We start from the raw sequence: 128697 nt of genomic DNA, 5'->3' as shown, positions 1-128697 counted from the left end.
CTAACCCTAACCCTAACCCTAACCCTAACCCTAACCCTAACCCTAACCCTAACCCTAACCCTAACCCTAACCCTAACCCTAACCCTAACCCTAACCCTAACCCTAACCCTAACCCTAACCCTAACCCTAACCCTAACCCTAACCCTAACCCTAACCCTAACCCTAACCCTAACCCTAACCCTAACCCTAACCCTAACCCTAACCCTAACCCTAACCCTAACCCTAACCCTAACCCCTAACCCTAACCCCCTAACCCTAACCCTAACCCTAACCCTAACCCTAACCCTAACCCTAACCCTAACCCTAACCCCTAACCCTAACCCTAACCCTAACCCTAACCCCTAACCCTAACCCTAACCCTAACCCTAACCCTAACCCTAACCCTAACCCTAACCCTAACCCTAACCCTAACCCTAACCCTAACCCTAACCCTAACCCTAACCCTAACCCTAACCCTAACCCTAACCCTAACCCTAACCCTAACCCTAACCCTAACCCTAACCCTAACCCTAACCCTAACCCTAACCCTAACCCTAACCCTAACCCTAACCCTAACCCTAACCCTAACCCTAACCCTAACCCTAACCCTAACCCTAACCCTAACCCTAACCCTAACCCTAACCCTAACCCTAACCCTAACCCTAACCCTAACCCTAACCCTAACCCTAACCCTAACCCTAACCCTAACCCTAACCCTAACCCTAACCCTAACCCTAACCCTAACCCTAACCCTAACCCTAACCCTAACCCTAACCCTAACCCTAACCCTAACCCTAACCCTAACCCTAACCCTAACCCTAACCCTAACCCTAACCCTAACCCTAACCCTAACCCTAACCCTAACCCTAACCCTAACCCTAACCCTAACCCTAACCCTAACCCTAACCCTAACCCTAACCCTAACCCTAACCCTAACCCTAACCCTAACCCTAACCCTAACCCTAACCCTAACCCTAACCCTAACCCTAACCCTAACCCTAACCCTAACCCTAACCCTAACCCTAACCCTAACCCTAACCCTAACCCTAACCCTAACCCTAACCCTAACCCTAACCCTAACCCTAACCCTAACCCTAACCCTAACCCTAACCCTAACCCTAACCCTAACCCTAACCCTAACCCTAACCCTAACCCTAACCCTAACCCTAACCCTAACCCTAACCCTAACCCTAACCCTAACCCTAACCCTAACCCTAACCCTAACCCTAACCCTAACCCTAACCCTAACCCTAACCCTAACCCTAACCCTAACCCTAACCCTAACCCTAACCCTAACCCTAACCCTAACCCTAACCCTAACCCTAACCCTAACCCTAACCCTAACCCTAACCCTAACCCTAACCCTAACCCTAACCCTAACCCTAACCCTAACCCTAACCCTAACCCTAACCCTAACCCTAACCCTAACCCTAACCCTAACCCTAACCCTAACCCTAACCCTAACCCTAACCCTAACCCTAACCCTAACCCTAACCCTAACCCTAACCCTAACCCTAACCCTAACCCTAACCCTAACCCTAACCCTAACCCTAACCCTAACCCTAACCCTAACCCTAACCCTAACCCTAACCCTAACCCTAACCCTAACCCTAACCCTAACCCTAACCCTAACCCTAACCCTAACCCTAACCCTAACCCTAACCCTAACCCTAACCCTAACCCTAACCCTAACCCTAACCCTAACCCTAACCCTAACCCTAACCCTAACCCTAACCCTAACCCTAACCCTAACCCTAACCCTAACCCTAACCCTAACCCTAACCCTAACCCTAACCCTAACCCTAACCCTAACCCTAACCCTAACCCTAACCCTAACCCTAACCCTAACCCCTAACCCCTAACCCTAACCCTAACCCTAACCCTAACCCTAACCCTAACCCTAACCCTAACCCTAACCCTAACCCTAACCCTAACCCTAACCCTAACCCTAACCCTAACCCTAACCCTAACCCTAACCCTAACCCTAACCCTAACCCTAACCCTAACCCTAACCCTAACCCTAACCCCTAACCCTAACCCCTAACCCTAACCCCTAACCCTAACCCCTAACCCCTAACCCCTAACCCCTAACCCCTAACCCCTAACCCCTAACCCCTAACCCCTAACCCCTAACCCCTAACCCCTAACCCTAACCCCTAACCCCTAACCCCTAACCCCTAACCCCTAACCCCTAACCCCTAACCCCTAACCCCTAACCCTAACCCTAACCCTAACCCTAACCCCTAACCCCTAACCCCTAACCCCTAACCCCTAACCCTAACCCTTAACCTTAACCCCTAACCCCTAACCCCTAACCCCTAACCCTAACCCCTAACCCTAACCCTAGTATGTTCCGACTATGTTCCGAGTATGTTCCAAGTTTGTTTCGGGTATGTACAGGTTATGTTCCGGCTATGTTCCAAGTATGTTTCGAGTATGTTCCGACTATGTTCCGACTATGTTCTGGGTATGTTCCGGCTATGTTCCGGCTATGTTCCAGGTATGTTCCAAGCATGTTCCAAGTATGTTCAGAGTATGTTCCAAGTATGTTTCGAGTATGTTCCTATTATGTTCCGGGTATGTTCCGAGTATGTTCCAAGTATGTTCCGGGTATGTTCCAAGTTCGTTTCGGGTATGTACAGGTTATGTTCCGGCTATGTTCCGGCTATGTTCCAAGTATGTTTCGAGTATGTTCAAAGTATGTTCCGACTATGTTCTGAGTATGTTCTGGGAATGTTCCGGGTATGTTCCGGCTATGTTCCGGATATGTTCCGAGTTTGTTCCAGGTATGTTCAAAGTATGTTCCAAGTATGTTCAGAGTATGTTCCAAGTATGTTCAGAGTATGTTCCAAGTATGTTCCTAGTATGTTTCGAGTATGTTTCTAGTATGTTCCTATTATGTTCCGGGTATGTTCCGAGTATGTTCCAAGTATATTCCGGGTATGTTCCAAGTATGTTCCAAGTTTGTTTCGGGTATGTACAGGTTATATTCCGACTATGTTCCGCCTATGTTTTAAGTATGTTTCGAGTATGTTCCAAGTATGTTCCGACTATGTTCCGAGTATGTTCTGGGTATGTTCCGGCTATGTTCCGGCTATGTTCCGAGTTTGTTCCAGGTATGTTCCAAGTATGTTCCAAGTATGTTCAGAGTATGTTCCAAGTATGTTTCAAATATGTTTCGAGTATGTTCCTATTATGTTCCGGGTATGTTCCGAGTATGTTCCAAGTATGTTCCGGGTATGTTCCAAGTATGTTCCAAGTTTGTTTCGGGTATGTACAGGTTATGTTCCGGCTATGTTTCGGCTATGTTCCAAGTATGTTTCGAGTATGTTCCAAGTTTGTTCCGACTATGTTCCGAGTATGTTCTGGGTATGTTCCGGGTATGTTCCGGCTATGTTCCGGCTATGTTCTGAGTTTGTTCCAGGTATGTTCCAAGTATGTTCCAAGTATGTTCAAAGTATGTTCCAAGTATGTTCCGAGTATGTTTCGAGTATGTTTCGAGTATGTTCCTATTATGTTCCTATTATGTTCCGGGTATGTTCCGAGTATGTTCCAAGTATGTTCCAAGTATGTTCCAAGTATGTTCCGGGTATGTTCCAAGTACAAACTTGGATCACACCTGGAACATACCTAGAACATACACAGAACGTACTCGGAACAAACCCGGACCATACCCGGAAAATATGTAGAACAAACTCGGAATCTGCTGGGAACATACCCGGAACATACCTGGAACATATCCGTAACATACTCTGAACATACCCGGAACATACCCGGAACCTACTCGGAACATACTCAAAACATACTCTGAACATATGTGGAACATACTCGGAACCTGCTGGGAACATACCCGGAACATACCTGGAACATATCCGGAACATATTCGGAACATTTCTGGTAACAAGCTAATTTTTGCAGGAAAGGTCAAGAACTATGATTGGAACATCATACTAAAAGTCCTGAAAAATCCTCCTTGTGCTCTCCGAGAAATCCAAGATGGCGTCCAAAATGGCTGCCATTTTAATTAGTCTATAACTTTGTAACCACTTGTCATAGAGTATTGGTTTTGGTGTCAAATAGTTCACAGTATATACATTCCTATTTGCTCTAACAGAAAATGTTGTCAAAAAATGGCCGCTACTACAGTTTCTGGTAGTTTGACCTTTGACCTGGTCTTATCATATCTCGGTAATGGCTTGTCATAGAGAATTGAGATTAGGCCCAAATTGTTCAGAACATGCATCTTGGATTTCTCGGAGAGCACAAGGAGAATTTTTCAGGACTTTTAGTATGATGTTCCAATCATAGTTCTGGACCGTTCCAGTTCCCACACAATCCTTCTCTGAACATACTTGGAACATACTCGGAACATACCCGGAACATAATAGGAACATAATAGGAACATACTCGAAACATACTCGAAACATACTCGGAACATACTTGGAACATACTTTGAACATACTTGGAACATACTTGGAACATACCTGGAACAAAGATTTTGATTTATTCCAGCTGTTCGTTACAATCGTTGTAGTGCAGCCTGTTACGATGCGTTCAAATCTAGTTTTTATTCTGTTTTAGCAATTTTATACTTTTTAAATATTTTGAATTGTGTATATATAGGCTAATGTATTGTATTTGAAATTTGTGATTTTGACGAAATAAATGAATGAATCGGGTGTGATTTGTTCTTCATTCATTTATTCATTATACCATGGTATGTGGGATAGTCCTTGCTTAACATTGGTGGTAAGTCTAGTAATGCTCTGTGTAGTTCAGTATCCTCATTTTTATGTATTACTGTATAAGTCCGTCTTTATAAGTAAAATAATATCGTCAGTGTGTATGTTATCTACGTGCACATCGTTAGCGTTTGGTATTTAATGGCATTACCCATAAACAAGTTTGCGATCAATATAATCACATTACACGGCAAAGTGGTGTAAAATTTATTCACCAATAACGTCAAAAACTATCGACGGCCTTAGCCATACGCGAATGGGATAAAATTCCTTGCGTGATAAAAAAAACGTTATAAATTTTCTTCCAATTTTTAATATTCTATTACTAAAACAATTCCTCTTCAGAATTATGAACTTTTTTTTTTTATTTGAAAAGTTCAACATATTCAAACAATCAAATAAACATGCGTGGTGTAAAATCAAAACTAACCGTCAACTAAACCGTTTACAGTTCAGATACCGTCAACAGTTGACACTTATTGAACGATTTTGATTTATTCTAGCTGTTCGTTACAATCGTTGTAGTGCAGCCTTTTATGATGCGTTCAAATCTAGTTTTTATTCTGTTTTAGCAATTTTATACTTTTTAAATATTTTGAATTGTGTATATATAGGCTAATGTATTGTATTTGAAATTTGTGATTTTGACGAAATAAATGAATGAATCGGGTGTGATTTGTTCTTCATTCATTTATTCATTATACCATGGTATGTGGGATAGTCCTTGCTTAACATTGGTGGTAAGTCTAGTAATGCTCTGTGTAGTTCAGTATCCTCATTTTTATGTATTACTGTATAAGTCCGTCTTTATAAGTAAAATAATATCGTCAGTGTGTATGTTATCTACGTGCACATCGTTAGCGTTCGGTATTTAATGGCATTACCCAGATTTGTCTGCCATAACGCTATCGTGTTTGCTTGTGTATTTGCATATGAATTGGTACGATTTCTATAGGCAGAAGACAATAGATATTATGTGTTGCCTAGCACAACAACGCTTCGCTCTGATTGGCCGATTTAAAGGCCGAAGAGACGCTGTATTATTGTCCTATAACCCTAACCCTAGGTATAGTCCTTATGGTACAAGCTTTGTCTATCCGTGGGCCTGGGTGTAGAAGGTCTTAATCACTTGAATCTAGTAATTTTCTGTAATAAAAAAAAGTGTTACCTCCTTTATTTGAGTTCCTTGTTCATTACTAGTAAATCCAGATCCCAATAAAAGTCCAAAAGGTGTAAAATTACATAAATAAACTGGAGTTGATTTTGTCCACTATTAACTGCTTTCATACATCCAACATATTGAACTTGAAGGGCTACTTCATTTTTAAAATTGAAAAAAATGGATTTGCACATAGTCATCGCATCGGACATTGTGCAATGTGTTTTGCACACAGTATGTACCATAACAAATGAAACTAGATTTAATTCATCACCATGACGAATTATAGAATATATGCATTGATTTAAATAAAAATAATAAATAAAGACCACCATAAGAGTTGAGGAAATAATCGTGTAGTAACCACATTGGTGCAGATAGATTATTACATACCACCACAATGAATCAATGAATACTTTGTTACTATGATGACATCACCAAATAATCGTGTAGTAGCCACATTGGTGCAGATAGATTATTACATACCACCACAATGAATCAATGAATACTTTGTTACTATGATGACATCACCAAATAATCGTGTAGTAACCACATTGGTGCAGATAGATTATTACATACCACCACAATGAATCAATGAAAACTTTGTTACTATGATGACATCACCAAATAATCGTGTAGTAACCACATTGGTGCAGATAGATTATTACATACCACCACAATGAATCAATAAATACTTTGTTACTATGATGACATCACCAAATAATCGTGTAGTAACCACTTTGGTGCAGATAGATTATTACATACCACCACAATGAATCAATGAATACTTTGTTACTATGATGACATCACCAAATAATCGCGTAGTAACCACATTAGTGCAGATAGATTATTACATACCACCACAATGAATCAATGAATACTTTGTTACTATGATGACATCACCAAATAATCGTGTAGTAACCACATTGGTGTAGATAGGTTATTACATACCACCACAATGAATCAATGAATACTTTGTTACTATGATGACATCACCAAATAATCGTGTAGTAACCACATTGGTGCAGATAGATTATTACATACCACCACAATGAATCAATGAATACTTTGTTACTATGATGACATCACCAAATAATCGTGTAGTAACCACATTGGTGCAGATAGATTATTACATACCACCACAATGAATCAATGAATACTTTGTTACTATGATGACATCACCAAATAATCGTGTAGTAACCACTTTGGTGCAGATAGATTATTACATACCACCACAATGAATCAATGAATACTTTGTTACTATGATGACATCACCAAATAATCGCGTAGTAACCACATTGGTGCAGATAGATTATTACATACCACCACAATGAATCAATGAATACTTTGTTACTATGATGACATCACCAAATAATCGTGTAGTAACCACATTGGTGTAGATAGGTTATTACATACCACCACAATGAATCAATGAATACTTTGTTACTATGATGACATCACCAAATAATCGTGTAGTAACCACTTTGGTGCAGATAGATTATTACATACCACCACAATGAATTAATGAATACCTTGTCACTATGATGACATCACCAAATAATCGTGTAGTAACCACTTTGGTGCAGATAGATTATTACATACCACCACAATGAATCAATGAATACTTTGTTACTATGATGACATCACCAAATAATCGTGTAGTAACCACATTGGTGCAGATAGATTATTACATACCACCACAATGAATCAATGAATACTTTGTTACTATGATGACATCACCAAATAATCGTGTAGTAACCACTTTGGTGCAGATAGATTATTACATACCACCACAATGAATCAATGAATACTTTGTTACTATGATGACATCACCAAATAATCGTGTAGTAACTACTTTGGTGCAGATAGATTATTACATACCACCACAATGAATCAATGAATACTTTGTTACTATGATGACATCACCAAATAATCGTGTAGTAACCACTTTGGTGCAGATAGATTATTACATACCCCCACAATGAATCAATGAATACTTTGTTACTATGATGACATCACCAAATAATCGTGTAGTAACCACTTTGGTGCAGATAGATTATTACATACCACCACAATGAATCAATGAATACTTTGTTACTATGATGACATCACCAAATAATCGTGTAGTAACCACTTTGGTGCAGATAGATTATTACATACCACCACAATGAATTAATGAATACCTTGTCACTATGATGACATCACCAAATAATCGTGTAGTAACCACATTGGTGCAGATAGATTATTACATACCACCACAATGAATCAATGAATACTTTGTTACTATGATGACATCACCAAATAATCGTGTAGTAACCACATTGGTGCAGATAGATTATTACATACCACCACAATGAATCAATGAATACTTTGTTACTATGATGACATCACCAAATAATCGTGTAGTAACCACTTTGGTGCAGATAGATTATTACATACCACCACAATGAATCAATGAATACTTTGTTACTATGATGACATCACCAAATAATCGTGTAGTAACCACATTGGTGCAGATAGATTATTACATACCACCACAATGAATCAATGAATACTTTGTTACTATGATGACATCACCAAATAATCGTGTGGTAACCACTTTGGTGCAGATAGATTATTACATACCACCACAATGAATCAATGAATACTTTGTTACTATGATGACATCACCAAATAATCGTGTAGTAACTACTTTGGTGCAGATAGATTATTACATACCACCACAATGAATCAATGAATACTTTGTTACTATGATGACATCACCAAATAATCGTGTAGTAACCACTTTGGTGCAGATAGATTATTACATACCACCACAATGAATCAATGAATACTTTGTTACTATGATGACATCACCAAATAATCGTGTAGTAACCACTTTGGTGCAGATAGATTATTACATACCCCCACAATGAATCAATGAATACTTTGTTACTATGATGACATCACCAAATAATCGTGTAGTAACCACTTTGGTGCAGATAGATTATTACATACCACCACAATGAATCAATGAATACTTTGTTACTATGATGACATCACCAAATAATCGTGTAGTAACCACTTTGGTGCAGATAGATTATTACATACCACCACAATGAATTAATGAATACCTTGTCACTATGATGACATCACCAAATAATCGTGTAGTAACCACATTGGTGCAGATAGATTATTACATACCACCACAATGAATCAATGAATACTTTGTTACTATGATGACATCACCAAATAATCGTGTAGTAACCACATTGGTGCAGATAGATTATTACATACCACCACAATGAATCAATGAATACTTTGTTACTATGATGACATCACCAAATAATCGTGTAGTAACCACTTTGGTGCAGATAGATTATTACATACCCCCACAATGAATCAATGAATACTTTGTTACTATGATGACATCACCAAATAATCGTGTAGTAACCACATTGGTGCAGATAGATTATTACATACCACCACATTGAATCAATGAATACGTTGTTACTATGATGACATCACCAAATAATCGTGTAGTAACCACTTTGGTGCAGATAGATTATTACATACCACCACAATGAATACTTTGTTACTATGATGACATCACCAAATAATCGTGTAGTAACCACTTTGGTGCAGATAGATTATTACATACCACCACAATGAATCAATGAATACTTTGTTACTATGATGACATCACCAAATAATCGTGTAGTAACCACATTGGTGCAGATAGTTTATGACATACCACCACAATGAATCAATGAATACTTTGTTACTATGATGACATCACCAAATAATCGTGTAGTAACCACTTTGGTGCAGATAGATTATTACATACCACCACAATGAATCAATGAATACTTTGTTACTATGATGACATCACCAAATAATCGTGTAGTAACCACATTGGTGCAGATAGATTATTACATACCACCACAATGAATCAATGAATACTTTGTTACTATGATGACATCACCAAATAATCGTGTAGTAACCACATTGGTGCAGATAGATTATTACATACCACCACAATGAATCAATGAATACTTTGTTACTATGATGACAGCACCAAATAATCGTGTAGTAACCACATTGGTGCAGATAGATTATTACATACCACCACAATGAATCAATGAATACTTGTTACTATGATGACGATCACCAAATAATCGTGTAGTAACCACTTTGGTGCAGATAGATTATTACATACCACCGCAATAAATCAATGAATACTTTGTTACTATGATGACATCACCAAATTTGTTTAATTTAATATGCAATTAAAGATGTAAAAATAATTCTTAAAATGTTTGTTGTTGAATATGCCATTTTAATGTCCCATAATAGTTATCCACTTTGACCAAAAATTGGATTGAAAACAAATGTATTCACCTGAAAAACTGTTATTTAAAGCAAAAAATGGTCAAATTGGCTGCCAGCCAATGGGTTTTTTTGGTTGACTCCATTATATTTTTGTCTTTTTCTAAGTGAAAACATTATTTTTTCAGGCTTTTTCTACGGAAGTGATTATTAAAACGACAAAATAACCTATTCAAAGTCTGATTTAATGAACCTTCATTTTTCATGTTTTTAGGGGAACAATACATTTTTAATGATGACATAAGAAACTTTTTTTTCTTTTATTTTCATAATTAATCATAAATATGATACATACATATTCATATAAGCTAAATACGTTAATCAGGTAAAACTAACTAAACTAAATCGTACTCTTCTTGCACATAAAATTCATGATAAAATGGCACCTCTCACTAGTCTAGTTGGGCCGAAAATGACACCCTACACGAAAATATAAATCGAGAGCGGGCAGTATGCTCGGATTGATTCTTGGAACTTTCCCGGTTCGGGCCATGCAACTCTGTAATGAAAATGGCGCTCAAAGTCATATTCATAGAATAGGTCGAAGGCAGTCGGTGACGAGCCGAACGGATAATCCAAGATTTTTTTTTATTGTTTCCTTTGCATATCTGGATATTGAAGTGTTTCTTCAATATAACAGACTAAACATTTTTGAAAATTTAAGCCTAATACAGGTCAAATTAGCAATTGAAATGACAGGTACCCATCTCTTGTATTAACAACAGTGAAAACTCATGAGGTAGATTTTGCTAAGCACACCTGGCGTCACGTAACATTTACGGCGACGGTTGTACGGTGACAGCGCGGCGATATCATAAATCTCGCAATTTTTTCTGAAATCATATGTACACATCCCTAATACGTTGTCAAAATATGGTCCTCGGTCCTTTAAGTGCCGCGAATTCCACAATGTGCTAATTTTTGTAAAGGAGAATATTATGGTCAATGGTGTCAATGGCCTTAGAGAGGATATAAACAAGCCGATTGCAAACTGTCTATTTTTAAATTCATCTACGATTTTATTGATGAGACCGATCTCACCATATTGTTTTGCATAGTCTGCAGTTTATTTTTTTAGTGTTTTTGGTGCTACAGTGTACCATGATGAACACGCATAGTCTAAGTAGTTTTCAATGAGGGCATAGCCAAGAATTTTTCATTCGTTTTCTCTAAGAAAAGATGCTTGTCTATAAAGAATACAGTATAGTATACTTTGGATTAATATTTGTTCACCTGAGAGAGTTTCATCAAGTGATCGCCCTAAGTATTTGATTAATGACTATATAGGGATTTCATCACAGTATACTTTAAAGTATACTGTGATGAATCCCCGACCATTTTCATTTTATGTTTGGTTCCAAATATTATGTTATTATATTATAAGTTTTTCCCATATCGAGGGATAACTTGTTGACAATGAGCCATTTATTACAGGCTGACAATTCTGAACTCAGTCTTGAAGCTATTAGACATGGATTCTTTCCAGATACTAAAGAACATTGAAACTATATGACATTTTCTTATACCAAAACATATATTATATTAATATTGTTAGAAATTATATCGTAATCGATGTTTCTTTTACAAAATTGAACTTTTTCACAATTTAACAAGGCCATATACATGGCTGCAGTCGCGTGCGCAAGTTTGAGCTATAGAGTCGCGTTAAATAAATGTGACAAGGTTTGAAATTCTTTGTTGCAAAAATACCAGGTAATGAAATAAGTTATTACCTGCTCATATATAAACAATATAAAATTTCAGACATGAGTTATAAACAATATCATATTATATCAGAAGAGCTTTAAAACAGTTCATCGCTCAATTCATGTTTCCAAGGAAAGCTAGTTTGTGTTCCAGTTCCACATACACTGACAGATGCAATAGCGCAAGCTCGTTGGATTACTTCTTCTAACTGCAAGTCTGGATATAAGGCCAAATAGTAAGCTAATGACCCGATAAAACAATCTCCAGCTCCCTGTAAAAAAGAACTATATTTTATTAAGGTCCAATATAGAACTGAGAAAATATAATCTATATAAAATCTTGTCAAAACTGTACAATAAAAAAATACATCATAGGAGGCATAGAAGTAAGAGAAAAAAATGTTTTAGTTTTAAACACAATTTTGTCGTCAAATAAACTCTTCAGACAAGAAAGTTTCAGAACCTTTCTTTTCAACAATAAACGGATTCAAATCAGCATTGGAAAAATATTGGACAAACCACCCAATGAAGTACGACCCTTACATCAGATGCACTGGAGAAGTAATGAGGGGCAAACAAGCAACGCTTACATCAGATGCACTGGAGAAGTAATGAGGGGCAAACAAGCAACGCTTACATCAGATGCACTGGAGAAGTAATGAGGGGCAAACAAGCAACGCTTCCAGCCTCTAAACCCAAGTAAACCCAAGTAAACCACCCAATGAAGTAGGACCCTTACATCAGATGCACTGGAGAAGTAATGAGGGGCAAATAAGCAACGTTTCCAGCCTCTAAACCCAAGTAAACCCAAGTAAACCACCCAATGAAGTAGGACCCTTACATCAGATGCACTGGAGAAGTAATGAGGGGCAAATAAGCAACGTTTCCAGCCTCTAAACCCAAGTAAGTAGTAAGTAGTTCTCTGTATGATGGCTTCAGATGTTTAAAAACAGTATTTTCATTTCATTTCATAGTAACATTTATTTCCTTCATAATATACAAAATATAAATAATACAATACAAAATTCATAACGAGAAGTAAGGTAGTTAAAACAATACAATTTTTTTTTTTCATCTTTAAAATGAATAAAACAATATTATGAAGGAGGCACAATTTCTGGAAAGCAAAAGCTTGTGTTGAAGGTGCCTGAACAAAATGCTTAGCATTTTTCTAAAAAAAAACAACTAAATGACTAAACAGTATTACTACTAGCCTTAACAGTATATTACCACAAAATCCATTAGTGGCCTACAATTAATGGAACCTATGTAGGCTATTTGAACATACTATATAATCATGCACAGTATAGCACAAATCTTGGCCTTACCGTTGAATCCAGTGTCTTAACTTTTGTAACAGGAATATGTACTGGCGTTCTTGTATCAGATGATGCTAATATGGACCCTTGACCTCCTAGTGTAATTATTACTCTCTTACAACCTTTATCCAAGAGTGCAAGTGAAGCTATCTTGACTTCTTCAATAGATCTTACTGGAAGACCTGTTATCAATTCTGCCTTAAAAAATAACATTTAGTATATAACAATAACTATTTAAAAAAAATTAGCATTTAACTTCTATGAAACTAGATGTACATTTTGAGAAATGATACAATGTAATCAGATTCGTATTTAAAGATGTATTGTCCATTTAAACACAAAAAATGAAGGTCAAAATATTCTAAATTTAAATTGGCCATATCAAAGTAATATTAAAGTTATTCACTTTAAGTTGAAAATTCGAGCCAAAAACAAGAAGTTTACGTAATTAACAGGTAAATTAATTTTATTACATTTCTTCTGGAAAATCATCGCGAGCGAAAGTAAACAAAGATATCAAATCACGAGTATGCATTATGCATATGCTAATTAAGATTGTTTACAACTCGACATGGTTGAGAAGGTGTTTTCACACAGATCGCAAGGAAGTTTTATGATTATGCATACAGAGTAGCCAAACAAGCGCATTTCATTATGAGATATGTTTCGATCGAAATAATATTGAAGTGTTTCTTCAATATAACAGACTAAACATTTTTGCAAATTTAAGCCTAATACAGGTCAAATTAGCAATTGAAATGACAGGTACCCATCTCTTGTATTAACAACAGTGAAAACTCATGAGGTAGATTTTGCTAAGCACACCTGGCTATCAATTCTGCCTTAAAAAATAACATTTAGTATATAACAATAACTATTTAAAAAAAATTAGCATTTAACTTCTATGAAACTAGATGTACATTTTGAGAAATGATACAATGTAATCAGATTCGTATTTAAAGATGTATTGTCCATTTAAACACAAAAAAATGAAGGTCAAAATATTCTAAATTTAAATTGGCCATATCAAAGTAATATTAAAGTTATTCACTTTAAGTTGAAAATTCGAGCCAAAAACAAGAAGTTTACGTAATTAACAGGTAAATTAATTTTATTACATTTCTTCTGGAAAATCATCGCGAGCGAAAGTAAACAAAGATATCAAATCACGAGTATGCATTATGCATATGCTAATTAAGATTGTTTACAACTCGACATGGTTGAGAAGGTGTTTTCACACAGATCGCAAGGAAGTTTTATGATTATGCATACAGAGTAGCCAAACAAGCGCATTTCATTATGAGATATGTTTCGATCGAAAACTTCTTTTTTTTAAACAAAAAAACGTCTGTATTTCAGTTAAATGATTTTTTTTCGACAAATTTTTGGTGAAAGGTGAAACTATTATGATACTTCAAAATGACCCACTTTTTTTTCGAAATATTCTATTTTTAATTTTTTTGGAATTAGACAAAGGGACAATACATCTTTAATATTTGTTGTTGTTTTGTAAATTTATAGATTATGTTTTCTTTAATATGAGACTATCGACATTGAGTTGATAGATTATGTTTTCACTAATATGAGACTATCGACATTGAGTTGAATTGAGGTACGGTCAAGTCAACAAGATTCAACAAGAAAGGGGGTAATCGGGTTGTATACAGTGTAGTTAGATCACTAAAATGATTGAAACGATAGAAATTGTTAAAACAAAGGTTAAAAAAAAGATAAAATCATTAAAACTGACACAAATTATTTTTAATTTGTGAAAACTTATATGTACGCAGCAATACTTTGTCAATTCTCACAATGCAAAGATTTTTCCTCTTTAAAATACTTTTATTGTCAACATTATTAAACTTGAATAAATGTTAATATTGAACTTGCTCTTTAGAAATGTAAAATAAAGTCAAAATTTGATTAACACTCAACAGCACAAGAGAATTGTAAACAGTTTATTACCATTAGTTAGGGTCTAATGTAAAGCGCCTAGAGGGGTCAGTGATCCATTAGGCGCTATATAAATACTGTTTATTATTATTATTATATTTAAATAATTGTAAAAAGAATTAAACAGCGCCAACTTGATCTTGTTTTATCATAATATTCATTATCAATGTAACTCAACATCGTCAAAAGAATTTAAAATCTTACCTCAGTTTCATTTGGGCAAAATATGTCACAGTTTTTAAGAAATTCTTTATCTAGATCCTTAACAGCAGGTGCAGGGTTTAACACAGTAAACACTATAAAATAACAATATTACCATAAATTTACAATCACACACTGTGATACAAGATAAAATGAGCCCAAACAATACTGCAATACTAACATGTTGCTTAATGTAAATATTCATGCTCCCATTATTCTACATGAATTTAAAATCATTCAAATGATTTGGTCCTTAAAGTATAATTACTTTAATATCTTATTGACAATGCCCTACACATTTTAGCAAAATAAACTCTTGCTGGATGGGGCTCATAAAATATTGTTGAAATACAAAAAAATTTCAACCTTGTCTTATCTTAAATACTAACTACTACCTAGTATAGAATTCATGTTTGGGTATTCTACCCTTATATTTCTGTGATTTATACTGTACTATTGAGAGCTGAGTGAAGTGCTAAAGACATTATCCTACCTAAGCTGCAAACAATACAAACCTCCTCTTGATCTTGCAAGTTTCAAAGCTGCAAGTGTAGTTTCTGGTAAGATTTCTAACTGACAAAGCATCACCTTGCACGATGTAATATAATTAAAGGCTTCTTTTACATGACTTTCACTTAATAGATTATTTGCACCACTAACAATTATAATTGAATTTTGACCTATAGTAAAAGATGTAGGTAAGGTAAAATTAAATTAAAGTTTGATTTAAATGATGGACACAGCAAGATAATGTTTTTTGGTTAGAAATGTTATTTCTGGTAACAAGTGTCTATATCATGTAATATATCATTCTAATTAAAATGTAAATACATTTGACTCTTACATTCCAATATCGTAAAGCCTCAAAAAGTATTTACCTTGGTCATCTACAGCAATAGGAGCAGCACCTGTTGCTGCTTCAGATGTCTTAAAAACAAAATCTGGGGAAGAAAATATACCAAACATATTTTTCCTTTCTTTGTTAACCCCTCATATATTTTTAGAAGAAAAAAATTGTACCAATTAACCTGGACAACAAATTTTGTTTTTACACTTAAAGATACTATGTGAGACACAGGTAATAAATTACTGTGGATTTATAGGATGATTGAAATGAAAGAAAGTTCTTACCAACATCAACATTATTCATTTCAAAGTTTTTGATAGTATCATTTCCAAAACTATCATCTCCAACCTAAAAAGAAAGCAACATGTTATTGACAGATGTAGCTTGGTTATAGGAGTGTACCTTCCAATCCCAAGGTCCAGGGTTCAATCCTCACCTGTGCCTAACTCACCAATGTCTACTCCATCAAAAAGTAACCAGGTTTGCATAGTGAGAACACGATTTTGTGGCAAATCTCCCGATAAGCAGAAAAACACACACCAACAAGAGGCCTGTTTGTGCCTAGTAGTTACTGCGTGATTACTGCGTGTGTGTGTGTCCTGGATTTAAATTATAGTAATCAAATAGCATGCAACTATGCTTTCTCCCGAGATTTCTCACGGTTTGCCTATGCATTTTTTTTTTACTTATTTATTTATTTATTTATTCTGGTTTATTAAAACAAAGACATGGCAGTACAAAACTGAATTGCGTCCAGTAACATTAACATAAAATATATACCAAAAAACAAGCTAAATTATATTAAGTGTTTTGTAACGTTTTTTCTTCCTAAAAGCAGTTTGTCTATACCTGATAAGTTTTGTTAATGTATGGAGTAAAGGTCTATCGGTAGAATAAACTCGCAAATGTTTGGTAGGAAAAAACTTGTTGTACGCGGTGGTGAGGGTATCGTTAATTATATTCACTTTATCATCTACATCTTTTATACTATAGACCTGCGACCAGTCAAATTTGGTAATCCAATTTCCGAAACTTCTCATCGACGAATCAGAACAAGGCTTCAAAATCTTTGTAACCATTACACTTAATTGAGTTCAGCGGTTTCCAAATAATGACATTGTTATCACTTTTTCCAAGTGGGGCTTGAATTATAGGAGTCATATAAAAATCTTTAAGGTCCGATATTATGAGATCAAGAATTTTGTCTCCTCTGGTTTTTTCTTTAACAACTTGGTGCAAATCAACGACATATTTAATTAGAGGGGAGATATCAACACTGTTGAAATCCCCAGCAATAATGACTTTTGCTAAATTTCTCCTTGAACGAATAGTGTCAATCAAATTTCTAAGAGGTCACGTTGATGGTCTTTGTTTTGGCTAGGGCTACAATAAATGGTACACACAAATATTTCAGAAACTTTACGGGGAAGCTTATAAGGCTGTAATTTGACCCAAACACATTCATGTGTGTATGAGGAGAATCAATGTCAAACCTGTTACAGTTTATGCAGATGTGAAAAGAGTACTATTAGTTTTATGATTATAATTATCCATTCTGTAATTGGTAAGTTACTTGGATAATATATAAAACAATTATCCACCTATAACAACCTATATGCTCATATATTAGTACCAACCATAGCAATCATTGCAGATTTAGCTCCCAACCTTGATGACATCACACACTGATTTGCACCTTTTCCACCAAATCCAACACTAAATTTGTTTCCATGAATTGTCTCTCCCATTTTTGGTAGCCTAGATACATAACTAAAAATAAATAGTGAATTTTTTGTTTCTGTCTTTCAGAAGACAGCAGGCCGATATGTTTCAAATAGTTAAATGATGCGAGGTATCGATAAAGTAGATGTCAGTAAATTTGTCAAGATGAGTAGAGTGTCCAGTAAAAGGGGTCATCAACTAAAAAGTGAAATCGAAAGCAAACACAGAATATGTTTACTTGCCAAAAAATGTGATTGAATCTCAAAAAAGAATATATGTTCTGGTCAAGAGGGCACAGAATCATTGAAATGCTTTGTCTCAAAATCCCTGTCTGTAGCCTAGATTCAGGTAGTTGACAAGTTGACTGATGGGCCTCCTGAGATGGTTTTTGGGGCGAATTCGTAGTACTACTTTAATAGAAGTGCTAAATAAATTGCTATTATTGCAACTGATTTTAATTGCAAATGAAATGATCGGTTACTACCCCGGGTGGTAAAATTTGTACTGTATGTACACTATAGGCCCAACACCACGGCCGCCGTAGACTGAATGTCCCGGCTGAATGATAATTATAAAAATAGGCATAAGGGTTAGGATTAGTATATTATAGCCTAGGCCTTAGTAGTAGGCCTAGCTAGGCTTATATCTAGCCTACTACTAGGTCTACTAGGTCTAGCTAGGCTATATAGAGAGGCCTAAGCCTAGGGCCTACCTAATAAGGTCTGTGTTGCAACTACCCACTACCACAACTTCAAAATCTTTGCCCTTTCTCTCCGTTGAAGACATTTTATTATCTGTCTATATAGCCTACTATATAATAATAGACTAGTACAGTATTGTAATACATAGGTGAGTAGCTCTTCCCCCTCTCTCCAGGACAGTCAGTCATGTCCAGGCCATCCACCATACGTTGCTTGCACATGCTCCGCCTACTTTATGTTTATTCAACGACTTTCATGCATCACTAACTCTCTCGCTTGTTTTTTTTGGGATACCTACAGAGACAGAGTACAGACAGAATATTTTAGCTTTAGTTAAAATTGTCAGTATCCCGTGACAAATTGCACCCTGTGTGGTGTGGTATTGTTGGTGGTTAGGTTGGGAAAAGAGAACTAATTTGTAATGAGAAGTTTAGGGCAGTAGTAGGTTTAGGGCTAGCTAGCTAGTAGTAGGCCTAGCTAGGCTAGCCTGAATGAAGTGGATGCCTTCTCCCTTAGGCTTCTTCAAGAAGCTCTTGCCCTGCCCTTCCTGGTTTACGATGAAATCGGTCGCGATAAAATCATCTTCCGGTATTTTGTATGGCGCGCCGCTAGAGCTATACTTTTGATGAAATCGGTCGCGTTTGAAATCGGTCGCGCTATTTTGTATGGAGCGGGATGCATGCTAGCGGGATATACATTTTCTTCGTTTATATAGATTTAATTGATATTTTTTAGGAACTTACTAGATTATTTATGTGGATATTTTTTTATTTCGTTAATAAATATTTATTATCAATCATTAAATGTTTTTTGTTTTGTATTTCACAGGTCTCGGAGAAGGACTGTGTCTTTTAAAATGGCCATTTCTAAATACGTTTAATTATTATATTAGGCATGTAATAATTTACCTCTATTTATATGTACTGTAATTAATATATTATATAACCCGTATTAAAAGCCAGAGTATCCATTTTTTATGAATACTGTGGAAGATTATATCATTCATATCCATGTCGTTAACAACTTTACTATTCGATCACCTTATTTTTATTTATATTTTATTTATGTCCGTTATGTAGGATAATATTAAGTTTATAATGATTATTGTTAAGGCAAATCATGTGTATATTTTTATTTATAATGTTTAAAATAGTTTTTAGAAAATGATCATTATATGCAGATGGTTAAAAGGCGAGTTACTGAAATAAACCCCCGAATAAGCCATATCGGAGATGCGCCTTCTATGATCGTGCAGCTGTTTCCTCAACAATACGTTATTTTGGCGCTCCATACAAAATACCGGATGTTGATTTTATCGCGACCGATTTCAAGCGCGACCGATTTCATATGACACCCCCTTGCTGGGCCTAGCTTATTAGGCCTAAACTATCTAGAGTAGTGTAGTCTGGGTGGTCCCGTCTAGGCCTAGTAGTAGGTTTTCATTTTTTTAAGTGTAAAAGCAAATATTTTTAATTGTTATATTTAAGGAATGTATCATTTTTGACATGGGGTATACATCTGAGCATTACTGACATTTTTTAATATAAGAACTATCTATTAATATATAAACCCTCATAACTTTCAGATAAATTAGTAGTTTATAAAAATAAAGAAATATAGTTTTAATTTATTTACTGAAAACATTTCAAAATAAACTACATGTTAAAATTTTTTCCATAACATAAACATGTAACAACCTGTAAAAACAGTATTCCAAAAAGTATCTCATTGGCATTGATAGTTACAAAAAACATTATTTTGTAGGCCCTCCTATTACTTTTTTGACCCCAATTATAATATGTGTTTGTCCGTAACAAACAGACATATTACACGCAATATATACAGTACGAGTAGGTGTTATGTCTGTCCATAAACAAATTTAATTAGGTCTACAAAAATAATTAGAGCAGACAAAAAAAAGAATGCGCAGACAGTGGCATTATTGTATTTTAAAAATTTAGTGGTTTTTGACAGATGACGCCAAATTAAGTGAAATTGCCAAATTAGGGTTGCATGGTCTGTATCACACAAGGATACAGTAGGTCACCTAATTTTGCAGCACGTTCTGACGAGTTAATAATAATATTAAAATGCTGATATTATTTATTTCCAAATAAACAGGTATATTATGTAAAGGCATGAGTTGCAGATTAAGTAAGCCCAAAGAACTTCAGGGCAGTGCACGAGTGATACGAGACCACTGTGCTGACTGGTATAATCATGTGACCAAGTGGGAAGAACTAAATGATGCAGGACTTGAAACTGCTAAGGAAATAGTCAATCACAAACTACAGGCACAGTATGATAAGCCTTATATAATGACAATGATAAGTAGACTAATTCTATGATGTGACACATGTAAGCCTCTTTTGTCATTTAAAGAAAATATTTGGATTTGTTGTTCTTGAATTTATTTTAAATAGCTTTTACTTACAAAAAAATTGTATTTAAAATTTATTTTACCAGATATCAAACAGATTCAAACGAGCCTGTGGAAGAAGTATGTGGACAGGTTACCGAAGTTAACAAGGATAGTATGACACCCAGGTTGCAAGAACTTTGTTATGACTTACACAAAAGCTTTGATGGACAGGTACTACTTTACAGTATATTGTCACCTGAGCTGATACAACAAATTTAATCTACTTATAGATTTGAAATTTTATATCACAGGTTGACAAAAACTTGTCAAAGTCAACTATTTATTATTTATTTTAAATGCATTGAAGAAAAAATGAGTAAAACATTTATCAGTTTAAAACTGTTGGCATGGCAGTAGCTTTTTTATAATAATGGTCAAAATAAGATATCTTTTTTTTTTTCAGGGAAAGCTTGTTCACAGAATGAGTAAATTAACTAAACACTTTGAAGCAACAATTCAACTAAAGTCAGATACAAGTTTAACATTCCAAACGTGGCCAATTAAATATTTTTGTAAGCAAAATATTTCAAGTAATTTATACTGTAATACTAAAATAATAAATATAGCAAATTATCATTGGACAGTATGGTTTCAACCACTTTTTGATCAACCACATCAATTAAATAGAATTTGACTTTGGAGAACCCCACAAATGTCAGTAACATGGCTATAGCCCTGAACCTAAACTATTACTAATTTAATTTACAGATGAAACATCGCAAAAGATTCTTTCCATGTATGCAAAGGAATATTCTGTAAAACAAACTATTTTGGAAAACATAGCACACTCAAATAATAGAGATTTATTGATGATGTATGTGAGCATCTGGCAGACACAACCCTATATTGAAAAACATGCCAAGATTTTACTTGAGTCTATGCTTGTTGAAACTGGTCATAGGTAACATAGTGGATACCAAACAGAATGGTGGATACAAAGTGGTTTGAGAAGGGTATACAAAAACTAAGGATAGTTGCATTTAGAAAATCAGTTATAGCTCCATGCTACATTTAAAAACACAAAGGTTAACTACTACTAATGCCTGTATAGGTTATCGTTTTATTTAAATTATTTCCACATACATGGGTCTTGTTTGAATCTCAATTCATTTCATATCATGAAACTTTTCTTACTAAAATAGATTATTCTATGTAGTTTCTGTTCTGAATCATGCTTATATAGTTGCTAAAAAAGGAATATGGTCAATTGAAAAATAATCTGATTGTAAACATGCTGAAATGTATACAGGTACTATCATAACATCCTAGTAAAATTATTCACAATACATTTTTTCTGAACAAAAAATACTATAGTCCTAAATGTGTAAAAGATTTGTTACAAAATCACCACCCAAGTTCGTCATCAGTGTGTGGGCACATGATAGCAATGTGGAATGCTAAATATTTGTAATTTATCCAGATAAAGTAGAAACCTTATTTTAAGTTAAAGCCTTAATTAGGGTGAAGGATATCAATCCGAGATCATTCATACAATGTCTCTTGCCAACAGTGTGCAGACTGCCACCCACAATGTTACACAAAATAAACGCTTTCATAGATGCATTATCCCAAATCAAGAACTGCAGTTTGAACTCAGTGATTTGCTCATAGTAGACAACTTGACCAGTAGTCAATCACTAGGTACTACAATAGACAAAATATCCTACATAAATTAGGAAGACTCATGACTTCCTAGATTAGACATTATATTAAAAATAAAATTATTGGATTGCTCAAGACTGTACACGTAAAAGACAAGAATGATTACAAATATAGTAGGCTATAGATTTAAAATGTAACTTTAGCTTCCAGAATATAATAATTAAAATATAAAAAGTTAAATACAATGAAATCTCTTATTTTTTTGTATGTGTGTAAAGTTTTGTATTTTTATTCTCATTAAATTATTAGACTGCTAAAAATGAACATTTTATAAATAACATTAAATAATTACATTTTATGCCAAATACTGAATATCATCATATAGAAAAGAACATTTACAGTTTCACAAACTGGTGAAGGGATTTAGAAAGTAATTTTTTAATATTTGATATAATATTAATTGTGTATATTGGATATGAACTAATACACAACAAGACGGTATAGTAACAGTTTAAAAAAGGGTTAGGGTCATTGTTTAGAAGGCTCATAGGTAACCAGGATCAAGTTGGTGCAACCTCACTGCTCAAATCTGTTGGGTTGACATTTAATTCAGAAACCATTGAAACATCGGTTTCCATTGATGACATCTCTGTTGTGTCAACATTAGAGAATTGCATTCTACCATCAACTGACAACAGCTCTTGAATTGTCTCAATGCTCATCCCATCTGGTGCTTGGATCTGCATTGTTGTGCCATCTGGTCTCTGCACAATAAATATGCCATCCTGAAGTTGCATCAGTGTGCTTCCAACTGGCATGATATCTATTGCAGATGTGTCATCAACCTCACCAAGAACATCTTCTTCAACCATCAGCTCCTGCCAAACAAAATAATTAATCCAACTAGTGTGCCTACCTATACCTTAGTATGGTTTCTTAATCAAACGGGTCATGGGTTAAACACGACGGTGGCGGCCAGACCTCCTGGCAACCTAGTTCCATGGAATATTTGTCACAATGTGGGACTGGCATTCTGCAATTGCAGTTATAAGTTATATTTCTGTCTTGTGGGAGCAGAACTTATAGTGTATCAAATAAATACCAAAGTATGTTTTTTATTGTTTTGTCAAACCCTTTCATACTATAAGGTGGTATACTGTTCCCATAAAGACATTTGATCTGAATAGATAAATTAAAAAATGGTAATAATCATTATTATGTATTGAGAAAAGGGCTCTATACATTGAGATATAATGTGGTCTTCTTTCCAGAATTCTTGCTCCAGTAAGGATAATCAAAATAAAATTATGTTGACATTGAAATATGTAAAGTACGCTTTACCTGTAACCCATCACTCTCAACATCTGGCAGCAGTGGTAGTGCTGCTGATGAGCTTTTGATATTGAAATATGTAAAGTACACTTTACCTGTAACCCATCACTCTCAACATCTGGCAGCAGTGGTAGTGTTGCTGATGAGCTCTTGATATTGAAATATGTAAAGTACGCTTTTACCTGTAACCCATCACACTCAACATCTGGCAGCAGTGGTAGTGCTGCTGATCAGCTTTTGATATTGAAATATGTAAAGTACACTTTACCTGTAACCCATCACTTTCAACATCTGGCAGCAGTGGTAGTGTTGCTGATGAGCTTTTGATATTGAAATATGTAAAGTACACTTTACCTGTAACCCATCACTCTCAACATCTGGCAGCAGTGGTAGTGCTGCTGATGAGCTTTTGATATTGAAATATGTAAAGTACGCTTTACCTGTAACCCATCACTCTCAACATCTGACAGCAGTGGTAGTGTTGCTGATGAGCTTTTGATATTGAAATATGTAAAGTACACTTTACCTGTAACCCATCACTCTCAACATCTGACAGCAGTGGTAGTGTTGCTGATGAGCTTTTGATATTGAAATATGTAAAGTACGCTTTTACCTGTAACCCATCACTCTCAACATCTGGCAGCAGTGGTAGTGTTGCTGATGAGCTTTTGATATTGAAATATGTAAAGTACGCTTTTACCTGTAACCCATCACTCTCAACATCTGGCAGCAGTGGTAGTGTTGCTGCTGACGAGCTTTTGTCAACATCAGTGTATTCATTATCCTCCTCAGAAAAAGATTCAATCAGTTGGTCTTGTCCTGTTCTGGTCAAATCTGAGTTTGGTGATAAGCTGTCAGATATTATTGAAGGAGTTGAGATTGCAGGTTGAACACTATCTGATACAGAGACCTTTAAAGAATTCATTAAATACAATCAGATATTATCATGAACCATATGATTTACAATTTTTGTTTTACAACACATCAGTAGTAACACATGGGGTATCTAAATAATTGCAATTTATTTTTAAACTACATTTGAAAACTGCCTGGGTGTTTATTCGAGGGGGACGCTTCTTCCAAACCATGTTCCTATGGGGATGAATTTAATCGATGGGAGGGGCATTCCACAGTATTTGGTCCGTGGGTTTAAAAATTTTATTTACTGATTTTGATGTAACTCTTGGCCATTTCTCAAAGTAGACATGTTGAAGTTTATTAAATAACATTTTTTTTATTTTTCTGATATTGATTTTTTAAGTTATTGAATATTAAATATGAAAAAGTCATATTTGGCGTTACGGACGGGACATTTTTAATCCTATTTATTTCATAAACTATGCATCTTATTACTGTTTTTTCAACAGATATAGTTACTTTATGTCTCAATAATACATAATCAAGTATTTAATTAAAATTTTGTTGTTTATTAATTTCATACATCCATTTCAAATTCATAAATGTCCCGTCCGCGACGTTTTAGGCGGTTTTTTTACATTTATTTTAAAAGTAATGATGCAAAAATCTTGATATTTCATTTTCTCCTCCTGAGGACTATATCTCATTATATTATGAACAAATTTTTGGAAAATTTTAGATTTTGATGAAAATATCATATTTCAAAAATATATTGTTACGGACGGGACATTTTTGTTACGGACGGGACGTATCATTTAAATCCTAATTATTTCACAAACCATGCATCTTTTGAACATTTTTTTGCCAGATATAGTTACTCTATGTCCCTATTGTACATATTCAAGCATTTTATAACACATATTTTGTTTATTAAATTTCATATATACATTTCAAAATTCATAATTGTCCCATCCGCGACATTTTAATAGTAGTTTTATGGTGTTTTTTACATTTCAGTTAAAAGTATTGATACCACAATTTAATATTTTGTTTTCTCCTTTTAAAACTATGCAATACATTATAAACAAATATTTTGAAACTTTTGGTGAAAATATCATATTCAAAAATATATTGATGACATTTTTCGTAGGCACGGGACAGACATTTTTGTTAAGGACGGGACATATCATTTAAATCCTTTTTATTTCATAATAAAACCATGCAACCTTTTTGCCCATAAATATACTGCAGTTACTTTTTTTCAAAGTAAGCTCCAATTATTCATAATAAAGTATTTTATTAAAATTGTTTATTAATTTCATACTTGCATTTCAAAATTCATAATTGTTTCATTTCGATTGGGGGTTTTTCCTCACTTGTGTTTATTAAAGTAATGGCTTTAAAATTGTTATTTAATTCCTAATTTTAAATCTTAATTTTCAACTCCTAAGTATATTAAATTGCAATAGATTTAAACAAGTTTTTTAAAACTTGTATTTTTTTATTAAAAAAACATTACTATCAAAATTTATTGAATGTTACGGATGGGACATTTTTTTTATGGATGTGATGACAATATTGTAAGAATTAAAAAGTGTTTTTGTACTGTAGGCTGAGAAGTACTGTACAAAGGTGTTAACTGTTGTTTATTAATCACAAAACATTGTGGTCTGTATTTAAAATAACAATCCACAAAAGAACAATACCTAAATCCAAAATAACATGACCAGTATGAATGGGAGTATTGGGTGCGGTCATCGCTTTGTAGATTTTATTCTTTGGTGAATTTGCAACCAAGAACCTTTTATAAATCAGATACTAAATAATTAAGATTGAATTTTAATAGAAGTAGGCCTACAGTTATTAAACCCAAGCAAGGATAGAAGAAAATTTCAGATGCAACTTGGATCCACTAACAAATTCAGACGTCAAACGCCAACGCCAATTTTTAAAGATTCGTCTTAAATGTGTTAATATCTTAAAATCTTGTTTAATATGCCAAGCCTAACTTTTATATTAGTGTAAATAAATATTTTGATAACATTTTACAATATTGCTTCTCGTTATAACTCTTCGAATAATTAATTTTATAAATAATATTTCATATTTATGAATTTTAATATTTTCACTTGACATAAACTTTTAAACAGTGTTTCAAAGGTTGAATTATATTTTGATTTGTAAATAAAAGATTTCATTGATGTAAAAAACTTATTTTTAAATTTTTTTAATAGCAAAATTATACAATTTTCTAACGTGGACAAAGTTGTCCTGTCCGCGACGTTAGAAATGTCCCGTCCGTAACGACATATAAATCATATTTATTAATAAATTTGCAGTTTAATTTTTATAATTAACATTCAGTTATCTAAAACAACTATCTGGCAACATAATAATACAAAACAAATTTTAAAATCTCTTTTAAATGAGGAGAAATATTACAATACGTAAACCTTCTCAAAAGTCATGTCCATTTGCCGTCCTGTCCGCGACGCATACAATTTTCATAATAAAATTTTTTTTGTACAGTATTTTTTCTTTTTTTGACTTTCATAATAAACATTGGCCATATATGTATACATTTATTCTACTTTGAATCTTGTATTCTTTTTTATTTCTAAGATATGTCTAGTTATATTCTCAAAAATGTCCCGTCCGTAACAAAAAAATACTGTGGAATGCCCCGGGAACGTTTATTTGAATAAATTCAAATAAAACTAGTAGAAACATAAATATTTGTATATACTAACCTTATCCACGTCATTCATAATCGGTTTTAATTCAGGAAGTGGACGTCCTGGTGGAATAGGGTGCTCTGCAATTGGTCCAGGGGTGACAACTGATTTCAGATTAAGAGGTCTGTTACGAAGTGGTGTTAAAGTTGGCATAGTTTTTGGCACTTGAATCTATATAGAATATTTAATAAACACTCTGAATCTTCTATACATAATCATTGAAATAACACACAAAGTCTTTGAAAAAAGATTGGCAATGAGGCTTGATTAACTAGTATTAATCTTGTCTGTACACTTTGACCGATTGATTCTAACTCTACACATTATATCTGAATGTACTGATTTTTATGTCTAAAGCATACAGTAAAAAACCATTTCAGAAGATTATAAAGTAGTCAAGAATCCTTACAAGGACACTATTACGAAACCACATTATTAGTGTACAATACTAAAGTCACTTATTTTAATTATTAATAAATTGATTCCTGCATATCAAATGTTCACTCCGATCAGTGACTAAACAAAAATGTAACAAACAAAAAGTGTTGTTTAATACACAAATATGCTGGTTATAAATATTTATGATTATTACCTACAAAGATTTTTTCTTCTACAACATACTGAACTTTGGGAACCTTACTTATAATTTTCTTACTTAACTTTATTTGCCACAGAGAATTAAATTTTGTTTAAAGAAAATTCTTTCTGACTGAAGTTCAGTTTTAATATAAAAGTTTTGCTGTACAAACCAAATTAACCTCAACTTACCGATTCCATTTGTTCATTACGAGTTGTCTTCTTTGCCAGTGAAGTTTCCAATACTTCATTCTTTTTCCCATCTTCTTTCTGGATTAATGGAATTATTACTGGAGACATTACAGTTGGTTGTCCAGTAACAGCAGGTATTAAAGACTTCATAGTAACCTGTAGTTAGTCCTAATGATGCTGCTATAACATCATCCACAATATTTAACCTTATCTGAGATGAAGAACTATTGTCTTCAATACTACTATTCACTGTTGAACTTGTATCAGAAATACGTGTCACACTTCCACTGGCAATCTTTTTTATTTCTTTTACAAGAGCTAAATATTCATTGTAAATGTCCACAAAGTTTTTTCTTTTTGTTTCTTCTCCTTCTATTTTCATGAGAAGGAACTCCCAGGGAGTGAGTACCCTTGGTAATCGAGGTAGAATGACATCAAGGAAATCATCGTCCACAAATGTATTTAGTAACTGAAATGAAAAGCAAAAATAATGACAGGAGCTGTCGGGAATGTCCTAGGAACTGAGTGTGTTGGCAATTACACACCAATCCCTGGATGAGTGTGTTGGCAATTACTCACCGATCCCTGGATGAGTGTGTTGGCAATTACACACTGATCCCTGGATGAGTGTATTGGCAATTACACACCGATCCCTGGATGAGTGTGTTGGCAATTAAATACTGATCCCTGGATGAGGGTGTTGGAAATTACACAACGATCCCTGGATGAGTGTGTTGGCAATTACTCACCGATCATCCCTGGATGAGTGTGTTGGCAATTACACACTGATCTCTGGATGAGTGTATTGGCAATTACACACCGATCCCTGGATGAGAGTGTTGGCAATTACACACTGATCCCTGGATGAGTATGTTGGCAATTACTCACCTATCCCTGGATGAGTGTGTTGGCAATTACACACCGATCCCTGGATGAGTGTGTTGGCAATTACACACTGATCCCTGGATGAGTGTGTTGGCAATTACACACTGATCCCTGGATGAGAGTGTTGGCAATTACACACTGATCCCTGGATGAGTGTGTTGGCAATTACTCACCGATCCCTGGATGAGTGTGTTGGCAATTACACACCGATCCCTGGATGAGTGTGTTGGCAATTAAATACTGATCCCTGGATGAGTGTGTTGGAAATTACACAACGATCCCTGGATGAGTGTGTTGGCAATTACACACCGATCCCTAGATGAGTGTGTTGGCAATTACACACCAATCCCTGGATGAGTGTGTTGGCAATTACACACCTATCCCTGGATGAGAGTGTTGGCAATTACACACCGATCCCTGGATAAGTGTGTTGGCAATTACTCACCTATCCCTGGATGAGAGTGTTGGCAATTACACACCAATCCCTGGATGAGTGTGTTGGCAATTACTCACCTATCCCTGGATGAGAGTGTTGGCAATTACTCACCGATCCCTGGATGAATGTGTTGGCAATTACTCACCTATCCCTGGATGAGAGTGTTGGCAATTACTCACCTATCCCTGGATGAGAGTGTTGGCAATTACTCACCGATCCCTGGATGAGTGTGTTGGCAATTACTCACCTATCCCTGGATGACAGTGTTGGCAATTACTCACCTATCCCTGGATGAGAGTGTTGGCAATTACACACCGATCCCTGGATAAGTGTGTTGGCAATTACACACTGATCCCTGGATAAGTGTGTTGGCAATTACTCACCTATCCCTGGATGAGAGTATTGGCAATTACACTCCGATCCCTGGATGAGTGTGTTGGCAATTACACACCGATCCCTGGATCATGTTTTTGAAACCAATTAATAGAACTAAAAATCAAAATAGAGACATTACCTCTTTTGCCTTTTGTTTCCTCTTATCCAGTGGAAGTTTTTCTGTGTTTTTCATTGAAAACACCCCTGCAGAATCATAGGTCTTGTTATTGTAATTGCATACTGGGGGTCGTCCACGACCTCTACGTTTCCTGATCCCTCTACCACGGCCTCTCATCAATGGGTTGTGTACCCTTGATAGCCGAGAGGATGCAGTCTCAACAGAGATATATTCACCAGGTTCTGATGAAATCTGATCCAGTTTTCCGAAATCTTTAGAATCTATCTGTTTACTAATTAAAAAAGGCAATATTTTGTTATGTATTATATGCTCTCACTCATCAACCATTTACAACTTTGTATTTCATCACAAAGTATTAATACATTTTCAGATCATTCAATACACAAGAGTGCGAGTGGCTTTGCTGGCCATTTAACAAGTTCTGAAATAAATTTAAGTAGTTTTTTATAGTATGTTTTATTTTATACTGTACATAAATTCACAGGCATAGGCAAATTCTAAACTGTCCAGTCATATACTAGACATGAATTTAATTTTGAAACATCAAATTGATTTACCTTTGAATATCAGACTGTTTCTTTTCAGGAGATGGGCCTACTGGTGTACCATGAGTGGGGTTCTGCCGAAAATGACGATCTAAACTTGCCTGACCAATGTAAGATTTATCACAATTTGTGCATTTAAAGTTCTTGGGCTTATCCGAAAGGATAGAAATATCTTTGTCATTTTGGTCAGTATAATCTTCGTACTCCTCCTCTGATGAATCACTTTCAACTTCTTCTGTTGGAAGTATTGTTTTATAGTCTCTGATGCGATAAAGCGGTGGTCGAGATATCCGTCCAGATCTTGTTATTTTTTTCACAGGACGTGTCACTTTCAATGTTTTCTTTTTTTCATCAGGTTCATCAAATTTCTTTCGTTTGCGACCTACTTGTACCTGATTAGTTTTTGTGTTAGTTGCTGGGATGAATTTATTTGCTTCATTAATCGCAGATGTTATACTAGAATTAATCCCCCAATTTCCACTTCCCAATGACTCATCAGGTACCTGTACAATCGTGATTTGTTGTCCAGGATTTCGTTTCATCAAAGCTTGGACCTCTGCATTGTTAAGAATTGTTTGTAAAAGTGGCCCACTCATTGAACCACTTGGTCCAGTTAGTGATGTTCCTGGGGGTGTTTTAATTGTAATTGTTGCAGCAGATTTTGTCTGAAGCGGTATTGGTGATAACGTTCGCTCTTCTTTGGCAATTGGTTGTGGCACTGTAGAAGGTATTGGAGGACCAACCTTTGAAAAGATGTCGGCACTACGATTAGTTCTACTTATAACAGAAGAGTCCGAATGGTTGCTAGATACACTACTAGTTGAGATGGTACTCATTAGATTTGCAGCATTTGGGTCAATCATGCTTGCAATTGATCCAAGTATACTACTTGCCGCACTTGTAGACGATGATAGTTCAACCGGTATAGGGTTCATTCCAAGGCTACTGCTGCTTGCTCTAGTTATTTTATTCAGTTTTGTAGAATCAAATGTTCCACAATTTCTAGCAACGTTAATTGATGTCATATTAATAGTTTTGCCATTTTGAAGATTCTGTGTATTTCTAGGACCAGTAGTAGGTCTAGACAACTCTTCTGTATTTTTTTCTGTTTTCCTCAAAATTAAATTTTTATTTGATGGTCTTATTAACTCATCTTGCCCCATCATAAAAACGGGTGCACATTTTTCTGAAATACTACCTACCAGAGTACTAACAACAGACCCATCAGTTGAAGCAGGCCTACATGTATTTGAATCTAGGCCTAGGCCTAGTAGCCCTAACTCCGAATCTCTGTCTATCATTGAATGTTCACGAGCGACGATACCTTCTTCCTCCGTTTGGCCACCATGATTGTTTTCAGGCTGGGTTAGGCCTAGGCCTAGCCCTACCAACAATTCAGAATTACGTTGTGCACTGCTAAGTGCCATTGAAACAATATCCATAGTACCTATTTATATTATGATTAACCTAACATTTTCACGGACAAATTCTGGTTTTTCAAAGATCGGTTTTCATCACTTCTTCGTTGAAATTAGTGTGAAGACTAGGGCCTAGCCTAGGCCTAGTGTGAACCGATAGTATTAGTGTTTATGTCTGGCGGCGGCCTGGGTACAATGTGTGTTTGTGTGCAGTATATAGAGTGGAGTCGCGACATACAGTTGCGGTCACATGGTAAAATGAACGCCCTCAATCCCGAGCATTGGGACCAAAACTTTTTACAGTTCAGTACTTATGGCGCGTCATATAAATAAATAACATTAACAATACGGCCAAGATAATCAAAAAAAGGTCACCAAAGGTTATATTTCCTCAGAAACCTAAATAAGTTTAATGTTAGATGTTATTATTATTAAAATTACTGTACTTTGAAATTATTCTATGAAAGTGATTCAATCAGTACTAGTTATCTATTTTATTGCCTGGTTCGGTAATTGAAAAAAAACACACAAGAAAGTCTCATAATTACTAAGATTGATAGATCAAATATAATTGGTTGTACGGTTAATGATTTAAGATATCTTTATGAAAAACAGGTCTTAAAAGTAAAAGTTTAGAAAATAAGAAACATCTAATACATGTGAGATTTTATAAGAACAAGTCAGGCCGGCTACTGGCTCCTAGAGCTTATACGTCAAGAAACCGACTGTCATTGACATTTGTACCAAATTCCACGCATATTTTTAACTCAAAGATAGATCATAATAGCGCACATGCAATATATACGTTTACAAGTTTTACTGTTTTTAATTTTTAAGTGCTTAACTTAACCGGACCCAATGTTCTATCTTTGTCAATAATTGCATTTTGAAAAATGGCCCAATCAGGTTGAAGCAGACCGGGGACTTTTAGTATGTAACGTTGTTCCACATAACATTTAGAAACTATCCTGAAACATTCAGATTTAGTATATTTATTTCTACCTTTGGCCCTTTTTTGTCTAATAGGGCCTACTCCTGGACTATTGTGCTGATTCCGCCTGACAAAATGGTTATCCAATGATAAGATTACCGCGGAGTTTTGTTGGCATGCCAGTGGCGCACCAGAGTATGTTTAGCTGATGATCCCTTCGATTTTGTTGTAATGTTTAATCAGCCTGTGGAGGTACCTTTTTTTCAACTGATATTTTTTTCATTCATACTTTCATGTTAGCTTTCGTTATAGTTTATTTATTTGAACAATAATATCAATACAATAACATACAATACAACATAGAAGTAAAATGCTGGGCAGGGATAGCTTAAAGGACAACTTGACCGAAAACCATATTTTAACAACGTATTAGGCAGGGATGTACATTATGATTAACAATCGCGAGATTTAGGATATCGCAGCGCGCGCGCTCGCCGTACAGCCAGCGCCGTAAATTGCTGTGACGTCACAAGTGCATGGCAAAGTCTACCTCATTAGTTTTCACTGTTGTTAACATACAAGAGATAGGTACTGTCACTTCAATTGCTAATGTGACCTGTATTAGGCTTAAATTTGCAAAAATGTTTAGTCTGGTAATTTGAAGAAACATTCATTATCCAGACAGGCAAAAGAAACAATAGCACAATGCAACATTTGAATATAATATTAAATATGCCTCAATTATGGATAATTAATTTATATAATATTACATATCAAAATATGTAGTCCTACACCATAATTATAACAATAGCAAATCAGTATTATAATCGCAATTTTAGGAATTACAAAAATGATGATATTATGATTAATTTATGCCTAGCACTTTTGAGATGCCTTGCATACATTTAAATACATGCTTAGCTGCTACTCTTTGCCAACACTTTTCGTATTTAGTATGAAATTTATTCTCACTATCTTCAACTGCTAGTTTAAATCCAGGTCTTTATTTATGCATTAATTATTATTTATAATTGTTGCGTTTACCCTATTTAAATGCATAAGAAAGAAAAAAAGTATATAATACAATAGCCTAGTGCAGATAATATATATAAAGAAAATACCAGAACGATTTTAGATTGCATGTACTCTTTAATTGACTTTGAAATACAAAGATTTCTGAAGAAAGCATTCACAGCAGGTTGGCAGTCAGTTATCACAACACAGCAAGGTTTCAGTACAAAAATCAAGCTGATACCAGCCTTAAACTATGTTTATAATGTATTAACAGTGAGCATCAATTGGATTTGAAGGGTGTTTGATATCTTTATCAATGTTACCTCATCTGACTATATATAATAAGGATAAATTACTGTAGTAATATGGTAACTTTACCTTGATATTTTGTATCACACTAAATTTAAAAGTTCAAACATAATCATCAAATAAAGTTATTTAAAACCTACATCAGGTTATATAGCAGTTAAATAATAAAGCACCAGTTAAAACAATTGCTTTTCATGAATAAAACAATTATGCTGGATGGTTTCTGATTTTTGGGTTAGTTATAAATTCCAGTTAAATGTAATAAACATATAACCAAAAAAAAAATATAATTATACATTTTAAAATGAGGAAAGGGGAATTCTATTTTATATACAAATATATATTGTGCTATACTATCGCAAAATCGTACAGTACATATCGAAAGTAAACTAAATACATTATTCATAATATACCTGAAACTAGTAAAATAATGTAATATAGTTATTATAGTTAAATTGAATTGCCTTAGTTACACAATACTAGAATGCCATTGTATGTACTGCTCAAGCAATTTAACAAGTGAAATCTCACAATGCAATCCTGGCATTTATTCTCACAGGATCATTGGGGTCCAATACATTATAAATAATTACATAAATCATTACTGCATTATTACTTTATTATAGGCCTAGTGTATATTCAAATCACATAAGACTTCCTAAAATAGCTCTACCATGAATAAATAAGTTGTTTATATAATTAAATGACATGCAATTGTATTGCACAGTAATACATACATAATAGAATATGTAATACTATCTGTATTGATGGGTATATTGCACAGCTAAAAATATTTTAAATAATTGCTCTTAAAATGCAATTATGGCATACAAGCCTTTTAAATATTATTCTGTCATATAAGTTAACACCCTTTTAGAATAGAATGAAATCTTATAAACTCTACGCACACATACTCATAAGGAATCCATGAGTATACACTGTACATACCACACCGACACACATTATATTTTATATTTGTTAAATAATTCAGTACTGCCAATATATAATTATAAGTAAAAAATTGATTTTTTTTTAATATATGTATTTATTTTCTATAATAAGTTTGGGGAACAAGATGGTCAGTTATATATTACACTGTTTCCACCCTGTAACTATAACCAAATGCAGGCCTACATCATACATAGAAAAATGTCCTATACACTACATACAGTAGAAATCAAATTCATTTGTGCATTTGATGAGTTGGCGATGTGGCATTAAAATACAAACACTTCACTCTAACTATCTAACTTATATTTTAACACATCAAAACAAACTTACTGACTGGATGCAATATCTTAAAGCTAATGTCATTGAGAATTAATTAGCATATGTGATTAAAATGTTATATTTAAAAACATTAAATGTATTTCAATTTATAACTGTATAATGTTAAATGTCTCCTCTGTATGGGAAATTGCAATTTTTTACAAGTAATATTACATATTCAAGTTCACTGAAACAAATGTACAATATTTATCAATACAGTAATAAATCTTAATCCATTAAACTGGAAAGTTTGTTTGTGTACCATTATTATGAATTATTATTATATAATTTCTAGAGAAATACTATTCATATACATCACTTTGTATATTTAATAAAGTTATTACTTTGGTTTTAAAAAAATGATTTACAAAAAAAGGTCAAATTTCACCAAAAACCCATTGACTCACATACAATGGGCTTTCAGGTGTTTATCAGGTACATTTTTTTCCTGATCCAATTTTTGGTCAAAGTCTATTATGTGAAATTAAAATGGACAATTCAACACAAAATTATAAATTTCAGGAGGAAAAGATATCTTTAATAATTATCAGATCTTTTTTCTATGAATAAGTACAGTATAATATAAATATTAATGAAATAAGATAAGCATGCTATTTATTTTGTTGGTTATATGTTAAATGTCAACAAGAGGAAATTATTATTACATAATAGATTTTATGCAAAAATTGTACCATTCCTACATACCATATATATACAGTATAATAAATATCCAACATTCATATTTCAATTAAGTTTGTTTTCTTAAATTTGTTTTTCTGAAATCTATAACCTACAGGCAGTGGGGTTTCTCAAGTAATACCCCTATTACACTGTCAACCACTGATTTGATCTTGGAGAGACCATCTCCATTTATGTGAAGAACCTGGTTGGACCCTTTACTACAATGATTGCCGATGGTGAAAAAAAAAATTATGTACATTAGATTATTTACATAAGAAATTACAATCAAGAGTCATATAAGCAAATTAAAGAAACATTCCCTAAATTCTTTTTTTTTGTAAAAATAATGCATATAACCTGTATTACTTTAAAAACATTAAACATTTCTTAAATGTATGTTCTATGGTCAATTATGACAAAAAAGAGGAAGTAGTTGAAGTGTAGTTCATGTCAATGTTGTCTACCTAGGCTAGTATCGTAGGTTATCAGGTTATATCATGTATTTTCCCTTCATCAACATGAGTTGACAAGGTGATACAATGTTAGAAATCTTTGATCCCACCTTTAAAGACAAACAAATTATCGCAATAAGTCCACATAGGATTCATTTTTACAAAAAAATATAGTTTGTGACCTTAAAATAGACTGAAAAAATGTTGGGAATGTGTCTTTAATTCTAAATACTGTCGCCAAACTATTTATAGTGAAAAATAAATTAAAAAGATTTAGCATGGAACATGAAAATGTTAAAATTTGACATTTGGAGTTCACAAGTCGGACTGTTTTCACTGACTCAAGTTGAGTAAATCAAGGACTTTCCCGGGAAGAATTCTGCCTCGATCCAGCTCAGTTTTATTGGGCACTAGATGACTGTACATCTGTTCATGATCACAGAGTTTGACATCCCGGTGTGTTGACTTCCGAGCTCAACCGAGTGTAGTGGTGATAATGTAGAAGGGGTATTATATACGAGCTAAGAACTACAGAAATTATAGGAGTACTGTTAAATGTTATTTATGCATTAATGTTTTAACTTATACTAATTCTTTACAGATTCACAAAGTACATGAAATATTGATCTGTAATTCCAACATTCAGGCACTCAGAGAATAACATTTGTAACTTACTTATCAAAGCTTAATAAATAAATCTAATCTTTAAATAATATTATATTGCCTACATTAAAATTGCACTACAATTTCAGCCAAACAAACCTACAAATCCCTAATACATGCACAGCACATCATTATGCCAGAGGCTTACTTTAATTATTTGGTTTGTAAAATTAATTGGAAAATAGATTTAACCTACAGTAGTTAATATATTATCATCTATCTATAAATGATTTACTGGAATAAATAAAATACATTATGCATACATTTTATCAATTCAAAATTCTAACTGAATAAATGTGTTTTTCTTTTAATATAAATTTATTACTATAGTAGTTTGATATCAACAAGCACAAGATGCTTATAAATGTACTTTCTTGTGTACAGCAAATGGGTTTGTAAATAAAAAAACCAATTGATAATTTCAATAATAATATAACCACTCAAAACAAAGACATCTGAATTTATTGAATAATACTTGCATAATGTACCCATGTTTCTCTATTGCTATTTTCTATGTAATTGGATATTCAACAATTCACATTTTGATTCAATCGGACAGCAGTTATCTTTAAAATCCTTCAATATAACCATATGCCTCAAAACTACATAACATAATGTAGAGCATCCAAATCATGACAAATGTAATTGTAGTTAGCATCTTGAAGTTTTTAGGGCCTCCCAATTCACCACCGATTGAGGATACTTTGCGCCTAACCATCAGAACACTAATGACAACCAAGGCGAATAATGTAAAAAGAGTTACCGAAAAACCAAGTGAACCAGTTTCAACAGTAAATTTTCGACTATTTATTGCATGATATACTGCTGCCAATGACCAGGCAATTCCTATACCCAGGAACACGTTTACTGCATTGCTTCCAGTCACATTACCAATAGATGCATCTGCATACTTGTCACCTACAGCTGCAACTTTACTGGCAAACGTATCTAAAAAAAAGCAATATTAAACTTAAAAAGAAAGAAAAGTATTCCTTGCATGTTTTCACTCACCCATGGATCACACGTATGGTGTAAGGCTGGCTAGACACGATGATGGAAAATTTAGCAATGACATCATTGAGGACCGTTGAGAAGTTTATAGTAAATTTTTATTCTAAAAATAGACTGATGCAAAAGTTTACTAACCTGGAACACTAGTGCCGAGTGCAACAAATGATATAGCTGTTACACTGTCTTTTAATTGTATAGTACATCCAAAAGATGAAGCCAAGTCGCCTATCACACCAGTTAGAATTCCAATCATACAGATGGAAACACAGAAACATGCCCAACCACCCCAGATATCCGTTGGTGGAACAAATGCAAACAAGATTTTCCAAAATATGGTAAGGAAGTGCATTACATAATCTAAACATGATGGTAGTTTTTCCTCACTGTCATCTCCTTCTTCATCTCCTGTAAAAACAATTCAATATTCCAATAATTCTTACATAATCAATCTAAAATACAAACTTCTTGTGTCATATCTGTTGGATACATTTCCGTTTTACATCTTGTTTAATCAAAGCTAGATTAAATCAAATCAACAAACCGAAGCTACATTAACTTATTTGGTTTACTTATGTGGAATGGAAATAAGGACACGGATCCGTGCGCTTGGGTTTTTTTCCCAAAACGTCAACAAAATGTCTCCCTCTATTTGATTGTTCCTGAACCTAATCTTAAAGCCTATTTAGTTTCTACAACACGAACATTTATTTAACCATGTAAAATGTTACCTCTATTAAATTACACCTTGAAACTAATATAGATTAAAATTGGTACATATTAAGAATTGTTCAAGTTGCAATGGAACAAAGTAAGCAAGGGATTGTCTTACCAGCACTGACAGCAAGGGCTTCTGTAAACTGCTCACGCCATGATGATGTACCAACAACAAGAGATAGGTTCGCTTTCTTAATAAGTTTATCCACAGTGTTCTAAAAGCAAACAAATAATTTTGTCTACATATACAGAATACATGGAATTTCAGTCGAAATATGGTCGGCAAAAATTTGATATGATGATTTTACAACTATTTACTAAGCAGCGTTTATAATCAAAATAATAAGCAAATGATTTCTAATGATATCCACCTCTGACTTCAGTGTTGTATCAAGGCCATTTCTACTAAATAACGTACCAAAACGCTCCATAACATCATTACATTTTGGATTAATTCGTCTAATGTCCTGAATCTATGTGGTGGTATCCAGAAGCTACAAGAATGGATCATCTGTGATGCATTTCAAGCGTTCTGTCATCCTATCCTTTAGGAGATGTAGAATGTCTTGAATATATAGCGGATACTGCACCAACAGGATTGTAATTTTTTGTAACTACTGTGGAGTAGCTTTGCTTGTTTTTGTGTGTCCCACCAGAAAATTAACTATTCTCAATGTACTTATATGAAGTACAAATTACGTTAGAGTTAGGCAAACATCTGACCAATTACTCAACACCCTGATAATAGTCACACGTGTACTGAACTGTTTCTAGTCTTTTTAACAATTTCTTCACCAATATTTCTTCTCTATTCAATTTTTAAAATATAAAAAGGAGTAAAAATCGAACATACCTTAAATTCTTGGCTTTCCATTATTCTTACTTGAATTCTGGTGGTCTCTCCAAGTTGAGGTAATCCCAAATCAGCAATGCGCTGATCATCATCTGTCATATTCATTATTGCATTTTGCATATCATATTCATGATCATCAGCACCTAAAAAAAGCACAAAATATCTAGAAATAACACACACTACAGATACTATGTTCAATAGAACATGAAACCAAGTCATATGAATATTGTGAACTATGTGCATCCACCCACCAAGTCATATGAATATTGTCAACTATGTGCATCCACCCACCAAGTTTAAGTCATATGAATATTGTCAACTATGTGCATCCACCCACCAAGTTTAAGTCATATGAATATTGTCAACTATGTGCATCCACCCACCAAGTCATATGAATATTGTCAACTATGTGCATCCACCCACCAAGTCATATGAATATTGTCAACTATGTGCATCCACCCACCAAGTTTAAGTCATATGAATATTGTGAACTATGTGCATCCACCCACCAAGTTTTTTGTTAGAAATAGTTTTTTTATCTTTCTTTCAATCGTCATAATAATAATATAAATATTTAGTTTTAATTTTTTACCAAAAAAAAAAATGTTTTGATATGATTTAATACCAATCCATTTATCTGTATTTGAGTTTACGATCTATGATACACCTTAAATTATAATATCCCAACAATTTCCTAGTTTAAGAAGAACATTCTTGTTGGTATTAAAACAACAATTTTGAGGGCATTGAAATGATACTATAATAATACAATTAATAGTATAAACATAGACAAGTCAGACATGGCCACTAAAAAGACACAACTGTAGGTTTATGTTTTTCTATAATATGGTATGATTTTCTCATTCTAATCAGTCATCTTTTGCCTACTCATTATCAATTTGAATTCCAAAGACCTATGACTTTGATCATGGGACAAGTACAGTATATCAAAAACTGAATAAGTTACAGTGAGGTAGAACAGTGGAAATGCAATGAACTAATCGAGCCACTCCATCAGAAATGAACTAATCGAGCCACTCCATCAGAAATGAACTAATCGAGCCACTCCATCAGAAATTCAGAGTCAAACAGAACTACAGTATATTTCGTATGCAAAATCTGAACAATAGCGCTGATCAAACATTCTGGTTTTTATATTGCCAATATTAGTTTATTTGAATTGTTATACAGTATTAAGTTTGATTTTTGACATAGATAAACTGACATGCACATGTTAGAAAAGTTAGTACAAAAAGAGACACATACCACTACCATTACCTCTTTTGACCAGTGACGGAGTTCCCAGCTCGATAGCAAAGTCCACATTCTTTTCATACTCTTCATCATCAATAATGTTGATTTCAATGTATTTCCTAAAAGAAAAAAAAATCTTTGATAGAGTAATATTAAAATAACAGAACATTAACTAAACTAGAAGTAACTTGTAACTTATATTTTTACCTCCATCAAGGAGTTGAATCAGATACAGTAAAACCACAATTATGGAAGAGTCCATTAATATGGTTTCACATTTTAATTACACAATAAATATGTCCCTTATTCACTGTGGTTTATTTGATTACATCCCTATGTCAACAATCACATATTTTTGTAATCATGTAGGCAATAGCTGGTTCGTTAAGCGATATCTAAAGTACTTTTCAATGTTTTTTTTTCAATGTGCTGAGAAGCTTTTAAAATTAATAACAATATTACTGGTTTATTATTAGCCCTGGGAATTTATTTAATAAAATCTTCATAGAAACAATAACAAGGTATTTTACCTTGCCTTTTGGCCAAAAAACAAAACAAAAATAGCCAAACAAATACAAAGAAACAAATAAAACAGCTGGTATTGTATAGTTGCTGCATCTAATTAACTTTTTTTGGCAGAATCTATTATTTTCACCAAAAAGTTACAGTTTTTTTTGCTTTTACAATCGATCGTGGGTGCATTAACAGAAGCAAAACATCGTGGGTGCATTAACAGAAGCAAAACAAAAATATAAATCCGCGAAAACAGTTATTGTATAATAGTATTTATTTTTATTTTTTTTAAGCTATATATATGCGTGTGTGTATTTATATTTTTTTAACACATTTTTTTTTTCTCTCATTTATATGTTTTGTTGCAATGTTAAAAGTAGTTGCAGTAAATTTCCATTTTTTTATACTGTAAGGCTTATTTATTTTTACATAAAATGCAGTTTGTGACCTTAAATTAGATCGAAAAAATGTAGGCAGAGTGGGGAAAGGTCGCTATTTAGACCCAATTCTGGCTGCTAATGCTATATTGGATCCAAAGATGACAGATAATGTTCAAATTTCATATAAACATTTCCAGTAGGCCTACAACAGACCCTTTTTAATAATATTATATCAAATCAGTATCAAAAGCATCTTAAAAAATACAATACTGTTATTTGAAAAAAAAAAGTAAGAAGTAATTAAATATTAAGAATTGTTAACACAATTCAACACAAAACTCTTTTGATGATAATATTGTGATACATCCTGTTTTCCTACATTATAATTATCCTACATTATAATGTAGGAAGATCGTATTCAGCACAAGTTGTATGATTCAATAATTATGTTAATGAGGCAGCACAGGCAAGATGTTTCATAATAATTAATGTACTACAAGGATGCTATAAATCTATGAATTCATGCATGAGCAAGTAATTGAGTAATTCTGTGCCCTTTGACTTCTCCTCTTTAAAATGTCTTTCTCAAGTAAAAATACAAACTAAGGATGTAAAAAATATGAACAATTGGTTCCTGGAAACATTCAATTTTTGAAAGACAATCTTGAGTCAACATTGAGATGTATCTTGTGCCATTATAGTTAATATATAATCTAAAATTGTTTGTGCTATAGTGCTATATATGATTGATATTGAAAACCCATACAAATTCACATTATGCTTATGAAGAAGAGTATGCAAATGAAGCTTGATTAAAGCTTATTATTAGTAGAAAAAATTGTCTATCATATTCTACTACCTACTGTAGAGAAATCACATTATATAAAAAATTCCATGGCAGATATGAACTTAATACTGATTGGCTGATTAAACTCATGTGGTGTATTTATTCAGATGCCTTACATATTTGCTATATTTCTGTACAGCTCATTAGAAATTTCAATTACACTCCACTACAATAATTGCATTTGTATCTCTTTCAATTTCAAGTTTCTAAACCATTTTGTCAAAATCTGTATTCCTTTATTAAGTATACTGTAGCATGATAATAATATAAACCCTTGTGATTGGCAATCCTTTTATTGGTTATCCACATTAGCATCTCTTGCTTACTCATTTACTGTAAATTTTATACCTTTCATTATAAATTTTATTTTATTTTTTATGAGGATTTTGTGAAATAACGCAAAACTTTAAAATTGTATGTTTAAAAATAGGCAATTTGTTGCAAATTTGTGTAAAAACATGCCTATTTTGAATCTATTATATTGTAGCTCTTCAGTATCAGTTACAAAATTGTTTGGAAGACGCATGCCTACTGTAGTGTGTATTTTGCTGTTACAGTATCGACCATTTCCACACAGCAGCATTATTTGGCATCAATGCTGCCTGTTAAGACTGATTTATTTTCAATAAAATCATGTATTTTTTGCACTCGACTACACTCCCTAGAGTGTCCCTTAAAAGGGTGTCCCAAAGGAGGGGTTCTTCTACTGTATTTATATTAGGTAGTCTAATTAATTCATTAACATCATAAATTCATGTAATTAACATTATAACAAAAATATAAAACATAATAATAAATTTAGTTATTTCTAATAATCATGATTGATAATTCAATGATAAATTTAAATGATGTACTACTATAGTAATCTAATTAAACAATGCTTTCTTATATTCAAATGATATCACCAGTGAGCAATGCAAGCTACCAGCTGTTAGTGTTCAGTCTGAGCTTTATCTAAGTGTTTCTGTTACTTAACCCATATCTTGAATTCCCATCTATCTTTTTAACAGTGTATGATGTCAACTTTCCAATTCCCAGGGAAGGCTCTATCAATTTAAGTTTCAGCATTCAAACAAATTTTGCAGGAGCATGGTTTTCAGAAGCAAAGAAGAAAATAAAATGAAAGAGAGACTTCCAAAATTGGTTAAAAACATTAATTTGCGGCTTTTCTTCCGATCACTTTTCTAAAAGACCTTGTTAGAAATTTCTGTTATGCCGAGTCAGATGACGTTCTAAAAAGTGGTGGTCTAAAAATGTACATTATATATATATGATAAATGTACATTATATATATATGATAAATGTACATTATATATATATGATAAATGTACATTATATATATATGATTTTTGTTAGTTTTTCAGGACATACAGTAGTATTTAAAAAGATATAACTTGTGCACATCTCACTAAAAAGAAAGAAAAGGTAACTTACCAAACCTCGTCATTCTGAAATTCGACTTCCCCTTGGGTGTGATCAAAATCCTTTCCATTTCCCTTAGCTGTTCCTTCTATAGTTTTAAATGGCACACGAACAACACCTCTAGCACCCGATGAACGGACTACCTTAAACTGAGCAACGCCTGTAGCCTCTGAAACATTGACCTCTTTGTCTTCAAAATGAAATATACCAGCATGGTCATCATCAAGAATAGTAATCTGACATTTTGTAGGTTCTACAAGCTCAGCAGATGGTCCATATGGATTACTATCGAACATTCCCTCTGAGGTACCAACGCGAATGTTGTCTAGGTTACAAAAAAAATGTTCATCTTCTTCAAAAACATCATCATCAATGATAGTAAGATAGATGTCTTTTTGTGCTTCCCCTGGTTTAAATACTAGTGTTCCTTCAGCATAATGATAATCAGAACCTGCATTAGCAGTACCATCAGATGTTTTGTAGTCTACATAGATTGTGTTATTCATATCTCCTCCTTGTCGTACAACACTAATGCTAAAACTTCCAACATTTTCCATGACAGTGTATGATGCTGGATCAAAGAATACTCGCGTTATTGTATCTTCTTGTGCCATTTCTATCTTCACTTCTGCAATACTTGCTCTTTTATTATCAAGTGTTTTTTTTAGAATGTTTCCAGCACCACACATTTTTCTAGTAGCTTGGATGCGATAGAATGCACGGCTCTTTTGCTTTTGGTTCAACGCTTCATAGTTTGCCATTTGCTCCAAAGTTTGAAGATCAGCCTCAGGGTGTTTATGTTTAAGTTCTTGTAGTAATTTAACAAAGTTTTTTCTTTTTTCTTCCAAGTCTTTTTCAAGGGCATCATTTTCCTGTCCTTCGATTCCTAACCGTTCTGATCCATCATGATTCTTTTTCATATGATTTGTATCTGCTTCTCCCATCTCCATGTGAGATTCTCTACGAACTACCTTTTCTGCTGTATATTTCTTTCGGAGAAAACGATAGAAAAAGATTCTTTTGTCAGCAACATAAGCCCATACAACAGTCACAGGAAAGAGCATCAGTGTTAACAATGCCTCCCAGACATCCACTACATTTTTTGATATGGTATCCAATATCATATACAACCAAATGTATGCTAGAACGCTAAATGCTGCAGTAACAAAAAATACCCGCAAGTGCTTGATTTTACGAATCTCCCCATCTGGTATGACATAAACACAGATTGCTATGATGACAAATAAATTGAAAGCAGCACTTCCCACAATTGTACTAGGACCTAAATCACCAGCCTCAAATTTATTTCCACAAATCTCTATAACAGAAAGCAAAATCTCAGGTGCTGATGATCCAAGTGCCATTAATGTCAGATTAGAAACTGTCTCATTCCAAATGCGAACACTTACAATCACTTCATCGCCATTTGGTCGAATTACTTTAACTTCCTTCTCTTTAGATGTAATAACCTCAATTGCAGACATAAACCTATCTGCGATTATAGATACTCCTAAAAACATAAAGATAAGTCCTAAGAAGTAAACAATGGCACGCCCAACTTTATCTGATAGGGCTACATCTGTTGGATTCCACATTGGAAGAAAGACACCATCTTTACAAACAACCTTGTTAGTATCTGTTGTTGAATTGTCATTAGTATTTTCTGTACTTTGTGCATCAATTTTAACCACTTGCAATAAACATAATATTAATAATGAAGTCCTCAAAGCTGTTTCTCTTGAGAGTCCAAAAAAAGCTGGAAAAGACATATCTATTGCCATCTTAATACTGGAATGCTGAAAACTGTATTTTGTATGAGAAAAAGCTAACACAATAAAACAGATAAATGTTTGTTCAATTAAGGCATCTTTTTTTATAGATCCTATTTATGTGTGTTAAGAAAGATGACATCTGTTTGGCAGTTTTGGAATCAATGTTTCCTTAACCCATTTACCTGTAAAGAAAAATATGATAATTTAATACTAGATTGGGCAACATTATTTTTAGCGTGTTGACTTTATTATGGAGGTTAGTCACCAAAATTGACTTTGTTATTGTTGAGGAGTTTTTTTCATTCTCTTTGATGTTCCAATTCACCTTTTAAAAAAAAATTAGGCCAAAAAAAGCCTTAAAAAATAGCTTATCAGAAAATAATAATTATAAATTACACAGGCACAATTGATGGTCAGGTTTACAGCATTTAAACACCATAAACATTTTGTTGAATTGCTGAATTTAAAGAAGTTTAATGCCAGGTTAAAGACACTTTCCTTGCAATTTTTGATGTTTTGTAAAATTAATGTATACTTTAAGAACATAAAAGAAAAAGGTATACAAGTTATGTTCACGATCAAATTTTTCAATTACGAATAACCTGGGGGATTGGGGTTCGCTGTCGATTAATGGGGGTTCTCTGTCGATTAAAGGGGAGGGGGAGGGGGGGCGGAACTCTAACCATAAAGGATTTACAAACAAACTATATAGAAACTGTAATTCATTAATGAAAACATGAAATATTGATCTTCCCGAAAATTAAATAACGATTGCATCCGTAAAAAAATAGAGCATAATGAATCATTTTGCAGAGATGACAAAAGTGGTGACCAACAAAAATAACATAACGTTATCAGAGGATTTGAGAACACTAAAAATCGTAATAGCTGAAAGCAAAACACAGTGTAGTAGGAACAGTGTGCAAAGCTTACTCTGCGAACAAACAGTAGTGGTACATGTACATAGCGTACGTATGCTACGCGAACATCTTAAAAAAAATGTTGAAATTCTCAAAATAGCCTGAAACGTTCTTGAAATTGTGTAAAAATTGATATTTTTTAGCGTGTGTGCGCACATAATTTTTTTAAGGACACTCCCAGATGGGGGGAAATGATACTCTTGTACATAAAATTCATGATAAATAGCAGTGGCGGATCCAGGATTTTTAAAGCGAAAAAAACGAAAAAAGCCCCATGTGGAGAAGCGCAAAGTATATATGTGGAAGACAATATGGATGGATGGGTGTCGTGTAAATAACTGATTCTAAAAAGGGAAAAAAAGAAATTCATACAGGCTTCTATTTTCCTTTTGTAAGCACAAAACCTTTATTATTTACCAATAATTAGTTTTACTAAATGTTATCAATACAATACTTTATTCTGTCCAATATACATGAAATACATATGGAAAATTGATTGGTTCCAGTGTTAATAAATAATTACATATACAAAATTGACCATTCATACATTATACATTATTCAACATTCATACATTGATCACACATTTAAACTGGTCATTGAGCGCCCCAATGGCTGATGGGGAAAAAACTGTTTCTAGCCTAGCAGCGTTTTTTGTTTACTGTATTACAAAAATATCTTTGTGGTACCAAAAAATAATGAAAATTCTAATTCAAACTGTGCTGTTTAAATATTTCTTGACAATAGAAAAAACGTATATACATACTGTACGATATATATATACATATATATAACGTATATACATACTGTACGATATATATATACATATATATAACGTATATACATACTGTACGATATATATATACATATATATAACGTATATACACACTGTACAATATATATATACATATATATAACGTATATACATACTGTACGATATATATATATATATATATAACGTATATACATACTGTACGATTAAATACAAATTATTGTAATTAAAATAGTAATTGTAATATGTCCTTATTTAATGTACAGTACTGTACGAGTACTTTTCATGCAACAAAAATGAAACTAAAATATCATCTTTGATCACATCACAAGTAATCTTTAATTTAAAAAATCATATTAATTTAAAATTTAATTATTAACACAGTCTGTTTTAGCAAAATGATAATACCATATATGATGAAAATATAGAAGATAGTAACAGCAAATTGTATGAAAAATAAGTATACCCACCATACATCTATGAATAGAAAATGTAAATGAAGCATAGAGATACAGCTATGAGCAAATGACTCTAAATACCAAGTGGCACGAGAAGTGAATTCAGTGTTATTTTGACATTGATGGCATTGCTCCAATGTAACATGCAAGCAGATTGGCCTACACAGCTGTTGGCTCTCCACTGCGGTTTTAATCATTGTAATTTGCATGAAACACTACAGCAAGCCTTGTTATGGTCAGAAACAGCAGTGCTTTGCAAACAATTAAGCTCAATAGATTTTACATGTTCTCAGTTTTCATCTCATTATAATAAATTATGATGGTAGATATTGTATAATGTGAATACAACAAAATTAAAGATATTCCTATATTTCAATAAATGTTAGTGTAGGTTCTAAATTTAGTGTTGATATTTCAAAAGTTGTATTCGATATTCCGATTTTGATATATTCGATTATTTTACAATATCTTTCAATGAATTTTTATTGATATATGAATAAATCTATTATTTGATATTAGATTAGATATTTTTGTTTGCAAATATTTTATTAATACTCCTAAATTTGAGAAATATCAATGTTGCAATACAAGAATGGTAATGTTTGTTAATATAGTCACATTTGTAAAAGAAATCAATAAGGGTTTTTAAAACACCAAAATCAATCATTTTATGTATTACAGTATTTAAGCAAATGGTTTTTAACGTTGCAACATATAAATGAGAGGAAATTAAAAAATATAATATTATAAGAGAGTATGATAATAAAGACAATAAGACAAAAAAAAAATCAATACGGTACAATTATTTTATTTTTGATTGATATGATATTAGTAGTATTAGTATTTAATTTACATAAATCAAATTAGTATCAATTTCCATATTTTATTATAGATCAGAGTTTTTCATAGATTACGAATCTAGTAATCGATTTAAGTAGGATACATTTGAGATATAAGGGGTCGAAGGTCAAAACTAACCAATTATAAACATTTATCAGATTAAATATATATGTAAATCAAAAGGCAAATTACTTTAAAAAATGCCAATGTGGGTATAAGTAGGATTCTGGGTCAGTTTGCCAACAATGGAAACAACCATTGATATGCTAGATCGCGACATATAAAACTCAGACTGCCGACTCTAATACAGACGTACTTATAATATTTCATTCTACGATATGTATAACATTTATTGTTTCAGTTAATAAAGTATAGTACCTAAACATATCTTGGTATGGTATTTTGTAATGTCTTTTTTTTCATCTAAAAACCATGTCAAATTCATACGCCTCCATCTAAAGTTGTTATCAATGATGGGCACAACTATACTTGACTACATATATTCTATCATGTCTGTATTTGTTCGCTCTATTTAGAGTGCGTTCATTTTGACAATTTTCAGTTTTTTACGACGAAGATTATATATTCGATAACCATCCATGGGCACATACCCTGTAGTAGTATTAATTTCCATTAATAAAATATTTTATCTCGACATTATGTTGCTATACATTTTATAATTACACAAATTCTAATATCAATATTTCTTCAAAGTAAGCTACTATAGTATGAATACTAAATGAGATTGGAGAAAATTAGAGTCCAAAATGAATACTGAAGCTGTAAAATGTACATATTCAAAAATATTGATTCAACTCAATTTTGAATGAAAAATGCATGAGCATCATTGATCTTTCTGACAAATCTTGAAAAATCAATCTTATCATGGCATGTCAAAGTTGAAATAAATCTTAGTGAATATAATCAGGATAGAGAGCCAAGGTATCATTTAAAAAGGAGCAATCAGAGATTGCATACCTCTGTCATGGGTTGACCTCTAAAATTAAAAATGATTAAGCCCCGTTTTTAATTAACATTGTTGAAAACACTATTAAGTGTAGGCAAAACAAGGAGTTGTCTAGTAACTAACATGATGTAGTTTTAAGATGGGGACACAAAAAGTTCAATTTGGCCTAGGTGGTCAAGAATTGGGATCCTGGTCCGAATTTCCTCCATTTTTAATTTAATCATTTCAGTGGTGTCTTTATTTTATGTTATTCTACTAACAGACAAACTAATAAACTAACGAACAAATATCAAATTATAACCTTTTTGTCTTTATTTTTATGTTATTTTGCTAACAGACAAACTAATAAACAAATATCAAAATATAACCTTTTTGTCTTTATTTTTTATGTTATTTTGCTAACTGACAAACTAATAAACAAATATCAAAATATAACCTTTTTGTCTTTATTTCTGATGTTATTCTGCTATTCAGACAAACTAACCAACAAATATCAAAATATAACCGTTTTGTCTTTATTTCTGATGTTATTCTGCCAATAGACAAACTAATAAACTAACCAACAAATATCAAATTTCAAAATATAACCTGTTTGGCGGTGGCAATAAAATTAAGAACTGATTACACTTGTTTGTACTGTAATTGTCTTTCAATGTCATAAAGTGTGGCATTATTTACTTGTACTACAGTCAGGGCATACTTGATATTGATACTTTTGTGTACATCATAAATTGACAATAAAGTTAAAACTAATGCTATTAACAAACTGAATACAGGTATGTACTAAATTTGAGGAAGATTTACAAGGTGTTGGCATGCAAGTTCTTTTGCACAATAACATTGACATGCACAAATAGTAGTTCTGCCGAATATTTAGCTTCAACATTTATAATGGCTCCATTTATATATTTTATTTTTAATTGAATGTTCAACTATATCAGACATTTTCTATAAACAACTAAATTTGAACTTGTACGTTAACGTAATTTGTGAATGGAAATTGGATATGTTGTATATCCTATACTGTATTAACCTGAAGTATGTGTATAAATGCTGAATTTGTATGTATTTGTAATTAGTATGTATGTCATATACATAGTTTATGCAGTTTGGCATCGTGAAATTACCTTATACTATAAGTTATAGTAAATGTACAGTAGTCGATAAATCTTGGAATGTTCAATGACTCAGGTAAAAACCTCACAGAAGGACTTTCTGGCCCATGGGAGTTTTTGCCAATTTTTGGAGGTCGGTTATTGTATAATTATTAAAATGCTTGCTATTCGTAAAAATAAACCAAATAATTTTCTCAGTGTCGTAGGGCTGGCTGGGGGCCCCCAGTGGTCAAAGGCCCCGGAAGCTCCAGCCTTTCTTCAGAAATACAGGCAGAGTCTTACAGAGGAGAATAACGCCTCATAACTACGTATTGGTCCCTGGATGTAGCATGAACCAGATATCAACGCCCGTAAGCTGGGCCAAATTCTAAAAAATACAGTACAGTTATAACTTTAAAAAATACGTACAAAGTGACACCGCCAGAGACCATATCACTAGTAACCAACTTTAAAGTACAACTTACCAAAGGCAAAAATGCATGCCCAGCCTATGGCCAGCCAAAGGCAAAACGGTATAAACAAATAGCTTTCGCTAGTCAATGGTTTGCACCTGATTAACAAATATAATACTGTTCAGTGCAAACCATTTTTGATAATATAATTATACGTGTGATACCTTGATAATAGCGTTATGTTATTTTTGTTCTTTACGCTTGGCTGGTCACCGTATTTGTCATCTCTTACAAGAAGGTAGTACTGTCAATGCAGTTATTGATACCGGCGCAACTATAATGAACATGAAGACATATAATTAATAAGCGCCTGCAAAACAAACCACAGCTACATAGTGAAAAAGTACCAAAGGTGTGCTTAACTGGAACCTTCACACAATTAACGTAACCTATAAATAAAACGAACAGCGTCATTCAGCATAGCAGAAACAGGAATCGAAACACTACTACTATACTACTACTATTCAGCAATTTAATGAGTTCTATTTGACCGTTCGGATATGAAATTCAGTAAAGGTACACTTATGTCAACACGGAACTCAACTCAACTGTGTCAACATAAGCGCTCCGGCCCACAAGTCAAGAATGCAATGTATCGAGACATAATTTTTAAAAACTTATGAAGAATGAGCCTTTTTAGGAGCGGCGTACGAAAAAAGAGCTTGAGTTGGGTCAAAATCCCTGACTGAGCATCATGCATGGCCGGATGCTTGTATTTATGGATGTAGGCTAATCTTTTAAAAGAATATAAAGTATAGGTATTCTATTTCTAGTAAAAATGTCTCGATTTTTAACACGGTGTGTCCGCCGGAAATACCGCCGACCAGGCCTCCGTGCGATACCTTGATAATAGCGTTATGTTATTTTTGTTCTTTACGCTTGGCTGGTCACCGTATTTGTCATCTCTTACTGCTGCACAAGAAGATGGCTGCGTGTTGCTGCTGTATTATAATCTATAAAGCCTAAGCCTTACGGTACAATAAATAATCAGGAGAGTGCAATTTCACTTCTCCAGCAATATATTACAAACCTGAATTATACCGTATGCAAAGAACACAACGATTTCCTCCTTGTACTGTATTTTACAAAACCAACAACTACACTCGATCCTAACTAGTCTTCGTCATCGCTAGCATAATTTTTAATAAGATACTACTGCAGTGTGTGTACATTAATATTTAATTCTAGAAAATATTATAATTACTTTCTACAGTATAGTATGGAACGCCGTTACTGACTTCTTCGACAATGCATTGCGTATCAACAATATTAAAATACAGTAGAGATTATCTTAGTTCTAATAAAGATCCCTTTTATATAAGGAATATATTTATTAAAGAGATACAGTAGAACTCTTCTTTTTAGGACACTTTTTCTCTTGAAACGCGGGGCAATTATGTGTATGTTTTTCACTTTCAACCATACCATAGAGATAATATTAAGAAGGTGAAGACTAGAGGGCGTACTAGGTGGGAGTGAAGGTGGATCTTCTTATAGAGAAGTTCTCTACAAGATCTTCTCTAACGAAATGTCTCTGGGCTGTTGAGTGCATTATAAATAAGGGCAACCGCGCATCTGCAAATCAATACTTGAAATGTTAATAGTTTTAATAGAATGTATTATGGCGCTCAATTTTCCTCCCATCAATTAAAGGGGGATTCTGTGTTAAAATTGCTTTTAAATATCGTTTATTTACTACATAAAAACTATTATTACAATATAGACATGTCAAAATGATAAAGTAATAACGAGAAATTTATAAAAATAAAATTTCATAATCATATATTTTTCATGAGACTTCTTTTTTCATCAGCTTAGAAGCTCATTGGCTTTACTCATTATTATTCATGAGATCAAGTTGATTCTTCCAAACTCACGTCGGCGCGTATATAGGCCTATATATATATAAATATGTAACGGTACAGTTTAGTAGGTCTATATGTATTTATTAACACTAACAGTAAACCGCTTTTATTGTTGGCAATGCTTTTAGAAGTCATTTCATTAAATTAACACTTTAAATTGACATGTCTTGGTATTTAGGAAGACCCGTTAAAACCGACGATTTTGGGGCTAACCTACCGCATAGAAAGAAAAACCCTGAACATTGCTTCCTATGCCTATCCTAACTAACACTTTAAATAATTAGTTCCTAAGTATATTATATTAGTATACTCACCATCGCCTTTGAGTACAAGGGTTAGGCCGGTGGATTACTATAAAAACCATCGTCTTTATTCACCTAAAATCACCGCGATCGTATTAAACAAGTGTTTAGTTCAATTCTATATGGTTGAATGATTCCAGAGCATCATACTTCATGTTTCTAGCTACTCTTTCGGGTCAATAGACAAGTCTGACAAAGCGCGAACATTTCTAGTAATAAATCGTAAAAAATGTTGAATTTATTTATTGTTTCTTTTGCCTACATGGATAATCAAGTGTTTCTTCAAAATACCAGACTAAACATTTTTGCAAATTTAAGCCTAATACAGGTCAAATTAACAATTGAAGTGACAGTACCTATCTTTTGTATGTTAACAACAGTGAAATGAAGTAGATTTTGCTAAGCACACGTGACGTCACAGCGATATCGCCGCACGGCGAGCATGTGCGACGATATCGTAAATCTCGTGATTATTCTGAAATCTATATACATCTCGAATACGTTGTTAAAATATGGTTCTCTGTCAAGTTGTTTTTTAATATTTCTTATTCCTATTATGTGTTCCCCTATGTTATGCTTCCAAAGTTGAAGGAAGGTCTTGTGAAGAACCAATATGGCTCATCTTTATTTGTGAAGTTTCATCAAATCTGTGCAGAAACTTCTTTGTTCCACAAGGAAGACTAAAAAACCTTTTTTCATTTTACACACCTTTATTATATTTTATGTGCATCAGTCTAACAATCCAAATAATGGTACAAAATAACAATGTATATTAAGAAAAATAAAAGATGGCAAGAGTTGTAAACGTCTTACTGTAGATGTTTATACTTAAGCATTATAAATACTTCAATTATGGAGTAAAAAATAAGTATGTACATAATGATTCAATATAAATAATAATAATTAAGGTATTGTAAGTACATAACTGTACTGTAAATCAGATTTAAGTAATAATTTAGTAATAATAAACTTTGTATACAATGTTAATTAACAATAAACCTTAAAACATTACAATAATTCCCATAGTATAATGTAATTAAAACATCCACACATTTCCATGTTTTTGGAAATTTTACTAAACCTAGTCACAGATAATTATTATATTGCCTTAGCCAAATTAGTGTTGCAAACAACTTGGTTTGAATATGTCAAATGTATTAGTTAGTAGTCAAAATGTAATTAAAACTGAGGGATTTACTGTAATAGGATGGTTTTGCAGTATACTACTAACAGGTTTATGAATAATTGCCTTTTGAACCATAACATAAAGGAAACCTTAACAATTCACTAAAAATAAGTATGTACTAGTATTGTAATATTATCAAAAATACAAAATAAAAACATGGCTCAGTTCATTTTACGTTTTGAATAAAATTCATGATGATGAAAATTCATTAAATTCAATATTATCATTTTCATTTTCCCATCAAATAAATATATGTATTATTTCTTATAATAAACATTTATGGATATATTCTGCATGGTAGATTATATTCCCCACTGTATTGCACTAGAGTATACAGTAGCACAGTGCACACATTATTTGATTCCAGAATTATAGTTCAAAATCAAAATACTTTAAGGTTTTCAAACAACAATATAAACATTGTACAAACATTGTAAATTACAGTTAATTACACACAGACTTGCATAGTATCTGTTCTTATCTTTGAAGTAAATATACTTAAGAGTTGTTATCTGTATTTGCTGTAAAGCACCCAATGTAAAGAGTTGCACCAAGCATGGAGGGATTCCTCCATGCACCAAGTTACGAAATACATTTTATTCTGTCTTATTGTTCTGGAGTTACCATAATACTAATACATTTTCTATCTGTAAGCTTATGGTGGAATATAGATTCTCTGACCATTGAATAATAATAATTTATGTAGTGCATATGGTAATTTAAAATTACAATGTTTACTGATATTGAATGTTGATATAAAGTTGGCAGTACACCACATACAGCTTTAGTTCTAACAAGACTACATACATGGTGTACTGCACATCCTATATAAACAGATAATGAATGTTTACATATGAATTTTGATCTTGCTTTACATTTATATGGATACCCACAGCATTGTCATTTTTTCACTAATTTGCCTTTAGATTTATAGGTAACTGCTATACAAAGCATTTCATTTTCTTGGCAAACAAAAAGTATAATATTTTAATCGGTATATTTGTATCAAAAGATTATTGAATTATTTGTAGGCCTGGTTTCGTGTGCTGTACCTCTCTGGCTAAACTCGTGATCAAAAATCAGTCAAACTTGTGTGTTATGTAACGTATGTAAGTTCAGCCTCTGAACACAAAGTCAAATCCCCTCCTCCATCTCTGGGTACTGTAGGTTTGGAAGACATGCAACACAAAGCTGTATACATGTAGACTTTGCTATAAAACTCCTGTTTCTTGCATTAGCATCTGGAAGTGGCCAGGCATATAAAGGAATGTAGAATAAGTGGCTGTCATCAAAACAAAAACTATCACAAAATCTAAACACATTATAAGTTAAGGCTTGAAACAGTTTGAATTGGTTTGTACATCTCTTTTTCTGCACATAAGTAGTAAGTATCAAACCAGTATTTCGTGTTTATTAAGTGATTTATTTGGAATACAAATTTGCTAAGCCCAGCCAACAACAAACTGAATTTTAATTTTGTTAAAAAACATATGTATATCGAAATTATTATTCTAATAAGAAATATTTTTTTTAGAAACTTTTTTCCTTAAAAAAAATAGGCAAACAACTATACATGAAAAACATAACCCTAACCTAAAATTATCACTATCTAAAAAAAGTGTACGATTTAATGCGAACTGCGCTTAAAAAGCGTCCAGGGTGATACTGTAGCGTTAGAAATAAAGGTTGTAATGTTATTTAAAATTGTTTTTCTTCTTCTTTACAGCGAACCTTCACTTCTAGCTGATGTGTAGGCTGCTTCATGAGAGTGAGATGGTAGCCATAGGAGCTCATTTTAAGAGAAGATAAGATCCGAAGACAGTCACCCCATGCAGTCATTGAATGGAAACTGTGGCGAGTACATAAAAGGTGCACGAAATACAAGATCATTGCTGTTAGCATCAAGCTGTGTCATCAGCTGAATCTCACGTAATCCTTAGTATCTAAATCGAGATGTGTCTAATACAAAATAGTAGTGCAATATTAACTATGCCACGTAAACCTATAATTTATTTTAAGCACTTACTATAATTGTGATTTACTGTTGTAAGCTATCTTGTTTCAAAGTTAGTTCTATAATTACAATCTAACTTCATGTAATAAGACAAAATTATTTGATGTGATTATTATTATTATTGATTACTGAAACCTCTTGTAGATTTATATTAAATGAATTAATGATAACATTTGTTTTGTTTCATAATACAAAATAAATCATTTGTTTATAATTAAACACTTATTTTATACTGTGTAATATTTAATTTTACCATGTGAAATAAAATAATGATGTTTTAATATTTAAGCCATGATCACAATTATGTTTAAGAATCTGAATTTTATAATAAACATTTTGAATAAAATGCGTATTGTTTACAGTTTCTGTGTGCATTGTTTGTAATTAAATAAAGTTGATATTGTTGTGTTGAGGTTGTGTGTTAATGCTAACGCCGTAAATGCCAAGTCACATGTTTTAAATAATTAATTGCGAACATGACATACTGGAACAAAACCATTACATTTGTTAGAAATAGTGTTAACAATTTGTTACTGGTAACATCTCTTTAATCAAAAAATAAATATATATCATACAAAAGTACATTTTAAAAAGTATCACGGCCTAGGCCTATATTACAAATTAGGCTCTTCATAATAAAAAATATTAATATAAATAATAATACAACTGTTGATCAGAATTGAATTTAATAAATATAATACTAGGCTAGGACAGGCTAGTCAATCCAATCAGCGGCCAATCAATGATATTTTAAACATTTACTGCATTTTGACTATACTATTATCATCATTATACTATAGGCCTAGGCTAGGCCCTCTATCTAGGCCTAAGCTCCTACTACTACTACTGAGTACTACCAGTATTAGTAATAGGCCTAGCTAGGCTATAGTTTACATTTTAATATTTAATAATTCACATACTTCATATGCATTTCAATCTAAAAGGTTGATCTAGCCTGGCTAGTATAGCAGTAGTACTACCTAGTAGTAGGCTTAGAGCTCTAGCTAGCAGATCTAGGCTGGGCCTAGGCTAGATAGAGAGGCCTCATCATGCAAAAAGGATACTAAATATGGCCTGTTCCCATGGTTCCAGCATGTTGAGAGAAAAGAAACATAAGTAGTTTATCCACAGCCAACGGAGTTTATTAACTTGTCTACCTATAAAACCGGGATTCTCGGATTTATTCATTATTATTTTAATAACAATTGATCCGACCACAGCATACAAATTACAATCTACGTATCACACCAGAGTCAACAAACGGATAATCACGGTTTGACATCGACTACACACCCTACACTCGGCCTCGTACGATCCGATTAGAGAGACGACTAATCAACAACGTGCGGAAGGGAGCCACATACGTCGGGAAGTTCACACTATTCTAAACAACACCAGTGAGCTGGGGCTTTCCCGTGATTACGCTTGCTTCATCCGTTATTCACCATGATTCACTTTATTTATTTGAAATTACACCTTTAGCACACTTAGAACAATATAGCTCAAAAGAACAATATAAGATATAACAATTAATTAATTTACATACAGAAAAGTATAAGGGCAAAAAGAAGTATCAACCCTACCCTGTCCCCACCCAACCAATTTTAATCGATATAATAACAGTAGATCATTACTTAGTTAATTAAGTAGATTTTGTGATGCACCTGTGACGTCACAGCAATTTACGACAACGGCTGTACGGCGAGCGCGTGCGGCGATATCCTTAATCTCGCGATGGTTCTGAAATCATATGTGTACCAGTGGCGGATCTAGAGGGGTGAATAGGGTGGCTAGCCACCCCCATTAATTCTCCAAAAAAAAGAAACATGCAAGCAACCCGCGACCGTCGCTAGTTAGACGTGGATTCGACGCACCTGACTCTTTTAATTAAGAAGAGTAGGCTAGCCTAGAGCTAGGGTTAACATACTTTAAAAAGAAAACGTGATTTAAAATCTTCGGAAAATACCCACAACTGAGTTATTTTCAAAACACACGAAGTCCTAACTACCAGTGTCATGTTTGTCTAGCTCGCTCCTCGTGTGAATGCTGACGTCATTTCTCTCCAAAAATTCCCCATTTTCAGTTATAACGTTAATTACCGCCCTGGTCCGTGTGTGTGCAAGCGTTAGCGTGGTATATTTACAGAGTGGAGTGTAATATCGTGAACTTTTTTCTCGCGTATGAATGTTTTTTATATAATAATGGTATGCAGTATAAACGATAAAAATAAACTAGAAATATGGTATTCTTTTATTATTTCATATAATAAACATGAAATGTCTTGTATGTACACGGCCGAAAAAAAGTGTATGGCGTATTTGGCGTTTTATTGATTTGTGTTATAGACACGGCGATTACTGCAATCATTGTATACTAAATTACATTGAGTTATTCACCCGGCTGTAGAGTATATATCTGAGGTTAACAGACCACCAAAACACAGTACACTAACACATGTACTATCGAGGCATTTTCGGAGTACCGCATTTACCAAATGTTCATTTCGTTTGAAGTGTTTTTCGATCAAAGTTTATTATTAGTTCGTCGAAAAAGATACGTACAGTATTTAGGAAGGATTTAATTAAATTTACATTATGTAACATTTGTTATTAAATGTGATGTAAACATTTGCTCTAGCCTATTAAACAGTGTGTAAGCATCTATTTTTTCAAAAATTTCCTGAGCCTCGGGATCGGAGGGGGACACTCGTTTTGTAGTTACGAATATGACTGGTGATATTCGTCAACACGAATACGCTTTACGAATATGAAATGGGGATCAGCTCAAAAGTTTCACAAATGTGTGACGTATCCGTTTTCGTTATCGTATTCGTAAGGTTGCGAAACCTCCCTATTATTTCTTGTTTTTATCATGAATCCAGGCTAGATTATTAGTGGACAGTCACAAAAGTTGTATACATCCTGACTTATGGCGGCGCCCTACCACATGGACAATATTACTGTTACCAACTGTTAATACAGGGAAAACCGCGGATCGGATTACTCATTCTTGTGCTTGTGACATTGTTCTTTGCTCACACGGTCACGACACGCGGTGAGCGTCCTGTGTTTTATACTGTAAAATCCTTTCTAAATGGATCATCCACGGGAAATAGCAAATACAATAAAACAATTTGAAGAAGCAATTGAACAAGTTGAAGAATTTTTTAATTCAATAGGCCGCAACACCGTAGTTTTAAAACCTGCAGTAGAAACACTGTCGTTGGCACCACCACCAGACAACAGCGACGACGGGCCTAGGCCTACTACTAGTAAGAAGAGTACTAGGCCTAGGACCAGTGAAGATGTCACCGATAGTGCACGATTTGGGCCTAGCAGTAAATTTGATAAAAACAGACCAAAAGACATTTTTAATGATGAAACAGACCACAATAGGAGTGTCGATGTAAGAATAATTAAATAGGCCTTTTTTAGTAGAATAGGCCTACAGCTTTTAAACAAATAAAAATGCTCTTTTCTTTTTTCATAACATTATTGCCAATTGGTACTGTCTGTAGGCAGGTTTTTCCGGGCCCTAACTTAATTTTGAACAGCAAAAATACACATACAGGACTGTATACAATGAAGGAAAAAATGATGGGGTCATGTGTGGGCATGTTTTAATTGTTATTGTAATGTGTTTTTCCCCTAATTAATATATATTTATTGGGCTTCCACATCACAGGCTTGCCTTTCATGCATGGATTGCCAACTTTCTTTTTACACTTCGTTGTACTGTATTATTATAAGGTTTATTTTTTGCTAATTAATAAATATAAAAAAAGAAAATAGAGAAAATAATAATTTTATGAGATTTAAAATAAAAGAGTAATGATAGGGCCTATGTTTTTTTATATATATTTATCAAAATGAATTATTTGAAATTCAATACTTACCTATCTTATTTATGTATCTTATTAATTTATATTGTAATACAGTTACTAATAGGCTAGTTTAGGAAAGAAAGAAAATAAATGTTATTGAACCTAAAAAGTAAGTTTGGTACCTAAAACTCAAATCAGTTATGCACTTGTCAATTGTATGACCCACTATACGACCCCTGGGAGAGGTGTGTCATTTACAAAAAATTACTGATGCAGGGGTGCGTCAAAAAACCTAGAAGGTACGTCACATTAATGAACAATGGTGTGTCAATGTCCGTCACTTTACCACTAAAAATATCATAAACAACATGGTCGCGTCATGGTCACTTAAAGGTAGGTCACATTTTTTACGAACATTTGCGTCCTGGTATTCATAAGGTATGACGCACATCGGACAAATGATGCACCTCTCCCGGGGGTCGTACAGTGGGTCATACAATTGACAAGTGCCTTAAATCTAACTAATTTTCATTTATTACAGCCAGATCCACTTAATCAAGCTAAGAAGCATTTAGTTGATGCATATGCTATCAATTCAGTTTTTTGGAGTAAGTTTTTTGCTCACTTTCCTTCCCCCACTTTTGTCTGGAACAGTACCTTTGTATCTTTGTCACTTTTATTATGTGTAGTTGTACAGCAAATGATGGAAGTCTGTCACGCATTTCAACTATGCACAAATAAAATTCTATGATTGATCATATTAAATTCAGAGCAAAAAGATATTTTTTAATAAAACTTAACAAAAGTATACTTCATAATATGGGTCAACTTATGTTATCACTATTTTATAATTTTAGTGTACCTATGTGTTCAAGGTGTTGATCCAAGAGGCCATATTAAACATGAACTGGTTAGTAGTGAATTTGTCATGTCAATCAATTTTATAACTATTTCAATACAAATAGAGAGACTATTTCTATCATCATTATGATTATCAGTACTTTCCCTTTCAATATTTTCATTATCATAATTAGTTTAAAAATATTTTTAACTATTGCAGGAGAGAATAAAAAAATATATGAACTTAATAAAGCAAGCTGTTGATAAACAAAAAGGTAAGTTAAACTTAGTGATTCAGTTGTATATCATATTAAATCATAAATTCGGCCTATGGGGCTATTTTTTTTAATATGGAATATAATGATTCCCAAATTACAAGGTTTATATACGATTCATACCACCATAAGCATACAGTATGGTAAATGTGCTCAATACAGTAGGCTTATTGTGAGGAACTTTGCTATACATGGTGTGAACGATCATAATAGCTCATAACATATTTTTCCTCCATACAAAAAAAATATGTTTATTCCTCAAATCATAATGTGAAAATAATTAAATAATAATGAAATACTCTTAATGGCTCGTGCTATATTAATGCAGCATATAGTAATTTGTTGAGATTGAATCATTTCCGTTACTCTAGCAATTTGATTTTTTTTCCAGCACCAAAATTGAATGTCAAGGCATCTAAACGTTTAATTAGAGGCGCAATGTTTGATACAAGTAAGTAAAAAATAGCTGTTTTTCATTAGCAGTATTGGTCACAGTCTTATTTTACTATTTAAAATGTTTTACTTTTTTTCAGATGAGACAAATAAGAAGCTAAAAACAGAATAAGAACATTATACTTTTCCTAACCTCTGCAGACTGTCATATCATTACAGTAGGCTGTGTACAAAGAAATGATAATTTATGCTTATTTAAAAAAAAAAATACAGAATAAAGATAAAAAGGACAGAGACACTGTAGCCTGTTGTGTTTTATGTTTATTGTGCCAAACTTCAAAACATATACTTTTCCACCAAAGTCATGTCTATACATATGATGTAGAAGTTGAGATATGAGGAAAAATCTGTCAATATTATCATATGGCAGCCATTGAAAATGGCGGCAACTGGGTGAACTTAAAAATGTTGTATTTGGATTCCTTGACCCTCAAAACCTACATTTTGCCACCAAAATCATTGGCATCGCACAACGTGTCCATCTATTCATTCATTATCTACAGTTGTTTCAATAAAAATATGGCAAAACACAAAATGAAGAAGTAAGTGTACTCTAGTTTGCAAAAGACAAATATCTTCTGCATCATAAGTTGGAAGCTGTAATAAAACTGGGTATTAATAAAGAAATTCATTTTCAAGTGCAACTTTAAAAACTTCAAAATGATGATTTAGTCCTTCTTTAGTATGTATCTTGTATTGTTTTCCAAGAGCTCCACATAAATCTGATGTACCGTAAAAAACTCGGCCAATCCTGGAATGGACTAATGCCATTGAACACCTTAAAAATGAAATCAGTAATAAAAAGTAGGTTTCAGCATTGCATTCATTACCACACCTGTTATAGTTACACATAGAGCCACATTGTACTTCAAAAATTGCCCCCTTTGATTATGAAAACAGGTTTCCCACATCTTTCTTTTGTGTAAAAAACACAACTTACATGACACATGGCTCTCTAGTGCAATAAAGATCCAGACCAGTGCATAAATATTGACATTCTTTAGAATGAGAAGTGGTTGGTAACTCAGGAATAAGCTCACTAAAACCATCTCCTGAATCTTCTGATCAAGATACAACAAAAATGATTATATAGCGTGTAATTATAACTATCCAGAATGTCAAAACAAATATTTTTCTCTTTTAAATTAGCTTTTTGGAATATTAATAAAGATTGTGCTAAAAAAACTATTGTTCCTGGAAAAGGGTGCTGGTTATCTTATACCAAAACCAACATGTAACTATGGCTACCTTGTACCTGAACCAACTCTTACCCTAATCAATGTAACACACCAACAACAATCATCAATATTGTAGCACCCTTAATTCATCTCTAATTTTAAAAAGTGATGACGATGTCGAAAAATGAATTTGGGACCTTTTGGACCTCAAGAAAAGTCTGGTTTTGGGAGAGTTTCCGATGTTCAGAGAGTCCGATATTGGGAGAGTCGACTGTATAATAAAAATAGCCAAGAGGTACTTACAAAAAAGAAAGACTATACTACATGGTGAAAAACAAACTCCATCGGACACCAGTTTAGTATTTCAAAGATCTTACTGTATGTTTGGCAAGCTCCAGAGCCCTGAGTATGTGCAACTTTATCTATACACACCATCACAGCATGATGTAACGGATGTTGGTGTCGGTAATCAGAGGAAAAAGCTATCACTTTATTACACTTTGGATTTACAATACAAGCACCTATACAAATCTGGAAAAATAAGGAAAGAGTAGAGATACATTTTGAAGAGTCGTGGTCAGAATCCAATATATAAATGGAAACATTGCTGAGGTTAGGAATTAGTCTCTAGTTGGGGTCCACATAAAATAGTTGGTTGTTCTTATAATCTTGTCTGCATTTCAAAACCATTTTTGATAATCTTTTAAATTTGGCTCATCATCATCAAAACATATAACAAGTGTATTAATTACAAACAATATTTTGACGATGGATAAACATTAAAATTGTATTCATTTTTATAAATATTAGTAATAAAAAAACATTATTTAGGGAAGGTTTAAATAACTTACCCCTGAGTGTTGTATGCTGTTTTTGGCAATGTTAACTGCCTTTTTCATGTTACACACTATTTGATTGATTTCATGTTTTTGGAATATTGTACCATCTATCAGTTTTCTTATTCTACAAATATAACACAAATCATTAATTAAAATTTCTGTGTAACAAAAATAAAACATTACTATTACAGTATATTATGTTTGTATAAGTATAACATATTAGGAGCTTGGTTGTGATAAAAAAAAGAGACAAGGTAATAACTGAAATGCAAGACATTTAAGCAATAATCAGATATAAAGGCATATTGAGTTTTCATTCATATCTTACTTTTTGTCTTCATGAAATTTCGTTGACCAAAGCTTTGAAGCCTCATTAAATTGATGCCTTGTTAATGGTAATTTGGTAGGGACTTCTGTTACCCTAGAATTTAAAAGACAATCACATCTTCTTAGTAAATCATGAAGGATTGTATCACCTTTACTTGTTGGACACAAGATAACTTCAAATTTATCTGTAATACAAATATTAATAAATAAAAATACAAATTATTTATATCAAAGAAAAATGTGAGCAACCATTTTGATCTTCACATTCTTTTAACTTTCAAAAATGAATCTGTATTATAACATACTGTATAATGTGACCACTCAAGCTTGCAATGAGTGATGCTGGATGTGAGGTAGTTTAAACCAACAGAATACATACCTGTTCCATTTTCTTTCTTAGAACATTTTATTCTTTTTAGGTGTTTTAATTCATCTAATGGACACAACTGTTCAAGGTTTCTAAATAAAAAGAAAATTTGATGTTGATACACTTGGCCATGATTTTAATGATAACAAGAGCATCAATATCCCACTCTGTCTGAAGTGTATACATAATTCAAAATTGTTGAACTTCAATAATATTGTACAAATATAGAATGTTAAGTTATGACAGTATATTGTACATTTTAGGAGAGGGATGAATCTGTTAAACTTTGCTAGCACGCGTCGATATAACAATTTAAATGACTCATTGTACAAAAGAATCAAATCTCCTCCACAACCTGGGGTATGGACCTTTCTTTCTGCTGTACTGTGTATCACAAAGTAATTCTAAAATGATTTCTTTACGTTCAAATGATACAGCAAGTAAACAATGTTATGACAAAATGTCAATAAATGCATTATATTTTATCATTATTCAAACAAATTTAAATCTGTTTTTGAATGAAGAGTACAATAAGACATATTTAGCAGTAGCCTACCCGCTGTTTACTTGCTCAAATCTAACCCCTAGCCATCAGCGCAAGCTTGGTGGTCTAGAAGTATCATATCTGGAGGTTGTGGGTGGTTCGAGTCCCACCCGAGAATTAAACAAATTAAATAAAAACACAAAACATTACCTCAATACATCAGAAATGTCTTTACAGTCTTTAACTTCAGCAACATTAACAGGAACTGAGTGGAAAAATAATTAATAAAACTCTAACTTGGAATAAACAAATTGATAATGTAATAAACAAAGTTCTTCCTATCTATTATCGTTATGGCTAAAGATACGGTACCGTATCCATACTTCTAAAAACTAAAGGTATGGTAATTATAGAGGGCGCTATGTAAGATAGATGTTAATCAAATATGTTATTGCAATGGTCTTTTGAGTTTTTTTGGAGTTTTGGAATGCAATTTTAGCGTACCTTTAGCTCTATAATTACTGTATCTTTAGTTTTTAGAAGTATGGATACGGTATCGTATCTTAGCCACGGCGATCTATTATACCTAAAGAAAGCAATTGTTTTTTACCCCAAAGCATACAATCTATCCATGTTCTGGGAATTGTTTACTACTAGCTCTCTAGATCTTAAATACCGCTTATTCTTCGATGATCTTGAAATCCATAATGAATTTAAAATTACACCAAATCAATTGACCCATGATGGATACGAATTAGCAAGTAAATTTTTCGACAAACATTGTAAAATTTTTTCTGACCATGGCTTGGAACACACAAAATGATATATATAATACAATTCCTTCTCAAACTTAATTTATTCATTTTCTTAGTATTTAATCTTTCTCAATTTTTTCAGTTTTCTTAAATTTTTTTTTTGTAATTTGTTCTTATGTCTAATTTCTTGTTTTGTATTTATATTTAAGTGTGTATGTATTATTTTTCACCGTAAACTTGTTGCACATCTCACTGAGACTGTGCCTCTGATTTAAAAGAGATACTGTACAATAAAAGTTCAGTTCAGTTCTGTAAATCAATAATCGCTCCCCAATTTGATTATTGTTATGTATGTGGGGAAGATGTAGACAAGTACTTCAAAATAAAGGTGAATATCTCTCACCTGTTGGTATTGATTCAAAATAACAATCTGCTAAAACTGCTGTAATTCTATCTTCTTCCATCGTAAATTAAATACTCTGAAATTAATAAAATAGTTGACCCATTAGGCGCGCCATAGTAAAGGAGGAACTGCCGTAAGAAAAAAAAAATCGCCAACAGAACGAACCGCGACCGGAATGATCTGTTTTCCTCCTAGGCTCGGCTTAACCTTACCTACTATAGAATAATATTATGTTTGTTAATTAATAATCTCAATAACTCCATATGGACATATATAGGTGTACCTTACTTAGGCCTACACCATACCACCAACACTAGGTTTAATTAATGATTAAAAATACGGTATATCATCGAAAATGGCACATGTTGAAATTGCTTTTTGGAAAAGTATAAACACTCTTGGAAAGGGCGCCCTCACGTTGAAACCACCTTCGTTGAGCCCAAAAATAATCTAATCTAAATCAACTTCACCGAGAACCATATTTTAACAACTTATTAATTAGGGATGTATGATTTCAGAAAAATCGCGAGATTTAGGATATCACCATGCACGCGCTCGCCGTACAGCCGTAAATTGCTGTGACGTCACAAGTGCATGGCGAAATTAGTTTTTACTGTTGTTAACATACAAGAGATAGGTACCGTCACTTCTATTGCTAATTTGACCTGTATTAGGCTTAAATTTACCAAAATGTTTCAACTGGTATTTTGAAGAAACACTTTGCACTATATTTATTATGAATGCAGGTGTAAAGTTAGTGACAAGTTTCCATAAAGCAAAGAAACTTGTTTTGTTTAATGGAAGTTGAAAGAAATATCAACAGAAAAGAAGAAATTAAACCTTTGGAAATTCCCACAAGCTTAAAATCATGGAAATCCCTAAATCAGGCTTAAAATCATAATTGTATATAAATAACGGCGGAAAGTTCTTGATTAAGGTTAAATAACCTCTCCTTACAACGATAGGCCTCTCTAAAATAATAGACCATAGTTTGTTCCAATCTATAGATTTCTGTGTACTGTATTCATTTATTTATTCAAACATACCATGATCAGACTATTATTAGTAAAGTTATACAAATTACTTTAATTACTATTTAGTCTTGTATACAAATAATTTTTTTATTTTTGTGCAACAGGGCAAATAACTTCATGAAATGAAAGACAAAATATATTTTCTCTAGGCACGAAGCCAAGTGAAAACACAATATGACATTTCATCTTTCACCTCATGAAATTATTTACCCCATTGCACGAAAATATAAAAAAAAATGTTTTATAACACACCTACACAACTACAGCTGAACAACATTCCTAGGCCTTAGTAATAATATATGCTACCTCATTGTCGCGAATTTGATGTCGGCCTTCAGTCTCGCCCCCTCCTTCGTATTCCGTTTGGCAGAACTGAGCGATTTAAGAAATCACCTGTTCCTACTATGGCTAGACTGTTAAATGAAGTTAATGTTTTGTAATGTTATTTTGATAATCTGCTTTTTTAAATATTTTATATTTTACCTGTTTTTATCATGATTGTATATTTATATTTATATTGTACGACTACGGTTTCAGCCATCGTCTGTTTGTGTCATTTGAATAAAGATATATTATTATTAACTACTCCATAGTATTATTAACTACTCCATAGTATTATAATTTTAACTAAATAAACAATAATTGATTGCTTGATTATTTTGTGTTTTATAAAATGTATAAAATATTTTTAAAAATCAAAATGATTGGAATGGAACATATGGAATGAAAAATTAAACATGTCTACAATTCTTTCAATTGCTTTTGTTGAAATGTAGATTGTTAGTATTTAGGAAATATAGAGAATTTGAATATTTCATTTTTTTAAACATTAATTTGATTTACACTAACAATATATATCTTCATAAAATTACATTTAAAAAATTATAATTACATAAAAATCAATATTATATAGAGTTGCACTCTAATTATAAAACTATTACTATACATATGCTGCTTTAAAGCTACAAAAATCAAGAATACTCTAAAATAATGTGCAATTTTTTCTGCCAAATTACTGGAATCTGATTTGAGTGACAGTAACAGCTCCAGCTACCATCAAAGTGTTCACAGTGTGGAAAGGAATTCTATGCTTAAATTCCAAGAGATGCTGACCATTCACAGCTACACGAAAAGCATCATTCTGGCATAAGATGATCACCTAAAAAAGTTAAACTCTTATACATTATACTAAATGAGGAGCATAACAAAAACATATATACAAACAGATACAAAATCAATACAACAGAAATAACTTCCCTTTACTAAAAGTGTAGCCAAAATTGCAATGGATGAATAGAATAAATAGAAATACTATAAAACTCTAATTTAAAAAGTAAATAAATAAATACCTCAAAGAATCCATTTTCAATAAATGGAAAGAATTGAGCATGTTTTTCTTCTCCTCCCCACTTCTGGTTTGAAAGGGCATTGACAACAATTGTACGAGCTTTAAAACGAGGGTTGAAATGAAGAGCAATATTTGGACGAGGGCCTCTACCCTCTGGACCACACTGCAAGTTTATATGGAACCTAATAAATAAAACACATTTTTTAACACACGTTTATTTTTATATACCTTTTTAAATTATCAACTCAAACCTATGATACTGTAGGACAATTTAATACAGTACCTGTATTACCATGTTGATAATGATTTTTCTTTTATATTTTTGCAAATAGTTTAAGAACCTGTATCCGTCATATTATGTATTGTTTTGATGTATTATGTTAATTTGGATGCACCACTTCTGTGTGTGCCACCGATGCAAAGGTGTCATTTCCTAATAAATTATTATTATTATTATTATATTATTATTATTTAATTTAAATATTTTAATAATTGTTACTCAAATTGAAATGGCATCTTCAGTGATATTCTTTGTGGAACTGTAGCTTTAATCTGCATTTAGGCTTTGACAAATTCATACAAAGCCTTCGAATTCTAGGCTTTAAAAGGTCCTATGTGTCTGATTTGTTACGAATATGAAGTTTAAATGGGCATCTAATTTTTATAATTGATTTGATCAAAGTAGACACAATATTTCAGATTTATCAGTTATTTTCAGGTATCCAGAATGCTATAACTAACCTATCTGCACCAGGTTTCACAATGCCAGAAACAAACACAAGGCGACCTGGTGTCATTGCTCCTTGGATACCTCCAGTAAATGGTACCGGCTAGTAAAGGAAAGAAGGTACAAAATTAAAATACAGGCAAGTATTAATGTAGTAGGTATATAATGTATAATTAAAAGCATTAGGGTAGCCTATTAGGGCTGAAGAAGAATCGTTGGATGAGGTTCGAAAATGTAGGTACGTGGAATTATAATTATAAATATGTAGGTGGTTCATCAAGGTCAAAATCATACACTAATCTGTTGGAGTTGTATGCCGTGTACGATAGCACTGGAGGTTATCCCTTAGTGTAGTGTATATTGCAAAACATACTTTAATCTATGATGCCTTCTTTCCTGATGAGTTATTATTATTATGAATGACTTATTACTCTTTTTGAAAAACTTACAGGATTAAAAATCGGTCCTCCTGCAACCTAAAAAAAAAAAGGGTTATAGATACATTTTAGTTTGCTTTATTCAAATTGAAACGGTTTACTTTGGCTTCTTTATATAGTTGCTTATCACAAGCAAGTTTGATATGTAAACACAGTGATAAACATTTGTATGCTTACCTGCGGCTCACCTCCACTGTATCTGATTGAATAAAGCTGTACTTTGCCATCAACAGCAAGTGTATTGATACGGTTTAGTTGTTCAATTCTGTGTTTGTATTCAACAAAATGCTGTCCATTCACTGCAACCTGAAAATCATACACTAACTTTTATATAATACCAGTATTAGATTATTTCAATTAATAGTTATCAGAACATAACATAATACTATTTTACTCAGTACCACCCACACAATCATGTAGGTATAAATCCACCACTAATGTGGATGAATTTTATGCTCACTGGTTGATGCAGGTGGGCTTTATGTTTCTTCTCCAAAATTGATAGATACATACACTGTAATAATTCTACACGATATACTATAAAGATACATATTATAATTATTTAAAATTACCTTAAATTGGTGTGGCTCACATAAGATAATAACTTGAAAGTGTTGTCCATGAGCAAATGGAAAATAGCTTCCATGATTTTCTTCCTTGCCCCAGCCTTGGCGAACTAAGGAGTTACGCACAACCTTTTGGGCTTGAAATCTTGGGTTGAAATGCATGGCAATATCTGCACGTGGACTGGTACTTGTACCACACTGCAAGTTGATATGAAATCTATCAAATAAAAGTAAAGCCTTTACTCGAATGGGTTATTACAGAATAATGATGGTATATGTGGTATACTTATACCATGTTTTGAGGATATGCCGTAGATACTGGCACTAACAAATTTAGATCCACTATTTCAATTTCAAAATCCATATCTGTACGTATTACAGTATTACAAAAATCACAAATTGTCTTTAATAGACAAATATGTGCAAACTGGGTGCACATTAAAAGTGTTCTTATTTTGGTTTGGAGTTGATGGTAAAACCAATAAATTACAGCTAAATGGTGAGCTGAAAATGGCCAAATATTACGCGATAATAAACAATGAAAGAAATACAGTGTACTACCTATCTGCTCCATGAGGTACAACTCCCTGGATGAATATCATTTTGTTGGGAACCATTTGTCCTTGAATGTTGCCCACATATGGAACAGGCTACAAAATGATAAATACTATTCCTGTACACATTGCAGGGATTAAATATTCAAAGGCTCTACATAAATCAGCAATTCTTTGAAATATTTATTTTCAAGTAAGCATTTTCAAATGTGTTTATCAGGGAAATTGGATTAACATGCCTATTATGAAATATAATATTTGCCATCAATGTGTAGTTTTTTGTTGTAATGTAATCAATCGTGGTTTAAGCACTGATTTCACAATATTTTGCACATGTTTTTACACATATTTTCCTTCAATTTCCAAAATGCTTAAAACCAACAATCCCACTATTGACTTTTGTATGTACTGTGTAATGGAGTTTTTCAAATTGTCATTTTTATATCAACATAACCCCACTCGCAAACACAGAACCTTTACAAACGTTCTGCTTTGATTTTGGAAAGGTCTGTATGTCTAGAACATGACCATGTTTGTAGTCAGTAGGTCTTCATCTTATAGAGTTCTGTGGTGTGACGTCACAACGATAGATGGCGCTGCATGGTAGCTAGCCAACCAAAAAATGCGTTTAACGCTACTATGTTGATAAACTGTATAGATCTGTATTTCTATCAAATTATGTATCTTAGCTTGATTTTTTTAACTTAAACTGTAGTTGAAGAATAAATAGATTATTAAAAACAAATATTTAGTGATCTTTTGAAATTTTAGTTTGTTTTTATTGAAAATTAGTAAGTTTTAAAATGACTACTTCAATAAGCCTATTCCAAACCATTGGTGACCTTGGAGTCACTCAGGCAGGTTGAACGCATTTTTTGGTTGGCTAGCAACCATGCAGCGCCACCTACCGTCGTGACGTCAGCACCGCAGGACTCTATATTTAAATATTATGTCTAGAATAATGTAAAAAATGACAATGTTTAGGTATTGAAATATATTATGGTAATTGCCACAAATTATGATTCTTGTTGGTTCCCATGTTTTGTTGATACTGTATATAAATATCAAATGAATAAAGTAAATAAAGATACGTGCAGAAATTGAAAAAAAAAGATCATTCTTTACCGGGTTCACAATAGGGAACTGCTGACCTGCTGTTGGATAAAACGCCATTTTTGATCTGCAAAAAAAAAACAATCTTAATTGTATTTAACTACTGTGAAGCAGCATTTCATCAAGGAGGAAGTAGGATCCAGGAAGTACATTAGGAACACTCTAGTGGGAACTTTTGGATATGCGTAAGTTTTGCAGGTTTATGCCTTTACAGCGTTTATTCGAATAAATATGGTATATACTAGATCGGAATATTTATTTTATATTTTTTCCAGAACATTAATTAATAATGATAAAACCAATATTTCACATTCGTGATGAAAGGATTTTATCCGTCTCTTTGTTGCACCAATGGAAGCATATTTGTATGGTATATTTGCACTAAACGAAAGATTTTTGTTTGTAGTATCTACCATTTGTAGGCCTACCTTGAATCATGTCGCGCATACTTTACGACCCTGGCTGAATACGCAAAGAACAATATACATATGGCAAATTGGCATGCCGACTATACGCGACCGAAGTTAACTGTAAACGCGACCGAAATTATTTGTAACCGCTAGGAGAGGCCTTATTAATATTAGTCTAGAAAATATGTTGTCTGGGCAAAAAAAAACAAATGATAGGCTTTAGTCTTACCTGAAACTAAAGCACGGTACCTACTATTAATATCAGCTACCTGTCTAAATCAACGTGCATTGGGCAAAACACCACTTATTATAATAATGCCGCGTACCAGGTACTATACTCTGTACCACCCGGAAGAAGGATGGAAAGTAAATACTCAAGAAACCGCCACCGTTACGACGTATTATATTACAAGGTAATTATTATACATAAGAAGCAGAGGTAATTTGCATATTCATGAGGGTCAAAAGGTCCTCAACGTATAGAGCGCCGACCGCCAGAGGGCGCGGGTGCAGAAATAATATTTCTGTCATGTACAGTGAGCTGTAAGCCGAAGGCTAGAGGGCATACTCCAGACTGAAAAGTGATTCCAAAAGGAGGGCCGATACAGTAGTATGAGAGTGACTACTACCAAATACCGAGAACCATATTTTGACAATTCTATATGATTTCAGAACAATTGTGAGATTTACGATATCGCCGCGCGCGCACGCCGTACAACCGTCGCCGTAAATTGCCGTCGCCGTCAAGTGTGCTACTACCTTGTCTTGACCGGACCGGCCCCGTGTGGCAGCAGTATGACGTATGTGATGACGTATTGGAATCACTCAACCATATCGCATTCACAACTTTCCTCTCCTTATGTGTGTGGTGTGATTGACACGCGACGCGACGAGTCGTCGGTTTGTGTTGATGCTGGTATACTACTAGATATGCCCACTACTAGTATACTAGGTAGGGCGCCTATGCCTAGTCTCGCCTAGGCTAGCTACACTACTAACTAGGTATCGAGTCGGTCTGATAAATTATGCCTAACTTCATAAACTTTTAGAGTTAGGCCGGTGGATTACCAATAGTGTAATACAATCATCATCGTCTTTATTCACCAAAAATCAACGCGATCGTATTAAAAACGTTTTGAGTGCGATATGGTTGAATGATCCCAGAGCATCATACGTCATGTTTCTAGCTACTCTCTTAAATTTTACTAAGCACACACTGACGTCACAACAATTTACGGCGACGACACGGCCCGCTCTAGGGCGAGCTCGCGCGGCGATATCGTAAATCTCGCGATTGTTATGAAATCATATGTACATGCCTAATATGTTGTCAAAATATGGTTCTCGGTAAAGTTGTCCTTTAAACTAAACTAAAATCTTCAACTCTTGGGTTTGTCCTTCAATTTATTAACATTTGGTCTTAACTTTCAGCTTGAATATCAATCTTTAAATTTTAAACTTCAGCATATTTTTTTTTGTTTGCGTGATCATCTGTCAATCAATAACACTCAGCTCACCAACATCAATTTCATTCAAACTGCAAACAGAGGAACTCTGGAGAACAAAGATCATCAACGTCTGCAATCAGACATGACACCAGAAAAAGTTCCACAAAGACACAACGATTTCCAACTTACAAAAATGTTTTCACAAAAGTTCAAAATAGTGGGTTTGGTTGTTAGTGGTAAATGAAATTGTTACATTAGTGGTTAATGTTACATTAGTTGTTGATTGTTACATTAGTTGTTGATTGTTACATTAGTTGTTGATTGTTACATTAGTGGTGGGTGATACAAGGTATATATTGTCAATTTAATAATACAGTATTGTATTATTATTTCATGTGTCCGATTTGGTCTAGAAGGCCTACAAATAACGTGGAAATGAAGTTGCACTTTGATGTTGTATATCTCATGTACAGTACATTCATTATTACAACTACTAATTGAATAAGAGTAAACAAGTTTGTATTTCATGCAAAGAAATAGAACATTTTAATGCTCATGATGTGTTTTTTATAATTACATCAATAACATAACCTTTTTTTTATACATAAAACAAGTATTAACTTTAACCCGAGGCAATTGGAAGCCTAAGGCATGCACACCTACGCCTGTACAACACTATTTTCAGACATTTCAGCTATATATAAGGCACCGGGAACTTTGCCACAATGCGGGCCAATTTGCGTTTTATAAACCTTCATTTGCGATTAAAAGTCAATAATGAAGAACAATCTGGCATAATATACAGGCAAGCAGATAGGTACAATATTATGATCATGAATTAAAAATAATTAACCAAATTGATGATACAAAACAAGTTACACATCGATACTACAGCTAGCTTTTAAACTTAGAAATATAATATGCATTTTGAATAAACGAAAGTGATACCTAGGAATCTAATAAAAAACCTCTACACAGTGCCATGTTACCGTACAATTGAACAGATAACATTCAAATTTGTTTTTATGTATTGAAATAAAACAATCATGTTAACATCATAACATGAAAGGTAAATAGGGACCAGAAAGAAGATGAAGTGATCATTTACATTTTAAATACAACATATTGATTGTACAATGCATCTAGATTTAATTAATGAAATTTCAGCATACAATAGCTATATGGTATACAATTTAATTTAAACTATAAAATCAGTGAACCATCATCATTTGTTTTATAACACAATATTCTGAAAAATTGTTTAAATGCACAAAAATACAGATATTTTGATCATAATGCCTTCTATTGATTATTACAATATATAGCTACAATTATTTGTATGTGGTTACATAGCAATACACGATACATGTGAAATACTACTGTATGATTCACAACCAATGATGGCATCAACAGATACTGAAGTATGGTACTTAAACAAGCTGACACAGTTTCATCTCATTATTTAAATGAATGACACATACTACACCTGTGGTAGTATGCAAAAATATGTTTAGATACACCTGTGTTTAGTTGTCATTAAACCAATTTAAATATTTTTACTGTTTGGGCAAACTGACAAAAATCAATTGTATTAAATTGCGTGACTATGGTACACATGCAATCATGAATTTCAGTTTCAATTGCTTGCAATCCTTAACTAGATTTGCTAAAGATGATTCAATCATTTGTACTAGCAGGCAGCATTACATTAAAATTGAATTAATTATTTAAACAGGAACACTTCTTTTGCTAAATATGTATACCAGCAATGACAAGAGTAAAGGCTATATCTATTTTTAAAAATAGTGAATAATACTGTTCATTACTACTTTGATAATTGTGCTATTTTTATATTATGCTAAGCATTTCACAATTCTCTCTAAACAAATTGGCGGAACGTTATATCAGCATTTCCAAGCAATTACTAACAATTAATTAATTGTTGTAAAACAGGTAAACACTTGTACAAAGAAAGGTAGGCTGTGTAGCCTTTTGCTATAAACATTTAAATGGCACCTGAAAATAAAAACAAAACAACACACAATTTATATAAATTGATATATTTTTTATATATAATTCAAATCTCCATAAAATCCATGGGTTTCAAAATATGTACACACAACTGTAATTCTAAATGTACGCTTACATCGACACAAAACTCATCTCATCTCAACTGAAAGGAACTAGTTGTGCAAGAGCGCTTACATCGACACAAAACTCATCTCATCTCAACTGAAAGGAACTAGTTGAGCAAGAGCCATTACATCGACCAGTTGAGTTACTTTCAGTTCCGTGTCAACATTAGCATACTTGAATGTTCTTTGATTTACAGACCAGAGAATCATTAATCAAAGTTAATTTCACCTGCTACAATTAATTCAAAGCTAATCTATGTTTGTGAGAATATTGAATCAAACCCATTGCACATTTCAACAGAAGAGATCTCTTGCAAGAATTATCATAGAAGCTACAATAAATAGAAATATAGACAATCTAAAATAAAAACCTGCAAATTATCCAACTGATTGGTCAGGACGAAATTAATAAAATTTGGAAACAAATTCTGCAAATAAAAACATATGCTTATGGTAAATATACATAATATAAATATAAAAGTAAAATATCTATTCCAAAGTGGAAAAAGTGGATGTGTTGGTGTCAACAGAAATCAATAAACATTTTTATTCACTGAAGACTGCATATTTGTATATTATATAAAATCATGGGTGCTTATCTATTTATCATCATCACATACATTAGGCAAATTAGATCAAGCGTGAAAGAAAAATTTAAAAGAAATTAATTTTGTGGTAAAGAATATTTTTTTTTTAAATGCAAATGTTGTTCAAATTTTGAAATGGCATATCTATGAAATAAAATATATTTCATTTCAATACTGTATTCTTGGTGGGATGTAAACAAAATTCACAAAAATATTCAGATATTTCAGTATGGTAAAACTAACATACAAAGTATATAGTACATGTAAAACCTTAGTGTAATGTTTGCTTAGATAATCCTCTGACTTATATGTACAAAATAATGTAATCAAATTTATGAGAATTATGAGTCAAAACAGATTAAATTCATTTGTTGATTTGTGCTGAAATAGTTTATTATTTTTACTGTACGTTCAATGGTGTATTAAATGTCTCTATAATTATTATGGCAGAAACATGTTGAGGCTTTCGTCCAGCAGTGGACTGACAACGGCTGATGATGATGATGATAATTAATAAAATATATCCATATAATTATAATAAACAACAAGTAGCCAAATAGTATTGGTTGGATATTCTTCTGCATTTCATTCTCAATAATTTGTTGCAGTGTAATATTATATATTCAAATAAATATAGTAATCAGTAATCCAAATTTAAACTCACTTGCATGGACGGTTGTAACATATGTAGGAGAATCAAAATTAAGCATGAATACTAAATAATCCACAATTGTATTGTTATAAGATGTTAAGTCATTTGCAGAATGGAATTTTGAAGGAGTTGTTCATTAGTAATAAATACAGCAAATAAATACTATAGGTTACTGCTAATGTTTTATAGTATAATATTTGTTTTTATGGTACAGAACTATTTTATATTTAGCATACCATAAATAAACAATCAATTTATGGTAATAAAATTTGTTTTTAGTTTTATATTGAAATAATCATTCTCTTTCATAAATTGTACAGTAGCTAACCAGAATTGAATCCTGTGAAATATTTCAACACATTTTCTATTATTTAAAATGTGACAACAAAAAAAACAAAATAAGGCCAGAAATCTATATGTACTTCATGTCATGTCATCATGCTCCCTTCAATTCCGAGCCACCTCTGTTTTTTTTTGTAATTTGTTGAAAATGACAAACAAAACCAAGAAAAAAAAAATATTATGATCAAATCGTAACATTTGATTATCGCAAACATACAGGAACGATTTGATTGCATTAATGATTTTTCTTGAAGTTGTATTAGTGATTCAGTTGTTGGTTGGTGTAAATTTATTTCAAATGGTAGCATAAATCAATGTCAAGGACATATAGTACTTCAAGAAAAAGAAGAAGAACCCCCCCCCCCCCACCCAAAAAAAAAAAAACCCTCCCTCCTCTGAAATAAATGAAAACACAAATCTGGTTTTTACTTTAAAGAAAGATAAGTGAAAGCGTAATATATGTAATTGAGCGATCAAAGACTAAATATTTCATTGATGAGTGGGAAAATTTGTTCAAATTGATTGTCTGGAAGTTTCATCTGCATAATATCACTGATGTGCCGTGTAACCACTTCTCGAACATCTGTCAATTTCATGATCAACTTTGCAAACAGGAGCTTGTCATCTGGATGCGTAATTTTACATAAGTTCTGCAACGTCATTACCATTGGCCTCTGAATGTCTTCTATTTTCTCTTTCTCCATAAGATCTGGACGATCTGTAAAGATAAATGTTCAGTTAAATGCAGCTGTTTTATTCAAAAAATAAAGAGGCAACTTCAGGTCAGTTCTATCTATGCCAGCGTTCATGGTTGGGGCTGAGGTAAGACAATTTTAGGAACCAGGACCTGTAGTTCCCTAGAAATGGCATTGTAATTTGGAGGGTACTGTACATCGCAATGATGATCCAAAGAAATTCAGCGCAGTCCGGGGTTTCCTTCATATCAGATGTTACCGAGCTCGCGTCACAGTTCACACAAGATTTTACATTACATCGCAATCAAAACTTTAGCCACACATCAATTGCCTAGCCAACGAGGTGACGATATGTACAATCTGTGTGGTGAGGCATTTATGTTCGGTGTATAAGACGCACCCTTAATTTAGAGGTCAAATTTGTGTGTCAAAAGTGAGACTTATACACCGAAATATACGGTATGTTAAAGGCAGTAAAAAAAACTCCCCCAAAAAACAAACAGAACAAAAATATTATACTATACGTACCAGGTGATATTATAGTTATGGCTTGTAATAATGCATATTCTTCTTTTGTCAAATTCATCGCATTCACAGTTTGAACAAATTTCAGTGTAGGTTCTGCTGACGTTCCAAATCCTGATGACATCATTGCATCATAGCTCCACTCACTGCCAGTAATATCGTCAATAACGGCATTCTTTTCAGGAACAAAACATTCTGCACATCTTAATATTAATACCTCAAGAATTGCATTTTTAATTAAAACAGCCTGATCCTCATATGTTAAGTCTCGAAACATTGGAATTCCCTTTGTAAATGCAACAGTTTGACGGATAACACAGCCCATTAGAGTCATGTTATACAAAAGTGAATCTGGAGGGTTGTTAGGGTCTATCTCTGGCATACCTCCCATTCCAAAATCAATATCAGTATGGCCCATGACTTCTTGTTTTACAGATAGTCCGCCAGTATGATTTTGTCCATTAACATAACCTGATGGCATCATTCTTGTAACATCAACATCATTCATAATACCATCTTCTCCAGACATTGACAAGTTCAAAGGACAATTTTGAGAATTTGAAATTCTCATTTTACCATCTGGTTTAAAACCATTTAATGTAAAGCCCTTTGATCCAAAAAGTGATTGAAGTCCATTGCTGGTTTGACTTCCTAAATCCAATGATGTCTTCATTTTTTCCAAAATTTCATCAAATCTACCATTAGGCTGCAAAAAAACCAGTAATAATTGATGTATATTTCATATGACAACATAGTTTTGTAAAATGAACGCTTCAACATTTTGTATATAAATATTATGTACCACATGCTGTAGTGATATATATCTTTCCAACAAATTCACCATTGAGGAGTTTTATCCAATGAGTCTTGTCGTGTTAATTGTCACTGCTGTTGTTGATTTTCTCAAAACAAAGATTTCATGAGTTGAAGGTGACTCTTATGTTTTCATTAGTAACTCTTCATATTAATAAACAAGTAAATAAATAAATAACCCCTCATTTTATAAGGATTTTCAAATATAGATTACGATTACAGTATATAACAATCTAAAACAAATTTAATAATTAAAATGAGCCGGTTGCATTTTCATTGACCCACTGATATAAATGTTTACTTTACTGTAGCAGAAATGTGGTCAATAACAAAATGGTTTAATCCGTTTTGAAATAAGCACATGCTATTATAATTCTAACAAAAATAATTACGTACTTGATGAACTTTATTTGATGTTTTTGCAGAAACTTTAGCCTTTTCTAAGCAGCGTATAAGTTCTTCTTGGTCTGGCAACAATTTAGGAAACTTTTCATCTCTCATTGTTTGTATGGAATTGACAGGGCCTTGACATGGTTGAGGGCTAACAGTCTGCTGTGGAGATTGCTGTTGATGTTGCTGCTGTTGGTGTGCTTGTTGTTGCTGTTGTTGTTGATGGTTTTGTTTCTTTTTGTTCTTTCTTTCTAAGGGCTTACGAGTTTCAAGCCTTTTCTCATCCCAAACACCTATAGGATATTAAAAAAATGTTTTAATTCGTTTCCATTGTATATGTAAAATATATTTATATTTACCAATGTAAACCTTTAAAGAATAAACATTATTTATGTAAATGTTACTTTATTCGTAGGTGTTGATCATTAAAAGTACCTACAACTATCTTTTACTGGTTTATATAGTTTATACCAAATGATTTGCAAAAAAAATTAAAGCAGCAGATGGTTTGAGATAAGAGTAAATTCCAGGTATATACAGTATGCTTCTATAAATTCAGGATTTCCAGGTAGTTGTAGTAAATCTAAATAATAAGATACAGGAACTGACAAGCCCATATGATTGTGAAAGCAATCATGGAAGTCCCATGTATTTAACAATAGAATTCTACTACCACTACAGCTACTAATACTCAGTTTAAAAGTTCAAGGTTTTTATTTCCAATAACATAATAACCAAGTTAAACGAGAAAAGAAATATTAGTAGTAGTGATCTTTCTATTTTAACATAGTTTTTCTACCAACCTTCCCAACATGCAATATTTAATTCATAAGAAAATGTTATTACATTATTATTATTATTATTATCACTATACAATAACAATATTCTTTAGATAAAAATCAATTAACTAAACTACCTTATCTTAAACATTATAATATTAATTGACATGGAATGTGCTTGGTGGTTGTCAGTTCGGGAATTCAGCCAGAACACTATAAATAACATCCGAAGGGATTTGGTGATACTAGAAATCATTGAACTCTGAAATATGAATTTCAACATGCACACCTGAACACCACCCTCAGTTGGCAAAAACAAGAATAGTTGGATTGTGAACTAAAAGTTTACTTAATAGTTAAGAAAGAAATTATGATGAATGATTTTTTTTAGCTGTGCCTTTAGGCAGTTATTATTCAAGAGAACAGAATGGATTTTAAATAAACAGAAGTACAGAGAAAAAATCTTACGTTCTGGTTTCATTCCTACATCAAGACATTTTTTTAAACGACAAGCAGGACAATGACGACGTGTGTACAAATCCATCACACAGTTTCCATTAGCTTCACATGTAAACTTTGCTTTGCTTTTAATCTTCCTGCCAAAAAAACTCTTGCAACTTTCACAGGAGATGACAGTGTAGTGGAGACCACTTGCCTTGTCTCCGCACACAAGGCACTTCTGTTTCGTGTAGTCCACAGACATTTTTTCAAACCTGCAAGAAAAAGTTAAAATATTTAAAGCAATTTTAACTTGAAAGTAATTTAGTTCTTAAAAGAACACACCATACTGTAATAATATTGGAATATATGAGAAAAATATTTACCATGTACTACTTTGATAACAAATTAATATAAGTTTGTTTTATTTATCAAGATACTATTTTTATGATGACCTGAATGACCTCTCCTTTTTTTTATTTACAATATAGAGGAATAAAAATACTATGAAGGATAGAATGGCATACTTCTACTATTTGAAGCAGAATACATTTTCTAAGTAAAAATTAAAAACCTGAAAATATATTTGATGTTTAGCTAATTCGCTGTCGTAAGCCTAAGGTACAGGTATGCTGTTGGCCTGCTAATTGTGGTTGTATCTTGGTTGGTTTTCGACTGAAGGTTAAAATCACTTTTTGAGTTACACATGCATAAGGTGTTTTTTCTTTCATTTTTCAGTTTAAATTCTAAATTGACTGATAGTAGGTTCAACGATGAAACCAGGATTTGAATGTGTATGAATACTAATAAATTAATTCAAAAGATACTCAAACTAATCGCTGAGAGATCTGCAATACTATCAATTATTACTTGTTCAGGCTTTTACAAATCACATGCTTTGTTCGATTTGGCTTATTATCATCGGTTATAAATATCAAGAAAAGAAATTAATTTATGTCATTGAGATGTGCAGCAGTTATGCATTACTTTAAATCAATGGAAAGTAAAACTATTAGGATTAAACAACAATCTATAGTCTTATGTCACCCATCATAATGCTACAGTATTGTGTGTGCACAACTACCATTTGCAGTAGGAATAAATTGAAGTGATGGGCCATTAAATTTGACACAGAAAATTAATCTTTTCAGAGTAATTATTACTTGTAAGGCTAGATAGATATTTTTATTGTACGTATTCCTCTTAAAACATCAATTAGGAAATAGTGTACAAAGTATAGGCAATTAATTGTTATACCTTATATTATGGTACAAGATATAATTAGTAAAACTCCAGTGACAAAAAGAATCTTGTACAGGAGTATTATATGCTAATAAAAACCTCTAAAGTTATAACAACTTCAACAACTTGTTATGGCAATTTAAAATTCACAGTTAAAAATAGCTGCCTATAAATAATCTATATCATAATCTGACAAGTTTTTAAAAAATCATTAGAATTATATTTATTATTTATTGTTGATATTAACATTATGGGCAACTGATATTGTTCGTGCAATAAATAAAAGAATATAGAAAATATTGTATATGTTGTATTTTGTGTGTGTAATTGTCAGACTATAAGTAGAAATAAGAAATGATACATATTTAATTTGTATGCATTGCATTCCAATGTGTAAGGCTGTATGAACAAACAAAGTTGTAAATTATAATACTGACAAGAAAGCTGCTGCACATCAATGTATTGAATTGTTGATTAAAACAATTGTTTCTTTGTTAGTGATTATCTCAAAAGAAAATATTTTTATACTTATAGCATTGGAATCAGGAGGAAACAGTCTAGGATGAATTAACAATGACTAAAAAAAAAAAAACCAACCCATCCATGACACATTCACTAATGTCCTACTCCACAATGCAGAATTGCTGGCCATTAGCCTAAAAACAGAATTATGCAATAAAACTGAAAATACATTAAAAATAAGGCAATGGGATATAAAAAGCTAGATTGATAGGAGACAATCTGACGAGCAACACTAGCTGCTACTTAAAATAACTGCATTTAACAGAGATGGATGAATTTCATTTTAAATTATGCAAAAGTACACACCAAGAAACATGAAACATCTATCAGTCTTATGTAGCATCTAATAAGCCTGTTATCCAGCAATAGAAAAAAGGTACTAATTGCAAAAATGTAGTACAGTTGTATGGGCTAATTTCAAATTTATATCATAAAACTATCTGGTTGGTCTATATTAATAAGTATATCATTTTATTTCTAGTACAGCTTGTAATATTACTATACCGTATTTATTTGAATAAACACCATGCTTTGAATAAACGCCCCCATAGAACATCGTTTGAAATAAACGCCCCCATATACTGTAACATCGTTTAAAAGCCACCTAAACAATAAACACACCGGGGCGTTTATTCGAATAAATACGGTATATGCTTCTTTCTAAACATTATTTTTTTTTTTCATTTAAAGTACACATTAAAATAGAGAGCTAACAGCTGGAAAATGTTGAAAATTTATGTTAATCTGTAAGTGAAAATGTTTAAATCAATAATGACCTCTAACCACTGCACTTAATCACTTTCTCAGACAGTTTATCTTTTGTATAGAATTTGGTCCTCATGCATTAAATTTAAACATTTTTTATAAGATACAATTTTAACCAGACTTTAACATGCAACATTACAAACTTCGGAAAATCGCAGACTAAGGTTACGAATAGGGAGCGCTGTTCTACAACTAGCAAAGTTACAGTACTCCTAGCAACCACTAACATCTAGTAATTGCCAGATGAAGACTTGTTGGAAACGTCGCACACATATTCATGGTTTAACGTAAAGAATCATATACAGATTACAAATATGGTTAAGCGCTTCTCTTATTCAATTCAAGGCGGTGTTTATTTTTTAGGATGTAATTTGGTAATATGTATAATCAACTATATTCTACCTAAGTAACGAGGGGGCATTTATTCCAAACGACATTTGTTGGGGCTGTTTATTCGAAGGTACTACTACTACAAAAAAACGAACAGTTCAAACAAACAAACAAAATTGAACCCACCGATCGTGTGTATGTGCCTGATTGTCGGTTTCTGTTTTGGAACCAAGGCTCAAGATAACATACCTCTACCTGGCCTGCCTAGCAACCTATGACTTCAGCTGCCTAGCTATGGTCAAGTAATGATCATTGATGTTTAATAAATCAGCACTTGCCACACATGGGCCTAAACTAGGCATAGAATGGCTCACTAATATGTGACTGTCAAATGTCATGGACTTGTGGTGAAACGCTTTATTGGGGTTCAGGTGCAATAGTAACAGGAAATTTATTTGATTGTTTTGCTTTGATAAAATCTCAAAGCAGTAAGAGTAGAAGTTTCCAGCTCGTCTGAGAAGAGCAACGACCGTAATGACCAGACGATCACGCGTACGTGATGATGCCATCATCAAAATGTTCGTACAATTGCTCGTACCTGTTTAGCATAAACTAAAAACATGTTGCACAACTACAAGTTGACAGAACAGTATTATCATTCTTTCTTCATTAAATGATGCCTTTTTTTTTATTGACATTCTATTTAATAATGCAAGAAATAATTATTTATTATCAATTATTTTTGTTTATCAATCAGTAGTAATCATGTTTTCCCTAGTTACACACATTATGCCAACATTCCAGAAACAAAATTTTCTAATAATAATAATAAATTTTCTAATAATTTACCATAGAGGAAGGATTGTTTTGACCATTATTCAATGATAGTGACAGCCAAAAGAACAAGGCCATACACATGGCTGCAGTCGCGAGCTCAAGTTAGTGTTTACCGACCAACCGATCGAGCGACATAGTTTTTTTAAACTAAAATCATTGTTAATTAAACAGGTCTTACAGACTATAACTGCCTGCACACATCTCATAGACTCTTCTCCCAGACGTGCTTTGGGGTTTGCTCATTCCCAGTCCGAATTTACAAATTTTCCCATTTTTCAGCCGTAGTAAACTATAAGCTTACATGTGATACAGTTTCCTAATGCTACCGTCCTCTTGAATTTAACTGCCTAATAGCGCTTTCTGTAAAATTTTCTTTGTCATTCTCTTATTTGTCTTTAATCAGTATGTTGCACATTAGTAGAACCTACATTTAAGCTGAAAGTTCAAATACTATACAACAAGCATTACTTTAATCCCATATGTGTGGACATTGGTCATGTGAAAGACCTTTAACTGTACTTTTTAACCCACATTTCAAGTTTATACAATGACCTGTGAGCTATAGAAAGTCTGCCCATTGAAAAAAAAACCATTTAACTTTACATTTTCCACATGTCCAAACTTCTGCATCTGTCATTTTTTTCATTGTATAAATCTGCAGCTGAGAGACAGGTAAAGACAAGATTTAACAGACCTGCCAGCCTGCTGCTAATTGTGAATACCACATTTATTTGAATAAACTTCTCCCATATAGCATTTCCCCACATCCTGGGGCGTCTATTTTTAGATAGCCCCACCACAAACTACCTCATGACGGAAGAAATGCTCCCCCTCAAATAAACGCCCCTCCACATATACTTATACATACAATATTTATTATACAATTCTATTTGTAGACTTTTTGTATTTTGATACAATTTTTACAATATAATTTTTTTTCATATTTTACTACATACAGTATAAGGAGTATTTATTTGATTATACCATATTGCACATAAAAATAAAATTCTCCTGCTAATAAACGCCTGCTTTGAATAAATTTCCTTTCCTCCTAAAAACACTCCTGAAGTTTGAATAAATTTGGTGACAATAAATTTGAATGTATTTCATGTAATTGTAAGATAAAGCAAGTCACATCAATTAGATGAGAAGTCATTTTTTGTTTAAAGTTTTCTAAATGAAACAAAGTGTATAACTATAACAATGAATGGTTGAATGTTATTTGCTGTTGACTGATTTTGCTCGGTTGTTAACCGCTGGAACAAAAACTAGGTTAACTTATAATGATGCCAATTTCACTGTCTGTTCTTAATCATTTTCTGTAAACATCCATATTGCATCAATTTTACTTCTACATTCTGTCTATAATCAAACAGAAATAAAGAATACAAACAGAGCAATAGACTAAAATGTAACAGTAGATTATAAATTGCACCTGAAAATGGCTTTTATTCTATCATTCCTGTCTGTATAATCAGCAATGAATTTGTGCTGCTTAATTTAGCTTTATTAGACTGTTTATTCAAGATACATTTATTTAGATGTGAACACCAGATTGGCCAACACTGGATGCGCCATATTAATGCGACATATCAAGCAAGCCGCTTTGAAGTGAGTCGGCAATAAGTCAAATGCAAACGTTAATGGCAAACCTTAATGGTGGCTGGAATGGTTCACTTGCTGTAGTAATTGTTCTATACAATAGTTTTTCACAAGGGAAATAAAGGCAATATTAGTGTCTCCTGATGTTGCACATCACACTACTGACCATCTTATCATACAAAACTTAATTATTATATTTTAATTGAATAATCAAGATTATTTTATTTAATTCTGTATTCTTAATTTTTTAATATTGATTTAATATGCAATATTTAAGAATTTTTACACCTCCCAAAAAATTAATTCTTGATCTGGTTCAGATCTACTACTACAAAGATTATATATATTAAAGGTAGAGCACCTATGCCTAATAACTGTACAACTGAATATTATATCTTCGAAAATGTTTTATATTAAATATCTATACAATTCTTTACATTAAACTAGTAATAGATACGTACGTGTGACGTTTCATTGCCAGATGAAGATTTGTTGACAACAAGTCAAAACATGTATCTACTGTATTACTGGTTTAACGTAAAGAATTTTATACAGATAAATATTTTATATAATATTTTCCAGTAATTTGCCTTTCAATTTGGAAATAAAAAAGCAAAAGCTAAATCAAAAGATTAAATAAACAGGCAGAAAGAAGAATATGAAGTTTAGCAATAACAAAAATAAAATAAATAAATATAAATATAAAGGAATGAAAACTATGAACATTAGAGAAATATACATTGTACATGTATGTATTATTTATTTATTATGCAGAAAAAGCTTAGTTAGGCCTTTTTTAAGGCGTTTTATTTTCAAATCTTTCCTATAAAATTTGCAAGCATGTATGTTCAGACATTGCATTTGTGCAGATCATCTACAGTGACAAGTTAAAATCTAGTTATTATGAAAGAATTGGTTTGAGAATTACTGTGGAGAAACATCAAGAAAACACTAAAGGCCTAAACTAGGTAAATCATTTTCCAAAATATATACATAATAATATTTAGTTTCAAACTCAGTGAACAGTTTGAAAGCAAACAGATACAAAATAAAATATAAACACCGTTTACTGTACAATCCGGTTTAACCTTGAAAATAAAAATATGCTGGTACATTAATCACAAAATTTACTAAGTCAACATGGCCTGGCCACAAAGTAAGAAATCCAAATGGTAACATACAAATGTTCAGGTGAAGAAGTCTTCTTCATATTGTTAGTCGTCGTTGAAAACAAAGCATCCATGATCATAAAATATTGCTCATTGCAGGTCACAACTCCAACCTAATATGACCTGACTCACAGTTCACTGATGTGGACTTATTTGTCTGTAGGCAATAAACTGTTTGGATTTCGCACATATTTACCAAAGAATCATAATTCCCTATTATCACAGATCCTATTCATATGCTAATTCATACCTGGGTATATAGTGAGGTCCCTGGTTTGATCCACACTTTGGTATACAAACACTTTTTCAAGGATGACCTTGGGTCGAGGTTTTATTATAATACATGAATATGAATTATACTTTAATTAATTGAACAGTAGGGCATTTTAAACTTTCTGATATAAGGCCTACTTGTTTAGTGTCACCTCCCTCACTTGAATTTTTGGAAAGAAAAAAAGTAAATGACGAAAATCTCTTCGAAATAACAAAAGTCATTGTTTTTATTTAGATAGTAATTAATCAATTGCACACGACCAAAGACCACCATAACAACATCGAAAAAATATACTTTTTGGCAGATGGGAAAAAATCCCTCCCCTCCTGAGTTTTTGTGGGAATTGAAAATGTAAATATGGGGGAAATAACATGTGTCTTGCAGCCTAACAAACAAATGTGTCTGTACACAACAACAGGGACTGAATGAACCAGTACACCAGAGTAAGTCACTACTCTTTCGAAAGATGAACTGGGTTCTTTACAGTGCACACAAGCCAGATATCTGAGCCAGCCTTATCTGAGAAGACTTGTTCTACTACCAGAACAATGGTAGAGAAGTGACTTGAACATGTACTAATTGTATAGCTACTGTATGGTTTGCAGTGGCCCTGCCTTAACTGCTTGGCCACTCGACTCGGCAACACAAGTATTTTTTATATGTGGCCTAGTAGTAATATAAATAAGAGCATCAATGATGCAATATCCCACTCATGTTTCAACTGTATATACATAATTGAAATATTTTGAACTTAATAATTTTATTATAATAAAAAACAACAAATACAATTAAGACATATTTAACTACTTAATTTCAATTATCTAGTTAGTCCTAGTTTACTGTTTTTTTTTTGTTTTTTTGTTTTTTTGTACTATATTTATTGAGGGTGATCCATCCAGCAATTGCTGATCATTAGGGACCCTCAGGGGTTCACAAGACAAACATATACACAAGATGTTCTACATAAACAAAGTCTTATTAAGTATTATTAAGTCTTTGGGAGTGGAGTTGTAATTTTGTCCTTAGAAAAAATCCCAACATGTGACGGGACTTGAACCCAGGACCCTTGTAGTGGTAGCCAAGCATCATAACCACCCAGCCACAACTCCACTTCACTGTTTTAAAAAAATGGATACGAGTTAAGTGTTGTTTTCGTCAGAAGAAATTAATGATTTAGTTTATAAAAAAAACCAAAATAAACAGTTAAATTAAACCACAAACCCATTGACTTCCTGACAATGGGCTTCCGTCCGGGAGAATATTTTATTCTTCAAATTACAGTTTTATCGGGTAAGTAAATAGCTACAGTATTAATATGTGCCATCAAAAATGACATATCTACAGAAAGATTACGCATAGTAGATATGAATGAAGCAGTAATTTTTTTCTGTTGTAGGCCTAGTTGTAACTCGCTTCAGGACACCTTACTATCAATAGGCCTAGTAATATTTTGCTAAATCAATATATTTCTTAAATTAAAAGTCAATTATTGAGCTTCCTCACCCCGATAACCAATCACCTAAAAATCCTCTAAACGAATCGTTCAGCCTCCCTAAAAAATATTTCCGAATGCTGCCGTTACTATACTATATTTTTTTAGGTGCCCACGCTTTAAAAAAGATTTCTGTAGCTTAGAAAACCAATTTGCCACAAAGGTCTCTTTTTGTCACAGAAGCAGAAATCATCAAGAAGGAATGTATTATTAACATCACAATTATAAATAACATGATTAATATAAAATTAGGAAGCTTCCTTCATAGCACAACATTAACACGTTCACTGCCACGGCGTATTTATACGTCAAAAATTGCGTGTCGCTACTTGCCAAGACGTAATACTACGTCAAAATCGTAGCTCTTTTGTATTGTATGTAGAATCGCTGGCAGTGGTGATTGGAACAGGAATTATCGCTTGGCAGTTTATGAATGATGTACGTAAACGATAATCTAAAAATAAATGTCATATGTTTGTTTGTGTTTATTCCCTCATGCATTGAATATGGTTGATACGATGGCGCCCTCACACTCAATATAATCATCTCAAACATGTCATAAATTGCGCTAATAGTAAATAAAAATAATAATGCACGTGGACAATGACGTATGAGCGTGGACAATGACGTATATGAACAGTTTGACCGATTTTAGCGCGGAAAATCCCCGACGTATATTTACGTTCCTGGCAAAGTCAATAAAATTGTTGGACCATTGCCAGTGACGTATTTATACGTCTCAACGGTTTTTCCCGCCATCGTATTTTGAATGACATCATGATAGTCTGTGACCAGATGTTACACTTTCAAACTGTAATTTAATATGTAAACGGGACTTGGCACTGGGACAGAAATTACGGAAAATGCCTTGGCAGTCAATGTGTTAAGTGTATACTAGTACTTTGCTGGTGTATCAAACTATTGGCCAAATGATTACAGAAGACAGTATATGGTTGCTGATGGAACTAAACCACAGTCATCAAAGCACATGTTTAGGGGCGATTAAAATAATGACAAATCAGAAAATCATGTGTTGTGTGAAAAACTAATTTTTGTTAGCACTATTAAATTGATTATTTTAATTAATTTAAAAAGCTGCAAAGATGCTATACAAACCAAAAATTATACTGGAATTGGAAATTACAGGAATACTACTACTGTATAGTGAAACAAAATGTTGACATGTACTGTATAACAAATAATAAAAGTGAACAACCCATGTGGTCCAACTACCAGTAATATCATGCTCCAGCACCTTCCAACACTTTTAATGGATAACCTACTTTCAAACAACCAAATAAACAAAGAATATTTATTATTAGTCACACCTTTGTCAGTGGGAAAGGTTACATTTTAATGTTTAGTCAAAGCTGTTCCTACTTTTTCTTTAAATCTTTGTTATATCATATGACCCAGATAACAAACAAAATTCCTAGGCCCTCTCACAAGTTCTGCATATTTGTATTCCACAGGGCTCTCCAATGGGAGCTCTTAAGAGCTTTAAGGCCTAGGTCAGATGAACTTGACTGCAGAAAAAATAATCAATCTTTCAGAGTAGTCAGTAAAACAATTGTCTCACTAGATATTTTCCTTTGATATTCATGGCACTTGGCTAAAGAGGTGGATGTCCTTTCTAACTCCTTAATTACAGAAAGTAAATGTACAAAAATTGCTCTGCAAGCAAAGCAGATTATCAAAGCCAAGCTGGTGAGTAAAGGTGAACAGCAATAAACAACTATGAACATGCACACGTTCGTTTTAACTGATTTTACACATTTCAAACTTGCAAAAAACCTGGTACAATCACAATTTCAATGTTTACCAGAGGTGCATCACGCATTATAGAAACTAATCAGATTAATTATTTAAATACAAAAATAACCTCATAAAATGGAATTCAGACAAACATGGGTTTGAAAAATGTTTTTAACTTAAATTTTGGGTGATTTGTTAATTTTCGGGAGATTGGATGAAAATTTGGTAGGGTTGGAACGACAGAACATTTTAGTATAAAATTCTTCAGAAAAAGGTAATCCAAGGTGCAAGGCAGACAATTTATGCGACTGCATTGTTTTACCACTTTCAAAAATGTGAAGTATAATCATAATAGTGACAATGTGCAAGGCATTTTTTTCGCAAATTTGTGCATGTGCACGTTGATTCTTGTTAAATGAGAGTATTTTACACCATAAAAGGCTGCTGACGGATCGGCTTTAAAAAATCAACCTGTAGTGTACACGTGCCATCTATAATTATTCTATGCAGCGCCCAAAATGGGAGTGCTGCATTTGAATGATTTGATCATGCCTTATTTGGCGCAGACACAGAAGGAATATGGTTCACGCTCTAATGAACTCATGTTATACGAAAATAAATCTTTTCTATCAATTAGAATATGTATATACATATAAATCCAAAGGCAAATTACTGAAAAAATGACAATGCTGTGGGTATCAGTGGCTGGATCTCAATGGAGATACAAAAAAAAAAGCGCGAATAAGCTAAATCAAAACGTTAAGTAAAACAGCCATAAAAGTTGGTAGAGCTTTCGGGCAACACTAGCCCTTCATCAGTGCAAGTGTTTGTATATATATATATATATATAAATTTGAGTATAGTAAAACATGTATTTTACGAACGTTCAAGTTTACGAATTAACAATTTTACAAATGGGTTGTGACATTGATGACGTCATCAACAAACAAATAAAATGTTTAAATAATTGATTTCCAACTTAAACTTAAAATTGATCGGTGGACGGCCTAGAAAAATATTCTTTATAATTCCACGCCACATGAATGTTTTATGATTATGATATTGTTCAAATTTGGTTGAATAGCGACTCTTTAACATGGTACACTACTGTATTCCTTGATTGTACACAAATGCAACAGATATCAAATTGATATGGTCTCCATCTTTCAGTGTATTAATTCACATATTGCTGTTGCAGCATAGATCAGTATGAATAGGTTATAGTTTTATAAAAACCACTAATTACTCTATAAACTAATGTTCACACTATTATTAATTAAATCATTTGTGAATATACACAAAGAACTGAGCTATTTCAAAATATGGAATAGCTTCAATGGATTATTAAGCAACAAACAACTACCTTAGTTAATGATATACAGCCTGAAGACAATTTCACACACAAAACACATGGTCTCATTTATCTAGCTTCTTTTGCTAAATTTCTAATAGCACAGATCCACACAATAATCTCTCATTCCATATTATACATTATTAACATTATATTAAATAGTTTACCAATTATCAGCAACAAAATTAAAATATTTTTTTCCCATTCTATAATAAAGAAATATTGATTGCACGAACAGAGTTGACTGGATTTGGAAGGCGCAGAAGGTAAGGTATTGGGTGGCATTGTGCCAGTTTATCTGTAAAGTGTCTGTCTGTTAATATCATCTTTAATCACAATAGTCGGCAATCTTCAAACAATATCTTCCTAATCAGTATAAAAACCATTCTTGGTGTGCTGTATGACTAACAAGCTGTAATACTAATATAGAAGCAGTAATACATTTTCACCCTAACTTTGTTTAATGCATATATTTTTTAATAGCAATTTTATACTATAGTGATTAAATACATCAGGGGAAAAAAAAACGAAACTAAAAGGAAAAAAAACCAAAACAAAAGACAAAATAAATGATTAATGATTAATTGGAAAGTTGTAATTACCATGAAGGCTAATCTCATATGTTTATCAATTATTTATTTGACTAACATCAACATATAACACATTTAGTTACTGTATATGAATATAAATACAGTTTTATTGTTTGATTTAAAAAAAATAATTATACTATAATATTATAATATGCTATTTATGTAAGTGATAAATATATACTAACTAAATTAAATATTTAATTAACAGTAAAACATAATATAATAGCAATATACAAACAAATGTTTTTATATCTAGTCTAAAATAGAATGATAATAGATCTTTAAGATTGTCTCAACATTCCCTAGAGTATGGAAATCGCAGATAACATTTTAGCGTGGAATTTATCTCACAGACATCGTTTTACACATTAGCTTGAGTTGTGTGTTTGCAAAGCTGCTGGAAACTCCTATCTCTCCCTTCCTACCTTAGGGCACACTGCTTTCCACAGATAGGCACGTAATGCCATCAACTACGTACCTCAATTATACCGATCCCCTACCGTTAACCTGACTCAACTGTTTGTCCTCACGGCCAAACATTTCACTGTCATTTCGTCGTAAATACTTTAGACTACTCTTCAGTTGAATCTCAACATAAAAGCTACAATTTCTACATTATTAATTGAATGTAGTGTTTAACTACAGGCATATCCTTTACAGTTTATTAGTTTTTTTCATTAAGTAATTTCTGAGAGATAAAAACAATTATTAACTATATTTATTGCTTATCTATAATACCATACTGTATACAAATTATTTGAAATTTATATCTAAATTTATACCAACTAATGCAATAGCCTACACATATGTGAACAGGCTCTTAATCAGTTTCATTTTATGGTCAACTTGGTATGAAAAAATATAGCTGTAGACAATAGAATAATAAATTAACATCACATATGTTTTTATAAACGAAAAATAACTTTAAAACAAAATGTTTTATGACAAAATGTCAATTTCAAATTTCTTTTTCAAATAGCTTTTTAATTTTCTTCTACACCAAATCAAAATAGAAACAAATAATTGTAAACAAAATTGCATTTTGTAAAACTGCACTGAAGTCTGTAGTATGGTAACTGTATAATAAACATGCATGGATTTTTATATGGTGTCGCCGTATAATTTATGAGCTAGGCTAAATTATTACAACAAGCCAAAACTCTTCAAAGTAGAGTAGGCAGCAAGGCGACGACTCTTTACATCAACAAAAAATATGGTGAATTTGAATACTATATCATTCATACCGTTACAGGAATATATTTTATTTATGGAGATCATTTTGATCTGATAGTTATACAGGCAGTAAACAAAAGTGAAAACACAAACCATTAAAAAAAACACCGACTTTTTCAGCAAACAGAATGAATACATTATTATTACTGCTTTTGTTTCTAATTTATAACAGGGACTGGATACAAATTGGTGGGATTATATTCGGATTCACTAAAAACTTCTCTACTTTTTTTGCTTTTGCGATCGATCAAAAGTGGGTGCATCACAGAAGCAAAATAAAGTATCAATCCACGTTTATTTATAACGGGATGCTTAAATTATTAAAGTTGACTTATATTTCACATTTTTACAATTTAAAGGCAAAAAATATTATCGCAATAAGCCCATACAGTATTTAAATTTTCATAAAATGCAGTTTATGACCTCAAATTAGATCGAAAAAACGTAGGGGATGTGGCTTTAAATCTTTATAGATACAAAAGTAGCATATAATAGTTGATATTATAAGACAACAGATGTTGACCTCGTTTTTGAATAAAGTAGGCCATTTTCCTATATTCCTAACATTTTTGGAGCATATATTCTGATAGTTTGTGTTTTTATTTATAAAAGCAGTATTTATATACCCAGAGAAGACAGTTCTTGACTGGCTGAAAGACCTTAAAATAACAAAACAACAAACAGCATTTGAGAAAAACGTCCTGTGAATCTGCCTGGAGACAACATGTTTATGAATGCTGCATGTTATGGATTTTAAAAGATTTCAAAGATAACATTAGTGAGAATAAGACAAGTTGTTATACCTTATTCCATCAACAATGAGTACTAGTAGTACAGGGCCGTAGGAACCTGGTTAGCAATGAGTATTGGACTACTAGTTGAGCAATTGCTTTTGATTTGCGTCGAGTTGCGTTCAATGTGAACGTCTATGAAAACAAGCATTAAGCGCCGTCAAATCATTTAAATACTGTACTTACGAAAAAATCTGTTATCATTCGACATTTCATATTGAATAAACCACATGCAACAAAATAGATTACTATAGTTAACAACGCATGTTGCTATAGATAATAAGTTCCACTTTGTTTTGTGGACGAAATAAGGTTTTTATTTTTGCCTGAACCATAAAACGGCCCTTACGGGCCTGTAGTAGTTTACCAATAAGTTCAGTCGAATCGCATATTTCATTATCAAAATTAGAAATTTTAAAACTGAACAACTTAAAATACATAGGTTGTACAAAAGGTTAAATATATTGAAATTGTTGATTTTACAATAGAGTAATTCATACATTTACATTATTATCATTTATAGAAATATTCATTTAGATTTTGTGAGTCGTTTTAATACAAATAAATATATATGCTGCAATCCGTCAATTATGGATAGCAGTCTCATGAATAATTCTAAAAAGTAAATTACATCTCCAAAATTATATATTTTAGTGTTCAACCGACATGAAAAATTAAAATTCCCATACCACGCTTCTAGTCTGACAAAACTGATATTATTTATGTTTTCTTTGTAATATATTATAATATAATAATTCATTTGAGGTGAATGTACTTGTTTTTGCCCTTAGCTTAAGATTCCATAGACTGTGGGTAAGAGATCATCTTTCGTGACCTGGGGACTACTGTATATAAAACTGGAGACAATTTAATATATAACAGATTGGTATGACTAGAATTGATTCAGAGTTGTGTTTTTTAAAATTCTTCATTCTTCTTTTTGCTCACACGAACAAAGTTTCTGATCACATACTAACGTAAATAATATTTTAATACTAAAACAATTGATAAATGCCTATACAGTGAAATCACATACATAGTCATACTGTAATTGTTTATATACCAGAAGTACAAGTAGCAGATACCATAACAATCATAACATTTAAATCAATGCAATAATTTGGCATATTTAAACTTTAAATCTTGCACTTTTTATATTAAATGTTAAAAAACACCAATAAATAATGTCACAACATTGTTCATTGTCATTGAACTTTGAAATAACCCATTAAATACTCAATGAAAAATAAAATGCTCAACATCAGAAAAGACTAACCTAGCCTAATCACAATGACAAATGAATAGAAATGAAACAATGACAATGGAATTAAAATAATGAGAATCATGATGTTGAAATGTGTTTTGTTAAAAACTCACCCCTGAAACAGATCCTCATTCTCCACAATCTTTTTCCAAAACACCTCCATTGAGTTGTTGTACATATAATCACTTTTGACTTGCCAGCTTTTTACTTAAAAAATCAATTAGCACACTTCTACTACAATCTAGCAGAACTAACACCAGTCAATAGATGTATACATATCAGCAACATATACTAGAACAAAACTTATTTTTGAATTTGTAGAGTTTCATTAATGAAGAATTTGAGAGAGCTACAATGTGCTGCTTACGGCTTATTTAGCATGAGGCATAGAGTACATCATTGCAAGAAGCCAGACTGTGATATGGTGATAGCCAACAAGATGTGCAATATTGTAGCTAGGCAGGCAATTCAGTCAAGGTCAAATTAGCTCACTCCCTAAGTTGCTAGAGATTTTAAGCAGCATATTTTATGCAACGAAGGTTTGGCATGAGTATAGACTCCCTGGCTCATCAGGCATTGACTCTTAAACATTATATTCAAAGACGAGAAACACAAATTTGAACAATTATCAAAATGTGTACTTTCAGAACACTTTTAACACGACCTATTTATTGCATTGATTGATATAATTATTACCTGTACATTTTATACTATGTACTTCTAAACTATTAATATCTATCATTACAAATTTGTCAACAATTTAAAGAAAGCCATCAAATAGTTATTTTATGGTAAAATACTGTCTGCTTTGCTTTTTCTATAATAATTATTACTTAGTTTTTAATAATTTGAAATAATTAACTTATTAACTAATATATCAGTGACTACCATGAAGTTCAAACAAAATATCAACACCAAGAAATAACAGAAACTAAAAAACAATCAAATACATTTTTTTATGAATATAAAATTTATAAATAGTATACTGAAGATAGTAACAACAGAATGTAAAGAGGCAGAAGTTATATCATAGCCTGAAATACAGAGAAGCATAGCATTTCAAAAGGTTGATCCTTGTGATCATGATGACTGTTGCTGAAGGTTTACCTAAGCTTGGAAGAATTTAATAATAATACACTTATCAATTAATAACTTGTTCATGACCTACCCCACCACTTACAACCCAGCAGATTGATGTTTTTAGTAAAGTTTACTATCAATCACAATTGTGCTGAACTACAATGTTTGCAAATATAAAGAAAAACCAATCAGTGTCTGTGAATGAGTTTGATCATTATGATCAGATTCCATTATGATCAGATTCTAAAAATTATTCCAATACTGTACCAGGGGCGTGTGCAGGATTTGTAAAACCTAAATACTATGAGCTGAGTCAGGGGCTGCCAAGGAGCCTGGTCGGGGGCCAAGGGGCACTAGTCACTAATGAATACAATTTTAGTCCATGATATAACTTCAAAAATCCAAAGTATAAATTGTAGCATAAAAAATATACGTGAACCGCGAAAATAGTAAAACGTACCCAACACACAGACGGATATTCGTACATTAAAACAAATTTGTTTGTGAACCTTTGTATCTTGTTGTTGTATGAGCGGGCATGATACAATTAGTACAGTACTTTTCACTTCTAAATATTAAGTTATTATTACAGTATTATCATTATCTTAAAACTTACTTATTTCAAATAGTGCTCTTTAAACATTTATTTTATGTATTACTTCGTTTCTGTTATTGCCTGTACAGCACTTTGATCTTTCTTTGTAAAGGCACTTTAAATATAAATAATGAATAATAATAATAATTGATTGATGATATAAAAAATAATTCAATGCCATAGGTAATTGTTGTGTTCTTTTATAAATACAACTTGTTCATCTTCAAGGAAATAAACTGACTATATTCTAAAGGTTACAGGTCAGGAGAAGTCAATTTCAGGTCATCATGGGACATCCTAAACCCTCAGGTTAATAGTTTTTGCATGTTTGCAAATGAACTTGGTGATAAAAGAAAGGTGTTGATGGGTCAACAGCTAACTTAGAAATGTATTGTATTCTGAAAATAAAGAGTAACATGTATGTCTATATTAATTTATAGAATTAATCTATAAAATGGTTGATGGGTATAAAATGGTTGGTAAAAACTAAAATGCATGCATTCAGTTATAGCAACAGAACTGGCCTGTAGCCACAATTTTTAGACAGGGGTTCAAATTTGGCAGAGAGGTTAAAAAGATAATCTGATTCAGGATTTCGGTTGTAGGGGTGCAACTTCACCACCTAAGCCTCACCACGGTCCTGAGGTAAGTAAATGTTGATAATAGGGAGCTTTGAGTTGGCCGGAAATTGATACCAGAAGCTGAATGTATTCACAAGAAAAGATACACTTTTAAAAATAAGAACCACATTTCTATAGAGCCCTTTTCGAATAAACATGCTTGCCGGCCAAAGTAAGTAATAGTAGTGGCTGATGCTAGATTTAGTATTCATACTCATAGGGTTTAGGATATTTAACCATCTCAGCTGGCCCCACTGTGATTGGTGAAATTTGGCATCAATCTATCATTTAAGAGGATAAGTTGCTGTTCAAACAAATTATAGCCAGTTGTGTAGCCTTTTTTATTACAAAAACTCATTCTTAAAGTGTGGTGTAATAATTAAAGTGTCAGAATTATAAAGAGGTTTTAGCTTTTTACAAATTGAAAACAAAAGTTACTATCTATCAGCAACCTTACATTTCGAAAATTGTAATGCAAAAAATAGGATATCAAATTAAAGCTTAGCAGATAGCACTTCATTTCACCACCATTTTAAAACCCTGCTCTTCCCAACCCTATTTCAAAATCCTGGATGAAAATGGTTTACTAGTGGTCAATGAACTTGACCTATAGTTTGGTTTAAAACATTAATGAATATACTATACATAAAATGAATGCATAAATGGCATACTAGAAGTAGTTAAACTTACCTACCCTCATTTCATATACAGAACACAGTACAATATACAACTTTCGTCTGCAATTCAACTTTTGGTTTTTGCCTAAAGTTTCCAAATGGGGATAATGTCAAAGGGTAAGTACATCATTAAAGTAGACAGAAAACCTATTTCCACAGCTATTCCTTTGAGACAACATCTTGAAGTGATGATGTCTAGGCTATGTCTGTTTTTGTCAGGCCATATGAATACAATGCTACATTCATATAAACTGTTCAGGTCATTACCAGCTATGACTAAATATTTCCAATTAAGTTACTAACATATAACTTTCATAGTAATTGAATAAAGACTGTTGACATATTTGTTCAAATCCAGTTATTGACATATTTCTTTATAAAAATAAGTTGGGAGACTTTACTAATCATACCTTTATGGGAATATATGGAGAATATCTTTCAACATAGGTTACATGGTTTTTTTTTTGGTTATTTATAAACAAAAATTGCACTGCAGCCTAATTTTGAGTCACAATAAAAAAACTAGTTTCATGTGGTGGTCATTTTGTGGCTGGTTTTGTGATGACGTCATTATCCAATCGGTCCTGTTTCTGCCACGAAAAAATAACCGGTTATTATAACTGTGTGAAATTTCATGCAATTAGTTAGAAACAGGACACATTTTCAGTAACTGATTAAATGGCAGTCTGGCAGTTAAAAACACCTAATCAATTCTGTGTTACTCTTTCTCTTCTTTATCTAGTAAGATAAAGAAGATGAAAGAGTAAAAACATAATCATCACATCATTCCCTTCAAAGACTGGATACCATTGTTTATAAATTGACCTCAAGAAGCATGATGACCTTTGAGGTTAAATGACCCAGGAATATAATCATGGTATTGACCACAAAAACAAACCAGGCTTTTAGTTGACCACCTTAATTGAGTCATTGATGAAAGATTTAGTATTTTAAAAAAATGTACACCTTTGAAGCCAGTACAGGTGTGATTCGTTAAAGTGGATCTCCAATTAGAACATTTCTTTTTTTTCTATTGTCATAATTCATCATATGCACTGCTGACATAGTGGCAAAATCATAATTATGCTATTATACAGTAGCATAATTCTGAAAAACCAATTCTAAAGCCTGTTTCCCGCCTTCTGATACAATGTTTTGGTGACATTTGGTTATAATTGTGTCTGGCATAATATTGTGCTGCCACCTAGCATAATTTTGTTTTCATCGCTGGCCACCCTGACTGCTGATAAAACAAGCTATGTAGCTGCTCTCAGCTCTTTGATCCAAAAAGTATGAATTGTTTAGGGTGAAATAAAAGTAAAAATGGCTAAAAAGTAGAGTGACTTTCAGGAAAGAATTGAATGTACCCTAAGATCTAAAGATTGGTTCCCATAGGACAAAATGCAATGAAACACATGTAATTTAACCAATCACAACAAGCAATAGAGGCCAACAAAAGATCCATGGCTTAATATTTAATATTGGTCAAATTGTGTTTTTTTCTTACTTGCCTGTTAATGGATTGAGGTAACTAATATGGTTGCAGATGGTCGAATTGAATAGTAGTCACTTGTTTGTGAATTCAAATAAATGATGTCTATAAAATTATAAAGCCTCCAAGTCAAAGTTTGAACAAGTTCCTTTACAAATCCAATGGGAAGGAAGTAGGAACAACAACCTAGATCAGCCAATCCTCTCATCTAAACAATCCACACTTGATTCCCAAAATTAAAACATGTGAAAGTTCAGAGTTTAAGTTATGAAACTGTCAATAGTCTATAGTTGTTATGTTAACAATAAAAAGTAACAATAATTCTAGTTTAGTTACAGAAAGAAGGAAAAAGAATAAGATTTCTGTAAGTGGCAGGCTCCCCACTTTAGAGTGTGAATTGAAATAAAATATTTAGAAAAAATAAATAGAAATAAAAAAAAACAATAAAAACAACATAGTCTCCAACACTGCTTCATATTTAGAAAAGCTATCCATGCAGTATAATAATAATGACATTTAACCATCCAAGAGAAGTACTTTTGACAGAAATTGTATATCTAAAATGGTATTTCATACAGTATTTTGAGGAGATGCAAGAGAAACATCAGGCCCAATAAGGAATATCCTTAACATCAGTCTGTTGTATAAAATGATGACTTTAATAATTGATGATTAAAGCTACATTGAGATATGGATGGAAAGTGTGGTGATGATGCAAACACCTAAATAGTTCATTTACCTCTTAAATACTTAACTAATATGTTAATAGTACAAACTCTGGTGACTCCCTAGAAAGTGAAAAAAAGATGGTGGGTATACGGTGGATAATTTTTGCCATAGCACGAAAATAAAAGTGAATAAAAACGTATAAAACATAAAATTCAAGATATATTACCTAAATAATCATCTGATAACCTTTTTTACCACACTGTTTATTTTTCATAGTTTTCACACCGCTCCTTTAGGTAGTTAAATTCAAGAGAACGGAATCATTTGGAAACAGTTGGCATGTGGTAGCTTATAGTTTACTACCGCTCAAAAATGGGTATTTGGAAACTCGTACTAGGCATGTCTGAGAGAAGAATTCTTGTCTTCTTTGCCACTATAGTATATTCTGTGTCCTTCTTCTGAGACCAACAATGTGCCAGTTATATTTTTCCATCTTATGAGTTCGTTAACGTTCCCTGTAGCACAGAGCATCCTGACATTCCATCTACCATTGTTATGTTATCCCTTCCTCCATTCTTTTTTTGTCCTCCAGTAACATACACCTCTGTCCTAGTTTACATCAACAGAAGGCGCGGTCCTTGTGGCGGGCGACGATTGAGCCGGTATTACTTTGAATTGTTTTTAATCATCATAGGTGTGTCTAGGGCAATGTCACATGGTGGAGCACATCCCTCTACATTTCTCATCCTGGTTATATGTATATATTTAGGGTTGTATTTGATAAAGAGCAACAAATAAAAAACAACCAAACCAATGGCTTGAGAAATGAAGTAAATTAATTACTGATTCGTATAGTATCATGAATATATCTATCATTTACTAAAATATTGACACAAAATCAATGTTTTTATGAGATTAAAAAACAAGAAATAAAAAAAAATGAAATCATTATTGAAATGAATTGAATAAAGTTCAAAGAAACAAAGTTTAATAACCATATACTGCCTGCCTATATCGTTCACCTAATCCCACTTCAAAAGCCAGGCTTACTAGATAATCCAATGTCTTCATATCTCTACTAACAGGAAGATATATAATCCACAACACTTGCCACAAGTTTTCAGCATAATAGTTTCTGGCACAGTTTCAGTGTTAACACATTTGAATTTCCATTAAAACATTGTTTTTATAAATAACTAATTTGTCCAACTTTTAAAAAGTATGATGTGAATCAATATCTACAGATTAGATTATGATGCTGTGATGTTCATTTATGTACTCAAATTATTTATGCATAGAGTTTTCAAGATGTCCACTATTGGACTATTATATATCATGTTTATCAGTTAATATTATGAATTTAGTGAGGCCGTGTGGCGCAGTGTGTTGTACGTGGATTACTGATCGTGGTTCCAATCAAACTCTCACCGCATTGCTTGTATTCTTTACTTACATTTGCCTCTCTCCACCCAGGTGTATAAAATGGGTACCAGTTAGATCAAGACACAACTTTTACTAGCATTATTATGATAGTATGTTTCCATACGTGTTTGATCCAAAAAATGACCACGGTAATAATGTGCAGCGCATTGAGAGCTATTATTATTATTAACAAAATTGTATTTCAGACAGAGATTTTGAATATTAAACTGAGCATTTAATTTGAATCATAGATACATTTTCGATATGAATGCCACTGACTGCAGTAGGTAATGTTGAAGTGGCCACATTAAATTTAATATTTGTTATTTCATCCAAGGTCTTCTCAGAATTCTATTTTAAACTTGGGCAGCAATAAATCATTAAAAAAGCAGCGCCAAATCTAGGATTTCAAAATACAGATTCACATAACGGAGACTTTTGCAGTGCAGAGAACTCGTAAAATGTTCAATTTTCTTTTTTGTTAAGTTGATCGAACACCCACTTTTGTGCTCCCAGTTTTCGGGAGCACAAACTCTACTTACTACTACTAGCAAAAATGTGGTTGGTATTTAAGTTTTATTTTTAAATCTATTTTCATTTATAAACAGTGCGGAAGAAAAAATGTACGTCCGTATATTCTTGATCTTTCTTTTGTGATTTCTATCCACATAGAATCTTGAATAATAAAATCTAAATCAAATTCTTTGAACACATTTTAGCAGAATGAACATCAAATGCAAATATGAATCAGATTACTATTGGTTTGTCCATCAAGGGAGACACATTTTTTACCAAATTCAAACCCTCAATAAAAATCCTAGTTACAGCAGGAATTCACCTCCCTAGTTACAGGCCTGAATATCTAATGAAGAACAATGTTCAGTAGAGCAGAGTTTATGGCTGCATCACTTTAATTTAAGATTCAATGAAGCAGGTCCAAACATAATGCACAAAATTAGGAGTGCAATTAATACACCATAATTAATATATGTAATTAATTAGTTTAAGCCATAATTAAATTAAATTTAAATTTCTTCTAAATTTGAAACTATTGATTAAAACACCATAAAAAAATAATTGTTTTGGTTGATTCAAAGATCTTTACTTCTTAAATAGAGATATCAGACATTATTTTTACATCACATTTGGCTTGTCAGTTGGTGAGTTTGTATTTCAAGTTAGTAAAAAATAATATAATAAATGTACATTCTTAAATCAAATTTTATTAATTTATAGATAGGCCTACTCTGGACTATTTGAATCACCAATATAAACTTTAAGCTCGCATTTGAAAACATAAAATTGGTAAAATTAAGTGGGAGGGACAGACTGTCAATTGATGTCAGGTAAAATCATGTACATGAATAGTTTGTCACGTTTCAAAGTCAGAGCAAGTAAAACTTATGAATCCAGAGCTTAACTGATAAAGTGATAGTGCCTTTGCCAAGTCAACCTCTAAGTGCTAAACATTTGGCAAAATCATTAAGTGCTAACTGTAGACCATCCATTGGGATCAACAGCAATACAGCCCTGGCCTCAAATTCACTGCATTAAAATTATTTATTACAATCACAATTGGTCACTGAGAGTGTATAGAAATTGTAGGTTCCTGCTGTGTCTGCTGCAAAAAAATAACCAATTTATTTATTTATTTTTTTTTATTTATTCAGGTATATATCAAAAATTTACAAAAAGCAGACAAAGTTTGAAACAATTGTAGTACAAAGATTGAAACAATTAATTAACCCGTGTGAATAAATTAACCACAATTTCTTAGAAGCAGAATAACAGCACAAATTACCGATAACCAGTTAATAACAGCCTAAAAATAATAGTTAAAAACACCTAATGGATTTGGTGTTAGATCATCATCTCCAGTTGAATTGCTGTGCAACTTCTAGCTGCAACACAAAATAATTATTATTTGATTGACCACCATTGACCTTCTATCAAGTATCCCATCTTGAACATTTGTCTGCCTCAGCACATGCATTTTGGGTAGCGTTATCTTGTATCATATACAGCATTTGAAGAGAGATCTTACAGTTGGAAGTTGAGAATGATTATAATAAAAATGTAGCAATACTCTAGTTAGTAAGAATATTATAACTTAACTGTTTGGGTAAAGTTCAAGTAATTTGAAAATAACTAATATTCCATATTACATTTAAGTATTGTTTAAAAGATGGCAGCCCTCTCTTTTCACAATGAACATCTTTGACATTTCCTAGTTAAAATTACTAAAAGCAGATTAACGACTTTGATCCAATATTATTATAAATAATAAAATATTACAAATTAGAAACATTTATTAGTAAAATAGTTTTTAATTTTATCCTATACAGTATACGTCTTTCTTGTATGCAAATTTCTATCAAATGAATTAAAAATATTCTTCAATTTTAATTTTGGTCAATTTTGTCACTAAAATGCTAAGTTTAATTTGTACATAAGATGTAAATCTGTTTGCTGGTTTGTCATATTTCTGAGGAAAAGTCTCTTTTAGTTTATAATCAATATTGAGATTTTATCCCAAATCTTTAGGCTAATAAACAGATTTAGACAAAAATAATTAAATTTCCCTCTCAAAAAACTTTTATCTCATGTTCTTTGTGTATATATCTCTTAGAAATATATGATTCATAGATATTTATGTTTTTTCTCCTTACAGTTGGGAAGTGAATCAAAAATTTAGAAAGTTGATGGCTGTATGATTGAATTGAACTCAAACATGACAGCATTCGTCAAATATCCATCAGAAATATAATGCGCCTTGACATATTCAACAGACTTGAGTGACAGAAACATATCACATTTTTTTTGTTAAAAAACTTTCTTGCTTTCTTTACTTTCATTTAGTAAAATATTGACATTTTAATAGTTTGTTTAAGAAGTTTCCTAAACTAACCTAACTTTTCAAAATCATATTGTGTTCTACTACGATGTTTATATATTGATTTTTAACATTGTAGTAAATAGTAGGAGTATAGCTTTAAATATTGAGAGCCATCAAATATGATATAAATATAGTTTAAAAAATAATGAAGAATATTACATGTTAAAACAATAGCATTCATTTACGAATGCAGTTTATTACATTAGGTAGTTAAAATGCGGTGCCCTACATTTTGCATGTATCATGGGATATGTGAACGAGCCAATAATAAGTACACTCGCACTCTGTTCTCAATTTGTTTCCATTGCGTACATGTTACGATTGGGAAATGCTCTAATGTTTGTTCACAACTGGTGCTACTCAAGCATTACTTTTTAACATCTAAATACAGTCAACAAATCGAACATGTCTAAAACGGCATACCGAGTTAGCATTAATCACAATATATAAATTATACTACATCAATTTATACATACATCCAACATCGACTGACCCATAAATTTTACAATGCGTCAACAAACAATAAAAAAGAAATTTGATTGAAAATAGGACAGCGTTCTACATCTAGATTAGTGGCAACAACTCAGCATTTTGGTACGTTTTAAGTAGGGAATTAGTTCATACGAAAAGCAGGCCGCATATATTTGAATATTTTGAGCGAACTAGAAGTTGTAAACTACTATTAAGTCATTACGCATAACTTTTTGAAAGTGACATTTTATTGTTAAACAAAAATTCTGATTCAACAAAAATAAGCTTGGAATTTACTTTTATCTGAAAAATATTATATTAACAATGTGTGGCTTAGCAAAACTTTGCACATGCTTTATCAGTTGTGAAATGGTTTGTGCCTGCACAATGGAAATTTAGAAATACTCAAAACACTTCCCAAATCTATTAGAGCAAAAAGACATACAGTAAGAGACAGAAGTAAAAAACTAGATATAATGTTCAATATAACATGAACCCAGTCAGAGGAATTTTGACCCTTGTGAGACGCGCAATGTTTAACGACGATTAGCGTTTAAGGAGAGAGAGAATCCTAAGTTTTAACAATATAAATTAACCAAGTCAGAGTGGTGATTTTTTATGAAAATGTTGTAATTAAATATTATGATTTATAATAAATGAATGCTTATTGGCTCTATGTAAATTGTAAATGAAAAGGAAATCCCTTTTGGGTGGACACCCCTGATTTTGAGTGTGGTAAATGTTGATTCCTAAAGGGGACAATATTTTTTCAATCCCCAAACAAAAAAAAATTTAATTTTAAAGAGAAACTACGTACCACCAAATGATGTCATAAACATGTTCAAAAGCACTTTACATAATGAATGAGTTCATACTTAAATGTTACACTTTTCAACTAGTACAGTCAACTTTCTCTCCATTCCGAGAGGAGTTATTATTAAACAAAGGCACCATATTATCTTGAAAGTTTTAAAGACAGCTGCACTGCCCTCTGTTGTTGAATTTTAAAAAAACAGAGCATTTGGTGGCGTACATCACATGTATATTATGCAGGTATAATGCTATATTCAAAATTGTGTTGTTTCACAGAATGGGTCGCCATTCATTTTTTATTCGATTTTATCAAGCCAAATGCATTCTGGGAAGTCTTATCCTCCCTTGCAAAAGTTTATTAATGAACACAATGTTGGATCTCTAAGGCATATAAAGAGATTAACAAAATATTTCCCCGACATCATTTTCATGAACCATGATCTAGTTGAAATAAAGTAATAAATAAAGTTGGTTGATTTTAATAATTATTATTTGCTTCTCTGACACGCTTCATTAAAGTTGTGATAGAAGATAATTATTCCAACATTAAATTAAAAGGACCGCGCAAATGCACACATGTTAAAGTATGTACCTACAAAGTATGTCATCTCATGACCTGAAGTATATATGTTTTATGGTGCTAAATTTTACTTTTTGCTGCACTTTTGCAAAATTGAGAAATACTCAAAATAGCCTAAATCGTGCTCTAATTTTATTAGAAATTGATTTTGAGCATATTAAAATTTGCACACACAAACTCCTACACACGTATACACATTCTGATATGTTGACCCTTGACTGCAGTCTATGTGTAGTGAATTTAATTGATATCTGATAAGCAGTTCTGAAAAAATAATTACAGCCGGTTTTTATTTAATTGGAAAGATATTATAGAAATTGAATTATTTAAGATAATCGGTGATCTTATTAAGATCACCAAATCATTATTATGTAATTTGCATAGTGGGAAGATGAACAGAAAAAATGTGAATGCCTAAATATAGCTTGGTAACTCTACTACCGTAGAGGACAGCAACACATTTTTAATTTCACTCCTGAATGGAATATATAGAGGGCAGTAAATCAAATTTTACTCAATTCATAAAGATATAAATTTATACTAGAAATTGCAAATGCTGTGAGAAATTATATAAGTGATATGACTTAAGAGAGTGGAGGAGGGGGTTGCAATCAATGCTGAACAATCAATTGGCTGGCATTAGACTGAATTTTGGGGCCATTTTAATCGATTGAATATACAGTAAATTTTACAAATGGACATTTACATGTCATTACATACAATATTACAGTATGTATAGGCCTATACTGTATATACAGTTCGTGAAATTACAGGACCATCAATTATTCTAATTTTTAACATAATGACATCATCAAAATGAAGACAACAATTTCAGAAGATAATTTTTTGAGCAAGAACATATTGAAACTTGGAAGAAAACCAGGCATGTAGAAGCGAGATGCGCGCTCTTTTGACTGTGATGAACTTTCACGACAAAGGGAAAGAAGTAGATGAGAGGGACATGCACGTTGAAGTCTGTCAATCAGTTGGCAGTTTAGAACATTTCAATGATAAAATATGAATTAGTTAGGGTTTTTTATATGGTTGATATGTGGTTATACTAATCTACAAATGTATTTACAGTTTAAAAAAAAATTTGTTTTAATATGAAGTACAAAAATAAAAATTCCGTATGAAACAGATTTCGAACTCGACTGTACTGAGCATTGATACTCACTGAGCTAACCGTAAATTACGAAATAACCAGGGATACGTGTAATTATTTAAAACTCCGACGATACAATCAGTTGATACGGTTGGCCGGCTGCCGAGACTAAACACAAGTTTTAATTAGGCGGCCTGGCATGGTATTTGTAGATCCGGCCATTGCGGTACACGATAGAGGTGGTTGCATAGTTGACGCAATAAAGCATAATGCAATATTGCAATAAGTATTCAACCAAGCATCATTGAAATTATTTAAGAAAAACGAAACATTTCTAGCAAAAAATCCCATAACTTTGATCATACTAAACAGGTGGAGATTGTAAAAAGGCAATACAATAACTTAAATAATTGACTATACATTCAGTAGTTTACTTTTCAATTATCAAGGCGGTTTTCATTTGTATGTACTTACTTACTGACAATATTTTCTAACTACTAACTACTAGGCCTAGTGATTATTATAGACATATTTACTTATTCAGGATACTTAAACCATTATTTATGCATATTACCTTCATGTACATGACTAATTTATATACAGTATATACTATTATATTATATATATAATTCATGTTATAACAAATTGTGATCATCATGAATAATTAGCATTAATTCTTACAATACCCAGCAGGCCATATATAAATAATTAAACTGGGAACAAAGCAATAGCCAGAAGTATAAAACCTAGAGATCCTATCTTTGTCATACTGCTTTAAAACTGCCAATATTATTTATATATGAATAGTAATACATCAGGGGCGGATCCAACATGTTAAAATAGGGGGTTCAGACCTGACACCACCACCTCCCAAACAACAACCCCCCCCCCCCACTCCCCCACACACACACACCATGGTAGGGGCTGGCTGTGGCAAAGCAAAAAATTGGTCAAAGTGGTACTGTACTTTGCTCATAAAATTCATGATAAATGGTACCTCTAATTGGCCGGGAATGATACTCCCATGTATTGCGCAGCAATCAGCAAATCAGCGGTAAATAAAAACACAGGCAACATTACATTTTTGCCGTGTTCTGTGTGTACCGCAGATTGTTGATTTTTCTTTTCAGATTATTCAACACTAACAATGGAATCAACTCTTGGTAATAACGCTAAATAAAAATCCATCCTTGGATCCGCGCCTGTACATTTTATTTTTAAAAATATAATTATACAGTAGTGCGGCTCACAAGTGAAATGTATGGTTCTGCTTCACTGCTATTCATAACAAGTGACATCATTGAATCCTTGGCATGTATATTTCTGATGGTTGTGAATGCTTGGTTTTATTTGTCAGCACTTGTGTTCTTTACATCTAATATCATTATTATGCTTACAAGTTCAAGGTTGAATATAGGCAGCAGCTGGGGAATATACACTATCCCACATAATGACTGCAAATACTTATTTTAGAAGTCATTTTCAACTGTATTTTTTATCTGTAGATGAGTTGGAAAGTGAAAAATAATTTTAATCTTTTTTACATGGTTAATTAAAAAAATATATATATATTATAATAATATTCAAAACAAGGAATTTCCTTTTATTTACAAAAAATGAATGAATACATAAATGTATGAGGAGGATAAAATTGAGTGAATTATTAATTGATTGATTAAGTGAATAAATTATGAATATACTAAATGCATACAAGAGCGAGTGAGTGGCCGAGCGGTTAAGACAGTGGACCAAGCTTTGATCAGTGAACTCCAGGTTATCCAATACAAACATGTTACAGCTGATTCTCATATGTTAAACTTCCTGCAGTATCATGCTGCTTATGACATCATAGCATCCAATGCAACCTCGCTTCACTTGCAACCCCCACCCCTCAAACTCATACTAGATCAGCCTCTGATAAGGAATATACTATGAAATCAACCAATTAAATGGTAAGGATACCCATTTTAACTGATAGCCAAAATACTAAACAAACATTAGCAACAAAAACTCTATAGACTAAACAGTACAATACCTTTTGTTATAGAGAATTTGTTTCCTTGACGTCTTCCTGCCTAAACAATACTTTCCTGCCTACACTTTTATATTCGGTGGCAATAAAAAAAAAAGAATAACTGGAAGGTCTGTACTGTAGACTTGTTCTAAGGTTGAAGTAAAATAGGTCGCAAATACTCTGGAATGTTTTGTTTTAACTTATGAAACTTCAATTGTCTACAGATTAGTAGCTAAAATACAGGTATTACTATTATCTCATATGGCTCTCAATATTGAGATAGGAAGTAGAAATAATTTAAAATAAAATAGTTGGTAAAAACTAGTTTTGGGTTGACAATAGCCTACTACATGACGGAGAGAGGGAAAGTGTATTTTGCAGTAGATATGCTTACTGTGTACTTCAGCAATCACACTCTATTCTGGCTTTACAATTTATGGTAATTGAAGATGATTAAAGAGATGAATTTCTTACCCTATATACAATTTAAAGCCATCTTTTTTACATGGTTTCTAGGATTTAATCAACAAAGGCTTAGTAATTACTCAATTGGAAAAGAGATGAGGAACATTGATGAATATTATATCATAACAAAATATGTTCATTGACAATCTATTTATGTTTTTCTTCAGTGCAAGTAGAATTTAGCTTGACAAAATGGGCAGACTAGAACCAGGTCAGGTCACCGAGCTGTAGATATTTTTTATTAGCAGACAGATGTACAACAAATATAGCTCAACACTGGACATGCATACGGAATTATAATTATAATAACATTGTGGCTTGATTTATTTTTTTTTTGTAAAATGTTTTCACTTGTAATTTTTGGCGTTTCAAAATGGTATGCTTCACAAAATTTAGAAATCACACGTCATCTACAACAATATGGTTCATGCCCATGTTAGAAAAAATGGCTGCACCAGCGTTTTTAGCCAATTTCAATGTTTTACTAAGCTGATCTGATTGATGTATTTTTTATTTATTTATTTATTCAATTTTCTGCCATATACAATACAAAGAAGACAAAACAAATATAAAAGGCAAGGAAAGACCAAACAGGTGCTAAACACCTATGCTAGTTGGTCAACCCAGAACAGAGCACAGAAAGAAACAAACAAAAAAAATTACTAAATTTAGATTTAGATATAAATGTAATTTACACTAAAAGAATCATAAATACAATAGTACCAAGAACGTTATTCAAATCACAATATGTAAATCATAACAGTGAAAAAAGTAACCCACTTTTTTAAATTTTTCAAATTAAGACTATTTGCACATATATACTGTACACTTGAGAATCAAGCATTATAAAATATCTTCTCAACAACCTAAACTGCAAGATTGACTGTATTTTACTCAGATATTTCTCTATTGGGAGTTACACTGGGGCTTAGATTGTTCTGTGATGGGAAACGCTTAATTTTGAATCTTTAAAAGAGTGAAAACATGAGCACTTACCACGGATGTAACTTGGATATGATTTGGATCAGCTTAAGTATAGTAAGACAGAGTTTATAACTACGTGTAAACACAGTTTTAGAATGACTGATTTTTTTTGTAATTATTTGACTGGGAAAAAGATACCAAATTTGAAGATAGAACTTGTTTATCAGTTTGACAAATGACTTTGTAATAATTTATCTTGTGTTATCAACTATACTGAAGATCAGTAATATTGAATTCAAATCTTATCAACAACTTGCAGGTAAAAATACTATACATGATTGATAGTTTGGTTTCAGTTTCTTTGGAATTATTGTCATTTCTCTCTGACAGGTCTAGTACACTTTATCATACTATTGCTATTGCTATTTGTCTTTCTAGATAAATGCTTCATCCATTTACTTGTAAAAAGTTCAAATTTCTGGTTATGTCCTCTTCCATATTAGCTGATTGAATAGCAACCTATTTTGCTGAAGACAATTTTGCATTTAATAAAGTAAATGGAGTAGATGTGTCGTGAATATTTTAAATGGATATGAAAAAAAGATGAAAAAGATTTGATATTATAATTGTAGATTAAATTAATATATATTGACTGGACATCAAAGTTTGTGCACCCAAAAAAACAAAAGTGGGAGGTTGTCGTCTAAACAGTAATCATTACCCAAAATGCAATGTACTCAGGTTACGTTAACAAGGTGGCGTTAGTTAAGATGGGGTATGTAGCTATCGTATATAACGGCAAGGACATATGGTTGTGAGTTAACAACACCACTGCTTAGATCAGATGCAAAGGCGTACACTCAGATGGTCAACTAGATCTCTGAACTTTGGTTTAACTCTGTGTGCAAAATGTAAATGGATTTGTATGACATGATTATGCCAATGATGATGTTACAATTCAAACTCATCAAATTCCATACATTCTATAATTATCTGTTCTAATACAAATATCTTAATATTTAGGGTATTATTTTACAGCTTCACCTACTGGACGACTTTCACTTGATGTAAAATATCTCTATGGTATATCAATGTAAAACAATTGATTGATTAAAAGTATTTCTGATAGACTGATTCATATAAATTAATCATCCATTTGGCTATTGATGGAATTTGAAATTCATTAATGATAAATTTTGCAAATATAAAACCGAAATAGAAAATATGATTTAATATTAAGACATTGTTATTGGCAAGCGGCAAGAAATCATCCCATATTTTTAAAATAATCCTCTGGAGGCACACCTGTGATGATACTGAATACTTCTAGAGAAGTCATTAAATACACTAATTTTAATTATAAGCATCATTAAAGGTTCCAGCTTGCTCTTCAATTTGTCAGTTGTGATGTTGTTATGGACCTTTTATTGTTGATTGCAATGGGAATAAGGTGGCTTATGATACAACTCGTTTCAACTTCTGAAGTAATGAAATTTGACAAATCAGAAAAAATTAAGAAACACAACATTACTATAAAATATTTTTTAATATAATGTCATTGAAATTTCAATATCAACCCATATTCCAACCACTGAATTATTCTGCTTTCAAAATAAAACAATCTTGTGAAAATTAAATCAAACTTCTTCAATTAAGGCACACAGTTATTAACCATTTTCACAATGAATGAGTAGGATCAACCCATAAACATAGATTTGCATGATTCCACCCTCTATCTTACTTTTGATTGTTATTTATTTATACATGGTAACCTCTTCAGTCAAAGACTGGTCTCCTAGAGAGGGCCCAGTTATAATCAGTGGCTGTGATGTACTAGTACACCGGGGTAACCCCTACTCATCTCGAAAGATGTACTAGGTTTTTTAAAGTGCACATGAGCTAGATGTGTACAATGGACCTACAGTTTATAACCCTTATCCGACAAGACTTGTTCTAACACCAGAACCATGGAGAGAGTGAAGCCTCGAACCCTTGCCGATGAACCCTCGGCCACTCACTAGTACTGTAATGCATACTGCTTAAATAGAATGGAGCTGAAGTCTAAGTATGCAATAATGATTACTGACTTGAAATAATAGTGTGAAATAAATGTACCAGAGTAAATAAAAGATATCTAAAACGCCAAACTCATGAAAATACGACAAAAAAGCGTTTCAGATACTTTCCACCATTCAAACGTTTTTGACAAACAACCATTCTCATTATGCACCTCAATAATATTCATAAGCTAGGGCACCATTTTACAACATGCCTTCCAAAACAAAGCTAGGGCTAGCTATTGTCTTTTGACAGTCAAAACAAAACGTTGACTTTCAAACAGGTTTGTGTCATGCACTGGTAGCAATCCATTTTGAGAAATACCCTTAATAACCTAGATCTGTGATTACTAGAAAGGCTTGGATGGGTTTAGTGGTGCGTAATTAATTAGAATTTTGGTGTTGCTAAAAATCTCAGACATCCCTTCTATACAAGGTTGTGGAGGTCATTGTCGGTCAGGTTATTGCCTTGGTGTAAATACTGACCTGGAAATCTGAAAAGTTCACTGAATGAGAACCTCCTAGAGGGAATCTCCATAGCAGTAACCTAATTTCTGGCTCTCATTGAGAATTGTGCCCTGAGGATATTCTGCTGCTGCAGCATCCCCAATACAATCGTTGACAGAAACATGGTAGAGGAGTAACACAAGATCAAAATAGCTTTATTACACCAACTTATCCTGTATGACGACAACGCTTAGGACAACTGCTATGCATAAATGATCAATTCACTTTCTACATTTTAAAATTAAACAGACTAAGAAAGATGAACCATTTTGTTAAGTAATCATATGAAGAATTGAACAGCACCATTTTGTTAAGTAATCATATGAAGAATTGAACAGCACCATTTTCCTTTCGTTATTGGACAACCATGACTGTAGTTTTTATTTCATTTATTTTGTCAATTTAAAACATGATAAAACAATACAAATAAACTTAACAAAACCCATGATGTTGACTAGATTAAACAAAGGGAAACTTAATTTTCTCCGCCGTCACGAGTGACATATAAAAGACTATTTGAGTGATTTGAGTATAAAAATACTAGATATTCAATAAAAAGATAATAAATATAAATATATCTGATTTAGATTATCATACACAAGTTAAAATACTGCAACAATGAATCTGTTAAATCTGTCTATGTTTAGATATCACTGAGCAAATGTGCAAAATACCTGATTCGTTTATGCTTTGTGAATTAAAGTTACAAGATCAATAGCAAGATCCATCCATATTTTAACTAATAATTACTACTCAGCTGTATCGTATTATGCATGCATTCAGAATCAATAAAAACTTATTTTTCATACCATATACAACACAAATCAATGATGAATATATAAATACTAAATTATATAAATTGTAAATATAAACATCATTGACAATCAAGAGAGAGAAATGGATAACCAGACGTCTAAGATGAATTGGGAATCAATCATCAAACCCATTCCTATTACACAATATGCCTTCTCAAAAATAATAGTTCAATGTTTATTTTGTAAAGCTAATTCCTGGCATATTTATAATTATAATTGCAGGTTATATTTTTATTAATTTACTCAACCTAGTATATGCAACTTAGATTTTGATGGGAGTAAACAACAACCGATAATCAGTGTAGATTCTAGGCCCATTATTTGTTCCCCCACCTACCTCCAGTGTTATTTGTACTACTATAATAGCAAGGCTCTTTGTTAATATTTCGAGTCATCACAGTGGTTCGTCATCATCGACTATGCCGTTGGTATGGACAAATTTAAATAATGTTATCAGGTTTTATACCTATACTAAGGTATTGTATCTATTATTTTCTATTACTGTTCGGTGACCTCTTCAGTCAAAGACTGGACTCTGATGAGTGATATTGTAACAGTGACTGGGTAACCGGAAAGATGTACTAGGTTCCTTAAAGTGCACATGAGCCAAATGTGTACTGGACCTCTGGTTTATAGTCCTTATCCTTCTACCACCAGAACCATGGAGCGAGTGAGCCTCACTCAAACCCATGCCGATGGCTACATACGGTTCCACTGTCTCGGCCACTCACTCATTGTTATTTTGGTTTTTATACAGTAGTTGTACAAACTATTTTACCTAGTCTACTGCTGTTTACAATATGCTACTTGCTAATTCATGTGACATGATCACAGTTCATCATTTCATTCACTTCACTTCATATAGATATTGTTTAAATTGGCAAATTTCCTTTGTTTAAAGATATTTATTTAGTAGATTACTCACACATTTTGTATAAAATGTCTTGTGTGTAATACATAAGAACACTAGCCATGGACCATCTTTATATTTTAAATTGCATCAAATACATATTTTTAAATTATATCTGCCTTATTTTCACTTAGACATCTTCAATTACTGTAATACTTCCAATAATGACACTATCATCTGTTTTTGTAGAATGTATTTGATACAATGCTAATGTACTGCAATTGATATGGATTTACCACATGTACTTGAAACCCAAAGCAGTTGCATCGTTCAAGGTTGGCTAAATGAAACTTCACTACTACTAGTTTGATAGAAAATTGCAAAAAAAACCACAAAATATACTTTGGCGTTAAGCAAGAACAATTATTATTATTTGTTCAAATTAAATGGAAAATATATGCTTAGTCAGGGATACACTAGATGCACATGCAACCTTTCGCTGAGGTAGAATAGTTCCGCTTCTGGCAATGAAAACTTAAAAGCAACAGTTTAAAAAATACTGATCAAAAACATCGGACCAAACCATCAAAATCTTGCTTATAATGTGGTATCCAGGGGCGGATTTAGGGGGCCCAAGACGCAAAATAGAAACTCGAATAGACGATTGGGGCCACATATGATGGGGCCAAGTGTTTAAGGCCTAGCTTATTTACGGCCGAATTTCGATGAGTAGAAGAGAATATTTAGTGTGTTAGGCGGAGTAATATTTAGGTTGATCATTTAGGTTTGTAATTTATTGGCCTCCGATCGTCATGTGTTATCGAATCATGTTTTTCGTTCGCTGTGTGGCGAAGTACCGTATATCGCTGCGTATCAATTTTTAAACTTAGGCTAGCCCACAACTTTCAGTTATATTGTTGGGAGTTGGGTACGCACTGGCCTATCGCCAAGTCGCCATGGGCGAAAGTGTTTCCAGATTGGCGAAAAGTAAAACGGCTGCTTCAGCCATTTTGGCGATGACATATGATAAAATAGATAATCAAATCATCATTTTGGCGAAAAGCATAAAGTCAAACTAAATAGTCCACTTGTAGATCTCCAAGCATTTATTTTGTTCGTTATCATGTTGTTTAATTCAAGCTCCATTTTTCGGCAACTTGTCTCGTTGTACCAAGCGTGGTCTCTTTGTTATTTCAATTTGATGGAGATAGCAGAGGTAGACTGCACAGAGAGACAGACATGGTGTTGTGTAATAATCGGGATGGTAATTTCCCCTGATGGAAACGCTTCAGCGCGGCCATAATGGATGGCCTATATTATCTGTACGTTCAACAATGATATGAGTGTTCGTTTGCTAGGAGTCTTCCTCAATAATTTTAGTATACGTCGTACGTAAATTTGTAGGCTTAGGCCGACGCTATTGCACTTTCGCACCTCTTGAGCTTACCCAATTGAAGAACATTCAGCTGATGTGAACATGAATGTCACTGGTTGTCATCTGGCAGTTTAAATACACACAAACCAATGAAATTCCAGGGTTAATGATTCAGGTGTAATGGAAATTTATCCAGACATGACCACAGATTTTTTTTGTTGACAAAAGATGCATAGAACTTGGATAATGTTTAAATTGAACTTCCTACAATATGGATATTTACTTTCATATATTAATTGAAGAATTCATAGAAAATAAAAATAGTATGGAGTGCAGTTAATATATAAATAATGCCTTGGCAGATGGTTATATCTAGCTACAAGCCATTAAAAATTATATCATACTGTAAACAAAGGCATGTGCTAGTATAATGAAAATATTGTTTGAAAACTATACTATTATTAAGATTATTCATAATTAATATAAACTATACTATAGGCTCACGATATCCGTTCGCCAAGTTACCAACGACAATTGGAAAATCGAATTAGCTAAAAATTGGTGACTGTATTTTGCTGGACGCAAAACACCTCAACAAATAAATAGCAACAGTCGGTAGCACATGGTGGAATCAGTTTCGTGATTACAGAATATGCGATTGTCAATTTAGGGGTGCAACGAATTAATCGTTTTGAACAAACAGTCAAGTTGAGGCACAGGTGTGTTCTTAAAATAATAGACATCCCCATCAATAATGGAATCTAGTAAGCGCTGTGAAAATTCTGCAATTATTGATGTTTTGTAAAAATAATGCATATAACTTTAAAAACATTAAACCAGGTCATTCCTTGTCGTCTTAAATGTAAGGTTAATTATGATAAAAAGAATATACTACCTAAGCTTGTGTCGATTGTTCTCTCATAGATGGTGTTAGGTCTAGTTAGGCAGGCTTAGTTTTGTAGTCCTAGCTGATAAAGTGCGGTAATGTACGAAAATTGTACGCTAGAGCTAGGCCTAGCCTGATGTCTCGTTGCAGAATTATTTGTCTTTCCTGTTTTGACAGAATCCGTTAAATTAGGGAAGACCTGGTATTTTTGCTGAAGGTACTGTATGGTTGTTTCAATTGTTTCCCTTCACGATCGACCGAAAGTGGGTAAGTAATATGAAATATCAATCCGTGTGCGATGCATTCTGGTATTTATAGAAGGCCGCTTGAATTACTAGACTTATTTTTCACATTTTTAACTGTTAATTGTTCCATTTAGTATTTATTACATAAAATGTAGTTTGTGACCTTAAATTAGATTTTTAAAAAACATAGGTAAAGTGGCTTTTAGGGGATACATTCGGGTCAAATACTAAAGTGAACAATAACTAATCTGGACTCAAGAAATTGAGAAAAATTAAAAATTTGCACCAATGAAAACTGTCAAGACAGAGAAAGTATCATGATTGACGATAACCATTTTTGTATTTGAATAACGATTAATATAATTATTTGGTTTTTGTTGTTGTTTTGTTTTTTTTGTTGTTGTTTTTTGAAAAAAGTAGGGAATAGGACTTTAAGTTCATAACACCGTCTTGGATATAATATATGTGAATTAATAAATGAATGAGCACCAATAAATCATTCTCCAGCACATATTTAAGGATAAGCTACGGATGCTGTTCATCTAGTCTGCTCTACAGTAGCACTGCTATTATAATTTCAACCAACTTTATTGAGTAAAATTGGCTGCACAACATAGGTCAAACCTGGTCAAGTACCAGTAATATTTTGCAAATGACAATGAGGCATATTACTGTATTTTCAAAAAGAATCCTAGAACAACTGTAAATTGAACTATAAATAAATAATAATATATAATTACACCATTTGCAATTGATTATTTTTACAAAACAGAATATGAATAGATTGTAACAAGATGTTGAAATGTTTTCCTTAATTGTAGGACTACAAATAACACACTTTAAGTAGTAATTACATTTATCAGAATCCAGGTGCGGATTTAGGCGGGGCTGGATTTAGGCAGGACTAAACACCCCCCACCCCCCCCCCCCCCCCCCCCCCGCCCAATCCAGGTGCGGATTTAGGTCGGGCCTAACCACCCCCCAGAATCCAGGTGCAGATTTAGGCGGGGCTTACCACCCCCCTAAAATTGAACAGTCATGTCGTTTTAAAATAAAATAACGACTATATATTTTTTTTTAAGGTTTGCATGGCCGGCGAAATCAACTGTTGATATAAATTTTGCGGTACACCACGTGTATTAGTTCTGAAAACATCGAGAAACTCAACAGTTCTTTTCAGAACTAATACACGTGGTGTATCGCAAACTTTATATCAACATATTCTGCAACACGACGGATCGGTTTTATAATTTATGAAATATTTAGCCCCCTCTAATGTATAATTTGCTAGATCCTCCCCTGGAATCATATTAAAAATGACACCAACCTGGCTCTCTTGAATGGCGGTGCAATGGCGGTGTTGATCGGGCTTTTGCTTCGAAGACTTGATGTTGTTGAAGAGCTATGTTCAGACAGAGGCATTTTCAAACTCTCTGAGTTATGAGAAGTCAACCAATTTAGATATTTTCTCATTGGTACAAAGTAACAGTTTGTTGCAAATTACTGATTCAAATGTATACATAAGGAAAATTAATTGATCCACTGGATAATTGAATATTTAGTGAACACTTTCACAGCCAACCATCTAATGTTGAATGAAGATTCTCCGCATTAATCCTTTTGTTATTTAAAATTGTAAAATATCCAGGAAAGGTTCCAATAAAAATATTATAAGGAAACTGATCAGAAACTTAGCCTCCAAAGTTGGTATAATCATATACTTGACTCCATAAACAAACATATAAACCAGTGATAAAGGTTTATGGTTTATCAAAATCAATGTTAGCTTTTAAATCCATTAGAAATAGTTGTCTCTGCAGCCAAACTCTAAAATGATTCAATCCACAAATGCATTAATTACCCTCCAAATTCTACATAAAGAAATCAATAAATAGATGGTAGTTAGTTAAGTAAATATATCAATGTGCCAATGTACTGTAGATAGGCATCACAAATATTTAAGTATTATAGTTCATCAAAATGTTCATTTACTTTAGACTAGCCTATACAGCCTTTAGGGAATTCCACTCAGGGCTTCCCACCATTTTCACAACAGAATAAAATGGTACTCACAAGGCCACAGCAGCAAAAATTGAGTCAGTGACTCACAAATCTACACAAAGTACATATCGTAGAAAATCCCACTAATACCTCGTCACAGACACAATCATCAGAATAATCCAAGCCAAAAACGATGTACTATGTATGGAGCCAGGCAGGCTAGATGGACAGGTCTCTCTTCAACTGTAGTCTTAGTCCACAGGTATGGAAACCGAGACGTGATCTAAATGATACAGTATGAAGCAAAGCAATGTACGGTACTGCCTAGTCAAATCAACAGGGAAGCTCCCTACTGTGTGGAGGTTTATTATTGTCACAGCCAATTACAGTGTAGAGGCTACACATACACAATAGCTCCAACTACTCACTCAGTCTTGCTCAATCAAGTTCACATGAGGTCAGGTGAACCTTTCTTCCATACTGGAGCTACCATATTTAAATATTAATACGTTTGGCTTGAGACTTATTTGCATATTTATAAGTTAGTATGGGATGCTCTTATGTTCAGACCATATGGCTCTGGTGACATGACCTACCTTTTCCTACCTACCTATAATACTTAGTTGTGTGTATTATGCTTATAATGTTACACTTCACTGATTTTGCGTTTTTTATGGAGTTAAATAATACAAATTCAGTTATTATTTTGTGTGTAACAAAGACACTGCTTATATTGTGGGTTAACAATTTGTAATTTAAGGAATAATAAAATGTATACTAGAGTTTATGTATAATCTTTGTTACTGTTATTGCTACAATGTATTTATATTGTATTAACAAAACTACCATGTAAATTATCCATAGTAAAAGAATATTATCAAGTTCAAATATACATTTAATTTTATTAATACAATTTTTAATCATACAAAATTGTTTTCTAAAAATAATAGTGTATTTAAATTAAAATCATATCTCATGAATCACAGGCATGAAAATAGGGAACTCTGGGTCTTGTTGCTGGGGCTTAGTGGTAGGGGTGTTAAATACAATGGAACTCCTATTAAGGAGACATCTTCGGGTTTAAAAAAAATTGTCCCCTTAATAGGTGTGTCCTCTGAATAGGGATATCTCTATTCAGGAGTCACTAACTAAAAAAACAAAATTGTTGAGTCATTTATAGGGGTTTTCTTGGGGAAAAACAAATATAATAATAATATAATAATATACCAGCCACTGTTTCAAAAAATGAAAACTGTCGAGCAGATAAAGTATTATTATCATAATTATTATGATATCCATTTTTATTTATTATGATCCATTTTTGTATTAATGGTATAAATGGATATAATTATTTGGTTGTTTTTTATTTCTGATGACAAATCATATTGTTCCCTTAACTGGGTAGTTAATGCATATATTTCCCCTCGTTTTTTGGGAAAGTGTCCCCTGAATAGGGGTGTTCCAAATCCCTTTAAAATTCCTCACTAATATTCCTTTAAGAGGTCTAGTTCTGAGTCTCTACTTACTCATCCCATCCATCCGTCAACAAAGCATTATGGTTTTCGTTTCTTGGGCCTCTGTCGCCCTTTGGAAGCGCTTATTTTACGCTCTGAAAATTCACCTTTTTCAATCTTTTTTCTTTTAGTTTTGAAGCGCATTAGTATTATTAATGGAGACATTAAGAAAAAGGTTTACTACGTAAACTGGTGTGTTGGGATCGTTTGGGAGAGTATGCCCCACTTGGATGTTTGTTCATTATACACTTTTTGCTACTGCAGTTTTGTGACCTTAAATTAGATCAAAGAAACGTAGGGATAACTGTGTTTTTAATATATAATAATAGAATACAGAGCAGGCTATTCACCTCTCAGAAGGTCTCAAGGTAAAAAAAGGGGATCAGAATAGATTGACCATGACTATCATTTAACTTGTCTATATCTCCTCTATTAATCATCTGTCTTAAGTTACCTTCTAAACTAAATATCAATTAGGCATACAATCATTCCATGGCCATTCAACTTTAAAATATCTTACTTTTAAAATATTACATATTATTAGATATTAAATTTCAATTTTTCTTACTCAGTGCATACAGTTTCCAATTATAAATTATATTTGAATTTATATACTACATAATTATGTTTAAGAAGTTATGAGTATACAGTAGCATCAAAATAATTTTACTATAAATTTTGAAGACGAGTTGAACATTTGAACTATGGTGTTGTGCAGTGTCTTCAGTGGCGGATTTAGCGGTGGGTGTAGCAGTGTATATTTTGTTAAAACGTATTACTATTAAAATAATAGCAATGCTGTAGCATTTCTTGTCCCTTTTTAATTTTATTCGCTGTTTCGTCATTCACATTAAAAAAAATCGGCATGAAAAACAAAGTAGGCTTACCTTTCTTAATTGTTAGGTCGGGTGCACGAGATGTACTCCTCCGACATATCACTAGGAAGGAGGGACTCCAATTCCTCTAAAAATGTCTTTTTCCTGAAATATGAAATTTATTTATCCTTTATATTCATAAAATTAAAACATTTTTTTTTTGAACATACAGAAAGATAAAACATCTCAATAAACAAATACAACAATAGGTTACAGAGTAGTTGTACAATATTGGGAAACCTCTATACTAAGCACCTCGGTCATTTTTGGATCAAACACATATCATATGAAACCATATATACTCCTATGTTGCAGCTAGTATCAGTGCAGTTAATATTGTCAACAACTGGGTATGGATTAATAGGAAGTGTGGCTATTTAAACAGGGTACTTAAAACATTTCCCCTCTTGGCTTGGATAAGAACTCAAATATTTATTCTGTGAGAAATCTTGAACAAGGTCTAAAATTCATTAATAATATTAATATGATTAACTGTATGCTATTGTACATTCTTTTTCATGGAAGAGATACTTTTATATACATTTACAGGAAGAAATTCTAAACTGCTCTAGAAGCAATTTCTTCATCATTACTTCTACGAATGGATGTACTGCAGAGAGCAGGAACTAGTTATTGTACAAAGCAACTTGTACTGCTTTGATTTTTTTTAACATGTTGCATCAAACAAGAAGAATGAAGTAAAATGAAGAAGATTAAAATGGTATGAATACATAATTAGACTGCTGAACGATACGCCAATTAAACAAGCAATGAAGAAAACTTAAAAGAAAGTAAAAAGACCACCAGAAAGACCAAAAGTAAACTGGATAAACCAAATAAAAAAGGATTTAAAAGAAAAAAATGTAGACTTAACACAATAACAAATCATCATGCCCCAAAAAGAAACTATAGAAACAAATTGTGGAAAGGCGCGTAATGTCGGAATGACGGAAAACGTTTTCAAGAACAGAGAAGAGACCGTTCCATGAATGCGCAGCACATGATCAGAATGATTTCCGACGATAGTCATACCTGTATGATCATAGGAAACTTGGAAGGAAGGGTTTTTTTTTTGTGGTATTTGGGTTGTTGATTTGTCCATGTAATTATTGTGTTTTACCAGGGTTTCACATACTTTTATAGGTATGTTCGTAATATCTCCACATATATACGTAATTGCCATAGTAATCATGAATGTTCCGTAGTACTTGAGAACTCAGCTGCTATAATAAATCTCTTTGAGATTCAAATTTAAAGAAAGAAGAAGATGTATTATAAGGCTCAATTAAGAGTGTTAGAAACACTAAAAAGGATCAAATTACCATCTGAATTTAACAAACATCTTAAATGTCCTTACAAATAAGTGAAATGAAATCATAACATTTGAAAAGATAAATCGATTTAGAATCTTTAAATTTTACGGTTTTCAATTACGTCAAAGATAGATCATCTCCAATGAATTTCAAATTGTTTTGGATAACTTCAATTTTGTATTCAATGCAGGTGCCTGCTCCAGCAAGTTTAGTGCTAAAATTACCTTAGGCTTTCACAAGGAAAAAGTTTAGAAAGAAAACCAATAATATGACAACATAGACTTAAGTGAAAAGATGATTTGTGTCCAGAGGGACTCATACTAAATGCATGCCCAAAGGCAGAATAAAAACATTAAATTTGGCAAATATATTTGCTGCCAATTTAAATAGATGTCTGTGGAAAACATGACATACGATGTAACGATAAAAACTAGTACACTATAAGTGACCTTTCTAAGCTGAATGAAATAAATTTATAAGCAAAAAAAAAAAAATTAAATTGTAGTTGGTTGGCAATTGCTCATATCTATTTTGTATAATTCTTAGAAATATAATAATAAGCAGACACTTTATGATGTACTGTATTAATGATACATTTTACAATTATGCAATTTTAAAAATAAAGTTATTTAATTTATTGATGCAACAAAACAAATTCAGTAAATATCCTCTATACACCACTGGCATTTACTTCATTTTGGCACCACCTCTTAGAATAGCAAAAAAAGAAACCATGGATCTTTAAGTATCAGTCCTAATAAGTCTTAATGCACATACAGTATATAAATCAATGGCCAGTGTACTTTCCAACTTTATAAACTTGTGTGTATACAATAGGAGACAATCACACACTATAATTGTCATGTTGCCATAATAAATAAAGTTTGAATGCCATGTGAATGCTCAGTTGTTACATGGAGGAAAATATTTATAATTTATATATTTTTTTTCTCCATGGTTATAAGTAGTGATTTCTGGACTTTTTAAAATGTTTTTGTTGATAAAACATACCTCAAAATATGTTTGTGTTTTTATAACATTGCCACCAATGAGACTTTTTGCATACAACGTTGACCATAGTTATCATATTATTAGTTTACTTAAAGGTTGGTTAAATAACAATATATGTCCTTAATGGTAACTATAATGGAAAAAACAAATTTTTTATTGGGATAGGAAAAAGTATTAAACATTTGTTTGTTTTTTGGGGGGAAATTTCATTATTCATCAGTATCATAATCACATTATAATACTTGTTGTTTTAAAAATATTCCATGAAAATAAAATATCAAATATAATTTTATTAATAAATACAAGATGCAATACTTTCATTTATACTTTCATCCATTTGAAGAAACTACTGATGAGATGAGAAGATGCAATAGTTTACATGTAAAATACATTAGTCTCTAGGCAGACTAACCTTGGCACACTTTATGCATATTTTTTTTTTTATGAAACAGAGCTTTTCATATTTTCTACTATAGAGAAGACAAAAGACCTGATTATATAGTCAATTGTATGATTTATTATAGCATCAATTTCCATAGAAACGTAATCAATATCAAATGCGTTCATTTATGATACTAGCAATTTCGTGGGTGGGTTTTTAGTCCAGTCTCTGCAATAACACTTATGGAAAGTGTTTTCCACATAGATCCTAATGCACATTAATAAAAATATGATGTAAATTTAAAGTGATCTGTGAATAAAAATTCAAACAGTGTATAATCATGGCAATATGGTTGATTTTGTAGGCAAAATGCCATCTTTTTCTGTTGCTAAAGAAGTACTGTAAAGAATAAATTACTTCTGGTGGTACTGGTTAAAGAATTAAAGTGATTAAATTTAAAACATTGTAATTTTACTTTACATTGGTTAGTGGTGTGCAATTCAGGGACCATTTGACAAACCAGTAGTGGATTTGAGGCGGTATAGAGTCATCTCTTTTACAATGCTACCAGTTGGATGAGTAAAACAATTATGGATGCTCATGTAAAGCGGGTATGCTGCAAAATTTGATGTTTTTGGTGGTAAAAAAAAAATATATATTACAAATATTAAAACATTCTTGTCTTAAAATGTCTGTTTTCTATGGTAATTGTAATAAAAAACTATGTATTTTGCATCAAAGGTTCTCTACTAGGCAAAGTGTTGTATCCTCTACTCCTAGCCTGATATTTGGGCAGCATTGTAACTACAACTTTTGATTATTATTACTTATTATTATTTACACATATTGTGGAAAAAAACACCAAAAAATATCAATCCATTGATAACATGAAGATATTTTATGGAAGGCCACAAGTTAAATTATTAGAATTGATTTATTCAATAGCAGCAAAACTGAGTTTATTTAAAATACATACTGTATGATAAAAATATTTACAGAAAAATATATACAACCACAAGGAAAGACATTTACACAGGAAATAAACAAAAATTAAAAATATATCACAAAGTCTGTTTCTAATTAATGATACAATTATTTAAATTTTTTTCGTAGAAATGACAACATAGCATCAACATATCTATGAAACAAATGTTAAAGCATGGTAATTGACAACAAACAAGGTCAATAAGGGCATTGCACTAAATTTTAAAATGATTTTATTAATATTACAAAATTATAAAATGATTATTTCCTCATTGAGACAGCAAGAGAGGAAATGTATATTCCTATATGTTTGTTTTGTATTTGATGGGTTGATATAAGTAACTTTTAGCATATGCTTAGTTTTTAGGCCCTACTCCAGCCTGGTAATCATACGTATGAACTAGGCCTACCCGAGCTAGCCTAGTCTGGTTTTGTCTTGATTGCTAAATTAATTTTTTTTCATGACCGACTATCTCACTTAAAGTGGACTTTACGAAAATAAAAGCCCCTAAATAAAAATTGTGCTGTGTGAATATTATTCTAGGATGCATAACAGTTGATGATTGGCCGGCTTCTGAGACAAAGACTTTATTTATCTAGCGGCCCGGCATAGCATTTGATACGTAAAATTACGCGACCAATTTAGTAGCATTAATATAAAGATAAATGAATCATAATAGTAGGCATATAAAAATATACATAAATTCGTCTAGTTTTAATGCTGCAAACAAATATAAAAATAGTTGTTAACCTACCATACACTAAAGTAAAAAAAAACAGATTAAATTTTTATAAATATTATCAATGCTGAGCCTTAAAATGTATTAATTATGGTATTTCTTCCCTTTTTGTATCAAAGTCTTAATAATTTTGTACCCAGCCTTTCCTTCAACAAAAGGCTTTGCCTTTTTGAGATTCC

General features: G+C 32.6%; 7 protein-coding genes and 1 pseudogene across 19 annotated transcripts; 2 read left to right on the top strand and 6 right to left on the bottom strand.

The window, feature by feature from the left end:
- Window positions 1-10488: 10488 nt before the first annotated feature.
- On the bottom strand, window positions 10489-18890 carry LOC144851445 (ribokinase-like). 3 transcript variants are annotated; one of them, XM_078708926.1, is made up of 8 exons: window positions 18734-18810; window positions 17912-18044; window positions 16559-16622; window positions 16306-16368; window positions 15943-16107; window positions 15431-15522; window positions 13283-13471; window positions 10489-12226 (listed from the first exon to the last, which is right to left on the bottom strand). In XM_078708926.1, exons 2-8 carry the CDS (start codon window positions 18020-18022, stop codon window positions 12053-12055), a joined length of 858 nt encoding a protein of 285 aa, XP_078565052.1. In that variant the 5' UTR covers window positions 18023-18044; window positions 18734-18810; the 3' UTR covers window positions 10489-12052. The 3 variants fall into 3 exon arrangements, with proteins under 3 accessions (XP_078565052.1, XP_078565049.1, XP_078565051.1); XM_078708923.1 differs by having other exon boundaries at window positions 10490-12226; window positions 18709-18890; XM_078708925.1 differs by having other exon boundaries at window positions 10490-12226; window positions 18738-18804.
- A 52-nt stretch (window positions 18891-18942) lies between these two features.
- On the top strand, window positions 18943-22971 carry LOC144851451 (cyclin-dependent kinase 2-interacting protein-like). 2 transcript variants are annotated; one of them, XM_078708936.1, is made up of 5 exons: window positions 18943-19038; window positions 20819-20996; window positions 21164-21290; window positions 21523-21631; window positions 21828-22971. In XM_078708936.1, exons 2-5 carry the CDS (start codon window positions 20836-20838, stop codon window positions 22022-22024), a joined length of 594 nt encoding a protein of 197 aa, XP_078565062.1. In that variant the 5' UTR covers window positions 18943-19038; window positions 20819-20835; the 3' UTR covers window positions 22025-22971. The 2 variants fall into 2 exon arrangements, with proteins under 2 accessions (XP_078565062.1, XP_078565064.1); XM_078708938.1 differs by having other exon boundaries at window positions 18999-19093.
- LOC144851454 (uncharacterized) lies at window positions 21828-32365 on the bottom strand (annotated as a pseudogene). The gene is made up of 6 exons (XR_013614182.1): window positions 30807-32365; window positions 30250-30520; window positions 28415-28883; window positions 27662-27817; window positions 24754-24963; window positions 21828-23599 (listed from the first exon to the last, which is right to left on the bottom strand). The product of XR_013614182.1 is annotated as an uncharacterized LOC144851454 (transcript).
- Window positions 32366-34272: 1907 nt separating this feature from the next.
- Window positions 34273-48726, bottom strand: LOC144852711 (sodium/calcium exchanger 1-like). Of its 2 annotated transcripts, none has more exons than XM_078710664.1 (7): window positions 48458-48726; window positions 44538-46479; window positions 41388-41482; window positions 40110-40252; window positions 39372-39471; window positions 38678-38947; window positions 34273-38479 (listed from the first exon to the last, which is right to left on the bottom strand). In XM_078710664.1, exons 2-7 carry the CDS (start codon window positions 46304-46306, stop codon window positions 38100-38102), a joined length of 2757 nt encoding a protein of 918 aa, XP_078566790.1. In that variant the 5' UTR covers window positions 46307-46479; window positions 48458-48726; the 3' UTR covers window positions 34273-38099. The 2 variants fall into 2 exon arrangements, with proteins under 2 accessions (XP_078566790.1, XP_078566789.1); XM_078710663.1 differs by having other exon boundaries at window positions 41376-41482; window positions 48458-48725.
- An 11461-nt stretch (window positions 48727-60187) lies between these two features.
- Window positions 60188-62813, top strand: LOC144851717 (uncharacterized). Its single transcript, XM_078709312.1, has 6 exons — window positions 60188-60591; window positions 61551-61617; window positions 61867-61919; window positions 62070-62124; window positions 62516-62575; window positions 62658-62813. The coding sequence occupies exons 1-6, from the start codon at window positions 60280-60282 to the stop codon at window positions 62687-62689; spliced, it is 579 nt and encodes a 192-aa protein (XP_078565438.1). The 5' UTR covers window positions 60188-60279; the 3' UTR covers window positions 62690-62813.
- Window positions 62814-62844: 31 nt separating this feature from the next.
- Window positions 62845-67353, bottom strand: LOC144851716 (putative inactive tRNA-specific adenosine deaminase-like protein 3). 3 transcript variants are annotated; one of them, XM_078709309.1, is made up of 9 exons: window positions 67214-67353; window positions 66931-67006; window positions 65983-66037; window positions 65301-65380; window positions 64923-65106; window positions 64607-64718; window positions 64133-64286; window positions 63518-63638; window positions 62845-63355 (listed from the first exon to the last, which is right to left on the bottom strand). In XM_078709309.1, the coding sequence occupies exons 2-9, from the start codon at window positions 66989-66991 to the stop codon at window positions 63193-63195; spliced, it is 930 nt and encodes a 309-aa protein (XP_078565435.1). In that variant the 5' UTR covers window positions 66992-67006; window positions 67214-67353; the 3' UTR covers window positions 62845-63192. The 3 variants fall into 3 exon arrangements, with proteins under 3 accessions (XP_078565435.1, XP_078565437.1, XP_078565436.1); XM_078709311.1 differs by having other exon boundaries at window positions 67219-67237; XM_078709310.1 differs by lacking the exon at window positions 67214-67353 and adding an exon at window positions 67143-67168.
- Window positions 67354-67913: 560 nt separating this feature from the next.
- Window positions 67914-73490, bottom strand: LOC144851805 (galectin-4-like). 3 transcript variants are annotated; one of them, XM_078709427.1, is made up of 9 exons: window positions 73389-73490; window positions 72722-72776; window positions 71604-71692; window positions 71049-71259; window positions 70654-70782; window positions 70489-70515; window positions 70054-70142; window positions 69314-69494; window positions 67914-69123 (listed from the first exon to the last, which is right to left on the bottom strand). In XM_078709427.1, the coding sequence occupies exons 1-9, from the start codon at window positions 73406-73408 to the stop codon at window positions 68977-68979; spliced, it is 948 nt and encodes a 315-aa protein (XP_078565553.1). In that variant the 5' UTR covers window positions 73409-73490; the 3' UTR covers window positions 67914-68976. The 3 variants fall into 3 exon arrangements, with proteins under 3 accessions (XP_078565553.1, XP_078565555.1, XP_078565554.1); XM_078709429.1 differs by having other exon boundaries at window positions 73373-73470; XM_078709428.1 differs by having other exon boundaries at window positions 73349-73465.
- A 5184-nt stretch (window positions 73491-78674) lies between these two features.
- Window positions 78675-124209, bottom strand: LOC144851441 (vitamin D3 receptor-like). 4 transcript variants are annotated; one of them, XM_078708910.1, is made up of 7 exons: window positions 124101-124209; window positions 121772-121982; window positions 121026-121569; window positions 81954-82198; window positions 80713-80999; window positions 79507-80209; window positions 78675-79001 (listed from the first exon to the last, which is right to left on the bottom strand). In XM_078708910.1, the coding sequence occupies exons 3-7, from the start codon at window positions 121169-121171 to the stop codon at window positions 78757-78759; spliced, it is 1626 nt and encodes a 541-aa protein (XP_078565036.1). In that variant the 5' UTR covers window positions 121172-121569; window positions 121772-121982; window positions 124101-124209; the 3' UTR covers window positions 78675-78756. The 4 variants fall into 4 exon arrangements, with proteins under 4 accessions (XP_078565036.1, XP_078565037.1, XP_078565039.1 ...); XM_078708911.1 differs by having other exon boundaries at window positions 121850-121982; XM_078708913.1 differs by lacking the exons at window positions 121026-121569; window positions 121772-121982; window positions 124101-124209 and adding an exon at window positions 97254-97808.
- Between the last annotated feature and the right edge of the window lie 4488 nt (window positions 124210-128697).

This window comes from Antedon bifida, chromosome 9, assembly GCF_963402885.1.
Source record: "Antedon bifida chromosome 9, ecAntBifi1.1, whole genome shotgun sequence".
NCBI lineage: Eukaryota > Metazoa > Echinodermata > Crinoidea > Comatulida > Antedonidae > Antedon > Antedon bifida.
The sequence above is the reverse complement of the archived record's forward strand: the minus strand, read 5'-3'. Positions and strand labels throughout refer to the sequence as shown.

Excerpts from the sequence above, each read along its gene's own strand:
- LOC144851445 (XM_078708923.1), bottom strand. The coding sequence starts at position 18,782 with ATGTCTTCAACGGAGAGAAAGGGCAAAGATTTTGAAGTTGTGGTAGTG. Across the intron at positions 13,472-15,430 it reads TTTGCCCAAATGAAACTGAG|GCAGAATTGATAACAGGTCT; the intron begins GTAAGATTTTAA and ends TTATTTTTTAAG. Across the intron at positions 12,227-13,282 it reads TTAAGACACTGGATTCAACG|GGAGCTGGAGATTGTTTTAT; the intron begins GTAAGGCCAAGA and ends TCTTTTTTACAG.
- LOC144851451 (XM_078708936.1), top strand. The coding sequence starts at position 20,836 with ATGAGTTGCAGATTAAGTAAGCCCAAAGAACTTCAGGGCAGTGCACGA. Across the intron at positions 20,997-21,163 it reads AATCACAAACTACAGGCACA|ATATCAAACAGATTCAAACG; the intron begins GTATGATAAGCC and ends TTATTTTACCAG. Across the intron at positions 21,632-21,827 it reads GTGGCCAATTAAATATTTTT|ATGAAACATCGCAAAAGATT; the intron begins GTAAGCAAAATA and ends TTTAATTTACAG.
- LOC144852711 (XM_078710663.1), bottom strand. The coding sequence starts at position 46,306 with ATGGCAATAGATATGTCTTTTCCAGCTTTTTTTGGACTCTCAAGAGAA. Across the intron at positions 40,253-41,375 it reads CAAAAGAGGTAATGGTAGTG|GTGCTGATGATCATGAATAT; the intron begins GTATGTGTCTCT and ends TGCTTTTTTTAG. Across the intron at positions 38,480-38,677 it reads ACTCGGCACTAGTGTTCCAG|ATACGTTTGCCAGTAAAGTT; the intron begins GTTAGTAAACTT and ends GCTTTTTTTTAG.
- LOC144851717 (XM_078709312.1), top strand. The coding sequence starts at position 60,280 with ATGGATCATCCACGGGAAATAGCAAATACAATAAAACAATTTGAAGAA. Across the intron at positions 61,618-61,866 it reads TATCAATTCAGTTTTTTGGA|TGTACCTATGTGTTCAAGGT; the intron begins GTAAGTTTTTTG and ends TTATAATTTTAG. Across the intron at positions 62,576-62,657 it reads AGGCGCAATGTTTGATACAA|ATGAGACAAATAAGAAGCTA; the intron begins GTAAGTAAAAAA and ends ACTTTTTTTCAG.
- LOC144851716 (XM_078709309.1), bottom strand. The coding sequence starts at position 66,991 with ATGGAAGAAGATAGAATTACAGCAGTTTTAGCAGATTGTTATTTTGAA. Across the intron at positions 64,719-64,922 it reads AAATTTCATGAAGACAAAAA|AATAAGAAAACTGATAGATG; the intron begins GTAAGATATGAA and ends TTATATTTGTAG. Across the intron at positions 63,639-64,132 it reads TGGAGCTTGCCAAACATACA|AAGATTCAGGAGATGGTTTT; the intron begins GTAAGATCTTTG and ends TATCTTGATCAG.
- LOC144851805 (XM_078709427.1), bottom strand. The coding sequence starts at position 73,408 with ATGCACGTTGATTTAGACAG. Across the intron at positions 71,693-72,721 it reads AGTTCCCTATTGTGAACCCG|CCTGTTCCATATGTGGGCAA; the intron begins GTAAAGAATGAT and ends ATCATTTTGTAG. Across the intron at positions 70,143-70,488 it reads GAGGACCGATTTTTAATCCT|CCGGTACCATTTACTGGAGG; the intron begins GTAAGTTTTTCA and ends TTCCTTTACTAG.
- LOC144851441 (XM_078708910.1), bottom strand. The coding sequence starts at position 121,171 with ATGAGAAAATATCTAAATTGGTTGACTTCTCATAACTCAGAGAGTTTG. Across the intron at positions 82,199-121,025 it reads CCGCCATTCAAGAGAGCCAG|GTTTGAAAAAATGTCTGTGG; the intron begins GTTGGTGTCATT and ends TTTTTCTTGCAG. Across the intron at positions 80,210-80,712 it reads CATCAAATAAAGTTCATCAA|CCTAATGGTAGATTTGATGA; the intron begins GTACGTAATTAT and ends GTTTTTTTGCAG.